The following is a 132,815-nucleotide window of genomic DNA, read 5'->3' on the forward strand; positions in this document are numbered from 1 at the left end:
CTAAAACACTGCAAGCTGCCTCTCCCAGAGCTCTCACTTTGACTGCAGACTACCTACATTTAATCTTTAATTCTCTACCAAAATTTTCTCTTATTTTTATATCTTTTTAATTTTAATTTTTGTGGATACATAGTAGGTGTATATATTTATGGGGCACATGCAATGTTTTAATACAGGCATGCAATGCAAAATAAGGACATCATGGAGAATGGGGTATCCATCTCCTCAAGCATTTATCTTTTTAGTTACAAACAATCCAATTACACTCTTTATTTTAAAATATACAATTATTAATTATAGTCACTCTGTTGTGCCATCAAATAGTAGATCTTATTCTATTTTTTGTACCCTCTCATCTTTTCATGTTAAAAAATAATCTTTGTCTCTGTAAGCTTTATCAATGATTTTCCAATGAAATTTAGGGTCTTCTCTGTGCCATGAATTGCCTTACTTTCTCCCCACTTCCTTGTCTTATTCAAATGCAAATTTCATTAATGATTTCCAGATCAATGATAGTTCAGAAAGCAAACAAGTCAGTGACCAAGGGCATGGCCTGAAAGTGTTCTAAGAGAGGAATTTACAGAACAACTATTAAATGATGTCAATAGGATTGTATTAGTATGTTTTCATACTGCTATAAAGAACTGCCTAAGACTGGGTAATTTATAAAGGAAAGAGGTTTAATTGACTCACAGTTCAGCATAACTTTGGAGGCCTCAGGAAACTTACAATCATGGTAGAAGGTGAAGGGGAAACAAAGCACCTTCCTCACAAGGCAGCAGGAAGAAGTGCCAAGCAAAGGAGGAAAAGCCCCTTGTAAAACCACCAGAACCTGTGCGAACTCACTCACTATTACAAGAACAGCTTGAGGGAACCGCCCCCCATGATTCAATTATCTCCACCTGATCTTTCCCTTGACACATGGGGATTATAATTCAAGATGAGATTTGGGTGGGGACACAAAGCCTAACCATATCAAGGATCCAGTGGTGGGTTGAAACTAACGGGATGAGATATGTCAGATACAAACACAAGGTCTCGTATTTGGGTTAAAATTCATAAATGATCAAAGCACAGGATGACAGATAATGTAGGTCATTTTAGATTATTGTGACCAACAGATCACAGTAGGTAGTATTCTGATGAAGGGAGGGTCACAGTTACTACAGTTACAGATGGATTCTGGGTACAACATTTGCACTAAAGTGCCTTTGCCAAGGGAGGCAACAGTCTCAACATCCTGTGGGTTGGCCTGATCTACTTCAGGGACTGTGTCTTGTTCAGAGCATCACATTTGAAGAGAAACTTTGACCAGGGGAGTATACCAGAGAAGGAAGTTCAGGATGCTGAGGATCTTAGGAACTATGTCTAAACAAGATTCATTCACAGAAGTGGGAATGTCTATCTGGCAAAAAGAAAATACTACTTACATCGTTGTTGGAAGACCAGCCATCACAAACTCAGTTTTCCAAAGGCTGGGCAGAAGCCCAGATGAGAGAAATGGGCCATGTGTAAGAAAAGATAAAAGCTCAAGCATGATATGCCACCAGAAAATCACCTAGCCTCAGCATTGGCAGGGAGACCTGGGGAGTCGTGATGTTTGAGAGTGACCTTCTGATGATCACTGTCATGTGTAAACGTGGGCCTAATGCTGCCAACTTTTTTGATTTCTTAAGAGAAGCCAGAAATCCAAATTTTTATGCAGCATGTCTCAATTTTTAATTTTAGCAACTATTACAAAATGTTTAGAGACACTGTGCAGCCCAAATATAACATATCTATGGGCTGATGGCAGCCCAGGGTTGCCAGTTCACAAGGTCTACAAGAGATGATTCTTAGTTTCAACAGGGTACAGTGTTGAAACGCATGCATAGTAGATTTGCTTGGGTCATGAATATGCTTCCACATATTTATGATTCATAGCCAGAGAAAAGACTCTCTATCCAGGTTCAGAGCAATAGGAAATTATCAAGAGGATATTGGATGACAATATATAGGGATGTTATTTGAGAAAGGATTTTCCCCTGAGGCATAGGTGTTGAACCAAATTCCATTAGTTATGCTTTTACACCAGGATAGTGGTTTACAGTTTACAAAAGGCTTGTACATCATCTCATATTAAAGGTTACTAGAACAGTCCTTTGCAATAGAAAAGTAGGTATTTTACAACTCATATTTTACAAATGAGTTGACCAAGTATCTGAGATAGTAAATAATTCATAGAAGGTCATCCGGGAAACGGGGCAGCAGAACTGGGATCGAATGACTCAGGTCATCCAACTCCAAATGCAAAAGTCTTTCTGCTGCTGCTTCCTAGTCAAACTCTAAGGGTCTAAGACTCTATTCCTAGTTATGGTCTCAACTACATTTGCTCATTGCTGTGAGGGGTCAGCCCACCTCCCGGAGTCCTCTGCTGCACATTCCCATGTTCCTGAAAGGACTTTCCATCCCTTCCACTACTCCCTGAAAACTCCTGTGCTTCATGATTTCTTGTTGAATTTTTTCTAATCTGACTCTATCAGTTATGGGAATGTTCCCTCAACCCTTAGTGCTCCAGACTGGACTGACTCTTGGCATGTATTTGTCCAAAATATTTGTCCGCTCTATGTCTTCTACATGTTTGTCTTATAAGAAACAGACACCTGCCTTAGTTTATCCATGAACAAAGCCACACATGCTAGGGCACACACACACACACACACATACACACAGAGGATTTTGTACGTGATTAATGAATCATCAAATCATCATAATTTCTGGACTTGTATTAATACGTCGGCCAGGAGGAAAAGAATCTGTTGTCAATCATGGCTTCTGGTTCTCACGGTCATCTCTACTTTCTTCCAGCAAGTTTGATTCTGTCAAACACCAGCTGGCAGCCTTGTTCCCGCATGCCCAGTGCAGGAGAGTCAGTAAAGAAGATTTCATTCTCTGTATTTCAGCGTCCTCAATGCCAGGTTGAAATACGCTATTCTGGCCCAGCTCAGTGGCTCACACGTGTAATCCCAGCACTTTGGAAGGCCAAGGGAGGCAGATCGCTTGAGCCCAGGAATTCGAGACCAGCCTGGGCAAGAGGCTGAGGTGGGAGGATGACCTGAGCCCAGGAGGTCAAGGCTGCAGCCAGCTGTGATCGTGTCACTGCGCTCAAGCCAGGGAGTCGAGTGAGACCGTGTCAAAAAAAGAGGAAGGAAAGAAGGAAGGAAGGAAGGAAGGAAGGGAAGGAGGAGGGGGGGGACGGAGGGCGGGAGGGAGGGAAGATGCCATTCTGTCTTAGATTGAAGTGGACCTTATCTGGGCAGAACACACACACACACACACACACACACACACATTGTGGAGAAATTGCTGACTAAGCAAAGCTTCCAAATGACTGAGTTTGGCTAAAATGTAGGCTTTTAAAAATGTGAGCACTGCCAAGAGTTTTTCCTTGTTGACCCATGGATCCATCAAGTGCAAACATTTTCTAATGCACTATATTTAAGCCTGTGCAGCCAAATGTCATTCAACATGAAATGCATTATTACAACTTGCATCTGTCTAAAATCTTGCATCAAAAATGAAAGACAAAAATGTATAAAAATGGAAAACATGCACAGAAATATGTGAGGGAGGAAAAAAATATCCCCAGGAATGTTAGTGCACGGAGTCACACAGGGAGAAGACTATTTTTGTTTTGTTTTGATTGTTTTGTTCTGGTGACCTAACTGGTCAAATGACCTATTAAGAATATTTCATAGAGCTAATGTTCCGATGCTCTAATCTCTCTAGACAAGGTTCATATTTGTATGGGTTACTTATTCTCTCTTTGTTGACTAAGTCAATAATCAGAATCAGCAGGTTTGGAGTCAGATTGGCAGGGATAAGCAGCCTAGCTCAGGAGAAGTGGGTATAAAAGCCCCAGGCTGGGAGCAGCCATCACAGAAGTCCACTCGTTCTTGGCAGGATGGCTTCTCATCGTCTGCTCCTCCTGTGCCTCGCTGGACTGGTATTTGTGTCTGAGGCTGGTCCTACGGTGAGTGTTTCTGGGACATCCCGCTCCTACATTTAAAATGCACGCTAAATGAGGTAGGAGTGACTCCTTCCAGCTTTGCCAACCAGCTTTTGTTACTAGGGCAAGGGTACCCAGCATCTATTTTTAATATCATTTATTCAAACTTCAAAAAGAATGAAGTTCCACTGAGCTTACTGAGCTGGGACTTGAACTCTGGGGATTCTGCCTCATTGCTTTGGTGCATTGGGTTTGTAATGTCTGGTATCTCCACTTCCTCAGATCGATGATAGAGATAAAGATATGATATTAAGGAAGCTGTTAATCCTGAATTTTCAGAAAAGTGTCCCTTTGTAAAATGTATTTGGGGGGCAAACTGCATGAGATTATATTCTGGCCCTATAGCTAATCAAAATGTGTTTACTGATTAATCTTTAAAAGGCTTAGTGAACAATATTTTAGTCAGATATCTAATTCTTAAATCCTCTAGAAGAATTAACTAATCTATAAAATGGGTCTGAATGTAGTCTGACATAATTTTATAACAACCGGTAAGAGGGAGTGACTAGAGCAACAACTAAAATGATCTCAGGAAAAACTGTTTTGGTCCTATGTATAGTACATTACCTCTTTTCAGTAATTCCATTCAAATGGAGAAGTTTAACAAGGCAACTGTTCTCAGGGGGCCTATTCTCTCCCTTAAAATTCATTATACACATCCCTGGTTGATAGCAGCGTGTCTGGAGGCAGAAACCATTCTTGCCTTGGAAACAATTATGTCTGTGTTATACTGAGTAGGGAAGCTCATTAACTGTCAACACTTATGTTCCTGATAATGGAATCAGTGTGTAATTCTTGTTTTGTTCCAGATTTCTAACACCATAAAGAATAAATCCTTTCACTCTGATCAATGTTGTTAACTTCTCACTTGTCTTCTCTACACCCAGGGCGTTGATGAATCCAAGTGTCCTCTGATGGTCAAAGTTCTAGATGCCGTCCGAGGCAGTCCTGCCGTCAATGTGGCTGTGAACGTGTTCAAAAAGGCTGCTGATGAGACCTGGGCGCCATTTGCCTCTGGGTAAGAACCCTCCCACGGGACTTGGTTTTATCTTCCCATTGGCCCCTCAGTTGGTAGACAGAGGCTCACATCATCTGCTAAAGAATTTACAAGTAGATTGAAAAATGTGAGCAGAGGTCAAGTATGCCCTCTGAAGATGCCCTCTTTTTGTTTTGCTTAGCTAGGAAGGGACCAGGAACCTGAGCATCATTTAGGGGCAGACAGTAGAGAAAAGAAGGAATCAGAACTCTTCCCCTCTAGCTGTGGTGTGCAACCCTTTTGGGTCACAGACCACTTTATGTAGGTGATAAAAACTAAAGATTCTATGCCCAGAAAAAATGTACAGACACACACACACAAAACCAAATATGTGATTTTAGGAGTTTCACAGATTCCCTGGTGTCCCTGCGTAACACCAAAGGTGAGAGTCCTTGTCTTAGAATTTTAGGAAAGAGGTGCAATGTGTATTAACCCACTAATGAAAGGAAAGGAATTCAGAAATATTATTGACTAGGCATCTGTCTGTAGTTCATTTGGATCACCCCAAAACCCAGGGCTTTTGCCTAATGAACACTTTGGGGCACCTACTGTGTGCAGGGCTAGAGGCTGTCAAGCTCAGTTAAAACAAATGTAAAAAAAGACAGAAGAAATGGATCCATGAGGCAAAGTACAGCCCCAGACTAATCCCATGATCACCCAACTTCATGTGCAAGAGTGACTTCTAACCTTCATGAGCCAGTTTACAATTTTCATGGAGTTTTTCTACCTGCACTAGCAAAAACTCCAAGGAAAATATATATTAATAAACCTAAGCGAATTGACCGAAAGACAGAGCAATCAGGAGACCCTTCGCACCCAGCAGAAGAGGAACTGTTAAGTACTTACTTCTCCTCAGAGAAGAATTTCTGTTGTATTTTAATTGAACCCCAAGAACCACATGATTCTTCAACCATTATGGGTAAGATCATTTTCTTAGGTCTGGTTTTAACTGACTTTTTATTTGGTAATTCATTTATGTTTATATAAAATGCCAAGCATAACATGAAAAGTGGTTACAGGACTATTCTAAGGGAGAGAGAAAATAGATACCAAAAATATTCCAATGTTCTTATGAATCTTTTCCCTTGCGTCAGGACAAAAAAAAAAAAAAGAAATGTAAAGAAGAAAGGAGGAGATGCACAATCAGAGTCAGTAAAGACAACTGCTATTTTTATCTGTCATAGCTGTTGCAGTCTAATGGGAAGCAATTTCCAACATTCAACTATGGAGCTGGTACTTACATGGAAATAGAAGTTGCCTAGTGTTTGTTGCTGGCAAAGAGTTATCAGAGAGGTTAAATATATAAAAGGGAAGAGTCAGAGACAGGTTCTTCTTCCTACTTTAGGTTTTCCACTGTGTGTGCAAATGACCCTCCCTGGTGGTGTGCAGATGCTCTGAAAGGTATCCTCACACCACAAGGGAGAGGAGCGAGACCCTGCTGTCCTGGAGAAGTGCAGAGTTATAACAGCTGTGGCCACTTCCAGGGATGGTCACAACATCCCATCCAATCATCAATCTTGAACTACAAGGACTCTTTCTTAAGCAAACATTATACCTGGCCGAGCGCGGTGGCTCACACCTGTAAATCTCAGCGCTTTGGGAGGCTGAAGTGGGCATATCATCTGAGGTCGGGAGCTCAAGACCAACCTGGCCAACATGGCAAAACTCCATCTCTATGAAAAATACAAAAATTAGCCAGGCATGGTGGCAGGCACCCGTGATCCTGGCTACTCGGGAGACTGAGACTGGAGAATCCCTTGAACCTGGAGGCAGAGGTTGCAGTGAGCTGAGATCACGCCACTGCACTCCAGTCTGGGTGACTAGAGTAAAACTCTGTCTCAAAAATTAAAAAAAAATTTTAAAATTATACCTACATTCTCTTCTTATCAGAGAAAAATATCTACAGTGAGCTTTTCAAAAAGTTTTTACAAACTTTTTGCCATTTAATTTCAGACAGTTATGAGTTTTCCCTACTTCTGACTTAGTTGAGGGGAAATGTATATAACACGTTTATGTGTGTTGTGTATATAACACATATAACACGTTTATGTGTGTTGGTGGGGGGTATTACTTTGCCATGCCATTTGTTTCCTCCATGCCTAACTTAACCCAGACTTTCACACCTTATAGGAAAACCAGTGAGTCTGGAGAGCTGCATGGGCTCACAACTGAAGAGGAATTTGTAGAAGGGATATACAAAGTGGAAATAGACACCAAATCTTACTGGAAGTCACTTGGCATCTCCCCATTCCATGAGCATGCAGAGGTGAGTATATAAACCTTCGAGGGTTGTTTTGGTGTTGGTTTTTGCTTTTGGCATCCCAGGAAATGCACAGTTTTACTTAGCATACCACAGAAATGTCCTAAAGAAGGTGATGAATGTCCAAAGGTTCCCTCTCCTCTTATACAAGAACAAATTCACAACACTCTGAGAAGCACATTTCTTTTTGACTTTGAGGAAAATCCATTTAGTAACATGACTTGAACTTACATGACACTATTCATAGTCTATTCATTCCACTTTATGTGAATATTGATGTATCTGCTGTTGAAATAATACGTTTATGAGGCAGACCTCCAGACCCCACGTAGAGTGTATGAAACAAGAGATGCACCATTTTATTTCTCTAAAACCTGTAACATTCTTCATTCCAAAACACATCTGGCTCCTCGGCGGTTTGGACAAGTGATTCTTGGCAACACATACATAGAGAGACAATAAAATCAAAGTAATAATGGCAACACAACAGATAACATTTACTAAGCATACACCATGTGGCAGACACAATTATAAGTGTTTTCTATATTTAACCTACTTAATCCTCAGGAACAAGCCACTGAGGTCAGTCCTATTATTATCCCCATCTCATAGATGAAGCAAATGAGGCACCAGGAAGTCAAATAACTTGTCAAAGGTCACAGGGCTAGGAAACGCACAAGTAGAGATGTTTACAAACAAGGCCCAGGCTGGGTTTGCCCTCAATTCTGCTCTGCCTCGCATTGTGACCCAGGAAATTTGTTCCCCTGTGAAAAGCCAAGCTTAAAAAAAGAAAAGCCACATTTGTAACGTGCTCTGTTCCCCTGCCTATGGTGAGGATCTTCGAACAGTTATACATCTCCCTGTCTTCCCCTTGTCTTAATTTCTTCAGTCATTTGAAACAGATGGCTGTCATGGAAATAGAATCCAGACATGTTGGTCAGAGTTAAAAGATCAACTAATTCCATCAAAAATAGCTCAGCATGAAAGGGAACTATTCTCTGGCTTAGTCATGGATGAGACTTTCAATTGCTATAAAGTGGTTCCTTTATTAGGCAATGTTACCAGGGAAACAATAGGGGCTTGTTTGACTTCTGGGGCCCACAAGTCACCAAGGGAGCCCCATCTACCAAAAAGCATGTCCCTGACTACCCCGCAGCCAGGCAGCAAGACACGGACGCCGGTCAGGGCAGCAGCAGGGTTTCAGTGGTGCCCAGCACAAGACATTGCCCCTAGAGTCTCAGCCCCTACCCTTGAGTAGTAGAACTGCCTACCTGAGACCGTTGTTTGCCTAAGACCTGGGTCTCAGCCTGATGGGAACCATCTAAAAAGTTCATCGCCATACTGCCCACGTGTTGTTCTCTTTCATTAGATCTCAGCTTCCTTGACTGCCCTTCACTCTTGTTTATTCATTCAACAAACATTTAAAAAATAAAAGCATTCTATGTGTGGAACACTCTGATAGATGCTGGAGATTCAGAAATGAAAATACATCCCTACCCTTGGAATGGAGGGGAAAGGACTGAAGTAAGACAGACTAGGCAGGACCATCAGCCCAGCTTGAAGCCCAGATAAATATGGAGAACAAGAGTGAGTGAGTAGTGAGAGATGAGTCCCGGTGCCTCACTTTGGTGACTGGTGCATGGTGGGCTTCATGCAGCTTCTTCTGATAAATGCCTCCTTCAGAACCGGTCACCTCTACCTTGGCCAGTGACCCAGGTGGTCACATTAGATTTACCAAGGGAAACTGGAAACTTTTATTAGGAGCTCTTAGGCCTCTTCACTTCATGGATTTTTTTTTTTTCTTTCTTTCTTTTTTGAGATGGAGTTTTGCTCTGTCACCCAGGCTGGAATGCAGTGGTGCAATCTTGGCTCACTGCAACCTCTACTTCCCAGGTTCAAGCAATTCTTCTGCCTCAGCCTCCTGAGTAGCTGGGACTACAGGTGCACGCCACCATACCCAGCTAATTTTTGTATTTTTCATTGAGACAAGGTTTCACCACGTTGGCCAGGCTGGTCTCGAACTCCAGACCTCAGGTGATTCATCCACCTCAGCCTCCCAAAGTGCTGGCATTACAGGTGTGAGCCAGTACACCCAGCTACTTCATGGATTTTTGATCACAGATTATGCCTCTTATAATTTTTAAGAAGAATCAAGTGGGCTGAAGGTCAATGTCACCATAAGATAAAAGATATTTTTATTAGTTGATTCTAGGGAGTTGGCCTTAAGGGGAGCCCTTTCTTCTTAATAGATTCTTAGGTGATTCTCACTTCCTCTTGCCCCAATATTATTTTTGTTTTTGGTATGGCTCACTCAGCTCCTTTTTCCCTCCTATCCCTAAGTAATCCGGGTTTCTTTTTCCCATATTTGGAACAAAATGTATTTATGCAGAGTGTGTCCAAAACTCAACCCAAGGCCCGTATACAAAATAAATCAAATTAAACACATCTTTACTGTCTTCTACCTCTTTCCTGACCTCAATTTATCCCAACTTGCCTCACTCTGAGAATCAAGCCTGTCCCAGCACATGAGTTGCAGATACTCTACTGAATTTGACAGAACTGTGTGACTATCTGGAACAGCATTTTGATCCACAATTTGCCCAGTTACAAAGCTTAAATGAGGTCTAGTGCATGCATGTATATTTCAAAATTCCACCATGCTCTTCCACACTCTGTATGGTAAATAGAGCCCTGAAATGCTTTTGGTTCATATTTCATTGCTTGCTATACATAAAAATATACTTTTTCTTCTTCATGTTAGAAAATGCAAAGAATAGTGGGGTAGGGGAATCTCTGGGCTTGGAGACAGGAGACTTACCTTCCTACTGTGGTTCCATCAGTATGTAGACTGGGGCAATACAAGAATTCAAGTCTGGTTTGCTCATCTGTAAAATGGGAAGAATGTTTCCAGCTCCAGAATGCTAAGTCTCTAAGTCTGTGGTTGGCAGCCACTATTGCAGCAGCTTTTCAATGACTCAGTGCATTTTTCCATTCTCCCCACCTTTTTTTTTCTAAAACCAACAAAATAAATACAGCCTTTAGGCTCTCTGGGATTTCCCTTAGTCAAGCTAGGGCCATCCTGACTTTTGATGTGAATTTGCAAAACAAGACCTGGTTCTGTACTCCTGCTCTAAGGGCTGTGCATGGTTCCAAAGGCTTGGCTTGCCAGCGTATTTGAGCTTTTTCCTTCTGTTCAAACTGTTCAAAATATAAAAGAATAAAATTAATTAAGTTGGCACTGGACTTCCGGTGGTCAGTCGTGTGTCATCTGTACGGTTTTCGGGCTCTGGTGGAAATGGATACTGTCTGTCTTCTCTCATAGGTGGTATTCACAGCCAACGACTCCGGCCCCCGCCACTACACCATCGCCGCCCTGCTGAGCCCCTACTCCTATTCCACCACGGCTGTTGTCACCAATCCCAAGGAATGAGGGACTTCTCCAGAGGATCTGAAGGACGAGGGATGGGATTTCATGTAACCAAGAGTATTCCATTTTTACTAAAGCAGTGTTTTCACCTCATAAGCTATGTTAGGAGTCCAGGCAGAGACAATAAAACATTCCTGTGAAAGGCACTTTTCATTCCATTTTAACTTGATGTTTTAAATTCCCTTATTGTCCCTTCCAAAAAAACAAGAATCAAAATTCTACAAAGAAGCAAAGGAATTCTAGAACGTATCTGGGCAGAACGCTAGGAGAGATCCAAATTTCCAATTTCTTGCAAGCAAAGCACATATTAAATATGATCTGCAGTCATTAAAAAGACACATTCTGTAAATGAGAAAGCCTTATTTTCCTGTAACCTTCAGTGAACAGCAAAAGACACATTCTAAGGGCCCACTTCTTTACTGTGGGCATTTCTTTTTTTTTTTTTTTTCTTTTCTTTTCCTTTTTCGAGACAAAGTCTCACTCTGTCGCCCAGGCTAGAATGCAGTGGTGTGATCTCAGCTCACTGCAACCTCTGCTTCCGGGTTCAAGCGATTCTCCTGCCTCAGCCTCCCAAGCAGCTGGGATTACAGGTGCCCGCCACCACACCTGGCTAATTTTTCTACTTGTAGTAGAGATGGGGTTTCGTCATATTGGCTAGGCTGGCCTCGAACTCCTGACCTCAGGTGATCCACCTGCCTCAGCCTCCCAAAGTGCTGGGATTACAGGCATGAGCCACTACACCCGGCCCCTACTCTGGGCATTTCTTTGATTTAAGAGAAGGGCAGCTCCAACAAGACACACCTGCAGAGACTCAGGCCATCCGATCAGTTCAGGCTAGATCCACGCTGCAATCAGCCAGGTCAGGGACAAACCAAAGAACCCCACACACCCAATTTACTTAGGCTGATCCAAAATCCATGTATGGAGAATTCACATGCAGCAGGCACTATTTTAGGTGATCTGAACATAAAGAATAGGACCCAGTACCTGCATTTATTTAAAGAACTCACAATCTTTTGAAAAGATAACTGTTTCATCATGGTTTGGCAGGAGGCTATGGTACAAGGCACAGCAAAGGTAAGAAGGAGGAAAAAACCAACACCCTAGAGAAATCAGAAAATGACTCTGAATAGGTGTCACTTAATCTGAGTGTTGGTAATTTGTCAGATAGACAAGGGAAAAGGTATTCTAGGCAGAGAGAATACAGTTTGCAAGGCCCAGCCAAGTGAAACAATTTGATAAGTTGAGAGAGCAGACGATGATTCAGAATGTTGAAGGGCAAAGGTATTGAGGTGGGATGGGTTATGCTGCTATCACAAATGACCTTAAATCTTGGAGGCTTAACAAAGTAAAAGTTTATGTCTCACTTGTGCCAGGTCCAATGCAGAACTCCTTGTTCTAGAGACTATTTAGGGTGGCCTTCCTTCTAATGGTGACTGTTTGAGACAGTTTGATTTAGTCTTGTGGCTTCAAGGTCACTCTGGTGACATTTAGCCAGCAGACTGAGGGAACATAGTATGGTATTAGACCCCTCTGTGCTGAAGTGTCACACGTGAGTCCCACTGACATCTCACTGGCTAGAGCTAGTTACATGCCCCAATCTAGATGTGCTGAGAAATGTGGCCCCTGGCTGGGAGCCATTTCCCAGAACAACTAACTCTATATTCTAGAAGAGGAGCACTAATCTGAGTTGGCCAACAACCATCTCTACCACAATAGGGTTGGAACTGGTGGGACATGAGGCTGGAGTGAAGGTTGATTTTATCTACCACCCATTACAGCTGTGAATTTGTCTTAAAAGCAACATGGTTCCATTGAAGGGAACCTTGACATCAGTCATATGGCTGGGACAAGAATAGTTACCACTTGCCCATAATCTCCAACCAGGATTCTCCAGTAGAACCTGAGTTAGACACATGGTTTAGGCCTAAACCTACCTGGGTGGTCTTTCTATTTTCCTCCAAATTCAAATCTCAAATCTTGCTACCCTCTAACTGGCTGTGTTGAGAGAGGAAGAAACTTGAAGAGAATACAGTATAAGTTCAGACTTTTTCACAAGCACTTTTCCCAAAATACAAAACAAAATCAACGTCTCCAATTCTATTCAACGTTGTTAGCAAGTCCTTGTTCCACGCGTATTGGTTAATCCATAGCAAATTGCCATTTTTATAGATCAAATGGTCAAATATTGGCAATTTCATAAGGTTCACTCTATTACTACCATGATTGTATTGGTCACTAACCTGCCTATTTTGAGAATGCTACATATTCATTTGGCTGTTGTTAAATAGCTATGGATTTTCATAATCAAAACAGGTTGAAAATATGAATCAGTTTAAAACTATATACATATGGCCAGGTGTGGTGGCTCAAGCTTATAATTCCAGCACTTTGGGGGGCCGAGGTGGGCAGATCACTTGAGGTCAGGCGTTCAAGACCAGCTTAGCCAACATGGTGAAACTCCATCACTACTAAAAATACAAAAATTAGCAGGGCTTGGTGGTGGGCACCTGTAGTCCCAGCTACTCAGAAGACTGAGGCAGGAGAATCGCTTGAACCCAGGAAGCAGAGGTTGCAGTGAGCTGAGATCATGCCACTGTACTCCAGCCTGGGCAACACAGCAAGACTCTGTCTGAAAGAAAATAAACTATATATGTATTTTTAAAGGAACTGGTTCATGCAATTATGGGAGCTGGCAGGTTTAAAATCTATAGGGCGGACCCACAGGCAGGAAACCCAGGGAAGGGTTGATGTTGCAGTCTCATCTGGAAGCAGAATTCTTTTTTCCTCATGGATCAGGAGGAGGAGCCTGAGTCTATTCTTTTAAGGCTGTCAAGTGATTGGAAGGGGCTCGCCCACATTATGAAGGGTCATCTACTTTGCTCAAAGTCTATGGGCTTAAATGTCAATCATGTCTAAAACATACTTTCACAGCAACATCTAGGCTGGTGTTTGACCAAAGACAGGCCTAACCAAGTTGACAATAAAATTAACCATCGCAGTCCCCTTTCCCAAATTTGTTCATCATAGAATGAAATCTTTGGCCACATTCCTATTCTTGAGGTCATGGGGGAAACTGATATACCATGAAGAAGATCCCTCCAGCTTTAGGGAGTTAAGAGATGCCTGTGTTTCTGATTAGTGGGGAAGGTTATGAATGGAATTAATTAACATATTCATTTATCTTTTGGGGTATCTTATGGGAATCAAGTGTAGGGCTGGCTGGAGGCCACCAAGGTTGATATGTTAGAAGCAGGATATTGGCAGGCTTTTCTCATAAGCATTCATTGGCATTTCAAGGCTTTAGGTGAGCAGTTCCTCGCCATTTAAATTAATTGAGAACTCAATAACTACTCTGGCAAATTTAAGTTTCTCTGCTTTTCAGGGCTTTCCAAAGCTCCCCGGATGGCTTTGGGCAAATTGCTTGACCTTACGTATCTATTTCCTTATCCTAAAACAAGTCTCCAAACGTAGCATTCAGTGGCTCTCTAACCTGAACCTAACCTACCCCTCCAACTTTTTCCATCAGGAGTTTCCAGCTCTCTGCTTCTGAAAATCCAGTTCTCGTCTCCCTCTCTGCTGTGATCACACTAACTCCCACCAAGACATCTTAGCTGATGTGGTTTTCTACAACCTAGATGACTATTCCTCTATATGTCCCATCTTTGAAATACAGTTCATATCTCTTTAATAGACACAGAGTTCTAGTAAATCAACATTAAATAAATGGGCCCCCTGTATCTGTATAAGATGACAGATGTGAGTGGACACGCAGTCCACAGGAGAGGTTCGAATGGCCAATACCATGAGAAAATATGTTCAGTATTGCAAGGCAAAAAGAGAAGTTGAGCTAAATATTAAGAGTAATTTTTGACTTTCAGAATGGCATAGATTTCGATGAACATAAACCTAGGACAAAATTTGGAAGAACCCTGCAGGAGGCTTTATTCATTTCCTAGGGCTGTGATAGCAAAGCACCAAAAACAGAGTGGCTTAAAACAACAGAAATGTATTGTCTCGCAGCTCTGGAGGATAGATGTCTGAAATTAAGGTATTTTGGGGCCATACTTCCTCCAAACCTTGCAGGGGAGAATCCTTCCTTGCCTCTTTCTAGCTTCTGTTGGTGGCACTTGATCTTTGGAGTTCCTGGGCTTGCAGCCATATCACTCCATGATCTGCCTCTTTCATCACATGATGCTCTCCCTGTGTCTTTTTCCAACTTTTCCTCTTCTAAGGACCCCAGTCATGCTGGATTAGGGTCCTCCCTAATTACCTGCTCTTAACTATTTAGTTAATATCTGTTAAGACTATTTCCAAATAAGGTCACATTCACAGGTCATAATTTTTGCAAAGGCACTTTTAGGTCTTTGTTGTTCTGTATTAGTATCTTCTGCTTATGTCCTTTCATGGCCATTGTTATGGGTGAAACTATGTCCCCTGGAAAAGACATTGAATAAAAATCTGACATAGTTGGTTCCATCTTGCTTCTAACCTTCAAGCTGTCCCTTAGTCATTCCTGGGCATGGGCCAAGCTAACTTTGAGATGAGTTTATTTTACAGTTTAACCTCAAAGCAAGAATCATAATAGCTCTTCCCAAACTAAACCACCATTGTAAAACTAATAAAAGGGCACAAGGTTAGGATTTTGAGATGTGCCTAAATTATGCTAAGATACAGGCATAATTAAACACTAACCAGCCACTCACTGTTCTGGAGGTCACAAGATTTATAACTTCCCCAATTACTCCTGTAAATAACATCACTGTTATAAAACCTAATATTGGCCTTTTAAAAGGTTTTTTCAGACTTTTACACTTCTGACAATCAACTGACTTGGACTTCACCTCAACACACACCTGTGACTCAACTGGTCCTGTGGCCCCCACCCAGAGGCTGACTCAGTGCACAAGGACCGTTTTTTTCCATATCCCTATGATTTCATCTCCAACCAATCAACATTCCCTCTCCCTAGCTCGCTGCCCACCAAACTATGCTTCTTTTGTTGTTGTTGTTGTTTTGAGACAAGGTCTTGCTCTGTTGCCCAAGCTGGAGGGCACTGGCACCATCACGGCTCGCTGCAGCCTCAAACTTCTGAGATCCAGCAATCCTCCTGCTTCAATCTCCTGAGAAACTGGGACACCAGGTGTATACCATCACACCTGACTAATTGAAAAATGTTTTATAGAGACAGGCTCTCACTATGTTGCCTTGGCTGGCCTCAAACTCTTGGGCTCAAACAGTCCTCTGCCTTGGCCTCCCAAAGTGCTGGGATTACAAGTGTGAGCCACCACACCTGGCCCACACTTTCCTTTAAAAACCCCTAACCTCCAAGCCTTTGGGGAGACTGATTTGAGTAATAACTCCAGTTCTTCCACATGGCTGGCCTTGCATTAATTAAACTCTTGCTTTACTGCAATACTATGGTCTCAGTGAATTGGTTTTGTATGCACAGCAGGAAAAATGCATCAGGCAATTACAGACCAAGGGAGAAAACAACCATTTCAGTGGAAGCAGCATGGACAGAAGACAGTCAGTGACCGGACAACACATTCCTCTTTACATCAAGATGCTCCATAACCTCCAAAAGGTGGATGGAATTCACGGAAAAACGAAGAAGGCTGAGCATTAAACTGGAAGTCAAACTGAGTTGATTCCAACAGATAAGATTAAGTATGCTGATACCAAAGGAACTATGGACAGGAAAACTAAGTTTAATTCAGATATTTGTATAGCATCACTCTCTCCCTTTCTCTCTAATACACACACACACACACACACACACACACTCTCACACAGTTTGTTCTGTTTCTCTGGAGAACCCTGAACTTATACAGGTACTGTACTATCATCCACCCTTTGAAGGTCCCTTTGTATGGTAATGGGGAGGACTTGTAGGTTCTGGAGCAGGGGAGCAACATGATGGAAGCTGAGTTTAAGAAAACAGCGTTTGATCACTGATCATCAGAGAAGTGCAAATCAAAACTACAATAAGATATCATCTCAGTCCAGTTAACATGGTTGACATTACAAAAGACAGGCAATAACAAATGCTGGCAAGAATGTGGAGAAAAAGAATAGAACTACCATTTGATCCAGCAATCCCACTATTGGGTATCTATCCACCCAGAGGAAAAGAAGTAATTATATGAACAAGACACTTGCACATGCATGTTTATAGTAGCACAACTCACAATTGCAAAAATATGGAACAGCCCAAATGCCCATCAATCAATGAGTGGAGATATATATATATATACACACACACACACACACACACATACACACCACAATTTCTTTATCCACTCATTTATTAATAAAGCTATTTTTATGGCTGTGTAGTATTCCATTATATATATGTATATGTACTTTTTATGGCTGAGTAGTGTGATATAAAAGGAACCAAATAATGGCATTTGCAGCAACCTGGATGGAATTGGAGACCATTATTCTCAGTGAAGTAACTCAGGAATGGAAAACCAAGCAGTTATGTTCTCACTCATAAGTGGGAGATAAGCAATGAGGATACAAAGGCATAACAATGATACAATGGACTCTGAGGACTCAGGGAGGGGAGATGGATGGGAGCGGAGTGAGGGATAAGACTACAAATTGCATACAGTGATGGGTGCGCCAAAATCTCAGAAATTACCACTAAAGAACTTAATCGTGTAACAAAATACCACCTGTTCCCCAAAAACCTATGGAAATAAAAAATAAAATAAATAATAAAGAATGTGTAGAAAAGGGAAGCCTCCTACACTGTTGATGGTAATGTAAATTATTACAACCACTATAGAGGACAGTTTGGAGGTTCCTCAAAAAGCTAAACATTCAGCTACCACATGATCCAGCAATCCCACCGTTGGGTACATCCCCAAAAGAAAGGAAATCAGTATATCAAAGAGAAATCTGCACTCACTCCTATGTTTGTTGCAGCGCTGTGGACACTATCTAAGATTTGGAAGCAACCTAAGTGTCCATCAACAGATGAATAGATAAAGAAAATGAGGTTCATATACACAACGGATCACTATTCAGCCATAAGATCCAGCCATTTGCAACAAAGTGGAAGGAACTGGAGATTATTATGTTAAGTGAAATAAGCCAGGCACAGAAAGACAAACAATGTATGTTCTCACTTATTTGTAAGATCTAAAAATCAAAACAAGTGAACTCACGAACATAGAGAATAGAAGGATAGTTACCAGAGGCTATGAAGGACAGTGCGGGACTGGGGGGAGGCAGGGATGGTTAATGGGTACAAAAAACAGAAAGAATGAATAAGACCTACTATTCAATAGTATAACAGGGTGACTATAGTCAATAATAACTTAACTGTATATTTTAGAATTACTTAAAGAAGGTAATTGGATTATTTGTGACTCAAAGGATAAATGCTTGAGGGGATGAATTTAAAAAGCAAAACAAAATTTGTAGGAATGAACATCACAGGACTGATTGGGAGAAGGTAGAGGAATCACACTGACACATTTGTAGCAATGAAGATTTGAGTTGATGTGACATTGCATTAGGGAGGCAGACATAGAAATGCCGGAAAAGGAATGCATGTCAGATCTTAAAATGTGTATGTGATGGAAAGAGGTTTGATTTGCATTCCTCAGGGAAAAATCATGAGGTAGATTAAAAAGTAACCAATGCCTGACGGGGGGATGAATGATGAGGTTCTGATCCCATTTACCTGTGTGAACTTTCTACCTCGTGAATCAATCACTTGTATCCCAATATGAAAACATAAAGTCAGTCTTTGTAAAGAAGGTGTGTGTGCTGTGGGTACGGTGGACGGTAAATGTTTAACTGGCTCTTTGGAGGAAAAAAGCTAGCTCGGGTTTGTTACGTTTGCCAATTTTCATGGTAAAAACAATCTCACCATGGCAATTTCAAACTACTACCACGATGTCACTAAATGCACAGCTGGGAAGAGTTGTATAGAAGTCTAGTGTAGTATTTCCACCATACAGATACAATAGATAGAAACAGCCTCAAGAGTACCGGTAAGGTAGTTAGGCAGCAATAAGATTAGACTGTTTATTATCTTTGTTTGAATATAAGTTAATGCTATGTTCAATAACCAGCTCACGAAATTTCTGAAAATTTAAAATAAGCTATTAGTTGCTGATTCCAGCACACTACTGTATATATCCTCTGTGTTACAACTCCTTTCTATAACCGTGTGAGTGTGTTTGTGTGTGAATATTGAGGGGGAGAGTTTAAACAACAGTGTCATTTAAAAGAAGGGTATTCATTCTCATAAAATGTCCCTGCCCTTTTTGACAAGAAGAAAAAGCTATGTATGATGTCTATGTAAGGCACACTCAAATAAACGTAATATTTGAATAAGACATTTATATGTGAGAGGCTATTTCACAATTACCTCTTCTAAAGGCTCTCTTTTGCCACATATTCTATCTTTAGGGAACCAGGGATCCCCATTGAAATCAGTAGATGCCCTGAGACTATGAACCTAGACTTTACAGATAAAAATCATTGGTCTGGTCTCACACACAGAAGTTGATTAGTGATTTTTTCCCATTAACCATCCTGATATTTCAGGATGCTTGATTGCCAAAGCCTGGAAAATCGTTTCTGAGATAAGAACAGATATCCAGCAGTTTTGGAGATGGAAGCAATGCCAAAGATGGGACTATTTTTTCTTATTGTTTTAGATGCAAACATCAAAAAAAAAAAAAAAAAAAAAAAAAGAAAAAAAAACCAGGATGCACACTTAGTCCCTATCTCTAAATGTGTTTGTCTCTCTCTCTCTAGCCATCTTCTCCTTCCCAGAGCCCAGGGCTGTGCTTTGGGAGCCAAATTAGAAGCAGCTGTGGAGTGGTGCTGCCTAAGGACAAAAGAGAAATTACTGGAGACGATATAATAGATGAATGGAGTCATGTGAAACAGGGGAGGCATGGAAATGAGCATGTGTGGTCAGAACTGCTGGAGAACCCAGGTCAGAGAGCAGAGGGCAGCTTGATGGATGTGGATAGCTCGTGAACCTTGCCCCTTGTATGTCAGGCCAGGCACTTTGTGAGTGAAGGCAACGTAGAGGAGTTGTTTCTCCCACATCAATTGCAGGTTTTTAAGCAGAGATGCGTCATGTTCAGATTAGTATTCCAAATCAGTGTTTCTTATTTTAAAAAAAATCTATACAATGTGCTATGGTTTGATTGTATTCCCTCCAAAATTCAGGTGTTGCCAATGTGATGATACTATTTGAATAACTCTTATTTGAAATACTTGGGACCAGAAGTGTTTCAGATTTCAGATTTTTTTTCCAGTTTTTGAGTATTTGCATGATATTCGTTGAACATCCCTAACCTGAAAATTCGAAGTCCAAAGTGATCCACTCAGCATTTCCTTTGAGCATTCTGCTGGAGCTCAAAATGTTTCGGCTTTTGGAGCGTTTCAGATTTCAGATTTTCAGATTGCAGATGCCTGTATTAAGAGGTGGAACTTTTAAGAGGTGATTAGGCCATAAGGGCTCCTCCCTCAGGAATGTGATTAAGGCCCTTATATAAGACAATTCATACAGGCTTCAGCTCTCTTGCCCTTCCACCTTCCAAAACGTGAGGGCACAGCATCTCTCCGTTTTTGGAGGACACAGCACCAAAGTACCATCGTGGAAGCAGAGACTGGGCCCTTACCAGCTGGCACCTTGATCTTGGACTTCACAGTCCCCAGAACTGTACAAAATAGATTTCTGTTCTTTGTAAGTTACCTAGTCTAAAGTATTTTGTTATAGCAGCACAAAGAGCCTAAGACACCGTGTTTATTTAACTTTTCATTTTGAACTAGTTTTAGCCTTTCAAAGAAGTTAGAAAAACAGTACATAGAGCTCTTTACCAAACTTCTCTTAATATTAACCACTTACCTGACCATAGTGCAATTATCAAAACCAGGAAAAGAACACTGATAGAAATACTTTTTAGTTTCATCCAACCTATAACAGCTTCTCAGTCTTTCTTTGCTACAGCATTTTTCTAGAGCTGCTATAACAAGTAACAACAAACAGGGTGGCTTAAAACAACAAGAACGTATTGTCTCACAGTTCTAGAGGCCAAAAGTCCAAAATCAAAATGTTGGCAGGGCTGTGCTGTCTCTGAAATCTGTAGAGGATAATCCTTCCTTGCTTCTTCAAAGCTTCCTGGGCTTGCAGCTACATCACTCCAATCTCTGCCTCTGTTGTCACAGGGCAGTCTCCCTGTGTGTCTTTGCCTTCACATGGCTATCTTCTCATAAGGACACTAGCCATATTGGACTAGAGGCCACCCTAAACAGCATGATCTCATCTTTTAAAATCAATATATATTTATACACATGTATATGTATATATCTAATTTTTTAAATGTAACAAGAAATTTACTGTCTTAATTTTTCAGTGCACAGTTCAGTAGCGTTAAGTATATTTACATGGTAGTGAAACAGATTTCCAGGACCTTGTCATCTTGCAAATCTGAAACTCTATACCCATTAAACAACAACTCGCCTTTACTCCCTCCCCTCAGCCCCTGGTAACCTCCGTTTTCCTTTCTGTTTCTATAAATTCGACTACTTCAGTTGCACATAAGTGGAATCATGTAGTATCTGTTTTTTTGTGACAGTATGACTCTGTCTTGGTGACTTACGTCTGCAGCAGCTCTATTTCCAAATAAGGTCACGCACTGAGTTACTAGGGGTTAGAATGTGTTTATCTGTTTTGGGGGATCACAATTCAACTTACAACACTTGTCTTTCATGACTGACAGTTTTGAAGAGTACTGATCAGTTATTTTGAGGGTATCCCTTAATTTGGATTTGCCTGATGTTTTTCTCATGACTGAAATGGGATTATGCATTTTTGGCGAGGATATTACAGAAATGATATTGTGTTCTTCTCAGTGCATAATATCTAGGAGTTTATGTTGTAAATACATTATATTCCGTGGCCCATTTTTGATAAACAAAAAGTTTCACACAATCCACTGGTGGGGTGGGTGAGGTAATCTCATGGTAGCGTGAAAAAGGCTGAGAGGGGAAGAACAATGGAACCTGGAAAACTACACAGGATGTTGTTGATGATAATAAAGGCTGGTGATGATAAAAAACAGGATTTAACTAGAAATGGAAAGGAGAGAATGGTGTCAATACGCTACACAGTCCACATCCCCCAGGAACACACCTTTGAGGTTGAATCAGTTGGGTTTATTACTCCTTCCAGCAAGAGAAAGCATATTCCATGGGAAACCGTGGGGCATCTCACTAAGAGGGTGTTAGAAGAAAACCTATTAGAGGACTCGGGCTTTGGTTGGGTGACTTTGGGGAGAGTCTAAGGAACTGGGGATAATTCTATGATTGGGTATCTCAAGCACTTCTACAGGAAGGGCAGACCAGAGTAGAGATAAAGGCGTGATTTGTAAAGCAGCAGCAGTTACTCATTTTAGTGGGAGGGTGACATCTGGTATTTTGTGGGTTTCACAGTGATTTTTGTTTTTGTCTTATGTTGTCATAGTCTCAGAGCGACCTTGGTTGGTGTTGATGTTCTGTGAGATTACATCCAAGGGATCAACACAGCTCAGCTAGGAGAGAGCCAGATTAGCTTGTAATAACATTGAGGCCACTTCTCAGATACCAGGATGTTTAAATATTTCCTTCTTTTCCTTGATGTCTATAGAGGTATTTGAATAGAAAATCAGCAGATGAGTGATGATAGCTTTGTTGTGGGCTGTGAGAGAATGAGAGGAGTCTAGGAAGCCTCGGGCTTCCGTCCTGGCTAATCGTGTGAATGGATGAGAGAGTAACTGAGTTCAGGGATAGGGGCAGAAGAACAGATTTGCAGTCAGAGATAATGAGTCCAATTTTAGCTACACTGAGCCTGGGGTAATCAGGCAGTTTCCAATCTCATAGCTTCGAAGCTGGCACTATGTGCACACACACAGAGCCCAAAAACAAAAAACCACTAATACTGAGATATCTTCTGAAAACAAAAATCACAAAGCCTAATCACAAATCACAAATACCTCCTGAAACATTTTGATAGCACCTGTCAAACAAGAAAATTTAGAGTATTTATGCCTCTCACTGCATTTTGTCCACCAAGAGCTACAGCACAGGCAGCACTTCCTAAGAATGTTTATTTCCCACCCAACCCCTTAGTTTTACAGCCAATTCCTTCCTCTGACTTCACGCTTCATAGAACACACCCCTCCCTGAGCCCCATTACATCTTCTTACTGCCTTTCAAAATGGAAATAAGCTTAGAATCAATTCCATTTTCCTGGCTCCCCATTCTCTCTGGGCTAGAACTGGCCCAGTTAATTTAAAGCCAAGGCAGATGGTAATTCATCTTTGGCAATCAATGCAAGTGCTGAAGGAGAGACGGGTCACATGCAGGCTTTCTTAAATCAACACTTGTGTGGAGCTTCCCTCCAGGCTCAGCGGTCACCCTCCTGCTGTTGCTGCCATTAATTTCACTCCCCAGGAGACGGAAGGTGGTGGAACTGGGTATAAGGCATGGTGTGAAAGCACAGTAACAGGCTTCAGGAGAGCATGCTGAGGCTGAACTCAGAGCCTGGGTCGCTGCCTGAAGAAGCACTTGTGCTGAGCTCAGTGAATACTACTCTTGGCTTCATTAGGAAAGTGTATTTAGAAAAGATATACATTTTTTTAGAAATGTATTTAGAAAAGGGAATACATTTCCAAGTCTCTGGAGAACAGTGCCTAGCACACAGTCCATGCTCAATAACTATTCGATCAGATGTGAGAAATGGCATCATGACCCACCAGTATATGAGAAATTGACCATTTTGTTGGGAAACACTAGAAAACTACCAGCTCTTGTGAGTAACCTTGTTCAAGTTTCGACTGGCAGGTTCTGCATCCGTGGATTGATTTCAACAACTTAATCACTGGGAATATTTAAAAATAGAACTAGTGTATTTAAAGTGTCCTGACTAGGGCCAGAATCAAAACAACAAGGGTTGCCTCTCAAAACAACCACCAAAGCCTGCTAAGAAGGTGTTGGTTGAGGGAGTTGAACTGCAGAGACCCTCTGCTCTTCTAGGCCTCTTCACAGAGAAGCAGCAAGGGATGGGAGAACTGCCTGGATCCAGGCACTGCTGGGCTACTTGGGGCCTGCACGGGGAACGGGAGTCCTACATGGGGATTTGGGAGCCTCACAGAGAGTCAGCGCCTTGCCTGGGATTCCTCTGTAAAAAAGTAAACACAAAAAAAGGGAAATGCACAAATGCTCCATAAGGGACATTATAGCTGCAACACCAGCGTCCATCCCATTCATTCTTCTCCCACTGAGTAGGAATGAAAATGATCTCAGCCATAGCTCCAGGAGGAGGGGAATGGGAGTGAGGAACTCATTGGTCTAAATCGGGGAAGTCTCATCATCTTTGCCATGCACTTGGTTTAGGGATGGCAGGGATCTAAAATGGCCCAATCAGAGGGAAACCCAGGACTTCTCTTTTATGAATAGATAAAAATGTGGTACGTCCCTGGTCCCTGCAGCCCTGGAAGGTGCTGGCAGCCATCCTAGGACTACGAGGGGAGCCATCCTCGGGAGAGGGGGCAGTTACAGGAAGAGAGAAAGCCAGTCTTGATGACACTGCTGACTGGCTGAAGCACTGACTATTTCTGGAATGTTCACCGCATTAACTAAAGAGTTTCCTTTGTAAAGTGAGTTTGATTCAGTTATTTCATTACTTACGACCAAGAAAGTCTTAACAGATACAGCTATAAAAATATTCATCATCTTCTCTTTGGTAAGATAAAAGGAAGTACAAAGAAATCAGTAATGGATCTGAAATAGGCTTTCTCCTCACACAAAACATTAAATTGAAAGAGTCAATCCTATGATTTATTGAGAACAAAATTGTCAGAATTTTTTCAAAGGTAACTATTTTATTATACTCCTCTTGAAAATAATTTAATCATGTTAAAGAAATTAAAAATATAGTAACCCATGGTTTTACCACAGTAGAATGTTTTTTATTAATAGATTATAAAAAATGTTTATGTAAAGTTGCAATCATAACTGTTAAATTATTTTTTATGCTTTAATGATTTTATCATAACCAATTTCCCATGTTTCTCTGTAATCTTTATAATTTTCATTTTTTGAAAACATTACCATCTTGTTTATATTCTGTAATTAGACCACCCCCATAGTGTGATACATACTTAGTTTTTTGTATTTGTAATTAGTGCTGCAATTAACAGATTTACGCAGCATACAGCTCTTTCCTTTTGTTGAATTTGAATTATTAAGTGAATGACCTAACATTTCTAGGAGTATACAACTCCTAGACTAAACAAGGCCTTAGGTATCAAACTACTTGGGAAGAAGTCTTGGCTCCATTCTCGCAAATAGTATTATCTTGTTACTATCTTGTACAGATCACATAAGCTTTCTTTTTGTTTGGTTTTTTTTCCATTTGTAAAATGGGAATAATCATAGCACCTACTCCGGAGAGTTACTTTGGAAACCAGTTGTCATAATACATGTCAAGGGACTTAAAACAATGTATGGTACATAATACAGTCTCAAGAGCTGTATCTATTACTGTTTGAAGTAATATTAGTGTATGAACACATTAATATAATAAGTTCTATGGCATTACGGCCTTACCAGTGCTGCTTATTGATAATATTTTGTCACTTTAACAGACATACCATTATATCTCATAATTATCTTAACTTTCACTTAATTACTGAAGGTGGCCATTTCTCCATGTCTTTTATTTTTTGTGTGTATTGTCTATGTCCTTTAACAGATGATTTTATAAAGTATGTCTAATAGTCCAAAGGGACTGTGACTTGTTAATTTGTATAGGCGTGTGTATTAGTTCCCTACTGTTACCGTAACAAGTTACCACAAATTCAGTAGCTTAAAACAACACAAAATGGTCGTCTTACACCTCTGGAGGTCAGAAGTCTAAAATTAAAGTGTTGGCAGGGCTGTGTTCATTCTGGATGCTTTGGAGACAATCAATATCCCTGCCTTTTCCAGCTTCTAGAGGCAACTTGCATTCCTTGGTTTATGAACCCTTCTTATAGGAACCCTCGTAATTGTATCAGGTCACCTAAAAAATCCAAGATTATCTCCCCAGTTCATGATCCTTAATTTAATCACATATACAAAATCCCTTTTATCATGTAAGGTAACATATTCACAGGTCCTGAGAATTCGCATGTGGACAGCTCTGAGGGGCAATTATTCAGCCTAAAACAGCATAGATGTATTGATTCATTCAACCTACATTAATTGAGCACCTACTTTGTTCCAGGTGCTGGAGCTATAAAGGTGTATGGAGACACAGGGCCTGTTGGCAAGGAACATCCTTAGCAATGGAAAGAAGGAACGGAAGGAAGGAAGGAAAAAAAGAGAGAAAGGAAGGAAGGAAGAAAGGAAGGAAGGAAGGAGGAGGGGAGGGGAAGGAGGAAAGGGAGGGAGGGAGGGATTAAAGAAAGAAAAAGAGAAAGAGAAATGTGGGGTAGGGAGGGAAAAAAGAAAGAAGGGAGAGAGAAGAAAGAGAAAGGAAGGAGGAAGAGTGGGAGAGAGAGAGGAAAGGAGGGAGGGAGAAGGAAAGCATTGCCATGGAAATACTTAAAATACTATGGTAGCACAAGAGAAAAATGTTTTCTAATTCCTGGGGGCCTGGAGGCTTCACAGAGGAGGGGACATCTGTGTTAGTTCTTAAAAGCTAAGTAGGAGGTACCAGGCAAATAACTAGGAAAAAGTCATTCCTGCGAAGGAAGAAGAAGAAGAAGCTGCAGAGGGACTAAGATTTGAGACAGAACTGCAATATTCAGAGAAAGGCGAGCCAATTCGGTTTAGTTAGAGGCTCAGATATTTCCTAGGAAATGGCAGAAGACTGAAGGGCTATGCTAAGAAATAAAAGAGCTTGTGTGTCATGGGGAAGCTGGTGAAGGTAGGAAGGGTAATGATCGATCTGATTGATGCTTTCCCAAGTGCAGTCTTGTGGCTGCGGGAGACTGAATGAGTGGAGCCGAAAGGCTGTTACAATCGCCCGGTGAAAGGGTGGTAAATTTCCCTTGTATTTCTTCTCGTTATTATTAATATCTAATAAAAAGCAAGGGAAATAAACTAGATGACTTTAAAGTTCCCTTCCTGATCTGTGATTTCATGATTTCTACTCAATTTGTTCCCCCAATGAGATTAGTAATTAAAATACTTTAGCTTCTGGGCCTGGAGGAAAAAAAATTACATTTACTCCCAGGAAATGAGTTTTAAAAGAAGTTTTTAGATAAGTAGCTACTAAAAACCATTATTAAAAAAATACTCCATCATTTCCCCCAATGAGTCCTAATATGCATTTGGATAGCTTTTATTTCCTTATAAAAATATACTATAAAATTAATGCCATATTCTTTTCACTTAGAAGCAATGAAGTCCTTCAGTCTGTGGACAGAAAAGTCAATGTGTGTGTGTTTAAAAGTTTAATACCCCCCAGCCCCCTTTACATGGCTTCAAAGTGCTCCACTGTGTGGGTAAACAGAGCTTATTCAACCAGTCCTCTCTGGATAGACATTCAAGTGCTTCCAATCTTTTGCTAAACAGTGTGTCCATAAACTTGAACATCTGTTGTTTCATATCTATAGAGATGTTTCTTTAGGGTACATGCCTGAAAGAAGATTTCTGCGACAAAAGGTAAATGCTTTAGTAATTTTGTTGGATATTGCCAATTTTCCCTCCACAGAGGTGGTGACAATAGCAGGCAATATATGACCAGCAATGTATGACAATCCCAGACTCTCCACAGCCTCGTCAACAACGCCCCTGACAGGCCCAAGTGTGTGTTGTTCCCCTCCCTGTGTCCGTGTGTTCTCTTTGTTCAACTCCCACTTATGAGTGAGACCATGTGGCATTTAGTTTTCTGTTCCTGTGTTAGTTTGCTGAGAATGATTTCCAGCTTCATCCATGTCCCTGCAAAGGACATGAACTCATTCTGTTTCATGGCTGCATGGTATTCCATGGTGTATATGTGCCACATTTTCTTTATCCAGTCTATCATTGATGGGCATCTGGGTTGGTTTCAAGTCTTTGCTATTGTAAATAGTGAAGAGCATCCCTTTTATCCATACCTGTCTGCTCTACAGAGCGGCACCAGCAAAGAAGCTATGCCCCTCCTCTGCCCCAGCCTGCAGTGCTGTGGACGACCTGTTTCCCACCCTCACTCACACCTTCTCTGTAGTAACCAGACGAGGCCCCTCCCTTACACAGCCTAAGGTAGAACTCTGGAAGCTTTCCTTCTTTTATGGGACCTGTCCAAGACTTTTGCCCAATTTTCCATCAGGTCTACAAGTAGGCTGTAAAACATTTAGAAGGGGGTTGGCCCTTTTGAGAAGCCTATGGCAAGCATCTCCCTTTCTTGGTTATGGGCTACTTGGAAAAAAACTGTATCTCATTTACCCCCATTCCCCCAACACTAAGCACAATGCTGAGACGTAGTGTGTTAATAAATGACAAAAAATTATTGGTGTTAGAATAAAGACAAGGCTACCCGAGTTGCTAAATAGGCTAAAAGGCTGCATAATTACCCTATGCAAAATGACATTCATACCAAGGGCAAGGGAAAAAGCATAATAAAAGGGGAATCTAGTTACCATAGTGACCCTGTTCTGCTGAAACAAAAACACTCAACAGAATTTAACGAAGAATTAATAGCCATCATGATTGTTACTGATTCTGACAAAGACGGTGGTGGAAGAGAAGAAGGGAGAAGGAAAAGCAGGCAACAGAGGGGTGGAAGGGGAGGGAGAACTGTGTGAAGAACATCTAATAATCCTTGGAAATTAACTAGACACATTGCTAAAACTACCTCAGATGAAAATTACACTCCAGAGATAAATTAACACTTTCTCTTTGATAAGCCAAATAGGTGTTTTCACAATCTGCTCTCACGTGCTTTCCATGCCATCTAAAATCACACAACCCAGTGAGGAAAGGGACCCTGATTCCCATTTGCTACATTTCTTCTTATGACTATTACTGGCAAATTTCAATTGTACACTTTTGCCGTTTTACTAATTGTTCACATACATGATCACATATAGGGTAATCACTGACTTCATTTTCTAGTTGCATTAAAGAATGCAGTATCATTCTTTAAATATAATCTTTCATCAAAATATTAGGGTCACATAACACTGTATATTTTGTGGGAAGGGTGACTTCACTTTTCATGTTTGATTTTTTAAAAAAACAATAAAAATGATCTTGGCAATGAATTCTTTGCTATTTTTTCTCTTACATACTAACCTCTATCAACTGACTTAGAAGATATCTTTTAATTTTAAAACTATATTGAGTATAAAAGAGCCGGGCTCTCTATTCAGATTTATTCACAGGTGTGTCACACATTTTGACAATGGCCTTTAATAGTCCTAATGAAGATACTAATCCTACCTAACATAATCAACTATGAGGTATATGTTTTTTTTTTCTTTTTTTCTTTTTTTTTGAGACGGAGTCTCGCTCTGTCGCCCAGGCTGGAGTACAGCGGCACGATCTCGGCTCACTGCAAGCTCGGCCTCCCGGGTTCACGCCATTCTCCCACCTCAGCCTCCCGAGTAGCTGGGACTACAGGTGCCTGCCACCACGCTCAGCTAATTTTTTGTATTTTTGGTAGAGATGGGGTTTCACCGTGTTAGTCAGGATGGTCTCGATCTCCTGATGAGGTATATGTTTTAATAGAACAGTAATTTAGAATGCCATTTAGTTCTTCCCTAATTAGAGGGCAAAGTGTTCCCCTGATAGACTCACTCATGCATTGAGTACTATGCCAGATGCTAGAAATACAAAAATAAGTAAGACACTGCTATTCTCAGATAGTTAGCAGTCTTTGGGAGAAAAGAAAATTTGTTAATCAAACACATGTAACAGTGTAAGCCATGCTTTTAACAGCGTTTAGGTACTGTGGGCAGAGGTGAAAGGAGAGAGTGGCAAACTGGTTGGCCAGAGAAGGCTTCCAGACGAGCTTACTGAGTCAAAGAGGTGTGTAGGCCAAGCTTGGTGGCTTACACCTGTAATCCTAGCACTTTGAGAGGCCGAGGCAGGCAATCACTTGAGCTGAGGACCTTGAGACCAGCCTGGGCAACATAGTGGAACTCTTTCTCTACAAAAAAATACAAAAATTAGCTGGGTGTCATGGCATGTGCCTGTAATCCCAGCTACTTAGGAGGCTGAAGCGGGAGAATCACTTGAACCTGGGAGGAGAAGGTTGCAGTAAGCCAAGATGGTGCCACTGCACTCCAGCCTGGGCAAGAAAGCCAGATCCTGTCTCAAAGAAATAAAAATAAAAATAAATAAAGCTATGTAGTAGATTCTCTGGTGGATAAGATAGGGAAGATTGTGTACAAAGGCAACGGTTAAGAGGCCACTCGGAGCAGCCCATAGGTAGCTAAGGAATGGAAAGAATGGAACAGGAGAGAGGTGAGCTATCCGTCCTGGAGAGGCAAGGAGAATTCAGATCATGAAGGGCCTCGTATGAGAAGCAGAAACACCTGGACCTTATCCGTAGTTGGTGGAAAGCCCAGGAAGATTGTCGGCAAGGTGGCATTTCAAGAGACAATTTATGTGGCAATATGGAAAACGGAGTCAAAGAATAAGATATATCCTTGCAGTGAGAAAAGATGGAGTGAGGCAGGCGGATCACTTGAGTCCAGGAGTTTGAGTCCAGCTTGGGCAATACGGTGAGACCCTATCTTAAACAAACAAACAAACAGATTGGGAAGGTTTTGGGCAGCTGTTGAAGAAACAAAAGACCCAGGCAGATTGAAGAGAGAATTAAAAGGTAATGTTAACCATGGGGAGGAGAAAAAGGGAGGATGACTCAGATTCATGCCTGGACTTGCTAAGGGGATGGGAATACCGGAAAAGACTAGGTTTTGCAGAGGAATTTGATACATTTACCTAAGGACCTGGTGAATTTTAAGTTTCTGTGAACAAACAGGTAGGGATGACCAATAAATTGATAATGAGTCAGATGCTAATAACAATTCCGAGCTGGAAATAAAGGCTTAGGAATTTCCTGTACATACTTAGTGGGTCCATGGAGTTAAAGCTCTAGAAGTACAAGAGATTGCCTGCTGCATTTCACTGATTAAAATTTAACAATATCAAAAATTGAGTTCCTTACCCTTACTACTGACATCTCAAGTGCTTGAGAGCCACACGTGGCTAGTGACGACTACATCGGACAGCATGGACGTAAAACATCTTCATCATCACAAAACATTCTATTGGACACCATTAAAAGTGAGTATTGATCCAAAGAGAGAGGGCAAGTGGAAGGCAAAGGAAGGACCTTCCAAGGAAACTGCAGATATGTATGAAAAGTCAAATTCAAAAGCCAAGGTTGGAGAGAGAGAGAGCAGGGACTCCAGCACATCGGGGATATTTGACTTCTTCCAGCATGATACTGGGAGAAGCTCTGAGTTACTAAATGCCTTCCTTGAACTACATATTATAATGTGCACTTTCCATGCCATCTAAAACCACACAACCCAGTGAAAGGGACCCTGATTCCCATTTGCTACATTTCTTCTTATGACTATTACTGACAAATTTCAATTGTACACTTTTGCAGTTTTACTAATTGTTCACATATATGATCCCATACAGGGTAATCACTGACTTCATTTTCTAGTTGAATTAAAGAATGCAGTATCATTCTTTAAATATAAGCCAAGAATGTGCATGAAAGAAAAGCTTGCTAACCTAAAGCCGAAAAACTGACAATATGAGCCAAGTTTTTGTTCCCTCTGTCAGGCACTGACACAGTGGCACTGAGTGCTCTACTAGAGTTAGCTTATTTTTAATCATTTGAATTATCCTCGGGCAGAACATCATCCTTGATTGAGAGAACAGGAAACTGAGGACAACAGACGTTTGAAAATGTGTTAATGTTTCACAGATAATGGCAGAGGACCCCCGGATTCAAACTCAGATCAGTCTAAGTTATAAGTAAAAATTCCACAGTATTTGCTTCTAATTCCCACCTTCGGCAGAGCCCACCTTATGCAAAATCCTTAAGCAAATTTTTAAGGTCTATTGCAAAAGAACAATTATCTCAACAACTCCTTCTGAAGTACATGTTTATAGCTGAGAAATATGTGCTGGAGAAAAGCTGCTCCTACAAAGATCCTCAGTTAGTGAAACAGACAACCAACGTTTGCAAAGGACAGAAATGAGCCCCTCATTTGATGGCATATGATTCTTCAGGTGTTTCCGCTACATCAGTTTTACACACAGAAGACGTAAACTCCTTGAAGGTAGGTAATGTCTGATACCTCTCAAGATCCTTCAGAGCACACACTTAAACCGATAAAATTGGGAAAATTATATTAGCAAGGGCATGCAACCAGAATCTGTTAGGGGAATGTGTTGAGAAAGATGCAAGTTTTATTTTTCACACTGCTTTTTTTCTTTTCATTGTATACTTGAGTGGCAAATCACTTTTCTGAAGTCATTTAAATCAAGAGCAACACAGTGCATGCTCCTTAAAAACAGACTTCTCTAAATAATATTTTGGTCCAGAAGATACCCAACAACCTTGAATCTTTGTCTAAAGATAGCACAAAAAGTGTGTGTGTGTATAGTGTGTGTGTACATATATAGGATATCAAGGAGGTATATATAATGATCATATATACAAAATATATAATAATCACACACACACACACACACACACATATGATCATTAAATGAAGTTACTATGTCTTCACCAGAGGACACATTAATACCATAGGTGGGGCAGACTAAGCTGACTAAATTTCATGGCTTTAAATGATTATGATTTAATGTCTGGTTTTAGTTGTAACATGCAGTGACAATACCCCTATAGATCATATTATACATAAAGTAATTACAATTCATTTCACAAATAGCTGATAAAACTCATGATCTCACAATCTAGTCTCAAATACAAATCTAGTCCCTAGGTATTTTGGAGATTTGGGTCTTTGCCTTAAAAATCATCGATACCTGAAAAACACGTAGTAAACTGAGCATAACACACCAAGTTAATGCATTGAAGTTGTGCAGGGAGAAGAAAATTTATCCTAAAATGAATTCTTAAATATTTATCTTGATATAGTAGATTACTAATTGTTGCACTAATGAAAAATACTTAAATACTACCTTTTGAGATAAAGGAATAAAGTGATCTCCAAATGTATTTAAGCTGTGGTTACCTTATGCTTACATTGCAACCCTAGTGTCAACCAAGATATTCACCAATAATTCATTTAAAATTTAGGATAACAAACAAACAAAAATCCCAGGTAACCCAAAAAAGTTCCTGAGAGGAAAATAATTACATCTTCACACAAAGTCTTTAGAACATTATATTTCATAAAAGACAATGATAAAAAAGTACAAACATTTCCATGAGAAGCAAAAAAAGAAGAAAAGTGGGATACAAGAAATTACTAGCATGTATTTCAGTGCATTTATGTAGAAGCCTTTCATCTAAATAAATAAAATAATCTTAAGTACACTTCCTCTTTCTGATAAACAGTACTACGACCATTTTAGTTCTCTCAACTGGCATACTTGCAAATCCAAGACAATAAATCTAGAATAGTATTTATTTGAAAAACACATAAGGAAATATATCAAAGACAAGCAAAGGCCAAATAAAATGACAAAATCTGCTTTCACTTGTAGGAAGCCTCCGGAAAGAGAATATTGTATTGGACATTTTTCCACTTTGTTTTAAAACAGGTATCAGTATCTTGGCTGGCAAAAGGGTATATAAGGAAGTTTTTAATACATAACTGTATCTACTTAATATTATAAAGTTTTGTTACTGAATACCTTTTCACAAAAACAAAAACTTAAATGTAGATTTAAAAAATACTCATAAAACCTAGTTTTGGCAAAAAATTAACTATCTCCACTGTGAATTAGATATCATGTTACAGCAAATGTGTACTCTTTTCCTTTTCTTCTCTACAGACAGGCCCATTAGTCATTACTTCTTTCTGTAGTTGAAAAGCACCATGTAATTTTCCCAGTTAGTGCCACAGGGACCTCCTAGTAGCCCTAAGTCCACATATACGGGTTTCTTGACTTTGACACTAGGAAATACAACAGATAAGTTATCAGAGGATGTCTTCACAATTTCAGAAAGATCTCAATTTGCTTGACTTCATTTGTTTAGAAATGAAGTAATAATACTCTTTCCATAGACATACCTAGCATCGCACTGGATATGGAATAGGCAATCAATATATGCTCATTAATAAATCCTCCAAACATACTATAAAGAAGATAATTTGCATTTGCAATATATTTGTTAATCTTTATGTAATAATTTATTGTCATACAATGAAGATAAATGGGCACAGCTCTGTCACTTACAGAAACATATTAAGGTCACCGTTTATAGGCAGAAGTAATTTTAGGTCTACACTAAAAAAGCAAACCAAACAAACAAAAAGCAAACTAATTAGGTGGTTTTCACGAGATGAAAAACCATATTCAAAACGGAAAAAAAGAAAAGTGTTTGTATCTCACTCCTGAAACAAAAATTAACATCAGACTTAAGAAAATAAGGCAGATACTAGTAGTACTAAGTTTTCTTGAAACTGTAAAATATATATAAAAATGAAAAGATACCGAATGTGGACAGCTCCACATTGATCAACAAATGTTAACATTCTCAATCTTTCATTGACTTTAAAAACTATGTAATAGAAACAGAAAATGAACTGATACACAAATGAAGTACAAATATCGTAATTTTCAGAAGGTTTGATTTTTCATTATTTTGACTACCACAAAAAAACCTGAAATATAAATATTTTGGAAATAGCTCTAAGAAATATGAAAATATTTTGTTTGGTATTATAACTATCCATTTTCTCAAAGTGTAAGAATTCAATTATTTTATGATTTAGTTTGTGGTCATTTGTGTTATCAATATTGCCATAAAAATGACACTTTAAAATAAAACTTACAATCTGAGATAAATACCATAGTTCTGTTTTAGGTAAACAATCCTTGAGGCAAACAAATATTATCCAAACATCTCTCATATATAGATTTCTATTGTTCATCATTGTTGTTGAAGATTCATTTTATAGATATTTAATTTTTTGTTTAAAATTTGTGAAAATATCAAGATATTTTAAAGAATCTTTACAATTGCTAATTAAAAAAAAAAATACCGTTTGGCTTTACTGTGGAAAAGTTCATCCAAAATTAAGATATGTACTTGATATCAGGTAGTAAGACCTTTTTTCAGAGAACAGTCATATGAAGATAACTGGACAAAGCCCTGACAATCATGCAAACATATAAGATATTACATATAGAAGACATTATAGCATCAGTGCACTGAATAACTCATCATGTATTTTAAGATAATTCTATTAAATTATACTTTTTAGATACTACAAATAGAAGACATAATAGTATCAGCACACTGAATAACTGATCATGTATTTTAAGATAATTCTATTAAATTATACTTTCAGAAAGAAAATTTTAGTAATTAATATCAGAGATATAATCTCTTAAAAGTGAAAAAAACAAAATATAATTTGAATGAAACTAACATTCAAGGGTCCCCTCCAAAAGTGAAATTCTGTCTGAGAACTAAACTTAAAATTTGTTTTTATCTACTAAGTATTTATCTTCATAAAAATAGAATATTTAATTCTTATCTAATAGTATAATTCATTTGTATATTATAAGCACTATTGGGTTTTCTTTCATAGATCATTCTTTTAAAAAAACTGACTTGATTTCTTTTTAAATGAAGATACTTTTTTTGGCTCTTCTGAACTGGAAATAATAAAAGTGCTGTTCACTGTGAATTAAAAAAAAATACAGAGTATAAACACACAACCTTGGAAACATTTTTTGAGGCACAAAATCCCTGACACACCAGAGCTACATGAAAGACATTTAACATAAAGAGGTCCTTTATATCATGTCACATCACAACTTTTAAGATTTTCTTGGTAATACTCATGCAATATGCATAAACAATATGGTTGTGATTTCTAGCAAAATCAGATGAGATTGCAAGCAAGGAAAAACATAGGTAATTCCGGTAGGAAGAAAAGCTGTTTAAGTCCTTTCTTCTTTCCCTTTAAAGCCTAAGAAAGCTGTGACTTCTTCCACACAAAAGGCTGAGGTCTAAAGCTCAAAACTAGTATAACAGTTTACTGTATTAGTTGGCTGTCAATTATTGACAGTTCCTTCATTTCACACAAGGGTTAACCTTTGTTTAGTGACATAAATTTAGTGAGTTTTTTTTCATGCAAATAAAAAATGTCTATAAAAGTCCAATAAAGGTATAACCGATTACATGCAAAACTGCAACACATCTAATTTTTCAACAATTTGCACACATTAATTTATATCACATATATACAAAATATGTTTAAACGGAAATAAAAGCATTCTCTTGAATTAAATTATAGATTTTAGTATAAAAATTTTTCTCTTCATAGGGAGCTCTCTTAACTTCCAACCTTAAGTAGTGGCTTCCAGTTTCTGCGATGTTCGCCATAGGGGTGTGTCTCAGAGCAGGGAGGATGGGTGAGAGAAGGGTGACTGTATATAGTCCCACTCTGTAAACATTGAGGACTGCTGGCTCTTCTCAAGGAAAAGGGCACTGTGACACAGCCAATCGCTGACCTCCACTAAGCGTGCGCTCCAAGTTTATGATCCAGCATTGTGGTCTATCTTGCCACAACAGCCATTTCTTTTAATAGTCTTCGATTGGAGCTAACTCTGGCATGAGGTTTACAGATATGTTTGTATACAACCTATCAACCAGTATTTTTGGCCTATATATTAAATTGTTCAACCCATCGATGTACTGACGCTCCTTGGAATACCTTAGTAATTTATACCTATAGTTTTAGAGGAAAAAAAAAGGAACAAAACATGTTCAAAAAGGAAAACTGATAAGGACTGTGTTCAAGGTCATCTTATAATTAAAGCACTTAATGCTCTTTACAATTTCTGGTTCTTGTGCATAATTTAAGAATCTCTAAACCATTATTCTAAATTAGCAATTTTACTACCCAAAAAATGCCACCTGAAAACATTATTTTGCACTTTTACAATTAGACATTTTTAGTAAATGAAACGTTACGTTTTGTTACGTAAATACTTTTACATAGTTAACCAGGCTCTTTAACGTAAATATATATATTTATTAATACATACATATCTCTTCAAAACAAGCACCAAAAATGCTTCCTTCTGTAAAGATTCCCTTCAGCAAAAAATACTTTCCTTCCATTATGAAAATTCCCTTCAGCAGCTTTTTTGGGGTTCAATGCATTTTTATTTACCTTTCATATATTCAACAGCTTTGGAAACCATGGTATCTGAAGATAACATTCAACTTACCGTCCTAAAAACTGGACTTCACCTCTATGGTGATGAGGAATTGACTTGTATTTTCCTAAGTCTCCCTCTGGTCTGGTTACATTATATCCAGCATAGTGAACTCTACAATACCATATATGGAAATGAAAATACAGGGAAATAAAATATGAAAATGGGTTATGTGAGTTCAATTTTAAAACACAAAAGAATGCTCTAATCCAGGGTTCCCCAACCCCTAGGCCACAAACCAGTATAGGTCTATGGCCTGCTGAAAACTGGGCCACACAGCAGGAGGTGAGCAATCATTACTGCCTGAGCTCCACCTCCTGTCAGACCACCAAACGGCATTAGATTTTCAGAGGAACACAAACCCTATTGTAAATGTACACGTGAGGGATCTAGTTTGCGTGCTCCTTATGAGAATCTAATGCCTGATGATCTGAGGTGGAACAGTTTTCTCCTGAAACCATCCTCCCGGGTCCATGGAAAAATTGTCTTCCAGGAGACTGGTCCCTGGTGCCAAAAAAGTTGGGGACTGCTGCTCTAATCTATATGTTGCCAGTAATTTCAGAAAGCAGTCTTAATGAAAAAAAGGAGAAACACAAAATAGGGTTTAGAAACCTCAAACATTTCCCATCCTGAAGAATCTTCTTGGAATAGATAAGTATTACAATTTACCTAATATAAATAAGATTTAAAAAAATTCTATTAGTGAACAATTTGTACCTCAACATACCTGTTCCAAAGGTCATCATCTTCTCCTCCCCATCCCCAGAAGGCATTAGGAAAACCATTGATCTTTCTAAATTGTTCCACTGTCAGCCCACTTACACCACCAAAAAATTCTTTATATGGAAGACTAGAAAAGAAAGATACAGTATTCTAAAAATAAAATCATAATAGTTTCCCATGTGAAATGAAGGTTTCAGTCTTTTGTGTGCTTTGCAAAATATGCCTTTATATTCTATATAGACAATTATGTTAGAAAATGTGAAGTACAGCAAGATACAAAACATCTTTATATTCTAGTGACACAAGTACATGTAAATGTGTTATGTTAAACGTGAAGCACTTATGGAAACCTAAATTTAATATTTAGTATACAAATAAGACTCAAAATAAAACCTGTAAGGCTCAAAACCCAGTGCCCCAAAATTGTATATTTTGACAACAAAAGTAAACATGATTAAGTATATTAATAATGGTCAATGCATGTCAGATGTTCCTAAATTAGTAACACTTAAAAAATTAACTGAATTATAAATGCATTATTTATTATATAAAGCAGGATAAATATCAATTACAAAAGACAACTCTAGCGTTTAATTTTCTAGTTGCCTACTTTTATAATGATCTTATCTGTCAGGATTATACTCTCAAAATATTTACGGATATTTACAAATATATTCATTTTCAATGCACTGATATTTACAGAAATAACTATATTTTTATTTGGATTTTATTTTCCTTGCCCTTCCCTAACTCTCATTCCAAGGAATGTGTCAAACGATGCAATGTGTTTAAAGTTTTCTAAACTTTATTTTTACTCAGCTAAACTGTGTGTTTAGGTATAGATTGGCTTTCTGACGCTTAGGCAGCGTCCCTAGACCTGCAACCCTGAATACATTCCCGTGGACTGAAACATGCCCCTGGGGAGCAGATGTCAGAGCAGAGAAAACGTGACCATGCACAGCACCCAAAAATCAAGCTGAGGGAAACCTGGCTGCGACCACAGCAAAGCTGTCTCGGCGGAGGGAGCTTTTCGTTAGAGACTCGCCTCACATTCTGAGAAGGACGTGCTGTCTGCCAGCTGAGGTCTTGTGTGGCACACAGACCAAGGAACAGTAGTTCCTTCATGGAAGCCTAGGGTTGTAGGAGAAAGCAGTCTTGCCCTCACCCTAGGTCAAAGGTACTCCAAGATGGTAATAGCAACACTGGTATCCTAAAGACAACCATACTCTTCTGAGACCTCTCAAGGCTCACTCTTGGGAGCTTAGTGTTCTGGTATTTTAGTAAGATTAGCTGGGGGTTCCACAGGGCCAATACACTTTCTTGGCACCGTGTACTTCCCACATCAGATGGATTATTCTTGTCCAGGCTAGTAGTTTAGGAAAAACCTGAGATCGTCAGATAGGGAGACATGAATAAATGTGTCTGTGTGTTTACTGACGTGTATAAATCAGCAAGCCTATCAATTCCATTTACTGCCCTAAGTGGAAATAATCAATTGTACTATACAAAGAATGGAAAGTTAGGTAAAATGAAGGTATAACAGATAAACTAAAGAGAAAACGAAATCCAACAAGTCAAACTCTTGCAGTGTTTATCTTACACTGTCCAAAGTGGGAGAGACACCACACCTGAGGGTCTGAGTTCTCTGGTCAGCAGCAGTGTGGCCACCACTGTGGGGCAGGGACGCTTCACCAGGCTTCATCCCACAGCTGAAGTCTATGCACTGTCCAGCCCAGGCCTTGATCTACTGCCATTCTCCCTGAGCTACATTCTAATTACTATCCAAACGTCCAAGATGCCTAACCAATCCAGGGACTAGTCTAGGTGGATATGAATACAGCTGACCCTTGAACAACACAGGTTTGAGCTGCACAAGTCCACTGATACACAATTTTTTTTTCAATAAAAGTTACATTGAATGTGCCTCTCCTGCCTCCTTTTCCATCTTCAACTCTTTCACCTTGCCACCCTTGGGACCCCAAGACCAACCCCTCCTCTTCGTTAGCCTACTCCACATGAGGACGATGAGGATGAAGACCTTTAGGATGATCCACTTCCACTTAATGGACAGTAAATACATTTTCCCTTCCTTATGATTTTCTTAATAACATCATCTCTCTAGCTTACTTTACGGTAAGAATGTGGTATACAGTACACATAACATACAAAATACGTGTTACTCAATTGTTTACATTATTGATAAGGCTTTTGGTTAACAGTAGGCTATTAGTAGTTAAGCTTTTGGGGAGTAAAAAGTTATACTAGATTTTCAGCTGCATTCTGGTAGGGGAGGGGGGCAGTCACCACTCTAACCCTTGCATTACTCAAGGGTCAACTGTGTTTATTAGAAATTGACATTTACAACTTAACAACAAATTATTTAGACAAAAAACAAATTGATTTAGAATTTAACAATGAATTAATTTAGAATTCCTAGTTTATATGACCTTTATGATTTTGTGTGTGTGTGTGAAAATCAGTTACCCTGTATCTAATTGGATTCTAGCAAACTGACCAAAATCACGTTTCCAGAAGTGATAAGAACCAGATTGTGAACCTTGATGGCCTTCTTCAAGGTAACCCCATACTCAAAGTTCAGATACAGAGGTAACAAAGAAAAAGTTTTTCTAATGATAACAATGACTAGCAAAAAAAAAAAACACAAACAAACAAAACGAAGGAGGAGGAGAAGGAGGAGGTGGAGAAGGAGGAGCAGAAGGAAGGAAGAAAGAGTAAGAAGCAGGGAGGGGGAAGGAGGGAGCGGGAGTGGGGAGGATGAAGAGGAAGAAAAAAGCAAGCATTATTTTCCTGCTTGTGTCAGACTTTTTGCTTCTCTCTACTCTGTTGATTAGCACTAGGCAAAACTGTGACACAGGCAACATCTTCCTGCCCTAAGCAACAAAAAGCTTTCTTTTCTCTCCACTCCCATTAGCCAATGAAAACTGTGATCCTTTCCCCAGGTTAGACCTGCATTCTTTCATGTCCTTTTAAGTTACTATCTCAGCTCTGATAACTGTTCACATTTTAAATTATCTCCAATTAGAGAAGGAAAAGATTTGGTTTTCTTATTATGAAGGGGCAGGTCAAGAATGCATAGTTTAGGAAGAAGATAAACAGCACTTTGTGGCCCTCCAAACCATCACTGGGGGAGAGCAGACAGGAGTCAAGATGAGTTATGCACCTACCACACAGCAGGCACAGAGCACATGTGATCTCACAGCAGCAATATGGATGGGATCTATTATCCCAGTGAACAAGGAATATACCTTCAGAGATGCAAGTGACTAACCTGTAAGTCCTGGAACTGTAAGTGTGAGAACCCAAGTTTAAATCTGTGTGTGTTTCACTGCAGAAACTAGGCTCTCTTTCCCACCACACCACATTCAAACCTCTGTGTAAGGAAGCACCCACAGGAACGAAAAGCCACTCTGTGTCCTGGCTCCCCAGGAGGACATGATAGAGTTAAAGATGATATTCTTGGGGTTCTTGAGTTCTCTCAGATTTAGGGACATAATGCAGCTACCATTTCAATGCTATGACTGTGCAATTACATCGTACAATATCAGGAATGGTGCACACTACTTACATATACATGTATTTATCCAGCTTTGCAGCAAAATGACGTGGCATTTCTCCACATCCGTAATAGTTTCGGTCGTTTTCAGGTAGATGATCCACATCGTGGAAGATTACACAGTCCCAGACACTGTCTTTCATGGCCTCTTTGAAGCCCACATTGAAGAGCATTGCACGGTTAAAAGGTTGTGTGCCAGTCTTCATGGAGCAGAGCGAGAGAAGAAAATAGAAATGTACTCACACTTCATCATCTTTTTTTCTTTTCTTTTTTTTTTCTTTTTACTAGAGACAGGGTTTCAACATGTTGGCCAGTCTGGTCTCCAACTACTGACCTCATGATCCGCCCACCTTGGCCTCCCAAAGTGCTGGGATTACAGACGTGAGCCACCGCACCGGGCCCCCATCTGACTTTTTTCTATTATTTTTCAAACTTGTTGCATTATGGTCAAATGATTACAATAAATAGACCCAAATGAAATAGACAAATAATAAACACACTTCAGGATTTTCTTTTTTTTTTTTTTTTTTTGAGACGGAGTCTCGCTGTGTCGCCCAGGCTAGAGTGCAGTGGCCGGATCTCAGCTCATTGCAAGCTCCGCCTCCCGGGTTTTTACGCCATTCTCCTGCCTCAGCCTCCCAAGTAGCTGGGACTACAGGCGCCCACCACCTCGCCCGGCTAGTTTTTTGTATATTTTAGTAGAGACGGGGTTTCACCGTGTTAGCCAGGATGGTCTCGATCTCCTGACCTCGTGATCCGCCCGTCTCGGCCTCCCAAAGTGCTGGGATTACAGGCTTGAGCCACCGCGCCCGGCCAGGATTTTCAAATATACTGTTTAAATTTACTTACTATATTATTTTATAATTTAACAACATAGAAGAAAACAGTGTATAGTCCATTAGTACATCAGCACATTTATATAATTGATATTTCTGCTCTACTTCAAACACATCAGGATATAGATTACTTGTGGCGAGAAAAAAAAGTCATTAAAAATAATATAGGTTTTATTTTTTTAGTGGAGCTTGCCATATGCTGTCAAGACTAAGAGAAAAGTGGAAATGACTCAACAGTGACCCTTCTCTAAAGTACTAACACCAGGAAGGTCTAACTTTCTATTATTAATGCTTATAATAAATACCAAGAGCATTTTAGAGAAAAAACAATTGGAACTTATTACACAAAGCCCAACTTCCTTTATTACAACCATTTTCCTTTATTATTACAGAAAATACATTAAAGTACATGGGCAATAAATAGTTTCTATTATTGCTTATGATAAAGATTAAGGGCATTTTAAGGGACGAAAAATAGAATTTTATTATACAGAACCCAACTCCCTATATTACAACCATTGTCCTTTATTTATCAGTGAACATATATTAAGGTGCACTGGCAATAAAAAACCTTCATTCTGCATCTGAAGAAAATTAAAGAGCATTTACCAATGTCTTAGCAACATTTATCAAAACCATTTCTAAAATATATTAAAAAAAGGATCATTACAGAAGTGAATGAGACACACATTGTAGTCATCATCAGAGTGCTGCCTCAAGAGTGAAAAATTACTAATTTTTAGTCCTAGGCCTTGCACTAACTTGAGGTAATAGAAGTCACTATTTTTTACAGCCTCTTTTTTCACCAGTGAAATAGAATAAAAAGAAAAGGGAGTTAAATTATAATGTTATGACTAGTACATCAACATCCGCTTTAACAAACTACTTTCCTTTAAGGTTTTAAAAATCGTTTTTATTAAACGTGGACATAACACTCAAAGGCTTATAACAGAAATAAAAAGTTCCATATCTAATCCATCTCCATCCCCCAGGAGCAATACATTTCAACTCTTCCCATTTATTCTGGTATTTATCTACATATTTTGAGGAAATTAGAGTCCTGATATTTCTTGCTTCTTTCACTTTACACACTGTCTCTTGACTTCTTATCATGGTAGTGGAGGACTTAAACCACCACACCTCTTGCCCCTACCTCTATTCTCCCAATACAGTTTTAACATAATTTTTGGTTAAATCAAGAATTTACATTATTAGGACTATGTAAATATTTAATATTTCTTCAGTGATGAATAAATTGATTCTGTTTTCTTTTGCAAACTGGGAGTAACTATAGTTTTCTATATAACTACTATATTATTACTTTGTACAAAAGGCCCAAGAAATACGCCCTACACCTATTAATAATTGATGTAATCATTCAAACACATCAAATCATCTATCAATTCCTTCTCCATCTCTCAAGCCCAACTCTCCCTTGCCCTCTCCAGACCATGTGTGACTATCAGCTGGGTCGTCTTCACGCCCTAAATCACCCACGCCTTTTCCTTGGCTTTCTCAATTTGCTGAGGCACATTCTTCGGGAGCTTCCTAAGTAAAGACCCATGGAGAATACGTTTTTAGCCAATTAATGACTGAAAATGCCATTAGTCGACTCTCACATTTGTCATTTTGACTGGGTAAAAAATTCCAGGGAAAAAAAATTTTCCAGTATTGCTGAGAATGTTCATAGGTTTCTGATTCATAATCATTTATCATTTTTCCTAGAATTCCCAGCATTCTAAAACTTTTGTAATATCTTCTTTTCCATTTGTATTCTAAAATTTTAAAATAATACATTTCAAGGCAGATTTGTATCTTACTCATGTGTGCATGTGGGGCCCCTTTAATCTAAAGATTCCCACCCTCACTTTGGGGAAATTTTCTCATGGTCTGTGGTCATTTGTCTCTCACTCCCCTCAAATTTTTTTCTGCTGTATTTTTTTACAGTACCTTGATTAGTGAATGTTATTAACTATCTACTGATGTGTAACAAATCATAGCAAAATTTAGTGGCTTAAAAAAGTAATAGTATCAGCCTGGGCAACATGGTGAAACTCCAACTCTACAAAAAATACAAAATTTAGCCAGGCATGGTGGCATGTGCCTATAGTCCCAGCTACTCAGGAAGCTGAGGTGGGAAGACAGCTTGAGCCCGGGAGGTCGAGGCTGCAGTGAGTCGAGATTGCATCACTGTACTCCAGCCTGGACAACAGAGAGAGACCCTGTCGAATGAATGAATGATTGAATGAATGAATGAATGAAATAATCATTTATCATGCTGATGGCTTCTGGGGAGAGGGAATTCTGGGAGCAGCGTGGAGATGCCTCAACTCTGCTCCATTAAGTTCAGGGCCTCAGCTGGAAGACTAAAGGCTGGGCAGCTGGACACGCTGGAAGGCTTGACTAGGGGCAGAAGGATCCACTTCCAAGGTGACTCATTCGCGTGGCTGTGAGATGGTGCTGGCAAGCCGGCTCTTCTCCACAGGGCTGCTTGGGCATCCATATGACAGGGCAGCAGCCTTCCCCAACAGCAACTGATCCAAGAGATCAAGGCGGAAGCAGCAACATCTTTTATGACCTAGCCTCAAAAGCCATGTACTGTCCCTCCCACAGTATGCGGCTCCCCGTGCAAAGCAGTCCTTATTCGCTGTGGGAAGAGACTACACCGGGTCTGATTACAAGGAGGCAAAGACCCCTGGGGGCCACCTTAGAGGGTGGTTACTTCCATGACATACTGGTACTCTTAGACAGATTCTTTTATTTTCTTAGCTTTGGTTCTATTTGGGGGAGTTATTTCATCTTCCAGCCATTCTATTGAAAGTTTTGTTTTAGTTATTTTCATTTTTTCAATAACTTTCTTATTCTCTGATTATTCTTCATGATATACTATTTCTGTTCCATAGATTATCTTTCCTTCCCTCATTATAGATCCTGATGGTGAGATTTTGTCCTTTTTCAAGATTTCCTCTGCTTCCTCCATTATCTGTATTTTCTACACTTCCTTTTTGGCTTGCATTTGTCTCCTCCTGTGGAGGATTTCTTCAGATATCTGGGGATCCTTGACTTGCCCAATCATGTTGGAGAATAAGGCACTCAACAGGTGAGGGTGAAATGGGAAAAGTTCCCTTATGCCCCTCACAGGGTATACGATGCGGGTGTGGCTCGCTTCTTCAGTGCCCTACTACTCAAACCTCTAGGGGAAACAGGCAGACGGGCAGGTTGTGGGGCTCTGAGCCCACGGCAGTGTCTGGGGGTGAATGTTTACAGCTGAAGCCTCGGTGGGCCTGTGTTACATACAGTATGTTCTTTCAGTTTAGCCGTCCATAGGTGGCTTGTGTTTATCAGCTCAGTTACAGTCTCTGCCTTATCACAAGGACAGAGGGCTTCCTGTATCCCATTTCTTGCCTTGGTGTACTGGAAGAATCAGATCACGTGGGCGCTTGGAGAACGAGTGCAAGGTTTTATTGAGTGGAAGTAGCTCTCAGCAGATGAATGGGGAGCCAGAGGGAGATGGAGCGGGAAGGTGGTTTTCCCCTGGAGTTGGGCTGCTCAGAGGCCGGGCTCTCCTCCAACAGCCCTGGTCAAACTTGGTGGTGTTCCACCAGTCGATGGCCTGCCGGCGTCTGCCGGTGTGGTATGCTCTTCCGCTGGTGTGTTCCTCTCAACATCCACCTGCTTGTGTCTCTTCCTGCCAGGATCTCGGGGGCTTTTATAGGATGGGGGCATGATAGGCCAGGGTGGTCTTGGGAAATGCAACAATTGGGCATGAAAACAGAAATGCTTGTCCTCACCTAGGTCCACGGGACAGGCCCAGCAGTGAAGCCTTCACCAGGGACCCACCCTTCTCTACCAAGCACTTCCCTGCCCACCTCCCGTATCAAGAGGAATACATATGCAAGTATTATTGCAAACCACTCTTGACCCATATAAGCACAGACACACACACACATCCCTGAACCAAACTGAAACAACAAACAAAAGTAGGCACGGCTCAGGAAGCAGCAATGCCTTTCTTTATTCAGGACAAAAAACCGTGGCATCATGTTTGACTTTTCTCCATCACTCAGGCTACATACCCAATTCATCAGCAACTCATACCACTTTAAAACCCAAGGTGGCCGAAACCCAACCACTGCTCACCACCTTCTCCACAACCACAGCTGCCCAAATGGTAACCATCTCCTACCCGGACAACTGCTAAAGCTGTCTGATGCTCTCCTTGCGTTAGCCATGTCCCTCGACAGCTATTACTCTTAACACAGTAGCCAGAGTCATTTTGTAAACTTAGATTAAGTTGCTCCTCTACTTAAGACATTCCAGAAGGCAGTGGAGGGTTTTAAGTGGAGGAGAGACTTACATTAGGTCAGTATACATTAATACAAAACTACCACCTATCACATACATCTCAATGTGAAATATGAGGTAACAATACCAACAGTGGTACAAGCTGGCATGGAGAACTGGTCTTCAAGTGTTACCAGACTTTCTTTAGGTTTCTAAAACATCACTTTATCCAGTGTCTTCTGAAGGTTTTACATAAAGGAATGACTTAATCTACCTGACACAGGATAATCCAAGCCCTCACCCTGCACTTTCTTATTTGCTTCTCTGATTTCTTCCCCAGAATGTTCCTCAGCTGATGCTCTGGCGACACCAACCACTTTGCTCAAACACACCAAGTATTCTCCTGCCTTCTCCAGAGTGCACAGCCTCTACATGAGCATGGCGTTCTCCTCTACATCATTCCAGGATGCTCTGATCTCACCTCCCCAGAGAGGTCTTCCCCAAATGCTCTGCAAAAAAGAGCACCTCTACCCGCCCTTACCACCCTCTGCCCTGAGTGCCATGGAGATACTGCACAATGATTTACTACTGCCCATCCTTCTGGGCCAGCAAAAGAAGGGACCTTGTCTGGTTTGTTCACTGCCATATTCCTTTTGTTGAATGAATGAAACTGGGCTGCAGGGAGCTGATAAAGTGACAGGCTGGCCTTTTCCTTTAGAGACTTTCAAATATCAGATTTGGACTCTTTTTCCCGGAGATAATTTATTTCTCTAGCGAAGACACCACTACGTCCTGCCACAGCTTGAGGGGTGGGGGGATTCACACCGGGCTGTTGGCTTCAAAAGGCCAGACAGGGAAGGCCTGGGGTCCCTAAGATCAGCATGCAGACTTACTCAATTCCCCTGGTTTCAGGCCCTACCACACAGCTGCGTCAGCACTCTCAGGAGCTTCCTGCTACACTTTTTCCACAGGATCAACTGGAAAAAGTTGTTACAAGATACAACAGAGTAATCACCTGGCAGTACAAGTAAAGATGAGCAACTGGGAATGTGGCTGTTTTGTAGTCAAACTTTTAAACAATCTCCTTACTTTAGCACAGTGCTTCAGCCTACCTTCAGTGACAGCACTGAGACAGAGGTGTGTCCAGCAAATTGACTCTAGTCTTGTCACATCACCCTCTACAAGCACGTGGGTTTGCACATCCTCTGTTCTGCTAGGCATCAGCACTCCATCTGCTTCCTGACTTAACAGAAACGTGTGAAAATCTCTCACCCACGACTTTCTGTCCTTGAGGTTTAATAACTTTTCAAAAGTTTTTTTTCTTTCACTCTCATTTTAGGAGTTTGGAAAGAAGTAGTGAACCCATGTCCATCCTCCATATTTAACTAGAATTCCTGAGCTGCTCTTCAGTTGCTTAGCACTCCCCGTGTACCTGTCTAGCAGAAAAATTACTTTTCTATTTCAAATATGGTGAAGATGTTTCTAGCTCAAAACCTCACTCCATCAAATACACGGTCCTGAATTAATACTGATCAAGCCTGAGACTCAGACTTAAAAGGTTTGAAAATAAAAACGCAGACCTTAGTTGCCTTGCAAAGACTGCTTCATCACATACACCAAATAACCAGTCAACTCTCAGAATAATATGCCTTTAAAAACAGAGACAGGCCACAGTGACTCATGCTTGTAGTCCCAGCACTTTGGGAGGCTGAGGCAGGTGGATCATGAGGTCAGGAGATCGAGACCATCCTGGCAACATGGAGAAACCCTCTCTCTACTAAAAACACAAAAATTAGCTGGGTGTGGTGGCACATGCCTATAGTCCCAGTTACTTGGGAGGCTGAGGCATGAGAATCACTTGAACCCAGGAGGTAGAGGTCGCAGTGAGCCAAGATCGCGCCACTGCACTTCAGCCTGGCAACAGAGCGAGACTCCGTCTTAAAACAAACAAACAAGCAAACAAACCACAGAGACAGCTCTCTCACCTCTCAATACATTATGCGGAATTGAATTTTACACAAAGGAAACCAGCACTTTCCTAGATCAGTAAAACTGATGTACAAATCTACAACCACAGCTACCATGAAAGCAGATAAAAATTTTCACTTGTTAGGTAAAAAAAGTCACATTTCAGAGTATAGACTATTACATTAAAAAGTACATAAGGCACAAAACTTAAAGGATGATTTATACACACAGAAGTATGGTATGTTATATTAAATACCAAGCATTTCCATGGAGAAAAAGCAGAGGTAAAAAGCTAAGAGTGAGAAACTAAAAAAAAAAAAAAGGCAGATTTAGAATAAAGGAACTGGAGACACTATAACCATCTTAGGAATAAAAAATTTGAGTATTTTCCAAAAATTAGCCGGACATGATGGTGAGTGCCTGTAATCCCAGCTACTCGGGAGGCTAAGGCAGGAGAATCACTTGAACCTGGGAGGCAGAGGTTGCAGTGAGCCAAGACTGCGCTATTGCACTCCAGCCTGGGCGACAGAGGGAGACTCCATCTTAAAAACAAAAATTTTTTTGAGTATTTTCTACCAAAAGAAAAGATAAAAGTATCTAATAATACAAGCCAGGTAACTTTGTCTATCATTTATACTGTTACTTATCTATTGAAAACTAAGGAAATAAAGCCTAGCGGACTTTTTAGTAGACACTGACAAGCAGAGTCAATGGAACGCAGAGACCAGAAACAGACCTGCATACATATGACGTGTATATGTTAAGTGATTTTCAACAAAGGTGCTAAAGCAATTCAATGGTAAAAACAGTCTTTTCAACAAGTGGTGATGAAACAACTACATGAAACTTCACTCTTAGCTCATATCATATCTAAAGATTAACTCATGATTAGCCTAAGTGTAAGCTTAAAACTATTAAGCTTCTGGAAGAATGAGAAAATCATAGAGAACAATTTCTCAAATATAATACAAAAAGCACAAGCTATAAAAACAAAAATCAATAAATTGGACTTCCATCAAAATTTAAAACTTGCTTTTCAAGAGTCAAAAAAATAAAAAGGCAAGCCATAGACTACAAGATATTTGCAAAACGTATGTCTTACAAAAGACTTGTATTTAAAATATATAAAGAATTCTTACAACTCAGTAAAACAAAGACAACTCAATTGAACAATGAGCAAAAGAGCTGAACAGAAATTTCACCGAAGAAGGCCTATGGGTAGCAAATAAGTGAATGAAAAGATGATTGACATTAGTAATCAGGGAAGTAAGATACTACCACAGACCCACTAAAATGGCTAAGATTAGAAAGACTGACCATACCAAGTGCTGGCAATGATGTAAAGCAATTGGAAAGGTCAATATACATTAACAGAAAATTACCATCTATCACATACACTTAAATGTGAAATATGAGGTGACAATACCAAAGTGATATAAGCTGGCATGGAGAACTGGTCTTCAGGTGTTATCAGATCTTTTTTAGGTTTCCAAAACATCACTCTGTCCATGTTTAGAAATAATGTAGAAAATTACATTCTTTCTTTTTTTTTTTTTTAATTTTTTGAGACGGAGTCTCGCTCTGCCGCCCAGGCTGAAGTGCAGTGGTGTAATCTTGGCTCACTGCCACCTCCACCTCCTGGGTTCAAGCAATTTCTTGCCTCAGTCTCCCAAGTAGCTGAGATTACAGGTGCCCATCATCATGCCTGGCTAATTTTTGTATTTTTAGTAGAGATGAGGTTTCACCATCTTGGCCAAGCTGTTCTTGAACTCCTGACTTTGTGATCCACCTGCCTCGGCCTCCCGAAGTGCTGGGATTATAGGCATAAGCCACCACACCAGGCCAAATTCTTTCTTTATATATACACTTTATAGCCTTTAAACAAAGACTACAAAAAGTAAGTCAGGGTCATTTCAACTATTTGAATTAACTATGTTAAAGAATTATGATGCATTCAGCTTTGATAGCCTCTGTTCAGAAACAAAAGGAATAAGCTTTTTTTGACAATATTTTAAAATTCCATTCTCCACCTGGTTATCTCTTTTAAAGAATCATAGAATCTCAAATTTGGAAGGGATCTTGGGCATCACATCGTTTAGTCTTCCATGTAATGTACGCTTTTTTTTTTTTTTTTTTTTGATCTGTCAGCTCACTGGATGCATATTTACTTACCAACTGTAGAGCTGGGTCTATATCCTACAACAGAAACAGTCAAGGTTCCTCTACCAAGAAAGATGATTTTGAAAATGAAAAACTGAAAACAGGACAGAAAATGTTTAATGTATACTACTTTTTGTTTTTAGGTTTAATAACTGGCTCTCATTTAGGTGTCTCTGATTACCTAACAAAGTTAATCCAATATTGATTTTCAGGGATAGCCAGCAACTACCCCACAGTACAAAGAAATCCTCCATCGAGAATAACCTATGCTTTGCTATTGAGTTAAAAAAAGAAAAAAAAACTTTCCTTCCTTTTCTGTAGTTAAATTCAGGAGTCATAAACTGAAATGTTTTTTCAAATCAAACACTGCAAATATAGCTGAGGTAACTGTAGGGTGCTTCGGTGTAATTCAGAAAAGAACTTTGAGTTGCACCAGTTATGAGTCCAGATGTCTGTACATGAGTCTAAATGCTGCCAAGTAGCCTAAATTAGAAAATAAGCAGTTTCTCAATTAAATGAAACTTTACAGAGGTTTTCAAAAATAAAGATCATAAGCCTAATGAAAACATCAAAAGGAATAATACTACACGTCAAAGACACATTTAATCCTGTAAGGTAAGTATCAGCTGTATAGCTATTTTAAAAACCACAGATTGACAATCCAATATTTAGAATGTCATTAAAATACAACGAGGCTATCATACTAAAGTGAAACATGATTGCTAATTAACTCATTTGGCCAAATTACTATTATAAGAAATATATAGGCCCAATCCAAAATGTAATTTCACCCAAGCATAAAACAAAGAATTTGACTTACCTTATTAATCCTAAACTACTAACATGTTTAATCTAACCATATCTAAGAGTTTAGACTCTAGTATACTTAGTGACCACTGTGAAAAGTATTCTCACCTGTTCAATGACATAAAAGGCAAATTCCAGCCGCTGCTTCTGGAGCATTGGAATCAAATGTAAGAAAAAGATTGGAAGATGTTCATGGCGATTACGGAAGGGAATAAGAACTGCCACCTTTAAAACAAAATAGCCATGTATGTAAATAAATACAGTAGCACATCCTAGAGGTCAGTATAAAAATTAATCCTTGAAAACTTCTCATGGTTTTAAAGCCACGCCCTTATAAATTTTCTCATCAGAGATACAGCATTAAGCAAACACGGAAAAAGTCCTTGCTGCATGCATCTTTATAAAGCTGAGACGTAGAAGAGGCTCTGAAGGTTTTTCTAAGGATTGTGGTCTTTAACCTGTGAACACCACGAGAAATTGTGGAAGGATTTTGAAAGAGTGATAAATCAGATGTGGTGACTGCAAAGACTACTTTGGTGGCAGTATGGAGAGCAGATTGGAGAAGACGAAAAAGTTGGTTAGGCAATTAATACAACTGTTGAGAAAAGAGGTCACGGTAGCTTAAACTAAGAGGAGGATAAAGGAGAAGAGAAGTACATGGGTTTTCAACACATCTAAGAGGTAAGCTAGCAGGATTTGGCTATCAACTGGGCATGAAAAGTAAGGGAGGGGAATGTATCATAAGAGTAACTTCTTGGTTTTAGAGTAGATCCTAAATAATAACTTTCTGGATTTTGAATTGAATTTAAAAGACATTTCACTTGAATATCTACTGTCTTACACATGGTTTCTCTGTCCTGGAGATATTTTCAGAAATATAATAGAAACCAAAATCTTCAAACATGGGGTTCCAGCCATAGCATACAAGAAAACCTCACTCATACATGATATTGCCCCAAAATACACATGAAGTTTGATAATATAATTTTTTCATTTAATCAAAATGTAGAATTAAGTTTTTGATACATTTTTAAAATGTATTTCAGTGGTAGGATAATATTCAGTTTAAAATGAAGTTGGCAACAATCCATAACAAGAAAAGATGATGTAAGCAGCACAGAAATTTGTCCTTTATCAATCAAAGAAATTTGTTCTCACCCAAAAAGTAAAAGAAAAAACACATGCATAGAAATGAAAATAGTTCTAGTATGTTAATCTTTCTTCTAATATGAAATAAAAAACCTAATGTAATTCTCAAACCCAACACTTAAAAACACCATCTATATAAAATGTTTTAATGTAATACAGGAATAAATGAATAATCATCAATCATCACTAATTCAAATCCTCCATTTCTTGGATCCAAACTTTGTCATACAATCTATATCTCCTTACAATTTAGATTTTGCCTTTGAAAAACCTAAGTGTTTTCTAAATTACTTTTCTCAGCAACTTCCTAGCTGAGCTAGCTTTATTATTATAGTGAATTTTCTAATAAAACTGAAATTAAAGCAAGTTTTCCACAGATCATAAATTCCAAATCATTAGATTTTCAAAAAAAGACAACAGTGAAAGTATATCTAACCAAAATACCTCTGTGTCACTCTATAATCTGGATTTTTAAAATATACAATCTAAACTGGTTGTAACAGAATATTGTGAAAGAACATTAAATCTATGATTTACTAAAATTTTATCTATACCAAATAAAGTTTATTAATAAATGAATAAATGCAAATAATTGAGAATGCCTAAGTTGTGCACCTAATCCTTTTAAAATCAGGACCTGATATTAGACATCATCAAACGAAAATAATACTTAACCATGTATTTTACATTACTAGGATCATAGATGGCAGAAATTTTTAAATTATTCAAACATTTTCATTTATAAAGAGAACAAAAAATGATTTAGCAAAATTGAAGATGTCTAAACTACAAACTCCACCATTCATTTTCCCCTAATGCTGATGGGATAGCAAAAAAAAAAAAAAAAAAGAGACAATGGCTGCTATGAGGCTGACGTTTTCATGATTATATTAATTACGGCATATCTGTCTGGCAAATGGTACGAACTAAAGAGGTCTGGTGCCCTTGCCAGCCCAACTTTGGGTTCCACTCCCATTTAAAGGTCTCTCTTGGCTCAGGAGCCTGAGGACCACGAGGCTACCCCAGCAACACCCGCCCAACACACCCAAGACCTCCTTCCTGCCCCCGCACAATGGCTGCCAACTGTACTGGAACTATATACTGAGGCAGGACTTACTGCTGGGCTTCAGTGCCAATGGCTGGCATATTCAAGGAATTCCCAAATCAAAACAACTGCCAACCCAGCTCAGGGGTTTGCTTTTAGGATAGGAAAGTGCTATGAAAAGTAAAAGGAATAAAAGGGGTTAGATGGTGAGTACATATCCCACTACTGACCTTATCTAAAGCATATCCATATGATAACACATAGCTTCATAAGTCAAGTCTGCCCTTCTTGATTTGGAAGTTGGCCACGAGTTGGCCACCTATGACATAATGTCAATGAGCTGTAAAAGCAGTTAACGCCAATTATAGATATTTGAGGGAAGAAATTATTAAATGGCTACAGAGGCCCAATTAAAGACAGTGCATATTAATTAAAGACAATTAGACTCAGTGATGAGCTGAACATATAAGGATAAATAAAAGGTAAAGTTCTAGCTCCCAATACAATAACCTCTTCAATGAAGTATTTAAATATCAAGAGGTTTTTTTTTTTTAAATCTTATAAGGACACTGAGACGGTAATGAAAGAAAGAAATCACCAGTGTCTTGGCAAATTCAAATAAGCTAACCCACTGCGCTAACAGCAAACAGACGTCCAAATTTTAATGAGAGGGTTATTAAAGATTGTGAATATGTGATAAATCTAAAGCAAAGCTTTTATTAAAGTAAAGCTAAACAATATCTTAAAAATTCATCTGGCACATCAGTTCTTGTGTTTGTGGAAGAAGGCCCTGCATAGTTTACAATTTTTTGTCTAGAAAATATCTCATTGTTCTGTGATCATTTATTTTAAGGCTTAATAGCCTGTTTCGGGACATTCTTTCTTCTATGTGCCCTAATTTGCTGTTTGAGCCACTCTCTTGTTGATACACCTCCAGTGGAGACTGAGAACATCTGGTCATTATCTTCTGATAAAACAACACTTTATCCTCCTGAATCTCTCCTCACCACCTCTTGATCAAGCAAAATTATTCCATTCAGTTTGCTCCTACTTTAAAATCACAAATCTTGCTGAACATGTGCACCATTTTTTCCCTTATTTTCTCCTATATACACCATGAGGAGATCATCAAGAAAAATGTGTATCACATCAATTTCTCCCACCAAGTTTCTGTCCTACTTTCAAATTTTCAGCACACCACCAGCTATGGTGTCCCTAAATGACATGGCTTTAGGCTTGGGAACCTTAAGGTAAATCTAGCTATCTGCCACTGAGTAAGCAGAAGCTGGTAAACCCTCATTCTCCTTCAGTGTTTTTAGTTCCATCTTCCTATTCCTCCCAATTTTCAGTACCTACAGGAGCAATTCTCAAACTGGAGGCACTTGGTTAAACATGCAAGTTCTTGTTCCTTCCCACCAATAGAATCAGTATGTTTGAGGACTGAGTTCAAGAATCTGCATTTTTTTTTTCTTTTAGAGATGGGGTTTCATTCCATAGCCCAGGCTGGAGTACAGTGGTGTGATCACAGCTGCACCAAACTCCTGGGCTCAAATGATCCTTCTGCCTCAGTCTCCCAAAGCACTGGGATTACAGGTTTGAACTACCACACCTGGCCAAAAATCAGCATTTTTACCATATGCCTCAAGTAGTTCTGAAATAGGGAGGCCAAGACCCATCTTTGAGGTACATTGGACTACAAATGAAACTCCAGGCCTCTGAGTAGACAAGAGCATCAAGCAGCTGCCTGGTTCTTTAAGCCTGGAAGTGACAGACCAAAGTTGTTCATCAAGCCCTCCATCTGAATGGAAAGTCAATGTCACAGGTAAACACTTCACTTTTAATGACCTGCAAAACATCCTCATGTTCTTTAGATATAAGCTTGCCCCATAAGCTGTCCAACCTGTGCAGAAATCTTCTACTCAAACCTGCAGCATTCAGGAATATCTAGGAATTGCTGAAATTACTACTGGTTTTTTGTTTGTTTGTTTTTTGAGACGGAGTCTCACTCTGTTGCCCAGGCTGGAGTGCAGTGGCACGATCTCGGCTCAGTGCAACCTCTGCCTCACGGATTCAAGCAATTCTCCTGTCTCAGCCTCCCGAATAGCTGGGATTACAGGCCTGCATCACCACGCCCAGCTAATTTTTTGTGTTTTTAGGAGAGACGAGGGTCTCACCAGGTTGGCCAGCTGAAATTACTCGTTTTGAAAGATCTCAGTTCTATTTAATTTGCCATCAACTAACTGCACTGGTATTTTTCTCATTTAAAAAAGGGGCCTCAAATATTAAGAATCAAGTTGATGACAGATGTTTAACATAAATCTAGTCATTTCTTACTTCCCTCTCTCTCTACTGTTCCAATATGAGAATGGAACATTATCAGTAAGCAGGTAGGGACGGGTAGGGGGAGAAACTGTGTAACTAAATATTTAGTGAGATGATAGTTATATAATATTTATGTGAATATAGCTCACTTCTGAATAATCTCCAAAATTCCTTTCATACCTTTAGTTGCGTAATGCTGAACTACAGACTATATTCTGAGAAGGGTTTGCTAAAAGTTGAAATAAAAGCAGCATTATCATATAGTTCCTAAATAAAATAAGTTAATTTATTTTGAGACAGTCTTGCTCTTTCACCCAGGCTAGAGTGCAGTGCTGCAATCTTGGCTCACTGCAGCCTCCACATCCCAGGTTCAAGCAAATCTCACACCTCAGCCTCCCGAGTAGCTGGGATGTGCCACCATTGTATTTTTAGTAGGGATGAGGTTTCGCCATGTTGGCCAGGCTGGTCCCAAACTCCTGGCCTCAAGTGATCTGCCCACCTCAGCCTCCCAAAGTGCTGGGATTACAGGTATGAACCTTAGATCCCTGAATTAGTTTCTTTCCAGGAACTCTTCTCAATACTGTTACCTACTGAGTCATATGTAGTTTATAGTCTACTAATATCTCTAAGTAGGAACTACTCGTGTGATACACCGGTCTCCTGGAAAATGAGAAGAAAACAAAAAAATTTAAAATCCATCTGGTATAGATCACTGGAAACGGGACAAGAAGACTTCACTTTTCCTATCCCAAACTGTTCTACTAGTATGCTACTAGTAGAGCACACCTGAGGGGTGTGCCATATCCTGTACAAACAACTATCTGAATATCAACCTCCGTGCTATCCCACAGCCTCGGTGACTGAGTGTGCTTCTTTTTCTATTAGCACTCAATATACACTCTCAATATCCAAATGTTAAAAATAATTTATGTGCCCAGGCTATTTTTAAAAGGTGGAATGTACATAAATTGGGCCGCATTTCATATAGATACAAATGTGAGGAAAATCAATCAAGACATATGAAGAGATTCATTTGTTAAATGAATCTGATCTGAGAAATAGTGTAAGGTAATTATAAAATAAAATGTTTTGCTAAAATTGGTACTGGAATCCATTTAAGCAGCTTCACAACTTGTTCAAGGCAATAAGAAAGCTGACCATTTATTGAATCATTTGTAACGAGGCCAAAAAGGCTTTTATTTGCCTTATAGAGTTAATTCAACAAAACTGTGTTTAGTGCTTAACTCACACAAGACAATGTGCTCTGTGTTGGGAATACAGATACAAATAATACACATCTTCAAACACAAAGAGTTCATGGTAGATGAAGTCAGAGGGTCTTTTTCATGAGTTTAACAACATATGATTTTCCTTCCTACCAGTGGGGTTTTTTGTGTGTGGGGGAGGTGAACATACAAATATTCTAGAAGTATACGAATGTTTTAAAAGAGAAAACTGAAACTGTCTCCAGATCAAGATTATATCACAATTCTTCAGGAAATAACATTTGATTTAATCAGTTGTAGTCTTCATTGGAATTACACAAATGTTATTTCTTACTCAAACGTAATAACATTAGATGAATATGCACTTATTAACCAATTTCACAGCTTTGAGGGCAAGTCTGGTTTAAATTATGGCTTCCAATTTTTCAAAAGCAGCAGAGGCAAACCCACCCCCTTACAGTTTTTCAAACAAAACACTGAATAGAATTCTGACATACCAAAAAGACTGAAAGCTTGGGCTGTGCCTTCTGAAGCCAAGAAGAGCCCAAAGTCCAACTTTTCAAGTCCCACAGTGATCTCTGAGCAGCCTCTTTATAATCTTGGATTCTGAGAAACACAGCTTGAAGACCCCAACGCCAGATCAAACTGAAAATCAGGATATTAATATCCTCCGAGTGAGTTCTCACGATTCCAGAAATTGGTGAGGCTATGCTTGCAGGTGTCAGTAATCATTAGGGACAGCTGCAGGAGGCAGGGAACTCACAGCCTCTCTTCCAAACAGAACAGAACAACAGAAAAAATCTGTTTTCCAAGCCAAACTCAAGTCACATATTTATTACCAGGAACTCAAAGAGAATGAACCGAGCATCTATTTTGTATCTACACAGGTGCATTTACAGTCTTCACACGTTAACACTTAAATCACATTTGAATTATAAATAGTAAACATTAAAGACAAAAATACTGATGTTTTAAATTTATCAAGACTTAAAGACATTTGTCTCTGTATTTTGAATCAAGCACATTCTTTCCTTAAACACATAGTAACAATCAAATTGCTTATGAAAAGAATTTACCTCACCTTCCATCTGGGTTTACAGTCTTTTGGCCTCCAATGACCCCCTGGCTCAATATCTAAATCCTTGGAGAAGAGTTGATGAATTTCATCAAAACTGACTTCGCTTACATTGACACTGAGGAATCCTCCTGCAAATTAAAAATGTGAAGAATTGTTTTAATATTTTTTGCCTCAAAGATCTAGTAGAACAAATAATAATCAGCAGGGTGATGGCATAACTTAGTTGCCAGGAAAATACAGTTTATTCCTATTACCGCCACAAAATTATGAATAGTACCCCCTTTCACTTTTAGTTTCCATGATAATATATACGGTCACCCTACTATGTTTGGTAAATCAGCCAAAGAAAATCAAATTCTTTTAAAAAACTTTTTGCTTTTGGGTAACATATCGAATAATTTAATATTCTTTGGAAAATGTTTGCATGTCATTATAACTTAACACTGCAATTTAACAACTATTCAAATATTTTAATACCATTTTTAATTTTCAACATAGGGGACACAATAGCACAGTACTTAATGAAATAAGCAGTCAGATTGACTGGGAACTGATTCCCAGCTTCTGTCTATTGGGAAAATCATTTAACCTCTCTGTGCCTAAGCTTCCACCTCTGTAAAAAGGACAGTAGTGCCTGCCTCCCAAGGTGGTTGTATCCATTCCGAGAAATCACCTGTGTGAAGGATCATATGCAGTGTCAGGCATTAGATACAACCAACAAATGTTAGCTACTATTACTGTTACCTACTGACATTTCTTAAGAGAGGGAATTTGCAAACACAATTCAAAGCACTGATTCTGAGCACTTACCATATATCAGGCCCCTTGGCATACAAAACTGAAAAACTACTTCTGAGATATTCCTGGTCTAATAGACACTCGTTCTCCAAATTAACAAATATACGACATTACTGGAGGTGTTCTTACTAGCAGCTTTTCTAATGTATACCATTGAAACAGGAACGAATCTTGAATAGAAAACCACTTCCATTAACCCCAAAACAGAACTAAGAATCAGGAAGTCTCTGTATCTCCCCCTGAATTAAAATAGCTGCATGATCACTAACATCCCTTCAAAGCAATGCTGTATTCAATGATTTCACTGTTAGAGAGAACAGGATGGAAAAGGCTGTTGGAGCAAAACTACAGATCATCTTTTAGCAGTTTTAATGTCATCTGTTAACTTCCAAATAGGTACAAATTGCTCTGGAGCGCCCTCCAGCCAAATTCTTCTCTCTGACTTCATCTCATAAAATACAAACCAACAAATGTTGAGGTTTCCCATTTCGAGTCTTCTGAGTTTCATGTAGCCACAATTTCACATAAAAAACACTCAGTTCCTCTCCAGAGAGCCTCTTTGCTCCTGCTATTCTATATTGTATGAGTTTTCACAATAGCCTCTCTTCCTGTCCCCACTTCATCCTAACCAGGATGCACTGTCAGTAGCCTCCACGCAGGCATGCTAGAATATTTTACATCGAAATACCTGCTTCCCAGAATAAGTTAGAAAACGAATTGCTATCTTCTAATGCCTGCCTGTTCTACTGACAACATAAGCAGTCTTTTATAACAAAACACTCAGCCTTCAGTGTGACAAGATACGCAAACGAGCTAATCTTACAAAGGTCAGATTCATCTAAAAGAAAGAGAAACCTATGAACTTGCAGAGAAAGAGTAAGTAAAACGTAAGATTGATCGGTCAACGTAAGTACAGACTATCATGACTCAGCTGACAAAGAACGGAATCTAACATTGTAATCAAATAAAATTTACACAAATAAATCTGATACATTTAATAGTATGCATGATTGCTAAAATGATAGTAATTAGGCTAAATAATAAGCAGTTCATATAAGTAACAGAAGCTGGTATTCTTTCTGCACTGTTAAACCAAATTTTTTGTCTTTTTTCCAGCTTTATTGCTTCAACAGCTGTAATCATCATTATTGTCAGCAGTTTTCTCCAGCATCATTTGCAGTTTAATTTCCATCTCCAAGGCATATGTGCTGGCAAGAGACAGGCTTTATTTCTTTCCCTCAGTAGAGACGGCTTTTTCTGTCCATCACTATCCCCATGCCTGAGGCATCCTAAGTTCACACTCCTCGGGGTTGTGCGCCGCCCCCCACCCCAACCCCATCCACACCCCTCAGAGTCCATCAGGAGCTTTCCTATGTGCTTGTTGCCCTTTGCTCTGAAATCCTAATAATTTGCTGATGGAAGGCTAAAGATTGACCCGGGGGCATGCTACCCGTGGTAACAGCAACATCGCTATACTGGGGAGTGTGCGGGGCAGGCCTCCCAGGACAGGTATTGCCACCACTGGGAACAGCAAAAGTATGATCAGAGAAGACAGGAACAACAAACACGTATCATTGTGGGGAGTGGTATTAGGGAGAAGATCCTGTACATAGGAAGGGAAGGGAAGAGGGCATGTTATAAAAAGAGTGGCCGGGAAGAAGTACACTGCAGATAAACTAATGATGGTGTGGTTTCCAAACCGTCCTCAGGAAGGACTTCTCTCAGGGATCCTGTGGTTGGAGGAAGGAGGACTCAGGCTCCCCCAACACAGTCACTTTCATCTCTTTCACGTACTCTTTTGTCCCCTTTAGGTTTCACTCAAGAAAGCCTTCCACTGCCTTAAAAACAAAACAAAAGGCTTCGGAAAACCAACTGCTATGAATGAAGCCAGAGAAGGGGGATGTCCTTCTTGCAAAGAAGGATGCCACCAACTGGGCCAGTCCCCTTTATTTCACTTGCTGAGATTTCAAGAGCAACTGAAGAGATCCACTGAACTCCATGGACAGCCAATCTTCACTCTCCTCTGTGGTTAATCTGAGATTTGTTGTTCTTAAGCCCAGATGTGATCATATAAATCTGAGATTTTTAACTAGCACAAGTGGTTTCTTTCCCAGTTAGAGATTTAAAGATCAGAAAATAAATACATTGACTGAAATCCATTTACCCAGTACTGTAATCACAATCAGCAAATGTAAATTTACTGAATTTCACTATTTTGAAGGTGGTGCTGGGGTTAGAAAGGAAAGACCAGGAGAACTGAGTGTCTGAAGAGTGGAGGGGCTGCCAAGCCCCTAGAGGGTCAAGGTGAAGGACAAGGAACTCAAGTCAGCTGGAAGCTACCTTCCAGTCATGTGTGCCAAACTGCTTCTGTCATGTGTGAGGGTAACTTAGTTGCACCATTGGTTATGTAGGACATTTACTATAATTTCCTAATGCTGAATTTGCAAGATATGCAGCAATGCTGCCCATCTGGGAAAGCCAGGCATGCATGGGCCAAAACAACAGGCTTATTGTGCTGTAGATAATGTATCACACGACATGATTTAGGCTTTTATTTTTCTATTAAAATATAATTCTTAAAATAACAAATATTCAAAACCTATGAATTACCTACATTTATATTTTTCTACCATTTCAAGTAAAATTTAAGGCATATAATCTCCAGAGAGTTGTTTGCTCTATAAATCAATAGTTTTAAATGACTGTTTCATTTTGTTTGGAGCCTATGTCTATTTTTTGGTACCTAAAACCTAATTCTGGATATGTTGGTTTTGTCTGTTTTACCCTTAGGGTTTTAAATGTGCACAGCTCAAAGAGCTGATGACCGTGTCAGAGAAAGACCTGAATTTCCCCTAGAAATGTCCCTTAGGGTAAATTCCTCTCCAAAGCTAGAAAAGCATTTTTATGATAAGATGGGACATTCCCTCCCCCAGCCTCTGTGCTGCCTCCTGAGCATAGCTCTGAGACTGAACAGTTATGAGGCATCCACCCATCGGTCATCTCCTGTCCTTTCTGAAGCCAACACTAGACACTGCTTATTTCAAATGCTTTACTTAAGCTTCTCGACTTCTAAAATTTTACAACCGCTGCTTAACAAATGATTTCTTACTCAAGTTTTCTTGAAGCAACCAAACCTGAGCATTCTAAACATAAGACAGAGCATTAGTCACACATCCCCACTGCCAAGGGCAATGCCTGGACACAGAATGAATGAATGAAAGAATGAATGAATGAATAGGAAGATTCCTGTCTCATCCCTGCTTCCACCTACCTGCATTTCTACTCCCTGGCTCCATCAGGTGCTAAAATATTTCTTTAAGACATTTATGCAAAACTGTGCATCCAACAAAGGCCTAATATCCAGAATCTATAAGGAATTTAAACAAGCAAAAAACAAATAACCCCATTAAAAAATGAGCAAAAGATACAAACTTCTTAAAAGGAAACATTCAGGTATCAACAAACATATGAAAAAATGCTCCAAACCACTAATCATCAGAGAAATGCATATTAAAACCACAATAAGACACCATCAAATACCAATAGGAAAAGCCATTATTGAAAAGTCAAAAAACAACAGATGCTGGCTAGGCTCGGGAAGAAAAGGAGATGCTTATACACTGTTGGTGAGAATGTAAGTTAGTTCAGCCACTGTGGAAAGCAGTTTGGAGACTTCTCAAAAAACACAGAACTACCATTTGATCCAGCAATCCTATTAGTGCGTAAATATCCAAAAGAAAATAAATCATTCTACCAAAAAGGCACATGCACTATTATGTTCCTTGCAGCAATATTCATGATAGTGAATTCACAGTGACACCCAGCTCTGTGTCCAGACCCTGAATCACAGTCACCTAGAAATGACTGGCTTTCACCTCTGACACTGCACCCTCTCATTAAAGCCTCTTTCCCTTTCACCTTCTACCATTCTCCTCCCATGAAGTCCCTCCTCAACTTCATGAAGACTTGAAGTCCTCTTTGCTATATCCACATTTTCCTCTATCTGGCCTCTGTATAAAGTGGTTTGCTAATTTTGATGTGTGCCTAAGAATTGCCAGCTGTGCTTGTTTAAAATGCAGGTGACTGGCCACACTGTCAAAGTTTCTGTGTCAGTTGAAGCTCATGGGTCATGGTTCTGTCCACTGGCTTTAACTGAACACATTTCAACAGCTTGAACTACCCACCACTGAGTCCTGCCTTTCAAAGGAAAAAGCTAGAACCCACTCTCCAAACCCCTCTAGCAGGTAGGAGTGGTCATGTGACCAAATGCACCCATAGGAGAATGGAAGCAGTAGTAAACAATATAAGGACAAGGGTACTCTGCAAAACTATCTCTCAAAAGTAAAAGTGGTGGCAAAAGCTCCTAGCTTTACGGGAACCAACAAGTGGCACTTCTGGTCTCCAGACCTAAGCAATGCTGGTAGGAGGTGTAAGCCCTGACAAGTGGCAGCAGGGGATGCTTCAAAGTGGTCTGAGCCTTGTTCTGGCTGCTCAATTTCTCAACCTAATTCTCTAGCCACCCAGGTTGTCTCTGGGCTCTCTAATATATTTTCATGAATTCTTTTTTCTCTTAAATCAGATAAAGTATATTCTGTGCTTTGCAACCAAGAGCCCTGACTTTCACAGTCTAGGGTTTAGCTCAGAGGCTGCATTTTTAACAAGTATCCCAGCCACAATTTTTTTTTTTTTTTTTTTTTGAGACGGAGTCTTGCTCTGTCACCCAGGCTGGAACGCAGTGGCGCCATCTATGCTCATTACAAGCTCCGCCTCCCGGATTCATGCCATTCTCCTGCCTCACCCTCCCGAGTAGCTGGGACTACAGGCGCCCGCCACCACGCCTGGCTAATTGTCTGTATTTTCAGTAGAGATGGGGTTTCACCATGTTAGCCAGGATGGTCTCGATCTCCTGACCTCATGATCCACTCACCTCGGCCTCCCAAAGTGCTGGGATTACAGGCGTGAGCCACCGCGCCCGGCCCCCAGCTGCATTTTTAACAAGTGTATGTCATCTGAATCACACTTAGAGAAATGCAGCTCTATGACCTTCACCCAATCACAGCACCTACACACTGACAAACACCTTATCTACCACCGCCCCAACCTGCCACACCTGGGCTACAGGTCCCATCCTTGTGGTGACAATTATCCATGCTCCAATTCTCTACCTAATAAACATAACTAAAGAAAGCACATAAGCATATGGATTAATCCCATCATTTGGGTGGCAATACCTAACATATTGCCTTAAGCATAGTAAGTTTTCAGCAAAAACAAGTGTCACTTTTGTTTGTATTGTGACCCCACCAGGGTGGGGTGTGGGGCTCTCTAGGCTAACCTGTCACCTTTTAATTTATGATTAGTTGACTCTACTTTTCATTCCCTACAACAACTTTTTAAATACTTACTCCTCCCTTTCAAGCTGCTCAGTCCTTCCTGGCCATCCTCTCAGGGACACAAGGCCTCCTGCTTCAGGAAAACAGACATAGCAGGCACAAGCACCCTACCTCTCCACCTCATCTCCAAATAAACCTCAGGCTTCCTCAGGGGAGGAGGCATTCCTGAGGCTTTCCATGCTCACTCTTCAACCTGAGGCATTGTCTCCTGTCTGCAGGTGTGTGACAAGACACAGCAGTCTCTTTCCGGGATGTGTTCCTCCCTGACCCCCCAGACACCATCCTCTGGCTTCTCTAGGTTCCTGTCTCTCCTTCTTCTGTTAACTGCCACTCACCTCACAAGTACAGATCTTCTCAGGGACCCACTCTCAGCCTTCTTCCCACCTCAATTCCTCTAATCTCCTTCCCCTTGCCACCAAATTTTTCTCGTTTCACCTACAGTCTTCACACACATCTGACTCACTTCTCAAGACAGTCTACTTTGCTTCTTTCCCAACCACTTTACTGAAATCGTGCTTGCTGTATTCTCCATCCGTTTTCTGCACCAAATTCAGTGGCCCTTTCACAGTTCCTCACTCTCCCTGCTGTCTGCAGGTGTGTGACAAGACACAGCAGTCTCTTTCCGGAATGTGTTCCTCCCTGGCCCCCCAGACACCATCCTCTGGCTTCTCTAGGTTCCTGTCTCCCCTTCTTCTGTTAACCGCCACTCACCTCACAAGTACGGATCTTCTCAGGGACCCACTCTCAGCCTTCTTCCCACCTCACTTCCTCTAATCTTCAGTCCAGATCTCTTATGAAAGTCAGACCCCAAGTTAACCCTCCTGAACTTCAAACAAAACAGCCCAAACAGAAACCACTAACTTCCCCATCCTCCAAATGCGATGGTTACTCTGTATCGCTTCAGTTCATGGTCACCAAGTCTGAAACCTGGAAATTAATCCTCACCTCTCAATTGGTCACCACATCTGGCCAACGGTACCCTGTAGGTTCTTTTCTGTGCCTCCTCCTCTCTCCAACGCCAGAGCCTTGGCACATGCCCTTGTTGTTGCCTGTGGGCTCCCTGCAGCAAGCTCCTCTTTGGTCTCCTGGTGATCCCAGTATTTCTCCATTCTCACCCATTTTTCAGCTTCTCATCTGAATAATCTTCCTAAAATACAATCCTAGTCCATCATTCATCTGCCTAAAGCCTTTGAAGGTTCTCCATTTCCCTAAAGCAGTGGGGTTTTTTGTTTATTTTTGCTTTTGGTTTTTTGTTTTGTTTTTTGTTTTTGTTTTGCCCCTAGACCCTTTGAAAATCATGCACTCTCGCCTGAGAGAAATGGACACAGGCTCGTAAATCAACCATCTGCATATAAGCTCACAGGCTCTTCTCCCTCTGAAGCTCACCTCATGGATGCCTAGGAATGATGGAACCCACAAGGCCCTCAGATTCCTCAGGCCTTTACACAAGACCCTTCTGGCCAGCCTCCTTTCCGATACACGCCACTTACACACCCTCTCTGGGCAGAGCCGACCACTCTCCAGTCCCGGAATACACAGAGCCTCCTCATAGTGATGCTGTTCTCTCTCAGTTGTCTTGCAAGACCCAGTTCTAATGACACCTCTCTCTGACATCGTCCTTTCCCTTGCAGAATAAACTGCTGTCTCCCTTTTGTCACATTCATAACTTTTTTACTTTTTTTTTTGAGACAAAGTCTCACTCTGTCGCCCGGGCTGGAGTGCAGCGGTGCGACTTCAGCTCACTGCAACCTCCGCCTACCAGGTTCCAAGCAATTCTCTGCCTCAGCCTCCCAAGTAGCAGGGACTACAGGCGCACACCACTGCACCCAGCTAATTTGTGTGTGTGTGTGTTTTTGGTAGAGACGGGTTTCACCATGTTGACTAGGCTGGTCTTGAACTCCTGACCTCAGGTAACACACCCGCCTTGGCCTCTCAAAGTGCTAGGAAACAGGCGTGAGCCACCACGCCCGACCTGATAAGCTTTTCATAGCGTGCCTTTCTCCAAGTGTGTTACCTGCACCGGGCTGCCACACACATGATCATGTTCAGCTTTGTCTCTCCCGTGCCTGCTTCTATGAACAACACAGGGACTGCTGTACAGCAGCTGTTCATCAATGACTGGTTAACGCTAAAATGGCAAATGGCTCCCATCTAATTTTTTTTTTTTTTTACAATAAACATATGCATGATGGTTGTTACATGAGCATTATTTGAGCTTTGCTGAAGTTTGCTTGCTTATCTTTTCCTTCTTTGCTGATTTTCATTTGAATTATTTAAATTCATCTCAAAAAGTCCTTGGAGCTTTTGTTATATTCATAAGGTTAGCAACTATAGAAACTATCAGGGTTAAACCATAAAGGGAACTATTCCACAAATAGTAAGAACAGAATATATAAAGGTCACTGCAAACGTATTCTATTTGAATAAGAATTAAAAGATAGGAAAACTAAAGGTAAGTCTATTTTCAGTCTAATGCAGAGTATGCAGTTGACATTTTCCATTTCTACCTCACCCATAAAAATTAAAATCAAAACATCCACACTAAGCACTTATTAATTTTTAGCCTCAGACAAGGTGAAACTTCTATTTTACTTTGTTAGCACAAAGAATCTTACATAAATGCAATAAAGCTGAATGTGGATTTGCCCTTTGGAGAATCTATAAACACTAACAAGAAAGAAGTATTCATTCATATTCTTCATATAAAAATACACATTAAAATAGATTTTACAGTGTAATTGGCCACTATTGAATATGAAACACTGCTGAAATATATGAAACACATTTTATCTGCATTCTAGTTTGAAAAATTCACTTTATCTTTACAGAAATCCAGTGCCGGTGTTTCCATTGCTGTATTAGGTAAAAATCAAAGTTTACAACAGGATAATCAAATACACCAATGTTAAGCCTTAACTTCACTTTTAGTGACTATAAGTAAATATCACCTGTACTTGATGGTTTTCATCCAAGTAGATCTAATTCTTACACAAATCCCTTCTATTATTTGGGAAAGAATCACATTCAATTATTTTGTGTGACTATTGTAAGATTTTATACTTATGTATTTTATTGCATTGTTCTCTATTATCAATGAAAACTATCTTTCTAAGTAAAAAATGTAAGGATACATAGCTAAGAATAAAACTTCTAAACTCCACACATTTCTCCTAGGTGTCTCATTCCCCTGACCATTGTAAAGTCTGGCTCTATTATTCAAAGAAGGAGGGAGAAGAAAGGGAGAATCAAATTAACGCCTATCAAACTTCAGGCACTGTGCTTCATTCTATCCTTACCACACTCTGCAGGTGATGTTAGAAACCCAGGTTTTACAGGTACGTAAACTAAGCCTCCACTTTGCGGAGGTCACAGGACTAATGAAGCGCTCTGTTGGACAGCTTGTGCAAGGCTCTCTTGGCAGAAGCCTCGTTATGTTGGCTGTACCCATGGCTCCTTTCTAAAGCCTTACCTGTATGTGGCTGTATTTTCTACCAAATCACCCTGCCATCATGGCCACCATGGCTACCACTAACTGGGCACAAAATTGGGACAGGACCCAAAGTTGGCAGCCCATGAGAGGGCCTGCTGTGAAAAGATGGCTGGCCACACCAGTGTGATCCTCTCTTACAAAAGAATGCAAGGATCCCAGGGAAGCAGAGAAAAGGGGCAGCAGTGCTGAGGCCGCTCCCCACCCCCAGTGTAAAGGCAGTGCACAGCAGCCACGCACGACGCAATCTCTCAGTCACCATGACAGAGACGGTACAATGGGCTGTGGGGCGGGAGGAGAGGAGTACCAGAATGAGGAAGTGGCAGACAGATGCTTTGAAATAGTTTAATTAGTACTCATAAAGCACTAATTAAAGAAAATGGCAACTAAATCAAGAACAGAAAGATTTCCTGAAACTATAAACCTTGAATATGAAAATTATGAAGATGAAATTATTGTAATCAATATTTCAACAGAGCATTACCCAGTGGTTTCGGTATTACACAGACAAAAGTATTCATTTTTAAAAAAACAAGGCTGCAATAACAAAGTAATGACAACCATAAAAATCACTGAGTTCCATTCTTTATTATGGTATAGCAAAGAGACAGCAAGATTAGAATCACCTGAGAGTTTTTTCTTAACTACCAGGGACCAGGCCCACTACTCTAGATCAGTGGGTCTCAATACGTGGCCTAAGGCTCAGCGGCAACAGCATCACCTTGCGGGACTTGTTGGAAATGCAGATTCTCAGGCCCGCTACACACCTGCTGAGTCTGAAACTTGAGGGCAAGAACCAGCAATGAGGCTTGACAAGATGATCAGGGTGATTCTGATGTACCCTCAAGACTAAAAGCCATGGCCTTAGATGATATTAGGTCAATCTTTCTTTTTATTATCGATATATAATATCTATCAACAATAAACTAAAATAAACCCTACAAATACGATAGGCAAAGGCTAATTTCCTCAATTTAAAAAGCTCGTGTAAAGAATAAAAAACAGATACCAAATACATCAGAATATGGATAAATAAGCAATTCAAAAAGATGTTTATATAAATCTTTAATTATATCAAATCCAAGATACCAACCTACACGTACAAAGTATGCTTAAAAATCATGGGGCAGGGGTAGAAGACATAAAAAAAAAAAAAGAAAGAAAAGCCAAAATAATAGCTGTGTAGCTTCTGAGTGTTGAGAGTACAGTATAGTGTTTTTTAAATAATGATAATGTATTATCTTCATAATTTTAAAAATATATATTTAAAGTACAGTCGCTTTATCACTACGACATATTACACACAAAGGTTAAAAACAAAATAGTAAAATCATTAGAAGGAAATAAAGGTATTTATTTGTATGGCCTCAGGGTAAGAAAAGCTTTAAGACCAAAAAAAAGCAAAACCCCTAGGTAAAGTGATAAAAACATTTGAAAATGTTATGATTTTAAACTTCCATAAAATAAAAGACAAAATAAAATGAGAAGCCCGGGAATGTGTGAAAAGATACTTACGAAACACATAGCAGAAAACAGGCCACTGCCAGAATATAAATAATTTTTACAGATCAATACCAACACACAATAACCAACCAGGAACTGATAAAGCCCATGATGCAGCAAGTCACAGGAGAGAAAATTTAAAAACACAAACATGGGAAAACCTACTCAAACCCACCAGGAATAAGGGAAGTGAAAATTGAAACAATAAGAAACCATTTGTTAATCTTTCAGATTAGCAAGAATTTAAAAGTCCATCTGTATTAAAGTGGTACATTCATGCTTTGCTGTTATGGATATAAACTGGTATAGCTGCTTTTGAGAGCAACTGACAAAATCTGGAAAAACTGAGCCAACCTACCCAGCAATTCCACCACTAGCCATCAACTTTCAAGTATACATGCACAGGAAAACCCACACTCTGTTGTTCTTTATACATACATACACACACATATATATATATATATATATATTTTTTTTTTTTTTGCTATTTTGTGATAGCAAAAAGTTGAAACAACCTAAATAGTCCATCAGTGGGAAAACAGGTAAATGAGATGTGATACATTTATACAAAGACTATTACTACACAGTAATAGTTAAGGGAAAAAAATTAGATCTATATGTAATAACATGGGTAGTTCTCAAAAAAGTATGTAAAAAAGCAAGTTATAAGAATGAAATGCACTTTTTAAGACCAACTTACATAAATTCTCCTTTGAAACAATATCTATTTTCTATACAGACATCTATCTATGTAAAAAACAATTTTCATAACCGGTGAGAATACTCAGCAAACTCTCAGTAGAGGTGAGGTTACTTCTGAGGAAGGAATGCAGAGTCGGTGCTGGGGATGGTGGTCAAAAAGGATTGCTTAACCAGGAACATTTTAACATATTCAAAAGTAGACTACACATTAATTACTCTCTTAAACACTGTTTTAAAAGAACTTGGACATAGGTTAGCCAAAGTATTCGTTTTTAAAACTGGGTGGGAGCAAGATGGGTATTTGTCATTTTCTCCCTTTGTATTTTTCTTCAGCTTTTCAATCATCCCCCTTCAAAAAGCACTTTGCCAAAAAAAAAAAAAAAAGTTCAAATAACATGCTGCATAATATAAACATTTGCACCCAGGTGCACATGACCTGATCCTGCTGCACTCAAATCATGTGGTTTTTATGACCGTACTGTAACACAAGTAAATAGTTAAGTCAAAATTAGATGACGACTTACGCATATAAGGCAGTTTTTCTGGACAGGGGAGGTATGGTGAGTATGTGAAGTTTTCCGGAAGATACGTTGTTGTTTGAACAAGATAATCACTTGAATTATTGCCTTCAGGATAATCTTGGAGAGAGAGAAAAGAGTTACAAAAACAAAAAGGCCTTTTGCTTTGTCCCTGGAATGAAATACGTCACTGTCACTGTGAGAAAACTACAGCACACAATCTACAGAAGTACTTAAAATCAATTATCTTTAAAGAACTAGAGAACAGCAAACTGCTGCTGGGAACAGACCTCTCCGCATGATTTCCCAAGGGACATCCAGAGAGCAGCACACCCTTATATCCTTGCACACAGACATAGCAGTCCCATTTGCAACCATGTGAGAACACCTGCTCCCATCCCTCCTCTGGCTGAGCCCGATCTAAAGGGAGTGTGAAAGTATAACAGGGAATCCCCTCCACTATGGCACAGCCATGGGTGTTCCAAACTGCTGCGTGCTTGCTACTAGCATCCACAGAGCAGAGGGGTGGGAGTAATGTTTTCTTACCACCTCACACTGTAGAAACTGAGATTTACCCACTCAACTTACTTTTGTAATACAGCTCATTCTAAACCTTCAAGTTAGTCATTCCCAGCCTGCGGGCTGCAGCCCCGTGGGAGCCCTGGAGCTATCGTTACATTAGGCCCATTATCTTTAGAGTTAGCAAGTTAAACTGCATACACGGCACCAAAGTTAAATGCCTGAGTTCAAATTCTCGCTCCAACATACACGGCACCAAAGTCAAATGCCTGAGTTCAAATTCTCGCTCCAACACACTGTAGCTGTGTGATACAGGGCAGGACATGATGTAGTTTCCCACTATGCCTACTTCATACTGTCATTTTTAAACTTCAATAAGATAAAATGTGTAAGGTGCTGAGAACAATCCCTGGCCCATAGAAATAGTTAGTAACTGTAGCTATGAGCGATTAGAGATGAGCACCTGACCCATGAGAGAGTCACAGGCTTAGAATTTTTGAATGTGGAACCAGAGAGATCACATTTCAGTCCCTTTCTGGAGCAAAGTTCTGAGACGCAACTCTAGGAATCATGACACGCAGGTTTCCTGTTATGTAGGGAAGCTGGTCTAAGAGAATGACATCAATGTGCAATGAGTAAGAAATGAGAGATGGAAACAGCTCATTAAACTATTGTCTGTCTCCTGGATCACAAACTATGTACCACAGAAAGTGAAACTTGGGCAGACACTTTAGGAAAATGTGAAGATATTCTTTGAATCTTGAGTAATCTGCTCCAATGAGAGAGAATGTAGGAGCTAAACCCTCTGACCATAGGCTAATGACAGAATCCTGCAAATTAGATAAGAAGTATGTGAGATGAGCCAAAGAAAACTAAGCACCTCCCCTGCACACCTTTCCCTAACATCAATATTCAGTCATTGTCACAATGGAGTTGGTGAGGATGCAGCGTGGGAGTCAGGACAGTACTTCAGGGCAGAGTCTCACGCCATCTGCAAGGCTGTCGAATGAAAGAGGCCCTGCCACGGCTGCTAAGCAGAGGGTGTTGGGATGGACAAAGGTTCCAGGTCGGGCACCAAGGAAGAAACAGAAGCCACAAGAGAAGGTCCAATTCCAAAGAACTGCATGGAAACCCCAGTTACAAATTTCACAGGGCATCAGTAAAGTGTTAAGGTAAATGCACTCCCAGAAAACCCCAACATGAGAGAGATCAATGATGGTACAACTGCTAAGGCCTATTCTATCAGGAAGTGCGAAAGCCCCAATGAGACAATCCTCCCCACTGTCTCTCCCTGTAGGAGTGCTGGCAAGCATTTGACAAGGAAAATCTTCCAAATGACAAGGGGAGGAGAAATTCAGTGAACATTAATCGTTTTATATGCCCAGTGACACACCAAGACCACAGACACTACTCTGGTAGCCCATGCTCAGTGTATTCCACATGTATCTGAAAGATTTAAAGATACCAAGCAAAAGCAAGTGGAAGGAAGTCCAATAAAGTTCTGATTCTTTTTTTTTTTTTTTGAGACAGGATCTTGCTGTGTCACACAGGCTGGAGTACAGTGGCATGATAACAGCTCACTGCAGCACTGACTTCTTCAGCTCAAGTGATCCTCCCAGCTCAGCCTCCCAACTATTAATAGCTGGAACTACAGTCACGCACCACCACACCCAGCTAATTTTGTATTTTTTGCAGAGACAGGGTCTTGCCATGTTGCCCAGGCTGGTCTCCAGCTCCTCAGCTCAAGCAATCCTCCTGCCTCAACCTCCTAAAGTGATGGGATTACAGGTGTGAGCCACCATGCCTGGCCTGATTCTTTACTTAAGATACTTTAAATATATATATGTAGATAGATATATACCAAAATTCAAGTTTTTTTTTTTTTAAAGGGCTTCTCTTTTTATGGGGACTCCTACTTTGCTAGTGGTAGGAGCGAGTGCAATGAGCATGAATTGGGTTTCTGTCACTCCCACCAAAACTGCTTAAGATCACTATTGTTATGAGTTCTGTAACAGTGTCTAGTCAAGTTCATTGATTTATACCTTAGAGTTACTTATTTATCTTCAATATTCCTGAAAAGGAAGATAAGGCATTCTTATTTGAGGGAGACAGTAAGAAAAGAAAAACACACAAAAAGAATTCTTAAAAGTAAGTTTGCCAAAATTTAAAAAATCAAATCAAAGCATTGTAATAAAGTCAGAGCAATCTCCCAGAAAGACAGAAAGGAAAGAAAAAGAATTGAAAAACAAGAGAGAAATGATGATACATAATAGGATTTCCAAAAAGAAAGGAAAATAGCAGGAAGACAACTTATCAAAGAAATAATACAAAAATATTTTGGAGAATTGAAGGGTAAGATATTCCATATTGATAGGACTGCTCCCAGCAAGAGAAGAAAAACCAAGCTCCAAGATGCTCTTTGTGAAATTTAACAATACAAAAAGATCCCAAACGTCTCCAGAAAGAAAAAACTGGTCCATGAACAGTAACTGCAATCAGGATAGTCAACAGACTTCTCAAAAGCAGCACTGGAAGAGAGAAGACAATGGCATGGGAATTTTGGAAACCCCCCTTAGAGTGGTCAACTCATGTGCCTAAGGGAAAATCCGTGACAGATTAAGAAGGTTCTGCAAACTGGAGGGAAAAAAGAGTTAACAAGTAACATCAACAAAAATAAACAGGTCTACAAAACAAACATAATTACAACTAGACTCAGGAAAACAAACCATTATCTACATTCTCTTAACAACATCAACAATACCGATTGAACTTAAATTGTGATATAATTATACTGGGGATAAGGATACGTCAAATTGGGGTGAGACTATAATACTAAATGTCTTTCTTCCATAACAGAAGTAGTTAAAATTGATAAATCAAGAGACAGCAGGACAGAAACATAAAGACAATAAATTGTTAGTTCTCTGAGGATTGGGACTCAGGGAGGAGTAAGCTAGGAGACTGTTGTTATTATACCCTTTTCTACTTTTAAAATATAAAAAGTTCTACTTAAAATAAAAATGCAAGAAAGTTAGTGTGCTTTTCAATATGAATAAGTGAGCAGTTAAAACAATAAATAGTGAATGGCAAGTTGTTCACTAATTAGCTAGCGTGCGCTCACTTTCTCTCTGTCTCTCTCTCTCACACACACACACACACACACACAACTCATATTATAGCTTTTGTTGCACATACCACCAGAAAAAGATGGGCTAGCTATATAGAGATGATCATTTTTCTGAATCTCTTCAATTTTTATTAAGGACATACTATACACTACACATTCACAAGAATGAGACAATAAATAAGGTTGTCCTTGGATGTACAACTATGATATAACAATATTTTAAAATACAAAAAAAAACCAAAAGATTAAGTTTGTCCCTGGGGGTCATCTGCCTTGAGATGTTACAAGGCTCATTTTCTTGTAATACTGAGGCAGAAAAATATCTACGTTTTCATTCAATCCTTTTGTTAATGTCATGCACTAACTTTAAATAAGAGTATTTTCTTATTCTGCATGATTTATTCATTTTATCATTAATGCTTGGGCCCCTTCTCTTAGCCACATGCTATGACTCTATAAACCCGCATCCAATTCACAGAAGTGCTCTGCTCTCTAGACATTTCCGCAAAACAAACTGTTAACTCCTTCTGGGGAGTCAAATGGCAACAGGAGGGCCAGAAAGAATTGTTCTACTTTTTATTTTAGTGCTAGAATGACTGAATCACAAAGTAAACATTCCATCACTTTTATTAGTTTTTAAAGAACCACATTTAAGTGCCTTCAAGTTACGCAATATCATTATATTGACTTCACTGAATACCAAGTTTTAGAACTAAACATGTGCTATTCTTGGCCACATCGTAAGGAGCTCAACTCACTGCCAGACTTAGAGAAACACCTCCACACTCCTGGAGTACTCTGTTCAGTGGTATTTGTGTCTTCTCAATGTATTATGTGTATATAGTCTATCTACCAACCCATAATTATTCTGAATATCTCTTTTAATTAAAATCAAATTGTCTTTGATTTCTAGCACCTAATAAAAGTACCTACAACATAGTAGGAACGTACCGTAAATAAACACCTCACAAATGATAACACAGCCAATAATGATTTAAGCTTCTAGAGATTTCACTGTAATAAACCCACAGAATCATTATTCCTACAAAAGTGGTTAGGTGAACAATGTCCATCATGTATAACCACTGCTTTCAAAGTCAGGAACCATTTTAAAAGGTTATGCATGACAGATGCATTTGGGATCCACCACAACTGCTACAAAAGGTAGACATTATTTCATCTAATGAATGGATAAAAATAAGATGAGCTCTGGGCCCCCTGCTTTCTTCCTCCCTTCCAGAAACACAACCAAAGAAAAGGGAAACAAAGAATGAAAACTGCCAGATGGATCCCCTAGTAATTCTCACTGGACCTTATCACCTAAAGGAAAAGGAGAACAGGACCCAAGAACACCTTTTAATGGTGTTTATTTTCCTGCTAAACAGCAGCTTAAAACAGGTGTTAGAAACCGATGAGAGTTCTAGTCTGTTTCCCACTAACTTGTCTTGTCAGTCTGGCAGTGTCTGGGGGCCTCAATTCATACATCCATCAAATGAGGAGGCATGCTGGGTTATTTCCAACAAACCTATCCACTCTAACATTGCATGGCCCTTATCTTCTTCAGTAATTAGATGAATTCACTGAATACATCTTGTTTTCATAATTTGACTGGCTCTGTGGGCTACACGGCATCATCTGATTATGAGAGTGTGTAATTTCTTTACAAAAATAGTATACATCTATTTGTATTTTGATGCCACAGAAAGGCAGGTACAGGATTAAAAACCCCTTTTGGAAATCAAATGTGCTTATAACTATCACAATCTATTTATCATTTAGTGTTAAACTGTAAATGAGCCACTGCATATTAATCAATTCTCCTCTAGAGCTCAGTTAGCTTTCTGTACACCTTATAGACCATTATCTTCTTTTTTGGATATTGTATCTATAGAAGTCTATGCAGAAATAACCAGTTGCATTATAAATAATTATTTATGTTTCCATCTCTCCCAGAGGCCTAGAGATCCTCATATTAAAGGAGACTGTTTTTCTTAATATTGTGTTTCCAATATCTGGTTAAATATACTAACTATATTCAGCAAATGTTGGTTAAATGAACACGGCAGAGCCTCATTGCTGACTCAAACTCCATTTTTCCCTTTCCCCTTAGGTAACAGAATGCCACTTTCACTAGAGTTCCAGCACACTCTGGTCAAAGACTATATTTCCCAGTGTTATCGCATGTGGCCATGCAGTTAAGTTCTAGCCAATTAACTGTATGAAAAAATACTGTATGGGACCTCTGGGAAGGCTCCAGAAAAGGGGTCCCTTATTTGTTCTTCTTTGTTCTCCCTTTCCTCCTTCCTACTGACCCAAGTTCAAACACCAAGATGGCACCCAAGCAGCCATCTTAGAGTATGAGTTAACCACGGAGCTACATGATGGATAGCAGAAAATGAAGTGTGATGACTTACTTTAAGGAGCCTCCACAACCAGCCACAGATATCCAACTTGCAGAGTTCTTTCACATAAGAACAGAAAGACTCATGTGTTTAAACCACCACAGACAGGTCTCTGTTACATCCAAACTTAATCCCTAATGTATACAATGACTGTTTCCTGAGAACAGTTTTACCATCAGTAAAGGAACCCTATGAAAAGTTTTCAAAGTTTTTTTTTTTCAGTTGCAGGGTACTATGGGGAAAGATTGTCTTGTCCATATAATCATTCCTCCTAATCATGCTCAATATCCAGACATATACGTTATTCATATCCCAGGGAAAACAACCTGATATGCACAAATTTTTAGCACTCCCACAAATATACCAACTTAGAGATGTCTATTTCCTTTCAGTTGAACAAACTTTCAGTGAACATTTTTACAATCAACTTATTCGACCAACACAAATCCTACAGAAGCTTTTAAAATGTTTAAACTTCTAAAATTGACTGACTATTCAGAAGACTCATTCATGCTAAAGAATAGTTAACGAGACTTTTACTGTAGTATTAAAACATCAACTATGTTGAGACGGTCCTTCTAAAAAAAAAAATCCTTCAAGGTTAAAAAATTAAAATAAAACAAGAGTGTTTTGATTTGTGGCATCATAAACATATTAGGCAAATGACTAAACTGGATTTTATAAAAGCACATGTGATATTACATTGAGATCAATATGTCACAATCTTGAATTTTTAGAAGGGTCTAAAACTATCACCCACCTTGACATACATTTAAGAAAGAACACCTACAGCTGGAAGACAGACTTTCTCCTAGTAGAATGTGTAGGTTTACAGTGACACAAGGAAGAATTACTAACACGAATTAAATCTTTATTTTTACTTCTTCAAAATGAGACCATAAAGGGTACAACAACTGACAACCCCACTGAATCCTTTAAAGTAACACCTAATAACTTTGGGAGACACTGTGGCAACGCTGCCATAAAAGAGCATGAACATTCTTCCACAATAGTGAGATCTATTTACATCAATTCTACCATCATTAAATCACTGGTTCAGCCTATTAGATTTTAACCTCCTGGGATTCTAATGCAGCTTCTACTTTCAGGTGACATTTTAAAGACAAGAGTAGGCCGGGCACGGTGGCTCACATGTAATCCCAGCACTTTGGGAGGCTGAAGCGGACAGATCACAAGGTCAGGAGATCGAGACCATCTTGCCTAACACGGTGAAACCCCATCTCTACCAAAAATTAAAAAAATTAGCCAGACGTGGTGGCAGGCGCCTGTAATCCCAGCTACTAGGGAGGCTGAGGCAGGAGAATGGTGTGAACCCGGGAGGCGGAGTTGGCAGTGAGCCGAGATTGCCCCACCGCACTCCAGCCTGGGGGACGGTGCGAGACTCCATCTCAAAAAAATAAATAAATAAAATAAAAAGACAAGAGTAGTTACCAATTTCCAATTTTATAAAATTTCTCCTTTAGCTCCTTAAAAAGGCCATAAAACTACTAACAATCTTCTACAATTAAAAGCAACTATTTTCTAGACCTAGTTGGAAGAACAACTTAGGAACTAGAATGAACATAAAGAGAGATGGTAGTATGGCTTACTAAGATGAATAAATTATTCTCTGGTTAATTTCTCTTTAATACAATATGTGAATTGAAAAAGTAGAAGCTGCTTTCTATATTTTGTTTGCAAGAATTAACTTAAGTGTTTGTACAAAATCTCATCACTTTTGTGACCACACCTTCATACATCCTAAAATAGGTAACGGTCTTGATTTGCACAGTAAAATAATCTGCCAGGACGCTTAGGGGAAGATACCTTCATCTTTAACAGGAAGTTACCTGAAGGCAGAACAGACTGTAAAAGATTTGGTTTACTGCTTTGTGACTACAAGGGGTAAAGCAGGAAGTAGTCTTACCTGTACCGTTGAGCGTACTGTTTTTATTTGTGTACAGCCTGATCATATGACCTATTGTTTTCACATTTTCTCTCAACATTATACCTCGAGCTTGTACCATAAAGAGATATGTGTTGGCTATAAAAGAAAAATAGAGAAAAAATGTCATAACTCAGTAAGCTTTAATATTTAATAAAATAATATTCAGAATTGGTGAAGTGCCCAATAAACATAAACTGACTCAATCAGCACGTCCAAAGGGAAAAGAGAAATACAAAATATTGCCTACCATAAAAACTGACAAAAACAAACTGATTTTTTAAAAGCAATAAACAAAAAAAGTTGAAATATCCACCTATCAAATAAAATGAAACTAACTGAACAAACTAAAATATCATAATGAAACCCCATATCCATAAGTGATTTTCTACTATAAAATATACTTAGAAATTTCAAAAAGGCATTTTATTACAAGTACTCAATCTTAGTTATAATTCAGTTTCTCTAATTAAAATATTAATTTCCTCCTACTAAAAACTTCACAAAAGCTAGGATTCCTTATAAATCCCATAATGTATGAACAAAGATCTTGCAATGGTCCTGAAAATTCTTGATGTGTTTGCAGAGAGGGGTGATCTAGGATAAGTATCTCTTTGGGACACTTCTAAGAGTTAATTAAACTTTTACACTCCCTTTCAATCACAAATTTATCTACCAGCAGGGTAAAAGCAAATAAAATCAAAATCAATGTGTATTTTTAAAGCGAGTCCATTTAATTCTTCACAATAAGTGCTTCAAAAATAGGCTCCAAATTTCCTCTGCTGGGAGAAACTGGTAAATTGACAAAGCTTTATCACAAAAATCCCTAACTGTTGAGATGTCCAGACTCCCCAGAGGCACAGAACTAAGTAAGAAACTCCTTTCCTGGTCCCAATTCTGTTAGCGCTGTGCATAACTTTGTACAGCTCCTTGGATCTCAGTTTCCTCGTTTCCACAAGGCATTTGTGCAAGTAGTGCATTCTTCTTTAAAGTCTCTAAACGCAAAGCTAAAAATCATAAACTCCATTTAGATGAGAGGCAGAGGCTCACTATCATGGCAAAAACCAAGAAACTGCAAGTCTCAGTTAATGACTCAATTTTAACATAAGCTGTCTCTGAATACAGTAATGACACTCTCAAAAGATGAATGCTGAATGAAAAAAATTAAGAATGCTGATTAATTTTCTAAGTCCTGCTCTAGTTTCTCCAGATGGAATAGAGGGATGAGAGAAATTTAATGTTTACTACTGTCTTTCCCACTTCTTATGTAAATGTGAACTTGCTCAAAGTACATACGAGCAGAGCATAAATAAAACTACTAGAAAAGCAGAGTAAAATAAAACTTTTCTTTCACCTCCAGAAAAAAGAGAGAAACAGAAATCCAGGATTCACCTAAGCTTTACAGGTATCATTTTTAAGAGCATGTCTACAGGCTTTCTAGAAAGTAGTCCTGTAATTAGATTTAACTTGCTTACACCTGAATTTACTATACTAGTTTACAAATACAAATACAAATACAACACATTTTGACTACATTTTTGTACTTAAGTGGACTTTAAAAGAATGAAGAACACAGTCATAAAAAAGAACAAAATCATGTGCTTTGCAGCAACATGGATGCAGCTGGAGGCCATTATCCTAGCGAATTAACACAGGCACAGAAAACCAAATACCACATGTTCTCACTTCTAAGTGGGAGCTAGACACTGGGTACTTATGAACATAAAGATGGTAACAACAGAAACTGGGGACTACTAGAAGAGGGAGGGACAAAGCGAGACAGAAGTTTAAAACTACCTATTGGGTACCATGCTCACTACCTAGGTGACAGGATCAATCATACGCCAAACCTCTGCACCATGCAATATACCCGTGTAACAAAGCTGCACGTGTATGCCCTGAATCTAAAATAAAAGTTGAAAATAATTAAAATAAATAGATCATATGGGGGAAAACTTATTCATAACAATTTAAATATATATTCATAAGTAAGGTTTTTGGGTTTTTCGCCTTCTATGGTTTGTTCTTAATGTTAGTTTCATAAAATAGACTGTACACATTGCTGTCATTTTCTGAACTCTGAAACAACTGATACAGTGTGGCAGATATTAAGCCCTTAAAAGTTTGAACTGACTTCTCATAAAAGGAAGACGTCATCTGGCCGGGCGTGGTGGCTCATGCCTGTAATCCCAGCATTTTGGAAGGCCAACACAGGTGATCTCTTGAGGTCAGGAGTATGAGACCAGTCTGGCCAACATGGTGAAATGCTATCTCTACTAAAAAATTAAAAACAAAAACAAACAAACAAAAAAAACCTAGTCAGGCGTGGTGGCACATGCCCATAGCTCCAGCTACTTGGGAGGCTGAGGCAGGAGAATCACTTGAACCCAGGAGGCGGAGGTTACAGTGAGCAGAGCGGCAATTGTGCCACTGCACTCCAGCCTGGGTGACAGAGCGAGACTCTCTGTCAAAAAAAAAAGCTGTAATCAGACGCCTGTTCCAATTCCTCTCTGTTCATGTATTCAATTTGTTGATTTGTTGAATGCCTGCCCTCTACCAGAAACTGTATTAGATGTATTTCAGTTTCTACTTATTCTTGATTCAATTTGGAGTATTTCGTCCCCGAGATTCAACAATTTCATTGAGATATTCAAATTAGGTAAAGCTATGCATAATCTTATATAATTTTTGAATCTCCTCTACTTTTGATTTTTAATTATTTTCTCCCTTTTCTTTTCTATGTAAAATTTGAAAATAAACATGTCATCCTCATGCAGGGGCCATGCTAATATTCTCTGTATTGTTCCCATTTTTGTATATTTGCTGCCAGAGCAAGCACTCCCTTTTATTTTTATAAGACTTGTCATATTTGTGTATTCCATTGCTTATATTTAAATAATCTGTCTTGAATATCTCAATTCTATTTTCCTCTATTTTTAAATGTATTAGTTCCTAATCCCATTCTTGTACATTTAGACTTTTTCTAATTGAATTAATCCATATTAATTTTTAATAATGAAAGTATCTACAACAATAAATTCATCTTTGATAACTATGAAAAACTGGAAGAAAAGACACGAAGAGAAAAAAGAAAACTAAAAGAACGGCCAACAAAAATGCAGGAAAATGTTCAATAAAAGACAAGCTAACATTAACAACTTGGCCAAAATGAAGACTCAAAGTTCAACTGAAATGATGTGGGTGGGGCAGCATCACACAGATTACTAATGACACCTGGTTTCCAACACCTTGGATTATTTAATCCTAAAGTTACATATGAAATTTGTTGTCAGTAATATAAACATCTCATATTTGTACTACACCAAACTGTGAAAAGAAAACCTGCTACAAAGTACTAGAACTCAGCCTAAGGCAAAAAAGTTCTACTTCCAGGACTGATCCTGGCCTAAGAAATGAGATGCTAAGTAGGAGCATTATATGCATTACTGTGTTTCCTGGAAACAACTTTTTAACTTATCTAACTTGTAGGTAACAAAACCATTAAAAAACATGATTTCTTTTTTTTTTTTTTAAGACAGGGTCTCACCCTGTCATCCAGGTTGGAGTACAGTAGCTCGACCTTGGCTCTCCACAACCTCCACCTCCCAGGCTTAAGCGATCCTCCCACCTCAGTCTCGCAAGTAGCTGGAACTACAGGTACCTGCCACTACGCCCACTTAATTTTTTGTAGAAATGGGGTTTCTCCATGTTGCCCAGCCCGGTCTTGAACTCCTGAGCTCAGGCAATCCGCCCACCTCAGCCTCTCAAAGTGGTGGGATTATAGGCGTGAGCCACCGCACCTGGCCTTAAAAATGATTTTTTACGGTACCTCTAACAAAGGTGAAAAAGAGTGCATTTACTATTCATTAGACAAATGAAGACCAAAATTAAGCTAGACACCAATTTCTCCAAATGGAAAATCTATTTATTTATTCCAAATCATTTACAGCTGAGTTACATTCCTCAGGTTAATGGTCCTCATGGGTTTAATCCCTAAAGACCAAAACCCATTAGGGAATGAAGCTGTGTTTAAATAGAGAGTGGTCGTTAACAGGAAGAAAGTGCTATGTCAAAGGGTTGCAAGACACACTAAACCAGCATGAGAATGGTTCTAATTGTCTGCTTTCCAAACGTAAAACTATGTTAACCCAAACCCAAAACTTGCTTATCAGTAGCAGTATAAAATGTAATGTCTTTTTTTAATTGTAAGTTCTGGGGTACATGTGCAGAACGTGCAGGTTTGTTACATAGGTTTACACATGCCATGGTGGTTTGCTGCACCCATCAACCCGTCACCTACATTAGGTATTTCTCCTAATGTTATCCCTCCCCTAACCCCCACACCCCCGACAGGCCCCAGTGTGTGATGTTCCCGTCCATGTGTTCTCCTTGTTCAACTCCCACTTAAGAGTGAGAAGATGCAGTGTTTGGTTTTCTGATCTTGTGATAGTTTTCTACTGAGAATGACGGTTTCCAGCTTCATCCACGTCCCTGCAAAGGACATGAGCTCATCCTTTTTTATGGCTGCATAGTTCCATGGTGTATATGTGCCACATTTTCCTTATCCAGTCTATCACTGATAGACATATGGGTTGGTTCCAAGTCTTCGCTATTGTAGCAAAGTGTCACAATAAACATATGTGTGCATGTGTCTTTATCACAGTATTATTTATAATCCTTTGGGTATATGCCCAATAATAGGATTGCTGGATCACATGGTATTTCCAGTTCTAGATCCTTGAGGAGTCACCACATTGTCTTCCACAATGGTTGAACTAATTTACTCTCCCACCAACAGTGTAAAAGCGTTCCTATTCTTCCACAACCTCTCCAGCCTGTTGTTTCCTGACTTTTTAATGATCACCATTGTAACTGGCGTGAGATGGTATCTCATTGTGGTTTTGATCTGCATTTCTCTAATGACCAGTGATGATGAGCATTTTTTCATGTCTGTTGCCTGCATAAATATCTTCTTTGGAGAAGTGTCTGTTCATATCCTTTGCCATTTTTTGATGGGGTTGTTTTTTTCTTGTAAATTCAAGTTCTTCGTAGATTCTGGATATTAGCCCTTTGTCCGATGGATAGATTGCAAAAAATAAAATGTAATGTCATATTGGCAAGTCTTTAGGTAGAGAAAATCCTTGTCTTTCTATTCCAATTTATAAGAACCCTCATCTCAGAAAACAAATAGGGAAACCTACCACTGCTTAATTAAAACCATGCTGTTTGTTCTCTAATTTCATTCATTTTCTATTAGACTCTGCATTGAGAGACATAAATCTAACTTATTTACCAGTTCTGCTTCCCAGGGGATAACATCTCAAAAAATTTAAAAAATAAAAATAATAAAACCTATTTTCAACAGTTTATGAAAGCTTCTAGGCCAGGCATTCTATCCCGAGTTTGCAAGGCAAGAGATTTATGAACTTGTCTAATTCTTCACTTAAGGAAATTAAGGGACACATCTGCTATAAAACTGCCTCCCAGCCCCTTTCCACATCCAGTTTTGCTCACTAACAGTGCTGCAAGGATTCAAGACAAGAAGAACACGCCTGCCTGCAGGGATCCAGAACTGTTTCCTGGGCTTTGCAGAACACCAACACAGCATCCCTGTGATCCTGACATCTCTGTTCCTAGCTGCTATGACATGCTGCCACAGTTCCCAGGTCTCTTAACAAAAGTCAAGTGAATAAGTGATTTTGAGAGGGAGATGATGATGTTGGTCAGGCAATCTGGGATGCAGTTATAAATGTAGGACCGAAGCTAAAAGAGGGCTAGAAATACCATTTGGAGAGACATTCAATAAATGTAAAAGCTGGAACTATCGTGATAAATTCCCAGAGGAAAAATTATCCAAAAGGGAGATAAAAAGGTGAAGACAGACCACAAATAGGCAGCACAAAGATAAAAGATCCCAAAGTGAATTAATCTCAGCTTGAACACAGTGAAAAAGCTAATAGACTAAAGAAGAGGGTGAGGTCAACCATGTCAAATGCTGCAGATGCTAAGGAGGACTTAAAAACAACAGCTTAAAAAAATTCAGCATACTCTCTTTGTCAAGCATACTTTACATACACTAACCTATTTAATCCTCACAAGCAACTCTATAAGGCAAGTACTATTATTATTTCCATTTTACAGATAAAGAAATTGAAGCATGGAGTTGAATGACTTGCCGCAGGTCACATAGTTGTTAGGAAGTGGTGGAGCCAGAATTCAAATCCCAGCAGTCTGGCTCCAGCAAGTTAGCCCTTGACCATCATACCATTCAGCCTCTTTGAAAAGCCTATAGGAGATCACTGTAAGCCTTCAAGACAGCAGCTTCAGGACGCAGTGGAAACAAAAGGAAAATAGTAAAGATTTCAGTGGACACTGACAAAGTGAAAGCAGCAAGTTTCAGAAAAGGCAAACAAGTGATTAGCAAGATCAAGGGAAGGTTTTCTGCAAGAGGATGTCTGCAGCCTGAGTGGAACAAACTAGAAGAAAGGGTGAATAATTTTAGGCACTAAAGGCAGCAAGAGGAAGGAGAGAAAACCACTCTGTTGGTGGGAAAGTTTAAGCAGAGGCTCTGAGGTGCACAGCAGCGGTGCACACCCAGGGAATGACAATCTGTCTTGAGTGGAGATGGGTAGTAACGGAAGTTAGGAAGGGCCAAGTGAGATAGAGAGTTTAAAAAAAAGCAAAGGAGAGTGAGAAGACAAGAAGTCATTGTGAGGATGAGACATAACTGTTAACAGAGGTGAGAAACCTCTAGAAGCGGAAGGTTAAGAAGGCTGCAGTCTGGAGAGGTGCAAAGGAGAGCAAGCCACAGCTATGCTGACACCCAGGGCATGGCCAGGCGGAGTGAGGGCAGAAGACAAGAGCTAGACATCCTGGTGGTCACCAACGAGGACGGAGGTGGGGGACCAAGTGGAAGGGAACATTCAGAACTGAGCACTGACTGCTGAAATCTTCCAGGGATATAGAAGCTTGATGGGCATAGGTTTCTGAAGAGCAGTAGATGAATTAACATTTACTAAGTGCTGAGTTTGGTCAGGCACTGAGTTGAAGTCCACATATAAATATATGTAAGTACACATACATAATTATATTTCCTTTCATTCTTACAACCACCTGGAGTTTGTTGAATGGAAATCCCCAAAAAGATATGCCCACACCCTAATTCCCGGGACTTGTGAATGTGACACTTGGAAAGGGGTCTTTCCAGATGTAATTAAGCTAAGGATTTTGAGATGAGGAGATCATCCTGGATTACCCAGGTGGACCCTAAATCTAATGGCAAGCACTCTTGTAACAGAAAGGTAGAGAGAGATTTCACACACACACACAGGCAATGTGAAGACAGAGGCAGTGATATGGCCACCACGCACCTGAAGCTGGAAATCGCAAGGAGGATTTTCTCCAGAGCCTCCAGAGGGACTGTCCTGCTCACACCTTAATTTCAGACTTCTGGCCTCCATAATTTTGAGAAAATAAACGTGGTGTTTTAAGCCGACATGTGGTAATGTGTTACGGCGGCCCTAGGAAAATAACACACCACCCCATGACAGGTACAACTTTGTCCATTAGAAGATGAGAAAACAAACTCAAAAGAAAGTTAACACAGGTAGAATTAACAACTCAGGATTCAAGCACAAGCCTGAGTGACTCTGAGGGGAAGGGATTTGGAAGAAACCTTGGTTCAAGGCCACGGAGGAGAGGGAGAGACAAGGAAAAAGAAATCTTCATTGTAAAAAGTTATAAGGGAAGTGAACATATGAGAGATTAACCAGATTTCCTTTAATACAAAGAGGAGGAGAAAGCCAGAAGGGATCCTTAAAAGTTACAGAAGAGAAAATGATTTCCTGTATTATCTACAGAACACAGGAAATAATATAGACAAAAGTAAAAATCTGAATGCACCACTCAATATTAACTACAGATATGTGAATCAGGTACCTCTTTCTAAGAATTTCTAAGAATTTATGATAATCTTCTAAATATCTGTTTCTGACACTGAAAAATTTTCTTCTTTCCACATCTAGCCTCTTGTTCAATAAATCCCCAAGAATTACTCATCCATGTGGGTAAAGGAAAAATATGTTATCTTCAATAACTATGGTGTAAATCCCAAGGTTAGGCCAGACTATTCATGAAATATTATTCATACTACAGCTAGGACTAAGGAAGATGGGTACTACTTGGATTAAAAACAAAAAAAATAACAAACATCAAGGATGTGCCAGGCTTTTAAAAAAAAAAAAAAAAATTCTTTTATGTCAAAGTACTATTTGTCTGACCATGGTAACAATAATTTAAAACCAGGTATGGACTCAAGGAAATCTGCAGTGCAAATTATTACTAACATATAACATCCTTACCTCTACTTTTCAAGTTATGAGCTGACAAAGTCTGCAAGAATTCTGTGTTCAGAGCCCCACTTTATCAAACAACAAATACAATGATCACATATGGGAGATCTATTTCAGATCTTAGCTAACAACTCAAGCTTTGCAGATTTTGCAGATGCAAACATAAAAACTGACAAGAAATCTTTGTAACAGGTGTCTTTACAACTTCCACTCTGCAGTTTAACAATCTTAAGTTATTTCTGGAGATTCTTTGTGTTGGAATACTGATCAAGGTTAAACATTTTTTAATAAAAACTGACTTTTCCAATGATCTTACTAAAAATGTTCAGGATGGAAACATGTTTATCCACGTGTTTATTGAGTGCCTACCGTTTACCAAGCAATGCCAAAAGTTAAGGGGCCATTTGGCTTCCTGTGTAAAGAACCAAGATCCTGCAAAGGCACAAACTGTCTAAAACATCAGACGGACTTTTGCAACAACCAGATCATTAGTTCAGCCTACTTTAACCCTAGTTGATAATTCAAAAAGTAGACTCTGAACCTAGTGATATGAAAACACTATCTAACAAAAGATAACTACCAGCCCTGTCATTTGCTAATGCACCGTATAATTCACTTAAAATAACTATATAGCTTTTTTAAAGCATGACAGGAACCCTAAGAGTTATGAACCACACTGTGGAAAGTGGAATCAGGAGGAAATTAGGAAATCAGGGAAGGAAGAATGCAGGCAATTAAACAGATCTTAAAAATCTAATCAGGAAACTCACTTAATGACATTACAGACTGAAAGACCAAGCCATAAATAAGCAGGCCCAGGAAACATTATAAAATTGTTGAAAATTAGTGATGTCAGAGTATATAAGTGTAGAATATATAAGAAGTCTATCAAAATGAAGTAAAATGTGAACTATTTGAATATGTTTTATAATCATCTTCAATTTACTTGTGTTTTCACAATTAAAATACCTTTCAGAATTCCAACTTAGTATTCATGAAAGGAAAATGAGCCTAAAACGAGAATCAGAGAAGGGAAGTGGTAGGAAATGAATTTCAAAGACTTTCAAAGCATATTTTAAAATCAGTAAACAAGGCACCTTTTAATTCTCTACCTTTGGTCTCTTGATTCAAATGAAAATAATGTCCAATTTATCTTCCTATGAGTCAAACTGAAAATTGCACTATAATTAGAAGTCATAATTTCTGAGCAATTAACTTAATTATCAGGAAGGCAATATAGTAACAAGATTTCAGTAAAATCATATTAACATTAGCCTCAAATATATAAAAACAGGCCATAGTATTCAATCAAGATATCATGTTATAGTAACAAACTTCAGATAGCTACTTAAATATACTACTGTAAAGATATTATAAAAATGACTTTTCTAGCCAAATGCTAGGAAACGTTTTGAAATTACTTCCACTGAACAACCTATAACGCTATACAGTTTAATAAGTTTTACTGCTCTTAAGTGAATTACAATGTCTCTTTCTAATAATTAAAAACACCAAACAAATTTAGGATAACCCAGGACCCAATCACCTAGTCACTGCAGACTCATAAAGGAACACATGATCCTGGCAGGCATAAATAATGTATCTGTCCATTTCTCTTCTGAAGGAAAAGTTTCTTCACGATGATAGCCATCTCTATTGCCAGTAAAACATGATGTTATAAACAAGTTAATTAGGTTTTCAACAGGTAAGATTAGTTCTATGAAATACCATATCGGCCAGGTGCAGTGGCTCAGGCCTGTAATCCCAGCACTCTGGGAGGCCGAGGCAGGCAGATCACGAGGTCAGGAGTTCGAGACCATCCTGACTAACACGGTGAAACCCCATCTCTACTAAAAATACAAAAACTTAGCCACGAGTGGTGGCGGGCGCCTGTAGTCCCAGCTACTCGGGAGGCTGAGGCAGGAGAATGGCGTGAACCCGGGAGGCAGAGCTTGCGATGAGCTGAGATCAAGCCACTGCACTCCAGCCTGGGGCAACAGAGCAAGACTCGTCTCCAAAAAAAAAAAAAAAAACAAATGATGTAAGTAATCAATTTAGAAAAGTAGGAAGCACTATTTTTTCCCCACCATTTGGGGTATTTTTCAGAAATATCGTTTCCAGTGTGCAGAATCATCTGGGTATGTGTTAAAAATGAATCAGATTCAGAATCTTCAAGACCTGGGAAATAAGCTTATTAAAGCATATCACCTTAAATAAGCCTCAAGCACATTCATATTTGAAAACTATTTCTTGTAGTAATTCTCTAAACATAACATTTGTAACAAGTAAAACAGTAGACCCTTCCTTCCAAATCAGTTTAACTTATATTAAATGTATCTTCTTTTTTTTTTTTTTTTGAGACGGAGTCTAGCTCTGTCGCCCAGGCTGGAGTGCAGTGGCCGGATCTCAGTTCACTGCAAGTTCCGCCTCCCGGGTTTACGCCATTCTCCTGCCTCAGCCTCCCAAGTAGCTGGGACTACAGAAGCCCGCCACCTCGCCCAGCTAGTTTTTTGTATTTTTTAGTAGAGACGGGGTTTCACCGTGTTAGCCAGGATGGTCTCGATCTCCTGACCTCGTGATCCGCCCGTCTCGGCCTCCCAAAGTGCTGGGATTACAGGCTTGAGCCACCGCGCCCGGCCTTAAATGTACCTTCTTTTACAAAGCTTTTGAATATACCACAATTCATTTGGACATAGGAGTATCTGTTTCATCCTTAATGAATATATAACACAACAATTTGGTGAAGCCAAAGACTTTCACTAATTCAAGTAATCAAACATAAAAACAAAGATGCAAGCAAAAAGTCATACTACATTTCTGGAGGAAAAAAAAATTAAAAATTAAGATTTGAAATTACCAAGTATATTTTCCTAAACATTTTGCTGTGCTACACAGCCAAAAATATAATTACTGAAATAAACATCCTTTAAGCTAGCTCTCCTATTTCAACTGAAGAGGGGTATTGCTGTATCTTAAACCAAACTGAGCTAAATTCTGCTAAGACCAAAACTAATTATGTCCACAGGCAGTCTGACCATGAAACACAGCAAATCAAACTGGCCCAATACAGGATGTAAATGCTCAAGAAAAACAGAATCAGGGTGCTACCTGAAAGTCTCCAGTGGGCCCAAGATATAAGGTAAAAATATCTCATTATAACTGGAGTAAATGCCTAATTTTCCAAAGGCATGTTAAAGGCATTATGGGTATCCTCAGAAAACCTACTCTCAATCTTCACTTGAATCGATCTTCATCTTGAATCACTATATTACTTGTATAATTATTCTCTTTGTTATTATCCTGATAAAAGGCAGAATTTGAATGAAAACGCCTGTTAAATATTAAATCACCGTGTCCTCCAGGAATTAAGAAAACGCGAAACAGATTCAGAGGGACAAGGGGGAAAGGAGAAAAGAGAAAGGCAAAGAGGTGGGGACAACCTGCTCTACTTAGGCTGGCAAACCGCAGACTCAGGCAGTTGTGACAAAAGCCAGCTTGGTCCAAGGCGGCCAAGAAAATGGACTAGAAAAAGAATGTTGCAAACACACAGGCCTGAGGAACTCCCAAGGGCGAGCTAGGAAACCCAAGCTCTAGAAAAATCACTCCTCCCACACGTCTCACCTCAGCCTCCCCTCCCACCTCCACATTTCTACCTAAGACAAACATGAAAGGCAGGCTTGAAAGGGAAAAGGAGTCACAAAAGACAATGTGGGTGGGAGACAGGTGGAGGAGCAGGTCTGCCCTTTTGCAGGGTAAGCCAGGGTGCTGCAGAGTCTAAGCACACAGTATAAACACAGCACTGAGCACCAGTGTTTAAGGGAATCCTAGAGGTCTGTACAGTCTCCCAAACAAAGCACCCTCTCCAGAGTAATCACAGCCTTAAGAGGCGGTCATCTACCCTCACCTGATAATGTGTAAGGAAAGGAGCACTCATAAGGCCACTTATTTCACTGATTGCAGGTCAGTTAGAAGGTTGGTCTTTCTTTTCTCTCTCTCTTTTCAATAAGCCTCAACTCTGCCTCATTGTAATTACCCTCAATGCTAACTTAGGCTATCCAAAAAATTTCATCGCTTGTCTATACAGTATTCCTTCAAACTGAAGAAGAAAGAGCTTGTATTTCCCCAAAATCTTCCATTTTCCAGGACAAAAATGATGAGTTCCTTCAACTAGGGCACAGTAGAATGAGTCAGGAATCCTAAGGTGTACACTTCAGCTCTTCCAACAATGATGTGTGACACTTTAGGCAAGTGGCCGTCTTCCAGAGCCTGTCCTTCTTCTCTCATTTCACAAACAAGGCTAGCCCTACTGGCAAGGGGTCAGGGGTGTGGCAGGGAAGACGTGGATCTCCAAATATGGACAAGGAGGTGGGCTATCTTTGGGATTTTACTCCTGGGGCTGCTCTGCCCATAGCTCTGGCTCCAGAAACCAATGCTTCTGTGCCCAAGTTTCCCCTGGCCTTGGGATCTTGGAGAGAGGGGCAAACGCAAGGGCTCTGAGGGTGAGAGGAAAAGCCACAGCTACAACCATCAGAGATGAGGCCCAGAAGAACAAGTGCCCTGAGAAGCCCTGCAGGAGAACCTGTGAGAAACAGGCTTTCCACAGGATGGGTTAGCAAATTAACTACTGTGTACCACACTGCCTCAAAAGGAAAATGCATTCTATTCCCAAGCAAATTACAAATAGTGTTTGGAATACCTATTACATACAGACACTACAAACCTAGGTTAGAAGTTTCTCTTCTAAAAGTAATCACAGACATGGCTATTTTTATCTCTAATAAACATTAAAGGCAGTAATGATAAGCACTGCTGCAGAAAAAAACCCATCACTGCCTTACTCTGCCACATTGTTTAACAGACCTACCAAATGTATTTGTAAAAGAAAGGCTAAGGTGGAAAAATAGCAGTTAGCATTGCCAGATTTCAATGAATCAAGTTTCCGTTCAATATTGCCTAATTTCCCACAAGGGCATGAGATTTGGATTAATTTACACTAAAGAGATATAGCTGAGTTACATATGCTACTCAGGAATGGCAATCTGACTGTGCAAACAATCTCTAAGAAGGCCAACTCATCTCTTGAGTGTGAAGTGGACCCACTGACTCTTGTAACAAAGCCAGGGAGTGAGAAGGAGGGTAGCAAATCTCATCAGATACTCTGAAACTATACTTGGTCTTCCTCTGTATTCCAATTTAACCCCTGTGATTCCATGTTCCAGAGGAAGTAACACAGTGAGTCACTTCCAGTTGCAGAAGTGAGTTTTATTACTCAGGCGTGTTGGAGGATAAACAGATAAATACCATTCACCTACATGAGGAAGACAACCAAATCTCTCTCCTGGGCTGCAAGCCCTTACTTCCATCTGCCTGCCTACTAATTCTTCCTGGATATCACACAGCGATCCCAACTCCATTTCTCTAAAACCAAAATAGCCCCCCAAAGACGTGCCTTTCTATACTCCCTACTAATAGCTACCTGAAGGTCTAAGCTAGAATCCAACTCTCATCTTAAACCTGTTCCTGTTTCCTCAAACCCACGATTCCCATCCATTCAATTCTGCCCTGATGAACTACCAACCTCAATGGTTCTAATCTTCTATTGTCCATTTCCCCCTATAACCCACCTTCATGCTAGAAGGGTCACTCTAAAACAATGGACTGCATCGTTTTCAAAACTTGTGACATTTCCTGCTACTCACAAGACAAAAAAAGCATGGGATATGCGGCCAGTAAGGGAGGCCCAGAGAAAAGACATGCCCAGTACCATGGCCCAAATCTGAACTCCTGAAATGGGTCATGCAGATCAGAGCACTGGGTGAATAAAACTGAAAGACCTTTGAAACAAAGCAGACTATAACAGCTCCAAAGAACACAGCCAGGCCCACTTGCCAGGGCCAGGAGGCTAGAGAGCTATAACAAAGCTGCAGGGTAACTAGCTACCTTCTGTGCTAGCCCAGGAAGAACCCCAGCCAAAATGCCAGAGGGACTCTGAGCAAAGGACCTAAGATACCTCCCCCACAACACACATGCTTGCACATAGATCCCACACTTTGACTACCCGTCCCCATCGCCTCCACCATTCCCAGCAGGGCACACACCCCAGGGAGGCCCAAATAACAAAGCACTCAGCCAGATAATTCCTCTAAGGATCCAGAGAAGTCAGACCAAAGTGGCCCCACCAGATTTCACCTCTACCCAGAGAGCAAAACAGCCCATCAGTGTGTCCAGGAAAGGTCAGGGCTTCTGGTGAGTCAAATGGACAGTGAAATTCCCACTCCCAGGGAAGTTATGTAATCTCCTTCCATTATATTGCCCCACTGATTACAGGCACTATCAATGTTTTTGTAATCACAGACAGCTTTGATAAAGTTGTATGAACAAAGACCAGTCTCTCTCTGCCAGGAATTTTAAAGACCTCATGCATCTGAACACCAGGGCTGGGCACTGAAGCCCTAGAGACCTTTCATAACCCGGCCCATGTGCCACTCCAAGCCCTAAGCAGTAGCTAGATGGAGCTACTCCCATCTTCTAGAAGCTTTGCTCATGCTGTTCCCTCTGACTAGGATCCCTTTGCTCAGTCCAGATAAATCATATCCATTCCATTTCAACCACTTTCTCCTCTGGAAATCCTTAACCAGCCCTCACTCCCCACCACATGCCTTCCAACGATTTACTACAGCCGTTTTATGGGGCTCATCCCATTGTACTTCAGGGAAGAAACTAAGTCTTAGTCATCTATCTTCCATACCTCAAACAATGTCCAGCCTCTCTTGGGTGCACCACTCATTGTTGAATGAACTTACAAGTCAGCTCATCTTTGATATGACAGCAAGAAAATGACTATGTTATATTGGAAGTTATATTAATAAAGGTTTCCTATTAAATGCAATTCTATTCTCAATCCAGCCAAGTCAAAACCTTGGAGAGAAACTGCACTCATCTTTGCAGTCATGCACAAAGGTAGACACAGAATAAGAAATAATTTATGGCTCTGGCCTCTACTGGGTGGACTGGAGCAATTTGTCCATGGACTTCCTATGGTGTGGTGATGGGGCAGGTGTCTGCCATCCAGTTTCCCTGAGTAGTAAGGTTTATAATGTAAAGACAATCCCTGTGTTTCCTGTATGCATTAGACACTTCAAGAAAAATGTTTCCTTGAAAATAATGAGCTTTGAGTTCCACGGAACTCACTGCAGTTGACAACCCAAATAGTCCAGAAATGCTGAGGAACATCTGAAAACACTGGAAACTAAACAGATTATGCTGTTTACAACTGTGATGTATCTGCTCACAATGGCAAAGAGGAGGAACTAAAATGACAGAAGATCTACCTGGGACACAGGGCTCAGGACAGAAAAGAAGTAGGGACATAGAATTAAAGTCTACCAAACAGGTTGATATGGTAGAATTAATAGTAATTTCTTAACAGAGGAGATTTGAAATGTTTATTTAGGGCACATAAAAAGTACTCATACAACACATATTTTAGTCATAAACACATTTTGCCCCAAGATGTAATTCAGGCTAAAATATGAATTGTTTTCTTGAATTTATTATTTCAAGAAAAATCTACATACATCGAATAAAAACTAGTTATAAGAACCTAATTACTTCTGGATATGTCTCATAGATAAGAAATCTGAAGCACTTGTGCAATTGATTGATTGCTGCAGTATGAATTCAACAAGCCACATGTTTCATGGAACATCATTTTTCCTTGAAAGAACAACTGAAAAACTATGGTTATTTAAACTTGTGTATCTGACCTACATTTTCTCGAAAATGAGCAAAGTGAGCCTGACACTTCAAGAAAAACTGACAGTATTTGTTACCAATGATAAAATTCAAACTTTCAAGCAAAAATTTGAATTTTGGAAAACTGCTTCCCAATACTTAAAGATACAAAAGATTAAAAAGGAGGCTTATTTTGGCTAAATGGTACAGGGTTTTGGAAACAGATTCAGCTTGACAGGTTCACAGCATTTTATAAGTTTTTGGTTTACACTCTTCTAACTGGTTTTAATAACTTATTATCGTTTATAAGACCTACAAAAAAAGAGTAGATTAAGCCATGTCAATCTAATTGCCTACAAGACATTTGCCAAAATTTTTACATTATATCAGTGACCGTTCTATGGCAAACATTAAGCATTCAAGTAAGAAAAATTTATTAGTATTTCACACAAATTGAATTAAGAACCTACAAATAATATGCTGATGCACTAACTTTAAAAAAAGGGATGACTAGAATTCTGATTTCCTTTGGTTAGCTTTTTGAGTAATATAACTTTAACATGTTACACATAATACTAAGAAAGTGGGAAAATTGTTATGTAAGTGTGAAAAAAACTTTTTCTCCAAAATATTTCAAAGTTAAATCCCTAGTAAAATAACATACCCCAAAGATGTCCGAACTTTTGAAGAGTTACATGAGAAAGTAAAAATTGCTATAGAATGAAGAGTTAATTTATAAGACTCCAAAAGGGCAAAAAATAAAGCAAGCCCTTGTTGAATATCTAGATAATATCAAATCCACTAAGCTACCACTGTCATTTGTACTATAGGCTTCAAGGGGTAGGTTTTTGTGAGGTTTTTTTGGTTTTTTTCTGGCCTAAAGGAAAACTGCAATAATGTTAAAATATTCTTCAAACTTTACCCTAAAACTTCTATTTTGGGATACATCATTTCACAATCCACTTCTTCTCAAACATCATCATCTGAGTTTATACATCTCACTGAATCCAAAAATGTATTAAAGGAAAAGTCTCATAGTAATTTTAAGAAATGAAGCAGTCTGGGTGAGGTTTCCATCTTCCTTCCCGGCTGCAATTCATTACAATAATCTACTACAGTCAAGACAATACCCTGATCATTCCGTCTCAAAATTCTGCAGGTGTTTTCACTCTGTAAGGGGCATTTTATTTTTAGATAACTCCGAACAAACAGCACTGGCTCAAACGACCATAGTGTGTAAGGAGAAATGAGAGGAGATGGTCACTGTTACTAAGTAATTGAACATTAAATACATAATAGCCAGGAGAAACTCAGAAAAGTTTTGGAAATATGACCTATTTTAATATGCATGTGAAGTTCCTATTTTTCATTCACTATAATTAACGCCGCATTGGCTCCCTTTCAACAAAAGGGGGACAAGGAATTAGGATATGTAATACAGTTAATTCAAGTAGTTTTACAAAAGTGTATTTTGCACCAAAGGCCAAAAAATGATAAACAGGTTAACATTTTAAACTACTAAGTTCCCTTAGATAATGGTTATTTTAATCACTATTTTCTCAGAAGTCATCCTAACAGGTAGCAAAGGCAACCTACCCTTGAAAATTCGACTCAAGCAGACTAAAATAAAGGAGCATTGTTTATACAGACAACTCATCGCCTTAAAATTCCCCAAGTATGGCACAAATGTCCACTGACCCCATTCTAAAAAAGCGACCTAGGACCCTAGAATACACACATCGTTGGACTCAACCACATTCCCTGCTGTTGGCTCCTCCATATTTTTACAACCAGTTCTTATACCCGAGAGTGTTTGAATAAAACTATGATTAAGCACTGAGTTTAGGCTTAAAGACTTAACATTAAATGGATAAAGCTGTCATGAACACTCAAGAAAGCGACTAGGGCATCCCGGGCCATCACACTAATTCTGCTATGTCTATTTAATGCAATCTTTTACTTTATTAACAAACACGCATCAACGAAATGCATGAATTAACAAAACTCACATACCAAAGCCATGCCCTGAAGCAGTTTGACACTTCTGAAATAATATTTAAAACAAAACGCTTTTCTGCGGGCCCCTGTTTAAACAGCTTCAAAATCCCAGAAGTAACATCCTTAACAGCCTGCGCTGGCTGTGGTGTGACCAGGGGAAGCGAGGGTGTGTCTCGGTGCTTACCGATGCCCGGGGCCACATAGATGAAGTACAGACAGGACGAAGAGAGGGAGAAGAAGAAGATGAAGGCGAGGAGGGAGCGATTGGAAACCCGCATCATCCGCCTGAGCACAGACATCTTCCTCTTCCCGGCCAGCAGCCCAGGCTGCGCTCTCACGCCGGACTCGGGGCCACTGTCCAGGCCCTAAACTTCCATAAATGTGCTGAGAACCCCGAGACTGCAGCGGGATCCGCGCGGGGAGGCTCTGGGGAGAGGGCCCGAGCGGAAAGGAGGAAATGGGAGGGAACGGACGGAATGAATGGGGGGCCAGAGAGTCGGGGGAGGGGAGGCGCGGAGGCCGAGGGGGAAGAGGTGGAGGAGGGAGAGGGGACGGGAGCTGGGGGCCTGGGGACGGCAGGACCCAAGGAGGCCGGGGAAGGGCAAGGAGGCGCGTTTTCTCCGCCTGGCAGCGGCGGGAGGAGGAGCTGCAGGTGGGGAGAGGCGCAGGCTGCGCGCGGCGGCGCCCCTGCGGAGAGGGGCAGCGAACTGCAGCACGCCCGGCACCGCTACCCGCGCCCGGCGGAGTCCCGCCGCGAAGCTCCGCGCTCAGGGTCCGTGCCGCCCGCGTCCGCTCGGCAGGCCTGCGCCGCCTCCTGCTCCGCCTTCTGCTCCGGGCTGCGGCGTCTCGTGCCTGCGCGGGGCTAGCGTGGGCGCCGGGGCCGCGACCAGCGCGCGCGACGCGCGGGGGCCCGCGGGGGCCCTGGGGGCCGAGGAGCTGGGCGCTCGCCTGCACCGAGCCTCCTCTTCATGCCGCGCCGGGCCCCGGCGCCCCGCGGCCGCCGCGGGAGCTGAGCACAGGCCAGGGCGGCGTCCCGGCCAGCGACGAACGCGCTCCGACTCCGGCCGCCGCCAGCTGCCTGCCTGGCCGCAAGGGCGGCAGCGGCATTACCGCCGCGCGCCCGAGGTGAGGCGCCCCCGCCGGGCCCGCGGACACCAGGCGAAGAGCGACCGGGCGATGCGCGCTGCGGGCTGAGCCGGGGAGCCCGAAGAGCAGGAGGCCGAGCGCCGTCGGAGCCGCGTCTGGTTGGAGAAAGAGGCGGACGTGAAAGGGCGGGGGAGCCACGCAGGAAAACCGGGACCGGCGGGCGCGCCCGGAGACCCCCGCGGGCTCCGCGCGCTCGCTCGGAACTCGGCAGGCGGCGCTGCGCCGGGCCCCGAGGAAACCGGGAGGCCGCCGCCCTCCCCGCGCCCGAAACACCGCGCGTCCTGATAGGTCCGCGCCGAGCAGCCCCCTCCTCGCGCCGGCCGCACCGGGGCCCCGCCGCGTCCTGCGTCACCGCTGCTCCCGCCCGCTCGGGGACCCGGCGGTGGCCGCACTGCTGGGGACTAAGGGTCGCGTTGCGAGCCCCGGATACATTCTACCCTGGGGGTACATAATGAAGGATGTTGTACCTGAAAGGAAAAGGGCATCTCCAAAAGGAGACCTCGCGGGTGGAATTTCCGTCCAAGATCCTCCCTCGAGGAACAAGGTGTATTTCTGACCTGGATTAACGAATCCCCCCCTCCCATCCTGCCCTTCTTGTAGAAACTGTGTCAGGATGTGGCGCGGACCTATGTGCGTCCCTTATACCAGGACTTGCCTTCACCGCTGAAGGTGAACCCTGGGTCGACCTTGCTGTATTCAGGCGGGGCTGAAAAGGCTTCTGGGAAGCCAATAGGCCCTTGAGCGCCTCAGCCCCATCTTGCTTCAGGAGGCAAACGGACGGGTGTCTTCATCCACGTCCTAGGCCGTGGTCTACCCTTTGTTCAAATGCTTCTTCCTGCTAGCTGACTTTGTCCAGGTCCTTAGCTATATCACATTGTTCAAATATGTGTGCGCAGGTATTTCTTTTTCAACTAATCATGCAGGAAATGGCGGGATGCCCTACTGCCATTATTTGCTCAGTATTTGCAAATGGAACTGTCGTTGATAACCAATAAATTTGGTACGTTTTTATCACGATGCCCATGCCCTAGTCTCTGAGATAGTGCTGTGCAATGTGGAACCTGAAACACCTAATTTATAAGCCCAAGCCTTTCATTAGTATTAACTGTGAGACCCCTGGAAGCTACTACTTTGTGTGAGCCTGTTTTCTCCACCCTCAAACAGTGGATATAATACCCCCTTGCAAGGCTGTGAGATTAAATGGGTAACTGTGCATAATGCTAAGCATGGTGTCTGGAACGTAAGAGGTTCCCTTATATCCCATTAGTTCACTAGGTGGAATCAGCAAGTTGAAATTCATTCTTTAATATTTTGCTTGTTGGAGTACTCACAACTCAACTTCTTTGGCAAATTTGATATTTAATGTGAAAGGTAATGACACTTTTGTAACATTTTTAGTTGCTTAAGGGAAATTTAAAATGCAAACTGGAACAACATTAAAAGAAAACTCACTTGTAAAATAAAGAAAACCTATGCAAGCAAAAGAAGTCATGAATGCTGAGGAAGCAAAAATTATGGTATTCCCCTCTCCAATCCCATTGACTTTTCATTTCTCTTTATTTGCATGAGTTCGACTGGTTGATTACAAAGCAGATACCACCATACCACTAGTCAAAAGAGAGTTACATACCTTTGCTGACCTGGTAGTAGACCATTCTTCTCAGGCAAGGTTGGCTTATTCAAAGGAAAGGTTACGATAAAACTAAGAGAGAAGTAGTAACATGGTAGAATTTGATGATTCATCTTTAAGAAATCTGAAGACTGTACAGATGAACCTAGCTGGCATAGATGACTGCCATCGGTATCTCTCCTAATTTTAACCCTATCTCTTGGCAAGTGTCCCCCACGGTACTTGTTAAGACTGATTTTCTCTCCCCAGGAGTAGACTTTTATCTGTTGTACCAGAAAACAAGCCTAGTCCGTGCAGTCATTGTTGTGAGGATTAAATTAAATGAATCAATGCCTGTAAAGAGCATGGGAGAGGCTGGTACATGGTAAGTACTATTTGAGTATATGTAAAATATATTTTTAGAAATCTCTCAGTCACTCTCTGTCCACAGTAACAAATGATGGTTATCTCTTTCTGTTTAAACACCAAATTTCCTAGTGGGTCACCCGTTAAGTCTGTCTCTAATAGTCTGAGGGATGCCTCAGGGTCTCAGCTCATGTTTAAAACAGAGATAGATTAAATACTGAGTGCCCAAGAAATGCTAACTGAGCCTTTCCAAACCCACAATATCAACTGATACTTCCTCAGGAGCCAAGTAAGCCCCATAACAGAGGAGTGACCTTGCAGAAATCTAAAAGTCTGTCTTTCAATGCCATTAAAAGGATCTTAATCCTATAATAGTAAGATATAACTTACAACAGTAAGACAGAAATAAATATTTTTTAATGGCTTTGTTCTAAGTTTTTTACCACCAAGTATTCCTTTTATTATTTTCTGTCCACTAGGGACACCATGCTCTTAAATATTTGGGTATCAAACGGAATAAATTAAGTCATAATTAATGGTTTTCTAGTTGTATTAATAAGAAGTATATGCAGAGTTTACAATTAAAACAAAAAAAGAAAAATGTACTTATTTATGAGATGGATGACATTTTACTTGGTCTGTGCTATCTGAGTGAGGATGAAGAATATACATTGTGTTTTGAATTTGCTCGTGAGCATGGTAAAATAAAAATATCTAATTTTTTTCAGTGAATTGGGGAAAGAAATGAAAGGAAATAGCATAGAGAATCTCACTTTTACGGTAGCTAAAGATTCAGATCTTCATGTTACAATCACTGATTAAAGATAGTAATTATATCTGTTTAAATGCATGGTCTCAGCATCTGAGACTCAGCTAAAGAAAATTATTAGGTTGATGAATTATGCTTAGACAATTGAATTTGTATTTAATTGTAGATCATATAAAAGACATTGGCATGATTCATAAAATGGAATATTTATATACATATAATTGAGTATATATATGTATATATACATATGTAATTCCAAAATGTTGTGGTACAGATACTTCTCATAAATACAAATTTGCATTGTGAATATGGTCGGATCTCTGGTGAGAAAAATGATATTGGTCCTTGTATCTTATTTAGGTTATATAAAATAAATTTTAAATAAGATTTCCATTTCAGAACAAATATGATCACTTTAAAGCCAAATTTTAATAATTCTATTTATGTGAAATAATATATAACTCTATGATAATTCTGTATTATAGTTAAAATTTTGAAAGAAAACCGCTGTAGTGGTAGCAGCCCTACTTCAGCATTTGACCCAAATTTCTTACTAATCTCAAAGTGCCTGAACTCTTTGATCTTAGATCCAAGATCATTCTTTGACATCATACGAATGTCCTAGCATTTTCAAGCATTCCAACCACTTTGATATCGTTTTCACAACATCCCTTTGGGGTTGGTATGGCAAGTATTATTATGTCCTTTTGAGACGGGGAAACCAAAGCTAGGGAGGTAAAATACCAGGCCTGAGGTCACATAGTATAAAGGTAGCAGAGCTGGGAAAAAAGCCCAGATGTTATCAGCCTAGTTCATTGCCCTTACTACAAACCACACCAGCTCTCATCTTCACACAGATTATTTTGCCTATCAGGGTAAGTGTTTTCTTCATGTATTTTTTTTCATTTTTTAGAAATAAATATACATAATCCATATTTCAAACTTTCTTTACCAATTTTGCCTTAGACCTCTCTGCCAAGAAACTATATAAAGTATACTACTACGTGGTACACTGATAGGGAAAAAACTGGTACATAAAGTGAAGGCCCCACTATCTAGTCCTTGCTTGTCATCAGTTGGTAAGTCAAAATGAGAAAATTAATGGATGGTGTTAGCTTTGTTCATTATTTTTCTCAGCTTAATGCTAGGTTTATTCAGTAGATTGCTGGTTTTGCCTTACAGGGGATCTGAACTGCCAAACAGTAGCCACTGACTGGACTCAAGGCCAGCAAATCCTAGGCTGACTGGAAAAAGAAGCCAGTCCAACAGAAATGAGAATTTGTTCAGAAAACTATGCGGTTGGAAGGTGGGAAGGCAGACAAGGAGAAGCAAAGATAGAAGACTGAAAGAGTCCAGTCACACAACATAGTGCCCACTGCCTTCCATAGTAAGGGATGATACATAAGCACTCACCAGGGTAAATAGAAGAGGCTAGGCTGGGCGCAATGGCTCATGTCTGTAATCCCAGCACTTTGGGAGACCAAGGCGGGTGGATCGCAACATCAGGAGTTCAAGACCAGCCTGGCCAATATGGTGAAACCCCATCTCTACTAAAAATATAAAAAATTAGCCAGGCATGGTGGCGCATGCCTGTCGTCCCAGCTACTCGGGAGTCTGAGGCAGGAGAATCGCTTGAACCCGGGAGACGAAGGTTGCAGTGAGCCAAGATCGCACCACCGCACTCCATCCTGGGCGACAGAGCAAGAAAACAGGAAACAAAGAGGCTGCCTTCACCAGCTTGAGGCTTAAGCTGTCTGGGTGCCGGGTAGCCCCCTGAAGGTTGAGGGAAATCAGTCTTGGCACCTATGTAACCCAGACACACAGGGCACCTTAGGTACTGTGCATACCAGCTGGGCAACTCAACCCTAGAGAGAAAGTTCATAAACTTGGCTACTGAACAGACAAAACAATATCCGCAATACTAGATCTTCCTTGAATTCTACACAGTGTTACTCCTGAGAATCTCAAGAGATAGCTTTCTCGTAGACACATGCATCTTTCTTAAAAGGATAAAAGAACTATTACTTGACACAGTTCAAAAGAATTAACTTCTTATGGCCAAAATAGCCTACGTTCAGTCATTTAATGTTTTGGGAGTCTTTTGTTTGTTTTATTGAGACAGACTCACTCTCTCTTGCCCAGGCTGGAGTGCAGTGGCTCAATCTCTTGGCACACTGCAACCTACGCCGTCTGGGTTCAAGCGATTCTCCAGCCTCAGTCTCCCGAGTAGCTGGGATTACAGGTGCCCACCACCATGCCTGTCGAATTTTTTCTTTTTAGTAGAGATGGGTTTTCACCATGTTGGCCAAGTTGCTCTCAAACTCCTGACTTCAGGTGATCCGCCTGCCTCAGCCTCCCAAAGTACAGGGATTACAGGCATAAGCCACCATGCCCAACGCCTGCAGTCATTTAATATTTTGTTGTTGTTTTGTTTTGTTTTGTTTTTGAGACAGAATTTCACTCTTGTCGCCCAGGCTGGAGTACAATGGCACAATCTTGGCTCACTCTAACCTCCGCCTCGTGAGTTCAAGCAATTCTCCTGCTTCAGCCTCCCGAGTAGTTGGGATTACAGGCACCCACCACCACGCCCAGTTAATTTTTGTATTTTTAGTAGTGATGGGGTTTCACCATGTTGGTCAGGCTGGTCTCAAACTCCTGACCTCAGGTGACCCGCCTGCCTTGACCTCCTAAAGCGCTGGGATTACAGGTGTGAGCCACCACGCCCAGTCCCCAGTCATTTAATGCTTTTAAAAGTCATTTTCTTACTATGTAGCCATAAAAAAGAATGAGCTCATGTCCTTTTCAGGGTCATAGATGAAACTGGAAGCCATCATTCTCAGCAAACTAACACAGGAACAGAAAACCAAACACCGCATGTTCTCACTCAAAGAGGGAGGTGAACAATGAGAACATAGGGAGGGGAACATCACACACCGGAACCTGTCGGTGGGGTCGGGGGCAAGGGAAGGGAGAGCATTAGGACAAATACCTAATGCATGTGGGGCTTAAAACCTAGATGACAGGTTGATAGGTACAGCAAACGAGCATGGCACATGTATACCTGTGTAACAAACCTGCATGTTCTGCACATGTATCCCAGAACTTAAAGTAAAATTTTTTAAAAAGTCATTTTCTGAACATGATTCTATTTTCGTGATATATGTTACTATCCTAGAACCTAGTACAAAAACGGCAATAAATAATTATTGAATGAGTGGATTAACATAGTCTTAACCTCTCACAAAATTTTACATATATATATATATAAAAATATATATATATCCGGGTTTTGTGTAATGGAATACAAGTTAGTTCACCTTAACTCATCCAGAGCATATTATCAAAAGGGCCATCTTCATAGGTGAATGACTCACAAAAGCAAAAGATAAAATATAGAGATGAAAGGTAGTATGCTATGAAAGTGTCCTTTTATCATATCAAGAGTCTTATACCTGTAACCAAGAGAAGCAATTCAAGAAGTATAATTATGATACAGAGTATAACTTTTAATGAAGAATATTTCTAGACCATTTTCTATTCATTTATTATCATATTTAATGTCCTAAGGCTCATACAATTTTCTCGGTCTGTTTTAGTGACTGAATCATTCTGGGGGGAAAATAGTTTCTAAGTTCTAATGGGTTGATATTGAATTAAGAAATAGGATTCAGGTAAATTTGATAAAGGATTTCAGTGTTTCTGTGTCTGAAACAGGAATTCTGGAATAGCAAGGTCCTCTCTTAAGCTAAAATCCACAAGTTTATGGTCACAGGAATGATTTAAGTTACTGTAAAAAATAATAATAATAAGTTTAGGTATATTAGAGCTATTCAAAAGAGAGAAAGAAACCGACCTTTTCAGTGTGCAAAGTAATAATACCAATTTGCCGTGACCAATATGAAACAGCTAGAAATGGAAGCACCTGGCCGGGTGCGGTGGCTCAAGCCTGTAATCCCAGCACTTTGGGAGGCCGAGACAGGTGGATCACTAGGTCAGGAGATCGAGACCATCCTGGCTAACACGGTGAAACCCCGTCTCTACTAAAAAATACAAAAAACTAGCCAGGCGAGGTGGCCGTGTAGTCCCAGCTACTCGGGAGGCTGAGGCAGGAGAATGGCGTGAACCCGAGAGGCGGAGCTTGCAGTGAGCTGAGATCTGGCCACTGCACTCCAGCCTGGGCGACAGAGCGAGACTCCGTCTAAAAAAAAAAAAAGAAATGGAAGCACCTGGCAACATTAAGCAAATTATTGACATAATTCAACATATAAAGTCAAAGAAAAAAATACAGTATCTTTTCCTTTTTAGAATGATTATATAAATATCTATTCTAAATATCTATTATCATATTACTTGTTAATGAACATTGGTTTTCAATTTGAGTCAATAATAAATTGAACTAGGATAAATATATGCACATGTGCATGCATTTCTGTTGGTTATATACTTAGTAGTCAAAATTGCAGGTTTTATGATGTGTGTCTACTCAGATTTAAGAGATGCTGGCAAACACTTTCCCAAACTGGTTTTACCAATTTATGCTCCTACCAGCAGCATTTAAAAATTCAAGTTGCTCGCATTCTTATCAGTACTTTCTATAGCCAACCCGATTTTACTATTACCATTTCAGGTAGACCATAGTGATGTCTCATTTTGGTTTTGATTTGTACCTTTCTAAGAGCTAATGGGATTGAGCAGTTTTCACACATTTTTGGTGTACAATGTCTTTTATAGAGGCTAGGAAGCGTTTGATATGATTAAAAAATTTCTGATATTAAAACTCTTCATAAAATAGGAATAAGAGGATGTGGTCTTATTTTGTAAAGAGCTATCTTAAACAAGTTGGATCGACATGATTAATGTAAGATTATCTCCATTCAAATAACAAAAAAAGACATGATTGGTAAGAATTAGCTAATGCATGTAGATGAGAAAATTAAGAGGTAAAAGTAAGGAAAAGAAAGTTATAAAAATTATTGTTATTTGTAGTTTATACTATTACCCCCCAAAATAGTGTTCACTAGGAAACTCATTAGAACTAACAGAAGAGAGTCAATCAAGAAACGTGCACACTTACCCAGTTTAGCGTGGGGATACATTCCTAGATGTTAGGGCTCTAACTGAACTTACTTATATGGGGTCCTGTAGTTTCTATGGAGATGTAGTATAGGTATTGTACTTAAGTGATTGCTTAATCCTCAGTTTTAGCAATATTTAGAATGTCCTTCAAAATGTCAAAGACTTCTACCAATCTCCTAATTTTCTTTATTCTCTGCTTCCTCAAATATTTCCTTAAAAGCATCACAAGTTGGCAGAAAATGTGTGTCCTCAGCTACCTTCTGATTCTCTGCCCTTGTTGGTACCATAGCTTTGGAAGTCAATACATACAAAAATGATTTACTAGAACTCAAGACAAAAACTGGAAGGAGAGGCTGAGACAGAGAACATGAGAACACAACACACGTTGTAGAACCACTCAGCTCACAATGGTTTAGACTTTGCTTTTTGCTTGCATACACCAGTACACAAGTACACCAGTACATCACTGGTGGAACATATTATGGCACTTAGTGCATGAAGAAAAGTCCTATTAACAGAATATCATAGATGAATATGTAAATACCTGTTACACATATAGCATATTCTACTTTTTAAAAGATCATAAAGACAAACAGCAAATGGGAGCTATAATATACCTAATTATATTACAAAATTAATAAAATATTATAACTTACTTTATACAAATGTTAACATGAGATCACATGATAATAGCCAAAAGATCTCAAGTGCAGTAGCAACAAAATATACATAATACTATAAATAAACTGAAAAGGAAATATACAGAACTAATATGAAGAAAATACTCAACAAAGTGAAGACAAAAAAGAAGGCTTGAAAATGAAAAGGGCTGGCTAGGTACAGTGACTTATGCTTGTAATCTTAGCACTTTGGAAGGCTGAGGCAGGAGGATTGCTTGAGCCCAGGAGGTTAAGACCAGCCTGGGCAATATAGTGGAACCCTGTCTCTATTTAAAAAATGCAAACATTACCAGGCATGGTAGTACACGCCTACAGTCCCAACTACTCAGGAGGCTGAGGTGGAAGGGTCACTTGAGCCTGGGAGGTCAAGGCTGCAGTGAGCCATGATCATGCCACTCCAGCCTGGGAGACAGAGTAAGACCATGTCTCAAAAAAAAAAAGAAAGAAAAGAAAAAGCTAGCCGGGTGTGGTGGCACACACCTGTAATCCCAGCTACTCGGGAGACTGAGGCAAGAGAATTGCTTGAATTCGGGAGGCAGAGGTCACAGTGAGCTGAGATTGTGCCATTGCACTCCAGCCTGGGTGACAGAGTGAGACTGTCTTAAAAAAATAAAATACATAAATAAATAATGAAAAGGATAGGACATTCAATACTATAAAGATGTGAATTCTTCCTAAATATAACCATGAATGTTGGAGAGTAACCAAGCTAGAGAATTACAATCACTTATCTTACGATAGATAAAGGCAGGACAGTAAGCATGCCTCCATGGCAAGAGAAAATACCCTTCAACATAACAATATTTACAATCATGACCAATTATGTTTCCACTATTCTTCACCTGACTAGGCATGAATAATATGCCTGAGAAAGAAGATTAATCTTTCTATAAGTAAATGAAGTCTTTCCTTCAGGAAGCTGTAAACAGGAAGAGCTTCCAGACTAGTCTTCTAGAGTCTGAAACAGAGATCAGTACATACAAACAAGACTTGCCTTTGTAGGTGGAAACACTATTGCTTGCATTAAGCACAACACTTCTTTCCTTGGCACAGATGTGCCCCAAGCAAAACTGAACATCTTCAAACACACCAGCCTCTTCAGGACAACCGAGCACTAGATAAAGAACAATCACTCAGAGTCTCTCTCTAAACTCTGCAGTTAGTTGCAAGAGCCAGTGTACCAAGGAGAGGCCATGAATGACTTCAATCAAAGTCCTTTGCTATAAAGAATGAAAAGTGCCTGTAGGACTTTTGTTCACAGGGATATTTGCAGCAACTGGCAATTATTACTGAGTTATAATTGACTTAGGTTGTAGTCCTGATATAAGTTGTCTTAAAATAACTTCTTTCAATAGAAATATTCCCTGTTTTTGCTATATGATAGAAAATTTTCAACTGAAATATCACTTTACCAACATGAAATTTCAAAATAATGTGTATAACTGTGAAACCAAGAGTACAAAACAACTCAGATTTTACCCCTCTGCATTTCACATACTAGTTATCCCAGACCCTGTTTGTCTTTAAACTGTTAATGGTAGAATAATTTTAGAAATATGAATTGCATAGTGATTAATACATAGATATTTAATTTTAAACATTTTTGATTGAGTTCCTGACCCCTGTTTATAAAATGACATTAAAATCTCCTAGGAGATTTCATTGTATAACAATTCTTAAGAATCATGGTATACTATGGAGAAGGAATATTAATGCCATCAAGTACAAATCATTAAAATAAAACAGGCATGACTTTTTTCTATCTTTGAGAAAAAAATTTCCCACTGCCACAGAGAAAATAGGCTAGAACAAAAGTATTACACATGTAGCAGGAGAAAAACTTGTTAAAGGAGGGACTGGCAGAAGGTGGTTTCCAGTTTAAACTAATGAAATAAAAATAGCTCTGCCACTTCTCCTGCCTGGAAAAAAAAAAAAATTCAAAGATGCCAGAAAATGCCTAAAATCCTGAAGAATAATATATGAAGAAAACCTGGGAATATTGTCCCCACAGTTAGGGAGAATGCCACATGAGGATTCCTGCTCAGTATACTTGGGACAGAGCAGAATTCTTTGCAGTGGAACCCCCCCAGAGGCAAAGCAGCCACTGCCTCCTCTAGGCTGCCTGGACCTCTCTGACCTCTTTTGACAATGCGGGAATGGAAGACGTTTTCAACCAGCAATGCGTAGACACAACGTTTCTGTAAGAAGCAAGCTACTGATGTGCAATTAGAGGCAAAACCTTGGATCATCTCACAGCCCTGAGCTGCCAATTTCTGTAATCTGAAGAGTTGTGAAAGCTAAGGCAAAGGTAAACACACTAGAAAACTATATAATATGGAGATTCATGGGAAAAATAGTGCAACTTCTTCCGTCCAGGTTAGAATCATGCCACAAGGCAAAATGTCAGTGAGAAAACTTTCATAGGCAACATCTTGTAATCCAGTTGCTCCTCAGGTACACTCCTTAGCCCATACCTCCAAATAGACCAGGAATAACTCCATTCAAAGCAGAAATAACCAAGAAGGAGCCAGGACACAAAAAGAAGAGGAAGAAAAAGAATATGGCATATGAAAGATAGATAATCAAATGCCAGAAAGATTATATGAAGAATGAGATTGAAATTGATTTTTTTAAAACTTCAAATGAATTTTACACACACACAGACACACGATCCCTGGGAAACATGGAGAGAGAGTTGGAAGGGTTCACGAAAGCTGATGCAAAATGAGCTGGCAGAGCTCAAGAAGAAAAATGAAAGAGAAGAACAATATCGTCACAAAAATCATGGGCACATGGAGAACAGACATAAAAAGATAACAGATGTTGCTGAAAACACAACTCGATGTGAGATAGCAGGCTTGAGATAACTGAGCAAAGTAAAATAATAGAGAAAAATAAATATGGAAGACAGGCAACATGATCCATCATATGCATATTTGGCATTGCTGAAGAAGAAAACAAATGCAATAGAAAAAAGTTCAAAAATACAATTAAACTAAAAAGAAGGAGGCCCTCCATTCAATCTAGATTCTCTTGGCTTATTTTATTCCTATCAAGTCTTGCCTTTGATATATCAAGTTTTACTTCATTGCCTTTTCTTCTTCACTTTTCTACATTCTACTATTTTATTGATAATCTTCAAATTTTTAATGCATAAATTTTTATTATTTTTAAGTAGTTCTAAAATTATTGGTGTCTGTTTCTCAACCAAAGATATAGAACAATTTAGCTTCTCTCCATATAACATGCCATGTCTACTATTTCATTTCATTTTGCTTTAAACATCATCAAGTTGCTTTTTTAAAAATTGTTGCTATTGCTTTTAGGAGTAATACTTAGGTAGATTTTTCTAAGAGGTTTTACCCATTTCTCTTCTCACCATGGCTTTTTAGATCTGTGGCTTCACGTGGGCTTATTTTCTTCCTTCCTGCAGTATAGCCTTTATAGTTCTAATAGTAAAGGTCTGTGGATATTAAACCCTGAGTCATTTAACGCAGAAATTTGTCTTTATTTTGCCCTCACTACTAATGATTGTGTAGTTGAGTCCAAGCTCATACCACTCACAGCACAACAGCCAGTTAGCTGAGAGACAAAGTGTTGTGGCAAGGCAAGTGACTTTAAGAGAGCCAGCTAGGCCGGGCACGGTGGCTCACACCTGTAATCCCAAAACTTTGGGAGTCTGAAGCAAGTGGATCATTTGACCTCAGGAGTTAGAGACCAGCCTGGGCAACATGGCAAAACCCCATCTCTACTAAAAAATACAAGAATTAGCTGGGCATAGTGGTGCACACTTGCAGTCCCAACTACTCAGAAGGCTGAGGTGGGAGGATCACCTGAGCCTGGTAGGTAGAGGATGGCTGAGATTGTGCCACTGCATTCCAGTCTGGGCAATGGACTGAGACCCTGTCTCCCCCCAGAAAAAAAAAAAAAGAGAGAGAGATAGAGAGCCAGCAAATGGAGAAGATGGCAGACAGACTAATGTCCTAAAGAACCATCATAAGTTAATAGAAATTTCAGACTTCTTGAATGTTAGGGGAAGGGGGAAGAAGGAGGGGGTTGAGGTACAGAGATGACCAGTGATCACAGACATCTGGGTGGCAGCAAGGGTCGGGGGTAGGTGGGAGGGATGGATTGAGAAACTTTGTCCTTTGTCCTTGCTTCTAGAAGTCCTTAATATAACATTATTACTTGTGTGTACACCCTCATTATCTCTTCGGGTTAGTTTAGGGGGAACTATTATCATCCTTGCTTTAAAGTCAACCTACAAACTAAATTCCTCCCATAGTTAGCTTGGCCTGTGTGCAGAAGAAAGCAAAAACAGTTAACCTAAAAATATTGCATGAATGAGAGGACTAGGAACAAAATGGAATTAGTCATACTAAGCCTCCTTTTCACTGTTACATTGTAAGCTTGGTATAGAAATGTAGGTTGATGGGTTTTTTCCCCAACCTTTGAAGATACTATTTAATTGTCTTATGGTATCTATGGCTGCTATTTGTCTAATTATCATTCATTTGTAGGTAATTTTCTATCACTATTACATTTTTTTTTCTGATGCTCTGTGGTTTCAGTATCTTGTTTCTCAATAAAGTATTTTCATTTATCCTGGTAGAGACTCAGTGTTATGATACCTTTCTTAAAGTCTGGAAAGTTCTCAGCCATTAGCCCTCTGAATATTGCTTTCCCCCATCCAACATTTCGCATATGTTGGATCTTCCCATTCTCTGCCTGTCTTTTGCCTTCTCTTTTAATTTTCCATCTCTTCATCTCTATATGCTTCATTCTGTGTTAGATTCTCAGCTGTATATTTAATTCAATTATTGCCTTACTTTTCCCTTCTTGTTTTTGACCTTTACAATGTCTTTAAGAGGGAAAGGAGGCTTCCCTCTTAGATACTCAGTCTACCATCTTACAAGAAATTGAAATCTTAAATCAACAGGTTCAAAGAACACAACATTGGCCAGTTGCAGTGGCTCACACCTGTACTCACAGCACTTCAGTTTTGGAGGCCGAGTGGGCGGATCACTTGAGGTCAGGAGTTCAGGAACAGCCTGGACACCATGGTGAAATCTTGTCTCTAGTAAAAATACAAAACAATTAACCGGGCATGGTGGCATGCACCAGTAAACCCAGCTACAGGAAGGCTGAGGCAGGAGACTCGCTTGAACCCAGAGGTTGGAGGTTGCCATGAGCCAAGATTGTGCCACTGCACTCTAGCCTGGGCAACAAAGCAAGACTCTGTCTCAAAAGAAAAAAAAAAGGGAAAAAAGAACACAACATGTCCCAAGAAAAAATTAATATAGATTTGATCACCACTGACCAGTATACTCAGTAAATAGCAGAAAGGAAAACATCTTAAGGGCATCCAAGCAAAAAAAGTTCAGCTCATTAAAAAGAAAAAGTAAGGCCGGCCATGGTGGCTCACGCCTGTAAAGCCCAGCACTTTGGGAGGCCAAGGCGGGTGGATCACCTGAGGTCAGGAATTTGAGACCAGCCTGGCCAACATGATGAAACCCTGTCTCTACTAAAATACAAAAATTAGCCAGGTGTGGTGGTGCACACCTGTAGTGCCAGCTACTTGGGAGGCTGAGGCACAAGAATCACTTGAACCAGGGAGGTGGAGGCTGCAGTGAGCTGAAATTGTACCACTGCAGAGAGAGAGAGAGAGAGAGAAAAGAAAGAAAGAAAAAGAAAGGGAAAGAGAAAGAAAGAAAGAGTAATTTTTTTCTGGCTTTAATGGCTCAGACTTGTCTATAGGGACATTGAATTCTAAAATAATTTTCAGAAGTAGTCATCAGGGAAAGAAAACACCATGTAATAAATTTATACCCACACCTATGGTTGCTTAGAATAAAGACAATAGACAGATAATTTCCTTTTTATTTTTTGTTTTTTTTTTGTTACAGTTTCTTGCCCTGTTGCCCAGGCTGGAGTACAATGGCATGATCTTGGCTCACTGCAACCTCCACCTCCCGGGTTCAAGCAATTCTCCTGCCTCAGCCTCCCAAGTAGCTGGGATTACAGGAGCGCACCACCATGCCTGGCTAATTTTTTGTATCTTTAGTAGAGATGGGGTTTCACCATGTCAGTTAGGCTGGTGTCAAATTCCTGACCTCAGGTGATCCACCCGCCTCGGCCTCCCAAAGTGCTGGGATTTCAGGCATAAGCCACCATGCCCAGCCTAGACAGATACTTTCAAACATGAAAGAAATCAGGAAATACACTTCCCATGAGTCTCTTCTTGAAAAAAAAAAAAAACAAAAAACCCTGCTATACGAGAAATGTGGCTCTCAAAGTGCTAAAGGAAGAAACAGTGGTGAAGGGAATAACGGTGACCATTGAATCAATAGAAATTTAGAACGAACAAAGACTGAACAATTTTAGGTTATTGTATATAATGTGTAATAACTCACTAAAATGGGGAGGAGGAAGCAAAGAGAAGATAGACAGTAGTTACGTAAGTTTATTTGTTTCCCCATCTATCATAGAGGGAAGAAAAGGAATTTGTTTGAAGCTGATTAGTCAAGTGATAGAGATCTAATGTGTTTGAAAATAAAGAAGAAATTACAAAATAATTATTTTAATCCAGCAAAATCAGATGGTGGGAAAGAAGGAAGTTTATATGAAGATCAAAAACAGGCAAAACTAATCTATGAATTATTTTTGGCAGGGTACTAACAGGGAGAGGGCAAGAAAGCATCTCCTGTGATCCTGGTGGTCACGCATAAAGAATCATCAATCTCTACACATACGAGGTGTGTCCTTTACTATATGTATGTTATAACTCAATACATGTTTTTAATTCAAAGAATTAAGTTTTTAAAAATTGTTCAGCAAAGCTAATGAAAAAAATAGTAGAATAAATATAATTTATTCTTCTTAATCTAAGAAAGTCATGTAGACATGAGTAAGATATAGAGGAATCAAATGATGTAATTAAGCATGTAGATCTAACGAAAATATATGTGAAACTTCATACTCTGTGAAAGAGAATATACTTTTGCTTCAAGTGCTTATGAGACATTTATAAAATTGACCTTTTTTTGGTTTGTTATGGAGTCTTTCTCTGTCGCCCAGTCTGGAGTACAGTGGCACAATCTCAGCTCACTGCAAGCTCTGCTTCCCGGGTTCATGCCATTCTCCTGCCTCAGCCTCCCGAGTAGCTGGGGCTACAGGCATCCGCCTCCACACCCGGCTAATTTTTTTGTATTTTTAATAGAGATGGGGTTTCACCGAGTTAACCAGGATGGTCTCAATCTCCTGACCTTGTGATCTGCCTGCTTGGGGCTCCCAAAGTGCTGGGATTACAGGTGTGAGCCACCATGCCCAGACAAAATTGCCCATATTTTAGTTAAACTACAAGGATGGTCTTTGGTGTCATAAGATCAGTGCTGCCTCTATCAACCTGGTTCTCTGAGTGATGATGTGGATCAAAGACCTACCCCACACCCATTTGCAGCAATCAATCCACATTGATATAGAGTCTGAGGGAGAAATGGACCTTCATTTTATTAAGCGACTGATATTTCAGGAATAATTTACATCATGGCATAGCATAACCTATGACAACTAATAAATTAGATTAACAAAAACAATGGAACAAAATAGAAATTCAGAATCAGACCCAAATAAACATGGAAATTCAGTATCTATTGATATGGTTTGGATCTGTGTTCCTGCCCAGATCTCATGCTGAATCGTAATCCCCAGTGTTGGAGATGGAGCCTGGTGAGAGGTGATTGGATTATGGGGACAGAGTTCTCATGAATGATTTAGCACCATCTCCACGGTGCTGTTCTTGTGATAGTGAGTGAGTAAATTATCACAAGCTCTGGTTGTTGTAAAGTGTGTAGCACCTGCCTTCCTCTCTCTTGCTCCTGCTCTGGCCACGTAAGACATTCCTACTTCTTCTTCACCTTCCATCATGGTTGTAAATCTCCTGAGGCCTCCCTAGAAACAGAAGTCGCCATGCTTCTGCACAGCCTGCAGAACCGTGAGCCAATTAAACTTCTTTTCTTTATAAATTACCTAGTCTCAGGTATTTCTCTATAGCAGTGTAAGAACCGACTAATACATATATAAAAGTGGCATTTTTCAAGTCATGGGGAAACATTGGAATAGTCATTAAGTGGAGAAGGAACAATGCTAACATCTGGAAGAAACTAGACCTGCTTAATTTTTTATATCAAAAATTTCCACAGTTCAATGTTTTAAACATAAAAATGTAAAAAGTATAATGTTTAAAATAAAAGGAGAAAGTGTGAACCTTTCTATTGTCTCAGGGTGGGGAAGGTCTTGCTAACAGAGAAAATAAATGATTGACGAATGTTACTATACAAAATTTAAATTTTCTTTATTGGAAGTGTTTCAAAAGTAAAGTTATAAATCAATGCAATATGAAAATAAATATTTGAAATGCGTAAGAGAGACAAAGGATTAATTTCCTTAATATTTAAAAAAGCACTTACATAATATTTTCAAAAGCACTTATAGAAGAAGAATATATTACATAATATTTTAAAAATCACTTACATAAGAGAAATAGGGAAAGGAGGTTCTCAAGGAAAAAATCATTTTAAGTACATGGAGAGTTGTTATACATCTTAAATTTTGAATATGCGAGTTAAAATGGCAATAAGATACCTTCTTGAACCTATTGGTTTGGCAAATAATATGCTATAATGGCAAGACACTGTCAGTGGCAGTATAAACTAATACAAATCTCCAAGTGGCACACTTGTCAGTACTTATTAATATTTCTAATACAAATACTCTTTGGTGTAACAATTACTATTTTAAAAAATTATCCTGCAGTTAATACTTATACATATGTGCAAAGATACAAGCACAGGGATCTATGTTTGCAGTAAAGTTATACACAGGGTGACTGGAAACAACCTAATTGCCATGAATAAGGGACAGAATAAAGAAATTACATCAGTGCAATTGGAAATTATGCTTATAAAGGCCTCAGGTTGATTGCATGCAAGTTGATACAGCCTGACAGCTAAGCTCCAGAAAATCATATATGTGGTGCTCCCGTTTGTATCTTTGGGATCCCTATAGGCAGCAAGTAGCACAGTCATGCAAGATAATCTCAGTTTTAACAGGAGACTGTTTATAAGTTCTGGGTGGGGTGCGGAGAAACCTCTAGAAATAGGATGAGTCATTGTAACCACAAAAAGGCCTAAACAGGTGAAGGAAAGGCACAAATACCATAAATGGAAGAAGAGAGTAGCCGGAGAGAGCCACAGTGGGATCTCAGGAAACCAGGCCAAGGCCCCACTTCTCTTCTCTTCATTCATCTTCCAACATGAAGCCCAAGGTGTGGGAGCCTGAGGATGCATCCAAGGGGAGCTCTAAGTGAGAAAGGAAAGGTCAAGAGTGGATATGGAGGGAAATGGGAGGTACGCAGCACAACACTTTTCAAAACATGGGGATATAGACACACTTATGTACCCAAGAAACTGCCACGAAGAGATGCCTTTGAGTAAGAACCACGAGAATTGGGGCCTTCAGTATGAGATGAAAGGAAATCACACTTTCTCTGCATTCTCTTTTTTACTGTTGAAAGTTTTTCAATCTTATGCATGCATAATTCTTTTGATTTAAAAAATTAGCTGGTGGCAGAATTTCTTTTAGAGGGAAAACTCTTTGGTTTGACAAAGCATCTTGACAGTCATCTTAGCTGAAGAAAGGGAGGTCTGAAAAGCAAAGGAGCAAGGAAAAGAGGGGAAATAACCAATTCTGTCTTCATAAGAATGGGCAGAAAGTGGGGAAAAGTGAAAAATTTGAGGAGAGATACAAGGGCTCAGAAAATGCTGGGTAGCTGGGGTCTGAGGAGAAAAAAAATACAAGAATGACACAGATTTCTAAGGACAAGATTTTTCAGTTTCATATTATACATAGCCCTCAGAAAAGCCAGTCACATCCACTGCCTTGTTTATTGTACGTGGTTAGTTAGGGTCAGGGGGAGAAATTAAAGGAATAGGGACTCTGCTTCCTGTTTAGATTGTTTTAAGACTGAGAATCAAAAAGAGTTACTGTTAGATGAATACGAAAGAGAAATTTTCATCCTCAACCAGAAATTGGGACAGAACATGACTTGAGAAAACATAAGCCCCTAGAAAGTCTTTTGCAGTATAGGAGAGATGCAGATTTTCACCATATTTGAGGTCGGAGGTTAAGCCAGTATTAGGAAAAGAATGAGCCTAAATAGCTTGTGCTTTGAGCATGCCTGGGGAGCTGTGTGATACATAGAGAATTAAAGCAGAACTAAACAAATGCATTCAAGGACAGATCTGTCTCAGGTATTCCCATAGATGTCTAAGAATCCATATGGAAAAATATGTAAAGCTCTGAGCTCAAGTATTTTGCACTGGTTCTTTTGCATATATATCAGCAGGGGTAAGAGGTTTAAACATTATTCTTAAAGTTAATAGTCAGTGCTTTATGATTCAGAAGAGGCGAACCATCAGACTATCTTTGATCACAATACATCCAGAATTTTAATCCTTTTTTGTTATCTCCATTTTCCACAAAAACAACATTAATGACAACAGCAAAAAATGAATGTGAAAAATTGATCTTAAAAGTTTTGCAATAAATGTAAAAACATCAAGTATATAAAATAATAATTTTATAATTAGCTACTAACCTGAAGAGGATTTCAAGATATCTAGAAATAATATAATTGGTTAGGCAAAACCGATATCTTTTTATGAAAGAACATGAGATTTTTTTATTTTATTTATTTATTTTTTTTGAGACAGAGTGTTACTCTGTCACCCAAGCTGGTGTGATCTCAGTTCACTGCAACTTCTACCTCCCAGGTTCAAGTGATTCTCCTGCCTCAGCCCCCTAAGTAGGTGGGATTACAGGAATGCGCCACAACGCCCAGCTAATTTTTTTTGTATTTTTAGTAGAGATGGGGTCTTACCATGTTGTCCAGGCTGGTCTCGAATTCCTGACCTCAGGTGTTCCTCCTGCCGCAGCCTCCCAAAGTGCTGGGATTACAGGTGTGAGCCACCACGCCTGGCCGCGATCTTTCTTATATCAAAGGTCTGCATCTATTTTTAGTACAACTTTTGTCGTACCATATTCCAAATATCTAAAATCTCTGATAAACACTCAGGTATTTGGACTTGTTTTTCTAAGAGTAACAATGGGTTGCATTTTTAGAAGATACAATATGTAGGGTTTTGCTCTCTCCTCACCAACATTACATACTTGTGAATTAATCAGTTGGTTTAAGGATACTAGCAATGGCCATGGAAGAATTTTTTTTCATATTAAAGTTAAATAACCTATAATAGGCTCAAGTGTACAATACATACAATAACCAAGTAGAGTAAGTGGCTCAGAGTCTTAGGAAAAAGAAAAGGCTCACATAGTTAATAATTAATTTACAGTTTGAGAGATATATGTAGAGAAACGTACTTGGCATACAAAGTTAAATCTTTTTTGAGGTAACTATATTAATATTCTGTCTACCTACCAAAAGAATTTGATGTAACTTGTAATTTTAAAAAATCACAGACACAATACAATGCCAAATCAGGCAAACAAGACAAATAAGACAAAAGTCAGGTAATAAATATGAAACTAGATATAGTTATTTTGTATTTATAGATAGAAATATAGACTAGAGATGACCTACTCAAATTCAGGTGTTTTTACTGCCATCTAAGTATATGTGATTTAACATATACAAATCTGATTTATTTGCTTAACACTACCAAGTGAAAAAGGATAATAAATGTACTTATACAACAGGGTATGTTAAAAGGTATCATCTAAAACTTGAATGTAAGGCAAGGAGAGTACCACATGTGCTTTCAAGGTCCTACTAGGGCATTTTTTTAACCAACTCACTTATGGATTATTTAATTAACTAGGGCAACTTTCCTTTGACTTTTATTTATTTATTTGTTTATTTAGTTCGAGACGGAGTTTCAATCTTTTCGCCCAGGCTGGAGTGCAATGGTGCAATCTCGGCTCACTGCAACCTCCACCTCCCGAGTCCAAGCGATTCTCCTGTCTCAGCCTCCCAAGTAGCTGGGATTACAGGCACCCACCACCATGCCCAGCTAATTTTTGTATTTTTAGTAGAGTCAGGGCTTCGCCACATTGGCCAGGCTCTTCTCAAACTCCTGACCTCAGGTGATCCATCCGCCTTGGCCTCCCAAAGTGCTGGGATTGCAGGCGTGAGCCACCACGCTCAGTCCGTTTGACTTTTATATGGATCTTTTTGTATGATTTGTATAAAAATTAAGAGCTTAGACTCTGTGGAATTTTATGGTAACTTGTATTAATAGATAGATTCAGTGGAGCTACAAGTAATTTCTGAAAGGTAGAAAAGATAACCTCAAATGTTATGGTTTTTTATTGCACTATAGAACAATCTTATTCTAATGGTTTTCTCAAATGCCTATAAACACTCAGTTCCTCAAAATACTCTTTAAACCACTTTGTCATTTTGCTGACTCCCTCATTAATGAGTTAATACATCTTTAACATGTGCTTCTTCTACATTGGAGTGAGAATCATGTTTTTAGCTTTTTGGAAATTATATTTAGACAGGTAGTTATGCTGGTTAAATGGGACAACATGCCTAGAACATAGTAACTCTTCAGTAAATGTTAGATTTAAGTTTCATGCCCTAATCCCTCCAACATTATAAGAAAAAAATACAGCTCTGTTTACAGAGGGAATAAACACACATATGTATATGTATTAATGTGTTTGATGTACATATACATAGTTATGTTCATAATACATACAGGCAAGAGGAGTATTATAATATATATTACATACGTAGGTATATAATATATAGATGTATTTATATTTGTTAAACACTATCAAGAACATTATATAACTTTTTGGCTGAGCACAGTCCTCATGCCTGTAATCCCAGCACTTTGGGAGGCCGAGGCAGGCAGATCACTTGAGATCAGGAGTTCGAGATCAGCCAGGCCAACATGGAGAAACCCTGTCTGTACTAAAAATACAAAAATGAGCCGGGCGTGGTGGTGGACACCTGTAATCCTAGCTACTGGGGTGGCTGAGGCAGGAGAATCGCTTGAACCCAGGAGGTGGAGGTTGCAATGAGTTGAGATCACGCCACCGCACTCCAGCCTGGGCGACAGAGTAAGACTCCATCTCAAAAAAGAAAAAAAAAAAAAAAAAAGAATATTATGTAACTTCTAAAGACTCTTCATTTCCATAATTTTATGGTTGATTTTAATGTTTTCTAGCAAAATGTAACATTAATAACCAGTAACAATGTACTCCAGCCTGATTTTGGTTTAAGATCCCCAGCTGAAAGAGCTTAAATAGACCAAATCAGAAACAGCAATAGCAGTGTCATAAAGATTACTTCCTAAGAACTGTGCTATTTCATCAGAGAAACTTACTGAGTACTCTGTGAAAATTCTAAGACATTAACCATGTTAATATACCTAAATTGCAGGAGTTGTGAATCTACAAACACTCATCTTGAAAGGACATTTGTCTGCCCCTGATATGTATGGGGGTGGGAGGTGTAAACGGCAGAGGGAAACAACACAGAGAAACATACATTACCTCTACTGCTCTGTCCTTTCTCTCCTTCATAGGAGTGACCACACAGCAGAGTGTCTGGGAAACTATTTACCTTGCAAATAAATGTATGGTCAACTTTTTCCAAACTTTTTACTCAGGGACTCAAAATTATTAACCATGCCCTATCTGTGAGAAATGGTAAATTTATTTTAAAATTTCTTTTCTTTCTTTTTCTTTTTTCTTTTTTTTTTTTTTAACATTTAATGACATGTAGGAAAACTGAACCTATTCTCTGTCTCCAATAAAACATTCAGTCACGTTCCAAGATACTCCAGTGTTAGTATATAGTAATATATTTCAGGATTGCCTGTGACCCAAACAGTGTGTCTGTCCTGAAAGATGATTATTTTATTCTTTCTCTTAGGAAAGCTAGTCAATTGGCCTCATTACGAGTCGTAGCTTTTGCCACAAAAAAAGGTGGGCAGTGAATTTTGTTTTCTTTCCTGTTCTAGATGAAGAGGTTAATTTATAAGGTAAGTTACACATGTGCTGTCTGTAATTTAGAATGGTCAAAAAGAGTAAGCTCAAGGAGAAGATGAATAAAACATTTTTACAGTGGTAAATTATTTAAATAGTGTTAATTAATTTAATCTTCCCTGACATTGTCATTTAAGGACAGAAGCTCCTAGGCAGTTTCTTATTTTAATACTTCCCCCCCACATTATGCATGGTTCATAATAGACTCAGCATAAAAATTCAAAAATGGAACTATATTGAGCAGAAAGTGGAAATCTCTAATAGCACTGTAGAATAATGGTTCTATATTCTTTCTGATATTATACCTGTACACATGAATATTCACAATATGCTATAATTGCATGCATATGTTATATGATATATATTACAAAATAAATGAAATCATCTTAAACCTATTATTCTTTCACCTGACATTTTCACTCAACATGTTATGGACATTTACCAGCATCAATTCATATAGATCTACATTATCTTTTTGATGGCTGCACAGTATTCATTTGCATGAATTTATCACGATTTGGTGCGTTAATTAGCAGACTTCAGTGTGCGTTACGATCACCTATGAAGTTTGGTCATTCTCCTCTTGCCAGTGTCCAGCTTCTACAGAAGGTCTGGCATGAGGCTCAAATGTTCATATTTTTAGTAGTGTTTGGAGGAGACTCTGAAACATACCAAATTTTGAGAACTCCTTATTTAACGAATTTGTTGTTGACATGCATTTCGTTTCTTTCTAATTTTCAAAAACACAGCACTACAGCTGGGCACGGTGGCTCATGCCTATAATCCCAGCACTTTGGGAGGCCAAGGCCGGCAGATCACTTGAGGCCAAGAGTTCAAGACCAGCTTAGTCAACATGGTGAAACCCCACCTCTACTAAAAATACAAAAATTGGCCAGGCGTGGTGGTGGATGCCTGTAGTCCCAGCTACTCAGGAGGCTGAGGCAGGATAATTGCTTGAACCCGAGTGGCAGAGGTTGCAGTGAGCTGAGATTGTGCCATTTCACTCCAGCCTTCGGAGACAGAGTGAGACTCATCTCAATTAAAAACAAAACAACAACAAACAACAAACAAACAAAAAACCCACTAGAATATTGACACCTGAAAATAGAAAAAAATAGAAAGCTGGAAGGAGAAATTATATTTTTCTCTCTTCCCTTTATTTCTTTCCACCTTTCTTCCTGTTTCCCTCCCAGAGTCTGAATTTCCCACTTTTTCTCATTCCATGGAAGGAAAAATAAGAAAAGATTAGATAGATCTGGGGAGAAAATTAGAAAAATGCAAAATGGTGATGGCAACGAGGGAGAGAGGCCATCCTCAGGTTTTGGAATAAGTGAATGAAAAACGATGAGGCCACGTTTCTCATTTTAGGTGCGCCATTAGGAAACAGGAATGCCAATTTTCATTTCATCAGGGCTTCTATCTATGTACTTAACTTTCACAATTGTTGCAAATTTAATTGTAAGCAATAGAGGTGAATGGAGCAAGCACTAGACTTTAGCACTCTCTCTTTCACTCTCTAGATGTGTGACCTGTGATATGTCAACCTCTCTGTGTGTCAGTTTCCTTGTCTGTAAAATGTGTGAGCTAGATTAATCTACAGTCCCTTTCAGGTCTATCATTCTTTAATTCCATGAAAGAACATTTTGTTTCATTTTGTAACCCACCCCATTTCAGAAAAAGAACTTTTTAAAAATTCTAATCTATGTATTTTTTATTTTATTTTTTAGAGATGTGGCCTGACTATGTTGCCCAGGCTGGTCTCAAACTCCTGATCTCAAGCAGTCCTTCCCCTTCAGCCTCCCAAGTAGCTGGGATTACAGGCATGCGCCACCGCACCTGACTGAATGCTAATTTAAAAACCTGTGGGCATTAGAGTATGTGACAAGGAGCATTCTGCAATTTATACATGGTATATTCTCTTGGGACTCTGAGAAAATATATATATATATATATATATATGGTATATTCTCTTGGCACTCTGTGTTTCAGAATAACATATGGTATCCAATATACTTTAGATGAGAAGGGTTACAGTAGGATATATATGTTTGTGTGTGTAGATATATCCTTCTATGTAATCCTGCATCGATTACATGAAGGTTTAATACTTCATGGAAATCAATCTGCAAAGACTAATAAGTGGGAAAATGATGCTCTAAGATATCAACAATTTAAAACAAGTTCCAGACAAATAGGAAATTTAGCCTCAAATTCAAAGACTGTAGTCAGGGACTTTTCATCTTTCAGAAATAAGAAGTGTGGCCGGGTGTGGTGGCTCACACCTGTAATCCCAGCACTTTGGGAAGCTGAGGCGGGCAGATCACCTGAGGTCAGGAGTTTCAGCCTGGACAACATGGTGAAAAACCCATCTCTACTATGAATACAAAAAATTAGCCGGGTGTGGTGGTGTACGCCTGTAATCCCAGCTACTCGGGAGGCTGAGACAGGAGAATTGCTTGAACCCGGCAGGCAGAGGTTGCAGTGAGCTGAGATTATGCCATTGCACTCCAGCCTAGATGACAGAGAGAGACTTTGTCTCAAAAGAAAACCAAAAAAAGAAAAAGAAAAAGAAAGAAAAAAATAAGAAGTGTGTTCATTAAATCTACACTTTTCTGATTCAGACAATTGTCTGGTAACAATAAAACCAAGTCACACAAGTATAAAATGAAGGTTTGCCAAGGCTAAAACAGACACCAAGTAAGTGACAAATACTTGAATAACAGTGAAGCATAAACTAATATAAATAAGAAATTCAGTGATCACATGATATCGGCTAGATTTCTGCCTAATGTCTTACCATGACTCCTTTTATAGTGGGTTCAATGGCGGCCTCCCAAAAAATATATTTACCTGGAACTTGTGGACATTACTCAATTTGCAAAAAAAGGTCTTTAGAGATGTAATCTGCAATTTGGAGTAGCCCTAAATCCAATGGCAACTATCCTTGTATCAGAGGAGAAGACAATGGGAAGACAGAGGCAGAGATTGGATGATGCACTCCAAGCCAAGCAGTGCCAAGGACTGCCAACAGCCACAAGCAACGAGGAGAGAGGCCTGAACCAGGTATTCCCTCATAGCCACCAGAGGAAACCAACCTGCAGACACCTTGATTTTAGACTTCTGGAATTCTGGCCTCCAGAACTATGAGAGAATAAATTTCTGTTTTAAACCATCCAATTTGTGGTCATTTGTTCTGGCAGCCCCAGAAAACGAATGCACCTCTTTAAAAATATAGTTTCCAAAAATACTAATCTACTTAGTTTCCTGAACACACTACACACACACACACACACACACACACACACACACACACACACTATAATCCCTAAATCTTTTAAGGATTAGGTGATCTTGGCCTAAATCCTACTTCTATGACCTGTGACAGCCAAAACCCTCCTCCATGTGTCCTGTAAATTTCCATGCATACATCCTCATGTTTGAGGCTGCCACATTGAGTTGTACAGACTCCCTGGCTAGAAGACCTTCTGTAATGCACAGCCTGCAATGTACCAGCAATCTACCCTCAAAGCTATGCACCCTGCCATGGGGCTACAATGCCTGTTTTTCACACAAATGTGTCACTCTGTCCCAAAGAGGTATCTCTTAAAAATTTGTACAAAAATGGCATGTTACCAGCAGTGGTTCTCCCTGTCCACTCTCTTGCCACTGATCCTTGCCACAGTCTCCCAGGACTGGTATCCACAAATTATTCTTTTATTTTACATTTTTTTTAGGTTCAGGATACATTGCAGGTTTATTATACAGGTAAATTCATGTCACAGGGGTTTGTGGTACAGGTTATTTTATCACCCAAGTACTAACTTCGTATCCAATAGTTATTTTTTCTGATCCTCTCCCTCCTCACATCCTCCGTCCTCAAGTAGACCCCAGTGTCTCTTGTTTTCCTCCTCTTTGTGTTCATGTGTTCCCATCATTTAGCTCCCACTTATAAGTAAGAACATGCAGTATTTGATTTTCTGTTCCTGCATTAGTTTGCTAAGGATAATGCACAAATAATTTTTAAACCTAGTGAGATTACCAGAGGTTGCACAGAAATTACATCACATGGCATAAAATTTCATCATCATGTTCAGTTTTTCATTCATGTTCTCTCCTTTCCAATGTCCTGAAATTCTTATAAATGACTTTGCTACTGATATAAGCCATGCCATCAACTCTGTCTGTGTACCACATTCTGGAGAATAATATTTTCCCCATCTTCTTTTACTATTTTAAGTATCAGAGCCTTTGAACATGCTGGCTCCTTATCCCTTTGTCAGAAATAAACTTTTGTCTAATTATCTTTCAAACACTATTTCAAACTGAAAGAAATTGAATTATTAAAAAGTAAAGACTATACAATACCAAATTCACCAGTCATTGTCTATCTCCCACAGACAGGCCTCTGTTCTCTCCTACCTCTCCCCAACTGGATGATAGCTCTTTAAGAGCACAGCCCTGACCACTTGCTCCTCCCACCCTGTATTTAATCACACACTCAAATGTTTGTTTTCTAAGCACTTTTCTCATAATCAGATCTCCTAAGAGGATTGTAGTCAAATGACTATAATCAAGTTTAAATTCCTGTCATTTTCCAAAAATCGATAAAATTAAAAGTCTGACAAATTCTGCTGGCTACTACTCTGTCCGGTGACTTAGACACAGGCTATAATGGAGTCTTTTTCTTTTTTGCATGAGATTGCTGCAGTAGTTCAGAGCTGCCCTTGTTTTTTGCAATTCTACTGGGACGGGACATCATTTCTTTTTTTTCTTTTTTTTTTTTTAGACAGGTCTCACTCTGTCACCGAGGTTGGAGTGCAGAGGCGTGATTTTGGCTCACTGCAACTTACACGTCCCGGGTTCAAGCAATTCTCCTGCCTCAGCCTCCCGAGTAGCTGGGATTACAGGTGCCCACCACCACGCCCAGCTAATTTTTGTATTTTTGGTGGAGGCGGGCTTTCACCATGTTGGCCAGGCTCATCTCGAACTCCTGATCTGCCTGCCTGATCCACCTGCCTCAGCCTCCCAAAGTGCTGGGATTACAGGTGTGAGCCACCATGCCTGTCCAGTCACTTCTACATCTTTCCTTTTGCTTTGCTCACATAGTATCCTTTAGGAAGAACACTTTCATCTCTTCTTTCCTAATCCTTTGGGTGTGCTCACATTTACATTCATTGCCCTATTTTTCAGGGCTTTTGGTGATGTTATGCTCCTTCTGAATTTGATTTCTTTTTCCATTTCTGGTTCCTTTCCAATTCCAAATTAAGAATGCCGCTAAGCAGCGAACATCATCTTGACAAGCTCAAAACGCAGTTACGTTTTTGCATGGTGTATTAGATTGTGACCCATGAGATTAACTCAGAAATCATATAAAAACAGTATTTTATTTTATTCCTTGTATATAGGCTGCAGCAATTTATTTTTGATATATTAACAAAAAAATGTCATTTTCCTTGCACTGTTTGGTTCTTACCAGTTTCTTTCCAAAAGTGACATTCTTATCTAAATATAAAAATTATAAATGGGCCAGGCACAATGGCCCATGCTTGTAATCCCAGCACTTTGGGAGACCAACGCGGGTGGATTACTTGAGCCTGGGAGTTCAAGACCAGCCTGGAAAACATGGTGAAACCCTGTCTCTACAAAAACACAAAAATTAGCCAAGCATGGTGGCACATGCCTGTAGTCCCAGCTACTCAGGAGGCCGACGTGGGAGGATGGCTTGAGAACAGGATGTAGAGGCTGCAGTGAGCCAGGATCATGCAACTGCACTCTAGCCTGGGCAATAGCGTGAGACTCAGTCTTTAAATATATATAAAAATAAGTTACTTTCTAAATTTTAAGTTTATTACTGAGCATAGACCTGAAGCACTGTATACACCTCATTTCATTAGGGCTTCATAATAGCAATACAAGGTCCCTACCATTACAGGTTTGATGCTGCACATGGAGAAACTGAGTTTCTGAGAGGTGAAGGGACTTGCCCAAAGTTGTCTGTTTAGAATGTGATGGATGCAGCATGCAAGCCTGCTCAGACAGTTTGAAGCCTCTGCCTTCCTGTACTTGGCCTTTTCTTAGTTAGTCTGGGAGAGGCATCTTCTAATTGACATCTATCTCAGACCCCTCCTAAGGTCCAAATTCCTAAAGCAAAGTTAGGAGTTTAATGTTTTCCATAAAGGTGAAGCCGAATTTTTTTCAAATGAGGGTTCCTCGAACCAAACGCCTGTGGCAGCCAGGCAGGTAAAATAAATGGGAAAGCAGGCAGAGTGCAAAGCAAAACAAAAGCAAAATAACCGCTGACAAGCTCGAGTTAATTGGTGCATCAAAGGATCGTTGGCCAGGCGTTGCCAGGTAGCCTATTATTTTCAAAAGAAAACAGAAATGCAAGTTTTCATTTGAAATCTCTCAATTATTAAATGTCAGCATCTAAATCAGATTTGTTTGTTTTACTAACTGTACAAACTAAATGTCTATGAAGCCCACAAATTGCCAGCCAGTGAGTGGTTCAAGTATGGACTTGACCTTGGCCCATAAAGCACATGTCCAATATGGTAACCATAGGCCACATCATGCAACTATTTAAATTTACATTTTAATTAAGTGTAAATAAAATTAAAAATTCAATTCTTCAGTTGCACTAGCCACATTTCTGGTGTTCAGTAGTCACACGTGATATGTGGCTACTATAATGGACGATACAGAACATTTCCATCTTTGCAGAAAGTTCTATCAGACAGCACTGAACTGGAGCAAAAAGAAAATCAGAGCTGCTTTTTTGTCCTCCATCGTGATAACCAACTTGTACCAGAATGCTAAAGTTACTGCTCCCCCAGGACCACTCCGGACCCTTCTCTTTCATCTGAACAGACAGAGGCTGCACAGACAATCCCACCTACCTCCCCTGGGTCTGACATGAAGCCGGGTGGGGTTGCACAGACTGGCAAGCCTGGGAAGAAGGCAAAGTGTGTCTTTAGCATCTCCCAGTCCCAGCTCTGAGACTCTGGGACTTACAGTCAGGCCACCACCCTCCCCTCTCAACAGAGACCAAGGCCTAATAATCTCTGCCCACTCTGGAAAACTTATGTCTAGGTCATTCAACTACAGTAAAGCATTCATAATGGATATGTACCTGAAGTTTCTACCCCTGCCTTGGAAGTTGATATTTACAATGTAGAAAATTCCAAGAGTAAGATGTCAAGCCTAGGGGAGATAGTGAAGCAGGATTTTATATTCTCATAGCAGAAGACCACAATCATCTCCCTGAAGCATCTGAACTCTTACCTTGTAGGCTGTCAGCTCATTTCCCTGGCTCCTTGGCAGGCCCTACTCAGGATCTGGGTCAGTAGTCTCAAAAGTAGGCTGGCCATGAGGATCGCCTCCATAGGCTTGCCAGCTTTAACCAGTGAAAATACAAGATTCCCAGTTAAATTTGAGTTTCAGATAAACAATGAATTTTTTTTAGCACAAGTATGTCCAGTATGCTATGCAATGTGTGTTTTATCTGGAAATTTTACACCAATGGCCCTTTTTATAAAAATACTTTCTTGCTGGACCCACAAATTCTCAAGCTTGCTCAGGTTTAGGAACTTTGATTATATTTAACTCACCTGCCTCTGGGAAGTGTTTCATTTCTTAGTCAATTTCTGTCTCCTTAGAACTGTCTTTTTATTTTCTTATTTATTCATTCATTTAGTTTTAGAGATGGGGTCTCACTCTGTCACCTGGGCTGAAGTGCTGTGGCATGATCACAGCTCACTGGAGCCTCAAACTCCTGGGCTCAAACAATTCTTCTGCCTCAGCTTCCCAAGCAGCTGGGACTACAGGCATGTACCAGCACACCTGGCTAATTTTTTAAAAACTTTTTTGTAGAGATGGGGTCTCACTATATTGACCCATCTGGGCTTGATCTCCTGGTCTCAAGCAATTCTCCGGCCTCAGCCTCCCAGAGTGCTGGGATTACAGGCATGACCCACAGCACCTGGTCTGGAACTGTCTTTTTTTTTTTTTTTTTTTTTTTGGTAAAAACAGTGTAACCATGTTAGCCAGGCTGGTCTTGAACTCCTGACCTCAGGTGATCTGCCCGCCTCAGCCTCCCAAAGTGCTGGGATTACAGGCATAAGTCACCACGCCCAGACAGGAACTGTCTTTTTTAATGGAATCACAGTTTCCTGTAGTGGAACATCAAGCTACTCATGACTATTACCTTCATTATATCATCTGATCATCACAACAACCTTGTAGAGTAAAAGAGACAAAAAATCTCCTTACCTTGTCAATGAGAGAACTGAGGCTCAGATACTTAAATTTTTCAGGTAAAGCTACCAATAAATGGCATACCTAGGACCCAAACTCAAGTCTTCTGGGCTCCCATTTCAATATTTATTGATCTATTCAGGGCTGTGAGTGAAAGGGGATGGCAATAATGAGTGAGAGAAAAAGAGAATTTTTCGTTAAAAGTATGGCCACATCACCAGTTACCACTCTTTTGATTCACACCTTTCCAGCCCACCAATCAGTTCTGAAGCAGAAGGAGAAGACCAGGGGCCCAGAATGTAAAAAGTCCCACATCGCCAGGAATCAAGGCGTCTGAGAGAGAGAAAGTTCAAACTGGATAATGCAATCAAAATAATATGGAAATTGGCTTTTGGACTGGTTATGGCAGTGACAACAGTGAATGTCTGAAAGAACTGTTGTTAAACTATGTAATGAGATACTACACCTGTAATTTACCTCCACCACCTAGTTCATACCCTGGAATTTTCTTACAGTAACGTAATGAGTAAGCTCTGTGCCTCGTCTGACTCCGAGTGCTACACTGCAGTGAACAGGGTCAGAGAAAGGTAACCACTATAAAAGGAGTGGAAGTAGAGGGACACCATAAACCTAGGCTCTAAGCTCCAGAGGGCAGATAACTAACTACTTTGCCCCACTTGAATGCCTGGGGGTGGTGGCAGAAGTTGACCTGCCCTGGAACTCATCTCCATAAGCTCTTTGTTGTTGAGAGCAATCTCTTGGAGGTACCCCAAGTCATCACACATCCACAATTACATGGGGCATTAATGTGCTAGAAAAGATTCATTCAACTCTAAGAAATAAAATTAGTAGACCGGGCACCACTCACGCCTGTAATCCCAGCACTTTGTGAGGCCGAGGCAGGTGGATCACTTGAGGTCAGGAGTTAGAGACCCGCCCAACCAACATGGTGAAACCCTGCCTCCACTAAACCCACAAAAATTAGCTGGGCGTGGTGATGGGCACCTGTAATCCCAGCTACTTGGGAGGCTGAGGCAGGAGAATCACTTGAACCTGGGGGTGGGGCAGAGGTTGCAGTGAGCGAATATCGCGCCACTACACTCCAGCCTGGATGACAGAGTGAGACTCCATCAAAGAAAGAAAGAAAGAGAGAAAGAGAGAGAGAGAGAAAGAGAGAAGGAAGGAAGGAAGGAAGGAAGGAAGGAAGGAAGGAAGGAAGGAAGGAAGGAAGGAAGGAAGGAAGGAAGGAGAAAAAAAGAGAGAGAGAAGAAGGAAGGAAGGAAGGAGAAAGAAAGAAATGTTTATAGCAGTTTTATTCAAAATAAGCAAAAAATGGAAACAATCCAAATGTTCAACATAGGAGAAAGGATAAATTATGATATTTATACACAAAAGAATACTATTTAATCAATTATACCTTAAGGCTGTTAAAAACAAAGAATAAACAAAAGAATACTATTTAGCAATAAAGTCAAAAAATTAAAATAGCAGTTGTCTCTTTGAATAAGAGGTACCTTATGGAATTGACTGAAAAGAGGCACAAGGGAAGCTTCTGGGTGCTGCAAATGTCTATATTTTATTTGGGTGATGGTAACTTGAGTACCATCTTATCAAATTGCATTTTCTGCATGTAAAACACGTACCTCAACAAAGGAAATAAATGGCTAGTTAAAAAATAATAAAATTACAATATATTCATACAATGAAATAGTATGCATTTAAAATTATGATGTAGATCTGTATTTATTGACATAGAAAAATGCCTACAATATATTAATAAATATAAAAGCAGAATCCAAAACAGAATGGAGAATACCATTTTTGTAAAAAATATGATTAAATATTGATATGGGTACGGACAGGAAAAGGGAGTCACGCACAAATGAAACTGCCAAGATATTAAAACTGGTTACTAACATTTTATGATGAGTTTTACTGCTTCAAACAGAAATCATTAAGATAGTTCCACATTTTTTAAAAGCACAAAATGAAAGCATTGAAACAACATCAAAATAAGACCAAGGTCTAAATTTGTGTTTCTCAATAGAGGTGATTTGTCCCCCAGGGGACATTTGGCAATGTCTGGAGATATTTTTGTAGTCTCAACTAGGAAGGAGTGACAGCAACGTTTAGGGTAGAGGCCAGGGATGCTGCTGGACATCTTACAATGCACAGGACAGCTCCAACAACAGCCATCTGTACTAAAATGTTTATAGTGCCAAGGTTAAGAAACCCAGGTCTGTCTAAATGGACATAAGATAGGGCCTGTTTATAAGACAGAAGTAGTACAGTGTTGACTTATTTCTTTTATTGCAAACAGTTCAGAAGTTGCCTCTCATTCAGAATCTCCATAAATCCCAGTGGCAACCAGCCTTCTCCTGCACCTAACACAACGCTCTCCGCATATCTGGAGGGATGGCTCTTGGAGAATCAGTTGTGCAAGGTCACTAAGAGCCAGCCCTGACTTCCATATCAGAAAAGAATACTTATAGAGGCAGAAACCTCTGAACTGGCCATGAATGGCCAAAAGGAAGGGTGTGATATTCCACTCCCTGCCTCCTCTCCACTCCTTCCGCTACCAGGAAGGGCACTGATTCCTGGAAGGACCAACTCCATCACATTAACCTCCTCATGGGCCCTCATAACCACTGCTTCCCAGAAGAGAGATTGAGATGTTGGGTTTTTGATAGCATAAGTAGCATTTGCATAAGTAGCATTTTTTGAATCCTCAGGAAGACGTTACCAAGATAGATAAGAGTTTTTTGGGGAATGTGAGGGTGATCCAGCTGTGACATACGTCATCCCATTAATGGCCAGGATTGATTTAGCTGATCCGGTTGGCTAGGCGGGTGTCCCCTTCCTCCCTCACCCCTCCATGTGCGTCCCTCCTGAAGCTGCATGCTCGGTCCGAGAGGATGACCATCCCTGATAGAGGAGAACTGGTCTTTGGTCAAGGATATACAAGTAGCTGCACTCCCCTGCTAGAACCTCCAAACAAGCTCTCAAGGTAAGAGTTTTTTTGAGAGATACATAGTTTTCTGTATTCTTTAAATTCCAATCAGTATATCAAGACTTAGACCTTGCTGACTTCACCATTAAGCCTGGAATAGGGAGAACTCAGGTTATGCTCTAAGGGAGACCTCTGCCACGTGGGAAGGGTAGGGCTGACATACTCCATTCCCAGAGCAGGGGGCAAGGAGAAAAGAGATGCGGGAGCAAAAAGAGGCAACTCATCCAGCAACCTGCCCTGGACCAAATTCCCAGAGGGGAAAAATCAAAGGACACATCTAGGCAAATATGAGGGAAGCTTGGGGCTAGTTGTTTTCTTCACCCTGTATAACCTAAGGGAGCTGAGAGCCTCCAGAAAAAGATCATGTCCTGTCTGAGGGTGTAACCACCCAATCTGTTCACCTTGCCTGCTGCCTAGACAGAGCCAATTTACTAAGACAGAGGAATTTCAATAGAGAAAGAGTAATTCATGCAGAGCCAGCCATGCGGGAGACCAGAGTTTTATTATTACTGAAATTAGTCTCCCTGAGCATTCTGGGATTAGAGTTTTTAAAGATAATTTGGCGAGTAGGGGCAGGGGAAGTGGAGAGTGCTGATTGGTCAGGTTGGAGATGGAATTATCGCTGGTCAAAGTGAGTTTTTCTTGCTGTCCTCTGCTTCTGGGTAGATATGGCAGAACTGGTTGAGCCAGATTACCAGTCTGGGTGGTGTCAGCTGATCCATCAAGTGCAGGGTCTTCAAAATATCTCAAGCGCTGATCTTTGGTTTTACAATAGTGATGTTATCCCCAGAAGCAATTTGGGGAGGTTCAGACTCTTGGAACCAGAGGCTGCATGACCCCTAAACTGTAATTCCTAAACGTGTAGCTAATTTGTTAGTCCTGCAAAGGCAGACTGGTCCCCAGGCAAGAAGGGGGTCTTTTCAGAAAAGGGCTGTTATTAATTTTGTTTTAAAGTCAAACCATGAACTGAATTTCTTCTTAAAGTTAGTTTGGCCTATGCCCAGGAATGAACAAGG

The 132,815-nt window shown here is 39.7% G+C and overlaps 2 protein-coding genes and 1 pseudogene across 2 annotated transcripts; 1 reads left to right on the forward strand and 2 right to left on the reverse strand.

Annotated features, from left to right (window-relative positions):
• Positions 1–3,797: 3,797 nt before the first annotated feature.
• Positions 3,798–10,917, forward strand: TTR (transthyretin). Its single transcript, XM_003914273.2, has 4 exons — positions 3,798–4,012; positions 4,936–5,066; positions 7,215–7,350; positions 10,667–10,917. Exons 1-4 carry the CDS (start codon positions 3,944–3,946, stop codon positions 10,772–10,774), a joined length of 444 nt encoding a protein of 147 aa, XP_003914322.1. The 5' UTR covers positions 3,798–3,943; the 3' UTR covers positions 10,775–10,917.
• A 22,211-nt stretch (positions 10,918–33,128) lies between these two features.
• B4GALT6 (beta-1,4-galactosyltransferase 6) lies at positions 33,129–97,428 on the reverse strand. Its single transcript, XM_003914272.5, has 9 exons — positions 96,996–97,428; positions 78,711–78,827; positions 70,742–70,855; positions 58,338–58,462; positions 51,623–51,739; positions 41,472–41,659; positions 37,890–38,012; positions 37,175–37,276; positions 33,129–36,669 (listed from the first exon to the last, which is right to left on the reverse strand). Exons 1-9 carry the CDS (start codon positions 97,108–97,110, stop codon positions 36,522–36,524), a joined length of 1,149 nt encoding a protein of 382 aa, XP_003914321.1. The 5' UTR covers positions 97,111–97,428; the 3' UTR covers positions 33,129–36,521.
• LOC116271592 lies at positions 81,471–81,563 on the reverse strand (annotated as a pseudogene).
• Positions 97,429–132,815: the final 35,387 nt, after the last annotated feature.

Source organism: Papio anubis, chromosome 19, assembly GCF_008728515.1.
Source record: "Papio anubis isolate 15944 chromosome 19, Panubis1.0, whole genome shotgun sequence".
In the NCBI taxonomy this organism is placed as follows: domain Eukaryota; kingdom Metazoa; phylum Chordata; class Mammalia; order Primates; family Cercopithecidae; genus Papio; species Papio anubis.

What these genes read in the sequence shown, in the direction of transcription:
- TTR (XM_003914273.2), top strand. Translation starts at nt 3,944, where the DNA reads ATGGCTTCTCATCGTCTGCTCCTCCTGTGCCTCGCTGGACTGGTATTT. An exon ending in TGTCTGAGGCTGGTCCTACG is followed by an intron (nt 4,013 to 4,935) that starts GTGAGTGTTTCT and finishes CTCTACACCCAG; the next exon opens with GGCGTTGATGAATCCAAGTG. An exon ending in TGGGCGCCATTTGCCTCTGG is followed by an intron (nt 5,067 to 7,214) that starts GTAAGAACCCTC and finishes CACACCTTATAG; the next exon opens with GAAAACCAGTGAGTCTGGAG.
- B4GALT6 (XM_003914272.5), bottom strand. Translation starts at nt 97,110, where the DNA reads ATGTCTGTGCTCAGGCGGATGATGCGGGTTTCCAATCGCTCCCTCCTC. An exon ending in AGAAAAACTGCCTTATATGC is followed by an intron (nt 58,463 to 70,741) that starts GTAAGTCGTCAT and finishes TTTAATTTGCAG; the next exon opens with GAGGATTCCTCAGTGTCAAT. An exon ending in GATGATGACCTTTGGAACAG is followed by an intron (nt 37,277 to 37,889) that starts GTATGTTGAGGT and finishes ATGGTATTGTAG; the next exon opens with AGTTCACTATGCTGGATATA.